Genomic DNA, 144,179 nt, shown 5'->3' with positions numbered 1-144,179 from the left:
CCCCCTGCCTAGGAGGGCTACGGCAAGTCACCAAGCCTGGGAATCGGGAGAAGTATGCCCTCCAGATTCAAAAAAATCCCAGGGGGATTCCCATTGACTTCTGCTCTGCCATCTCTGTGCAAACCAGGGGTAGTGGGGCATTAGGAGGCGCCAGTTGTCCAGGGAGCAGACTTGAAGAGCTGCCACCCAGGGAATGTTGAACAGGAAAGCATGGAAGACCGGGCCTGGGCTGTGCATGACAGAACTCCCAACACAACTTGGCCTCTCAAAAAGGAGGAGCTTAATGGCTCCCGTGGGTGAGAGCTGTCTTCAGGCACAGCTGTATCCAGACACATGAACAGTGCTGTTGAGATACTCAATGCTTCCCTCAGTGCTGCTTTCCTCTCTGTTGGTTCCACGTGGTTCCTTGGCAGCGCCACACTTACCTCTGCCCCAGCCTTGTCACCCTCGTGAAGATGGTCCGCCTCAACCAGGGCTCCAGCTAACATTTCAGGGCCATGGGTCACCCCTGAACCAGTTACTGTGACCAGGACAATGCATTAGGGGTGAGCCTGGGATGGGGTGTCAGCCCACCCAAGTGGACCAGGGTTCTCCAAAGTAGCAGAATCAACAGGATATAAAGGGACTAGGTAGAATAGATACAGATACCTAGAATATAACATACAAGTCTATAGCTCTATCTATCCATCCGTCTACCTGTCTGTCTTAGTGATTTATTGTAAGGAATTGGCTCACATAATTGTGGGGTCTGGCAAGCTCCAAAATCCACAGGGCAGGCCAGCAGGCTGGAAAATGAGGCAGGAATTGCTACTGCAGTCTTGAAGCAGAACTTCTTCTTTTCTGGGAAACCTCGCTGTTTGTTCTTAAGGCCTCCAACCAACCAGATGAGCCCCCCCCCCCAAGTTATCGAAGATAATCTCTTTTACTTAAAGTCAACTGGTGGTAGATAGTAATCACATCCATGAAATACCCCTACAGGAACAGCCAGATTAGTGCTTGATTAACTAACTAAGCACAACTGCCCGGCCAAGTTGACACGTAACAACCAACCTTCCCACCAAGCCACACGAAATGCCCTGCAGGAAACTCTGAGTCATCAGAAGGATGGGGACAGGGTCCTGGGAAGAGAAAAGTAGCAGGCATCCCATACAGAGTGAAGACGGGGACCCTGTCATGTTTCCATCTCAGCTCCTGGGTGCTGTTTACAGAGACCGAAGCGATCATTTCTGGTTTGTTCTCCCTGAGAGTAAGTTCAGGGGAATTGACACTCGAGCTGAGCTGCTGAGCGTGCATGCGAGGCTGCCACCTGAGCCAGGAGGAAAGGCTGCACACAGCGGGCACGGAGCGTGCAAAGTCCCTGAGGCGTGAAAGTGCAAGGCACATTCGTTAACAGCAGGCCTTGTCCGCTCAGGGCGCCGCCGGGGCGGCGGGAATCAATGAATGGACGGAGCACTGGCTCGGGGGTCAGTGGACCAAGGGCCCGACCAGCTCTGCCGCTGGTTGGCCGGGTGACCTTGGGAGGTGGTTTCCCCTCGCTGTGGCTTTGGTTTCCTCCCCTCAACAGCAGGTGTCCTGGCCATTCTGAGGTCCCTCCTGGTTCCAGCGTCCTCTGTGCCCTTCTGCTCCCAGCAACGTTTGCCCTCTGGGCTGGTTTGGTCAATGGGAGGCACTAGTGACAGATTGGAGGGTGGGCAGAGGGACGAGCCAGTGTTGAAAGAAAAACATTTTGTTTTCATGTGATTTGGGGTTTCCCAGCATTATCAAGCAATTCATGAATCAGGCATCCCTTTCAGAAAATAGGAGGGGCCTCCCTGAGGGACTGGCGTGGGGGCAGGGGCTCCTGCAGGACACAACACAGAAGCCGGTGAGGGAATGTTCTGATTGGCTGACATGAAGTTTCATTTTTCATGGTGGCGGGGTGGGGGGGTCTTACAAAGTAGGGAGGAGATGCACGTTGATTAGCTGATTAGCATGCTATACCTGCCCATTCTGATAAGTTCTCATTGCTGGCCCCAAACTGGTTTATCACTAGGTGTTACTTAGCTGCAGTTCTCTAGGTGTGTTCCAGTTTCTCAGAAAGCCCCTGCAGGTCAATTGTTTTTGTCTCCCGGCAAATGTTTCTTGGAAAGGGGTCCCCCTGGCTGTGCCCAACGCTGGTGGCCATTTATTAAATTTTGCTTAACACCAGGATATCCCACCCACCCCACCACCACCACCAGCATCTCTGGCAGTGGCTGTCTCCCCCATAGCTCCAGCTCCTGCTGCACTGTCCCCACCCCACCCCCAAGTGTGACCCCAGCTCTTGACAGTCAGCCCTCGCCATGCCTCCACCTTCCACCAAAAGGCCCCAGATCCTGGGCTCCAGGATAACCACTTCCTGCCTCCTTTTCTCCAATCCCGGAGCAGCCAGCAGCTTCCTGCCTTGCTAAACTCTGGGTTGCCTCACTGTACCCTTTGACTTCTCAGCTCCCTAATCTGTAACCAAGACATTCATCCTGTTATAAATTCCCAGCATGTTTCCCCTTTCCCAGCTGGGCCCTGTTCGTTGCACAGCCTCGTGAAGGGCCCTCCTGCAGCTGTGCATTTTAGCTCCCGCAGCACCCCCCATCCATGCTCACAGGCTGGAAATGCCAAGGGGCCCAGTGGAGCCCCGATGTTTGGCTGCCTCCGGGGCCATCTGCTCAGCCATGAACCAAGCTTCTGCTCTCGCCCCAACCCCAAGCAGCTGGCCAGGAGGCTCTGCCTTCTACACAGGCAGGAACACACACAGCGGCCACCCCACAAGTGTCAAGGAGAAATCAAAGAGAATCCACAAGCACCCTTCAGATGGCGTGGTCTATAAGTAGCTGCAGCTCTTCATTATTTATACCTGCCCACGATAGATGCTCCCCAGGCAGGAGCTGGGCCCCCCACCTGGCTTCCTGGTGCCCTGGGCTGGCCCTGTCTTGGGGACTCCTTGGGGAGGTTGTCCCAAGGCCCCTTGAATTTCTCCTTTTTTCCTTAGAATGGCCCTGATTGAAGATCTGCAATCCTGAACTCATCTCCTCCTGCTTCCAGACATCCCATGCTGTGCCCCCAGGGATAGCCCTTCTCCAAAGCCAGGCGACAGCTGGGAAAACTCTCCACACCCCAAGTGGAACTTGGCCTGAATCCTGGGCCTCTTTATCTTGAGCCTCTGGACAGCCTCCCAGACACAGCCGGCTGCACAGAGAGGCACTTGCAACTTAAAGCAGCTGCAAAGAGGTAGAGAAGCAAAGGGCCCCCTCATGGAGGGTCTGTGCCACCCAGTAACTGTGCCTGACCCACCCTGCCCCCTGGTAGCCTGGCAGGGGCATGGAGCCCCCCTCCAGCCCTGCCTGGCTCCAACGGGACTTCTGGTCAACCCCCCCCCCCCAAGCCTGTTTGTTGCTTGCTCAGTGTGCTCTCTGACCACTGACCCTGCTCCTAGGGGGCTGCTGGCACATTCTTTCCTCTCTCCAACTCCAGCTACTCTAACAGTGAGAATTCAGGAGCCCCCTCCACTTTGTAGCAAAATTCCTGCCTCCAGGGTATTCTCACAAGCAGCTGGCTCACCACATTGGGTTCTCCAAATTTTGCACAACTGCCCCGATGGGGGTATGGTTTGTGGTGACCCATTTTCCCTGTCCCTGTCCTGTTAGGATGCTCTTTAACAAATGAATCCCAGCCAGTTGCTCCTCTGGGGCCAAGAGATGATCCAGTTCAGAAACAGAAGCCTGGGCTTTGGGGACAAGAATACCCCAAATGTTGGATCTCACAGACCCTCGTCTTTCCACGCCAGGACTCAGGATGACCCCAAGTCCTCCCTTCTCTTCTCAGCAGGATATACCCTGGGCGCTTCCCCAGCCCCTGGTGACAGTTTACTCTGCACTGGGGCAGTTCAACATCTCACTACAACTGCCACATCCCAGGGGAATCTCAAGGAGCAGGGCCCAGATGCCCACCGCCAGCATCCTTTCTCCACCCAGAAGCATCTCTAAGTCCTTAAGAAACAGAGTACCACTTGAGGCAAGTCTAAAAATTACTTTCAAGCCCTTAACTTCAGGAAGCTTTTAGACTTCCTTGGTTTAATGAATTTATGTGTAAATCTGGTCTTCTAAATCTGTACAACTTCCCCAAAATAGTCATTTCGTTCTCAGTGTGTTTTTCACACTGCCTGTCCCTTTGACACTGGTGTTATTCTAAGCTTCACAAATTCCTTTAGGAACGTGACATTCAACAGTTGGGTGGTATCTGTGGCAGCTACCATCATGCCTGACACAAAATAAGCCCCCAAGAGCTATTTCTTGATGGAAAAAAATGAAAGAAAGCCTGGTGTTCTGTTGGCTCAGATCTAGGATGAGTATTGTAATGAGTGATGCAACTGAACACAACATCTGAGTCCCAAAATTCTGATGGCCACTCCCCAAATGTAATCAGAATGAATTCCAAAGCTCCACAAGGCCCAGTCTCGATGTGGCACCGTCTTCAATCTATCAGGTAAAATCAATGCAAAGAAATTCCCATTTCTATTGATGGCTTTCAAAGAATATTACACATTAATGCTTCTGAATCTCCCAGTCTCCATCTTTTGGCATTTTAGTCACACCTTACAGCTGCCCAGCATCCTCTCTCCTCTCCTTGCTATCAACCCCACCAAGAGCTCTGCCCATCCGTGGGGACTGAAGCCCTCAATATTTCCTCCCCTCCCCCAGAAAATAAGCTGAGCTCCCAAAGACTGTGCCTCCGATTTCATAAGTGAAAAGAAGGGACATTCTAAGCCTACCCAGGGTTTAAGATGAGATTTGGTCCTTTCCCCTTCCACACCCTACCCACCAGGTCAATAGCAGCCATGCATGTGGGCTCAGGGATTTGAAAGCCAAGGTGGAAGATAGATCATCTCATTTAATAGGAACTTTCCAACACCTCCAACGATCCATAAAGCTAGCAATACTCTCTTGCACCTTTAGGGAGGAGAGGATTGTGACTCGGGGCAGTCTGAATGGCCTGAAGTCACACAGCCAGTAGGCGTCAGAGCCAAACTCCAGCCCGGGTCTTCTGACACTGAGACTGGGCATTTTCCAGAAGATCACACTGAGAATTCATGGTGTGAAAACCTAAGCAGAAGCACCAAAGGATACTCCATTATTTAAATAAAGGTGGATACTTCGGAGAATTTTTTTCAGTAAGAATCTGAAAGACTGAACTAACGGGCTTCTGATGAGCACCCAGTTAATGAGAACCAGACACCCATCCTCCCCTCAACCACCACCCATTCCCTGAGCCCTCTGGATTCTGGAGGTAATTAGTTTGAATCATTTCAGGTTCTAACCAATTCTGTTTCCAGAATTTCTAATCAATCCCAGGCCCCTACTCTCTGGAAATAGAGCACCCTATTGGCTTGATTCTAAGCCTTTATCATAAACTGCAGTCTTCAGACGGAGGAAGATGCTTCCAGACATCCCCACGTCATTCTCTTCCACAATTTAATCTGAAAACACATGCAGAGCAGCGTACCCTTTCTTATGTAGGAGCCTCCTAACATAGTTTCCCACGTAACATTTTTTTGCAGCCCTTTTTTGCCTTTGAAACTCCTGTCTGGGTAGCCATGCTGTACAGGAAGTACAGTAGGTTCAAATCCAATCTCTGCAACTCCTTGGGGATCTAATTTGGACGCCTCGCTGGACTTGCTGAGTTGTTCTCCGCCCCTGTAACGGGAGCTGGGAGAACACCCTTGCTCATGTGCCCCCTGCAGGCTGCTGAGAGAATCACATGCGGTGGCCCGGGTAGAGCCTCACCACGCGGTAGGGGCTCACCCCTGAGCACCCGTCCCCCTCTTGCTTGTCTTCCAGAAGTCTCCCTCTGGGGAAATTCCAAGGCCCCCAGGACGTCCGTGTGCAGTGTTCCTGACACTGTAGAAGCCCACAGTCTGGGATGGGGTACGGCCCACCCCCTCTATTAAAACCCTGCCAGGCTGCAGGTTTTGCAGGCATGGTTCCCACCACCAGTCACCTCAAGGCTGGCAGAGGAGAACTCTTCTTTTAAAAATTAATTTCATTGTGGCCACCTATGTATAACAGAACAGTTGCCATTTTAACCATTTTTAAGTATATAACTCAGTGGCATTGATTACATTCACCATGTTGTGCAGCTATCACCACCATCCATTTCCAAAACTTTGCCACTACCCCAAACAGAAAATCTGCACCCATTAAGCAACAACTCTTTATTCTCCCCACCCTGGCCCCTGGTAACCTCTAATCTCCTTTCTGTCTCTATGAATTTGCCTATTCTAGATATTTCATGTAAGTGCAGTTGTACAATATCTGTCCTTTTGTGTCTGCTTATTTCACGCAGCATAATGTCTTCAAGGTTCATCCATGTTGTAGCAGTGTTAGGACTTCATTCCTTTTCATGGCTGAATAATATTCCATTGTATGGATAGATGTGTCAATGGACACTTGAGAGTCAAACTCCTCCCTCCTCACCTCTTCTCTGTGTTACCAAAGGGAGCGCTGGAAAATGGTACCCAACGGCCATCCTCCAGTGAAGGTACCCTGTTGTTGATGCCTTACCTTGGGCACTTAATGGCCTTAAGACTATAACTTTGGAACCAAATAAACCCCCTTTATAAAAGCCATGTTGCCAGTGACCCTGACAAGCCATCCTGCCGTGCTTAATTTCCAAAGGAGGGATGAGAAATAGATGGTGATGTTTATTCTTCCTTCCCCACTCAGGGGATGCCAAGCCCCTTTCGAGTCCCAGCTGGGGTCAATTTGGCAGAACCACATAGAGTATGAGAAACTAAGATTGGCTCAACTCGAAAGCTGGTTTTGCATCACTGTGTCCATTTTCCCCACCAAGAAATTTCACACCTTGAAACAAATGAGATTTTAGGAAACATAAATTTAACGTTAACATTTTCAACCGTGAGAGGTAAGTGAAAATGTGCCCTCCTTTATGGCATGGATGAAACAGTGGCCCTCCGAGATACATAAAAGGAAGATCTTTCCCCAAAAATCTGTCCCCGATGTGATAACAAAACCCAAATTTCCTCATCTCAGAATAACCTCATACATTTGATAGTGTTGTTTGAAGCCGGGTCAACAAGAATGATAACTACAGCTGTTATTTAGCTTAAATCACCTAGCATACAGTTAGTGCCCAATACATGTTTGATGGATGGATGAATGAGTGAATGAATGAATGAATGATTCAATAGTCCCATGACAAATCAACATCTATTAAAACGAGCCAAGCAAAGTTGTTGACGGAAAGAACCAAATTTGCAAGCCCCCCTACCCGTTTGGCTTCATAAGAATGCATGCTCATCTGTATCTAATAAAATATGAAAGCAATTTTACAGGAACATTTTGTGCTTTAGCAATTCATTTAACTATTTCCTCTAGGGGGCAAATCATATATTCTCATCCAGATGTGTGGGGAGTTCAGTGAATAAATCTGCAAATATCAAAAGGCGAGGATGCCCCCAGAGCCTGACTTGAGCTCTTGAGCATGAAGGTGGAGACCAAAAGTCGGTCTGGCCCCTAACTTCCACTCAGGGCTGCACCACAGAGGGGGTTAGGAGGGGCTCAGTGTGTCCCCATGTCCATCCCACACCTGAGGTGGCCCTGAAGTTGCTAGGGGAGCTGAGCACCGAAGTTATGTTCCTCTGAGAACTTGCCCAAGCCACGTCCACTCTTTCACTTGACAGATCTCAGAGATGAGCAGCTCTCCAACAGGTCAACCCTCAACGAGGAGACCCTTTGGGGGGACGCTCAGGGGCCACAGCTGCTGTCCCCGCCCATTTCTGGGCTGCGCTGCCTGTGTGGCCACCCCAGCCTCCTTGCTGATTAAAGAACTGGTGAATACAAATGCATAACACCTGCCCTGAGCTGTCTTAGCAGTGCATTTGTTTCTTAATGTTCCGGGTCACCAATTTTTTAATTAGAAAAATGCAGAATGCAGATTAAGAACTGAAACCTCTGACTTCTCCCTGTGGCCTTCCCTGTGTCTGAATTTCTTCTGCTAATAAAGGATGCCAGCAATCTGATTAAGACCTTCCCTCTTTCAACTGGGCATCTCTGAACTAAAAGTAACATTTTCAAGAGGTCTTATTCATAGGGGACTGGTGGTTTGATGGGCTGAGCCCTCTACCATGGGACTTGCCCTTGGGAAGATGGTTGCTGCAAAGGAGAGGCTAGGCCTCCCTATAATTGTGCCTAAGAGCCTCCTCCCGAATGCCTCTTTGCTGCTCAGATGTGGCCCTCTCTCTCTAGCTAAGCCAACTGGGCAGGTGAAATCACTGCCCTCCCCCCTACGTGGGATCGGACACCCAGGGGAGTGAATCTCCCTGGCAACGTGGAATATGACTCCCGGGGAGGAATGTAGACCTGGCATCGTGGGACGGAGAACATCTTCTTGACCAAAAAGGAGATGTGGAAGGAAATGAAATAAGCTTCAGTGGCTGAGAGATTCCAAAAGGAGCCGAGAGGTCACTCTGGTGGGCAGTCTTACACACAATCTAGACAACCCTTTTTAGGTTCTAATGAATTGGAATAGCTAGCAGTAAATACCTGAAACTATCACACTACAACCCAGAACCCTTGAATCTTGAAGACAATTGTATAAAAATGTAGCTTGTGAGGGGTGACAATGGAATTGGGAAAGCCATAAGGACCACACTCTCCTTTTTCCAGCGTATGGATGGATGAGTAGAAAAATGGGGCAAAAAAACAAAAGGCACCCAGTGTTCTTTTTTGCTTTAATTGTTCTTTTTCACTTGAGTTTTTATTTTTATTATTTTTGTGTATGTGGTGATGAAAATGTTCAAAAATTAATTTTGGTGATGAACACACAACTATATAATGGTACTGTGAACAACTGAATGTACACTTTGTATGACTGCATGGTATGTGAATATATCTCAATAAAAATGAATTTTCAAAAAAAGAGGTCTTATTTACGATGGTCTCACAGTCACGGGAATGCAGATTAAGAATATGTTTTGGAGGGGATACGCAATTCAACCTATCACAGTTCCCACCTTGATAAAGGGCCGTCCCCATCCAAGTAAACAGCCCCAAATTCAGGAGTTAGTCCTTTTTTCCTGGCATTCTCCCACCCAAATCCAAAATATCAACCCAGTCTTGCAAGTCCTATGACCAAAAAATTCTGAATCCAGCCATTTCTCACCCCTCCTACCGCAAGGACCCTGACGTTGGCCACTGTCAGTGCCCCTCAACAGGGCCAGCCACATTATTTGAGAGGCCCAGTGAAAAATTAAAATGCAAAGCCCCTTGTTCAATAATTATTAAGAGTTTCAATATGGCAACAGCAACATCAATAGAATAAAAACCAAAATCACATGATTATCTCAGTAGACATGGAAAAGGTATTTGACAAGATCTAATGCCATTTCATGATTAAAAAACACTCAACAAACTAAGAATAGAAGAGGACTTCCTTAACCTGATAAAGGGCATCAGTGAGAAACCCACAGCTAACCTCATACTTAATGGTAAAAGACTGAAAGCTTTTCCCTTCAGATCAGGAACCAGACAAGGATGTCTGCTTTCACCACTTCTGTTTAACATTGTACTGGAAGTACTAGCCAGAGCAATTAGGCAAGACAAAGAAATAAAAGGCATCCAGATTGGAAAAGAAGAAGCAAAACTCTATTCACAGATGATATGATCTTGTATACAGAAAATCCAAAGGAATTCACTAAAAAACTATTAAAGAAATGTGCTTGCCAAGGTTGTGGGATCCAAGATCAACATGGTGAGAGCATTAAACCAAGTGTGGGATCCCTCCGAGCAAGGGGCCCTGTGGACTTCACAGTTCACTGGCATAAAGCTGGCCCTGTGCTTTAGTCCAGGTCTACCAGGAACACCCCTGGAGTTGAACAAAGTGGAGTTAATTGATTAGTGTAATGAGGGTGAATACACACCACAGGGAACCACAGGGCATCTCAGTAAAGCCTTACTATAGGTTTGCGACTTATGTTGGGTGATTTTGGGAAGCATTCAAGAAAGCAAGGGTTTGCTCTGGATTGGATGCTCTGAGGAATCAGGAATAATTCTAGAATTGGGTACCTTAATAACACTTATGCAAAAGGCCAGAAGAATCAAGGAGGTTAGAGCAGTGATTGATTAAAAAAAAAAAAAAAAGGAACAATCACTCGTATTAGCCAGGAGAAGATTTTGTGGTTTGGACAATGGTCACTTTGGCCTGTGTTCACACATGATTTTGGAGTGGTCTTGGGGCTGTGTTGACCCATCGTAGACCCAGAGTGCCCTTCTCCAAGGCTGTGATCTGTGATTTGTTTATGTCCAGCAGGAGAATGCCAAGACCCAGCCGTGAGCCTTTTGCTCCTTCCCGCCACCATCCCTGACCCGGCTTGTGGCAATGTCCCCCTAACCGGTCTCCCCCATGCCATGGAGAGGAAGGCACAGTCTATTCTCCCAGGTAAGCGTGAGCCTGTTAAATCATAAGCCAGGCCAGGCCACTGCCCTGTGTAAACGACCAATGGCCTCTGCAGGAGGTTGGACACCGTCCCTCTGAAAGAGATAGCCAAGCCCTGACCCCCGCACCTGTGAACGTGCCCTTATTTGGAAATAGGGCCTTTGCAGATGTAGTGAACTAAGGGTCTCAAGATGACATCATCCTGGATTCTGGGAGAGCCCTAAATCCAACAACTGTTGTCTTTATAAAAAGAGGACATGGAGAGACAGAGAGAAGACAGCCATGCCACGGGAAGACAGAGGCAGAGATGGGGCGAGGATGCTCAGGACCGCTGGAAGCCGAGGGAAGCCAGGAAAGGTTCATTTCCAGAACCTTCAGAGGGGGGTGTGGCCCTGCCGAGACACCTTTATTTTGGCCTGGTGAAGCTCATTTTGGACTCCCGACTTTCAGAACTGAGAAAGAATACATTTCTATTGTCTTAAGCCACCTGGTCTGCGGTAAGCTGTTAGGACAACCTCAGGAAACTAAGACACCATCCTATTGCAATAGGAAAAGAATCTCAAGCCCTTACCGGGAGCCACGGGGCCCCATGAGACACAGGCCTGCTTCTCTCCATCCTCGCTCGCACCCAGCTTCTCCATTGCCCCCACGAGCCAGCCACACCCACCTTCCTACGCCAAACCCATCAGCCCTCCCCACAGGCCACGCCTTCTGCTGGAGTGGGTTCCCCGACTTTTCTATGGTGAACCTTCTTGTCATTTAGGTCTCAGTGCAGATGTCCCCTCTTCCAGGAGGCCTTCCTAGATTTCCTTGGTTAAAATAGCACCTGCATCCCTGCCCCTCCATCCTGTTGATGTTGCAGTCTTCCTCATGGCACTGCAATTACATCGTTTACTTGTTTACATATTTAGTGTTTGTGCCCACTCCCAATGGTTCTGAACAACCTGGTATTCCCAGCACCTGGAACAGTTTATTTTTATTGAACTCACACACCTATTGTGCTTATTGGATGCCAGGAGCTCTGCTAAATGCTTTATAAACATTACCTCATTGAATCTCCGTGAAGAAGATATTACCATAATTATCCTCATTTTGCAGAGGAGGGAACAAAGGCACAGAGAGGTTAAGTAATTTTCCCAAAGTCACACAGCTCAGAAGCGGAACCAGGATTCAAACCCAGGCAGCCTGGCCCCGAGTTGGAGATCTCGACACAGAATCGATGGGTCCCGGGAAGGTTGAGCTCTAGTCTTTCACAGGTGACCTACCAGGTGGGAGGGAAAGGGGCCCCAAAAGTTTCTCCTGGGTCCGTGCCTCACCCACTGAGTCACCCCACCCCTCCCGCCAAGGCTTGGGGGGTGAATGAGGGTGAAGAGGTCAAATGAAGAAAGTGAGCTGCAGGGCGGGGAGCCGGGGATCAGCTCAGTCCAGGTGTGACCCCGTCTGCCCAGCTCTCCCGACCCAGCCTCTGAGCTCTGGAAGGGAGGGCCTCCGCAACAGGCTGTGGCTCCCTCCTGCCAGGCCCGCTCCGTGCTCTCCGGACTCCAGCCACACGGATTCTGCACACTGGGCCCTGGCACAGACACACCCCCACCCCGCCACAGCTGCAGGGGCCACCGAGGATGGGAGCCCCTTCCCTCTGTTTACCAGCACTTTCCGGCATGTTTCATATAATACAAGCATTTGGTCACCTTTGTCAGCAATCCCAGGAAGCAGAAATCAAGGGGTGGATCAAGAGATACTTTTTTTATAAAGGAAAGGGAGTGATAATAACGAAACATAATTTGAAACGGGACTGTGAGGGACGCCTGGGAAGAAATCAGAGGTGGGCCACGTCGGGAACGAGTGTGGAAAGGAAACCTGCGAGAAGAAAATAAAGCTTTTACAGCTAGCGAGCCGGAGTCCGGGCCAGGCGGAGGAAAGACTCCCGAGGGCCTGGCCGGCCGCCTGCGTTCCCCTTGAGGCCCCTTCCGACGGTGGGCCGAGCACTGGCCTGTGAGTCATCCACTGGTGGGGAGTTTTTATTTTCAAGTGAAAAAAAAAAAAAAAAAAAATAGAATAACTCTTTGGTTTCATGGACAACCTCCTTTTCCTCAGCAGTTCCCCCGGCTCCGAGAATGCTATAAACAGAGTTTATGGCTGTGGCTGGGTTTCTTTTCCAAGTCTTAGGAGACTTAGTTTCCTGCCCGTTGCTAGGAAGCACTGGAGGTGAGCTCTGGGCTGGACTGGCCGCTGCCTCCGGAGAGACATCTCACGGGGCTTATGTGAAGATGCTCATGCCAGGACTTTCAGATAAACGATTCCTCCTGCCTGGCCCATAGGAACAACTTACTAGAAAAATATCTGCCAGCATGTTCTAGGCGTGATAAGAGGAGTTTCCAGTATCTTGCAATCAGCATCCGCCACAGAAAACTGTATCTAGGAAAGAAAGGTCTGATTTGAGAAACCACCCTTTGTAATTATAATTGGAGTCCTCTTCCATCTCTGTTGAAATTATGTCCATCATTTATGTTACGTTTTCCTATTTATAAAGCAGTTTCACAAACATGATTTCACTAGACTTCACCGCAGTCTTTGAGGGTGAAAATTCCTGCGTGAATCTTTCCAAACATGGCTGCCTGGACCCCATCCATGGGCTGGGGGAGGTGTGGCTGAGGTGGGTTGACCAGATGGCCCATCTCTGGCAGCTGGACCACAAGGGGCTCAGGTAATTCAGTACATCTTCTCACCTCTGTGCTGAGCTCAGGTCAGCAGGTAGAGACATTCTGGGGGGTGACAAAGCACAGGCCTGGCCAACCCTCCTCCAGGTCCCTCACTCCTGGGACGATGTCTCCGGGAGCAGGCTGGGCCAGCCCCCTCGCCCTCCACTGTCCTCTTCTCACGAGGCAGCCAGGCCCCCTGTCCAGGCCAGTCACGTCCCAGGCCCCGGGCCCAGCAGGCTCTGCCTCGCTCACTGCCTGTATAAGTGCGTCCTCCGGTGGGGCGGATATGAATGACTGGCTTTTTGTCTCAAATCCCTGGACCTTAGGAAAGAGAGGGTTCCTTAGAGTCCAGCCCAGATCACAGAGCTTCAGTTCTGGGACTTGGGACTCAGGTGTGGAGACACCTTCTCACTTAGGGACCATGTCAGGCAGGGGAGAGTGACAAGGCCAGTGAGGGCATTGCTGGATTTCCTGATCTATCAGTCAGGAAAGATTAAGTTATGTGGCAGTAACAAACAGCCCCAAAAATCTCAAGGCAGAAAAAGGAAAGGAGGAAGGGAGGAAGGGAAGGAAAGAGAGAGAGTGACTACTCTCTGCCTAATTGTGATGACAGGCCAGCTGTGGCTTTTCTCCGTGGCCTCCTCGTTCTAAGATCAAGGTTAGGGGGGTCTCTATCTGGAATAAGCTGGTTTCATAGCAGAGGGGAAGGGATAATGGCAGAACCAGAATAAAGCTTCTGCTTCAAACAGCACATATCGCTCCCACTCATTCCCAGTCCCAGGGCCAACCCCGATATCAGCGGAGCTGGAGGTGTAACCCCCGCTCAGGGATGGGCAGGAAGGGAAGGCGAGCTGGCACTGGGCCCTCAGGCAGCCTGGCTACGATACAAACCAGTGCAGGGCCTCACCCAGTGGCTGACATCACCACCCATCTGTCTCAAAGAAGCTCTCCTGACTCAGAGGAGGGACTTGATAAATGCAAGCCAAACGTGAATTCCATTCTACAGATGAGAAAACTGTGGTTCTCATAGGGCAAGTTTTGTGACTTGGATTATGGCCCCCAGAAAGAGAGTTTCAAGTCCAAATTCCCCATACCTGTGAATGTGGCCTTATTTGGAAACAGGGTCTTTGCAGATGTTGAGTTAAGAGGAGGTGACGCGGAGTAGGGTAGGGCTTAAACCCCATGACTGGGGTCCTTACAGGAAAAGGAGAGGGGCACAGAGGGAGAAGGCCCATTGGGGATGGAGGCCGAGAGTGGGGTGACGCAGCTACAAGCCAAGGCTGGCCGGGAGCCGCCGGGAACCAGGCAGAAGCCAGGAAGGAGCTGCCCCTCGAGCTTTGGGGGAGCAGGCCCTGCTGACACCTTGACTTTGAACTTCTGGCCTCCAGACTGTGAGAGAAGAAATGTCCACTGTCTTAGGTCACGGGGTTTATGGTGATTTGTTAAGGCAGCCCAGGACCCTAACAGACTCCCTAATCCCGCCAGGCGCCGCGGGAAGAGGCCCTTTCCCAGGCTCCCAGGTGGATCGAGCCCACGCACCTGGGTTCTGAGCCCGGAGATGTGGGGGAGCCCTGCATGCCAGCCCCGCACCTGACCACAAACCCTTACCCAGCCTCTCGCCCTCTCCCTTCCCGTTTCACCGCCGCCTTGGAGCCACGTTCTAAGAAGCAGCATCTCAACACGGAAGGCACGTGGGTTCTGGAATCCATGCTTGGCAGGTTGCTGCCCAGGAGAGCCACATACCTGCCCAGGACAAGCCAACCCCCAGTGTGTCGAGGCACCCAGAGCCCGACAGACCCCAACCAGCCCAGGAGGAAGGTCACCAGGCCACAGTCTGGGAAACGGTGAAGCTGGGCTGTGAGCCCCGGGTGTCGTCGTTTGGGGTCCTTCAAAAGCAGAGCCCACGATGGAGACTGGGTGCAGGTAGGTTTGGGGAGACAGCCCCAGGAAACAGGGCTGTGAGCTGGAAGAGAGCCAGACACATCTGCCACGCCAGATCCTCGATGCTGACTCCACCACCTCTCCGTAGGCTGCAGGAGAAAAGTCGAGTTCAAGGTGGGAAACTAAATCACCGACCCAGCTCCAAAGTCTAGATGGGAGAGCAGGAACTGCGGTGGGCTATCAGCCATCTGTGCCACACCAACCATCCCTGCCAAACAGCCCCCCACGCAGGCTTCCAGGCCAGAGAGGGTGGCGAGAGCTCCTGCAGAGGCACCTGCAAAGGGTGGGGGGAAGGAGGGAGGGAGGAGAAGAGGGAGGGAGCCCTGCCCTTGACCTCAGAGGCGCATTTCTTCCCTGGGGTCAGTCTGGACAGCCCCTGGCCTCCTGTGGGACAAAGGACCCAGGGAATTGGGTGCTGCTCACCCAGCTTGACCTTGGCCATGGGCAGGGCTGGTGTCACCTCCATCCTCATTTCCACCATCAGGCAACATGGGCTCAGCGGTTCATGAGAGGTGTTTTTGGAAGAACGATATATCGTTGGTGGCTGAAAGTTATTATTATTAAACAGACTGCTTTGGGGATGAACCCTGGGAAACATTCTGAAAGTACAGTTTAAAGAAACACGACCATTTCTGCTTTCCAGTTCGGCTGGAAACCCATGGAATCCTGGCAAAGCCTGCAGTGTGCACCCCAACGCAAAGTCATGCCGGGCGGTCAATTGATGGGAACCGCGCCCTAGAAGGGCCTCAAAGGAACCCCCTTGTCCATGCCCAGCTGCCTTCCTACTCAGCCTCGCAAGGCTCTTAGCCAGCTCTCAGCACAAGCCAGTCACTTGTCACCGGTGTCTGGTCCTTTTAAGAAAAATTTTGTAGTATAATATGCATAACTTGAAATTCACCATTTTTAAATGCACAGTTCGGTGGCATTTAGTACACTCGCAATGCTGTGCAACCATCACCACTGCTGAGTTCCAGAACATTTTCATAACCCTAAGTCACTCTCCATTCCTCCCTTCCCTACCCCTAGCAGTCACCAACTGCTTTCTGTCTCAAAGAATTTGCCTGTTGGGGACACTTCATATAAATGGAATCCTGTGCCATGTGACCTTTAGGTCTGGCTCCTTTCGCTTAGCATAGCATTTTCAAGGTTCATCCATGTTGCAGGATGGAGCAGAACTTTATTTTCTTTCATCTCTTTTTTGTTTTTTTTTTTTTTGTGTGTGTGTTTTTTGAAATTCATTTCTTTTTATAGCTGAATAATATTTCCATTGTCTGAATATACCACAGTTGGTCCTTTTTACGTCCAGATAGCATCCTGTCTCACTTAGCAGGTGTGGTTTCCTTTCTGTGGCTAAAAATTTCTCCTTTCTAAAAGAGAATTTTCTCCTCTCCCTCCACTTGTCATTAGTATTCTGTAAATATTGCAGGGTGGAAAGCAATTAATTCACCTGCAAGAAACGGAACTACTGTTTGGAGATCAGACTTTTTCCTTCTCCTTTAACAAGATGGTTCTACAGAGAGAACCATTCTCACTTCACTGGTATAAACATGGCAGTGATGGTCCAAATTTCAGATTCACTTGCTGAAGGGTCTGACATTTGCCCCACGGCTATGAAAACCAACATTCTAACTCGCAAACTGAAGTCTGTCCTGTTTAAACTACATTCTAATGAGAATGCCAAGTCCTGGTGGATTTCTGTGCAAAGGTAGAGAAAACCTTGACTTTCCTCACTGCAGCTTCCTCTTGATGCATTTTTTTCAAATGCTTAAGTGAGGGTCACCCTACCTAGGAATGTACCGAGAACCGTGGTACTTAATCCATCTGGAGAAGCCGATGAAAGTGAGACAGGAGTGAGGACGGAGGAGACGGTGTCAGGAGCCAAAGTCTCCAGTGAATGGAGGAACAGGAGCAGAAGTCCAGCAGATGAATGAGAAGGAAGAGAAATTTCTTAGACGTGGCCTTGGGAAGCATGGAAGATATGGAGCCCGCCTCAGATTCTGAGGTATGTGGGGAGTAAGAGGGAAAAAACAGCCTCCACTGGAGAGGGCAGCAGTGGAGGTGGTATCCTGAGGGGTCAGCCAGGCTTCAGTTACTATGAAGAGTGAGCAGAACCTTCTAGAAGAGGCTCAGGCTCGAGGGGAGTGTGCTGGCTGCAGACCCGGGGGTGCCCACAGAATAGTTTTAGAGGGATCGCAAGGGATGTATGGAGTCAGATTAGGGAGTGGGCAGAGCCACCTGGGAGGAGAGCCCGTGGCGTGGAGGCTGGGGACTGGGGGGTGACTGAATTAACAGGGAAGCAAGACCCCGATCATCAATTCAAGATGTGGGTTTGAATATCGTAAGGGTTTCAGGCAACTGCTGGGGTGACTGCTCCCCCTGGTGGTTGAGGCAAGTAGGAGCTCTGTAGAGGTGAGCCCCAAACTTGCACCTGGCCAAGTGGCAGCCAAGGTGCCATACACCTGCAGCTGAGGGTATGTGGGGTTTCTAACAAACACAAAGCCCAGGTGCACGACCCACGCCTTTCCCGTTATTACAACCTGGAGAGAGATTCCAGCCCAATAAGTTAATTGTCAGGGGTGAAAAACCAACAGCCCCTTGAAGTGTCATTTCTCCCAGGAATATCCGCATTTGGATGGTTTAAAATTGTTACCCTTGACAAAGGAATGTATCTCCCTCTAATGGTAGCATTTATAATTTGGAAAGAATCTTATTCAATTGATGTAAAATATAGGGTCTCAGCACCAGAATCTGTCCCCCACCATTTTATTATGAAAATTTTCAACTCTATGAAAAATCAAAAGTATTTTACAGAGAATACCTATAAACCCACTACCTAGATTCCGTAATTAATATTTTATTATACTCACTTAATCACATATCTATTCAATTATTCATGCCTTTATCCATCCAACAAACCCTCTTATTTTTCAGATGCATTTCTAAATAAGTCATGACATTACACAAGCCACCCCTAAACATTTCAGCACACATATTATTAACTAGAGCTCAATATTTGTTTACAGTTCTTTTTTTCCCCTTTTGAGGTAAAATTTACGTTCAATAAAATGCGCAAACCCTAAGTGTACCATTCCATAAATTTTGGCAAACACATACACCTACATAACCGAAATTCCCATCAAGACAGAATGTTGCCATCACTCCAGAAAATTCCCTCATGCCACTTCCCAGTCAATCTCCCCACCCCCCAGCAATCACATTTTCTGATGTTTTCCCATCATAGATTAGTTTTTGCCTGAATGTAAATGGCATCATAAAATATGTACTCTTTGGTGCACCTTTGGTAAATTAAACCTGATTCAGAATTTGAAAAGCTGCCCTGGTGACTTGAAAGCACAGGCAGAGCCAGGAACTTGAGCTCCATGCCAGGCCTTTTCTCACGTTACAATGGGGAAACTGAGGTTCAGAGCACATTGGTGTTTGCCTGAGGTCACGGCTAGTTGGCTACAGATCCGTGGCTAGGACCCAGGTCTCCTTGCTTTGGACCCTCTGCTCACTGCAGTGGGGTCTCTTCTAGAGCAGTGGTTCTCAGACTTGGGCCTGGAGCAGAACCCCTGGGCGGCTAGGTAATACAGCCCAGAATTTCCGATTTGGTAGGTCTGGGGTGAGGCACAAGACTGCATTTCTAACAAGTCCCCAGGTGATGCTGCTAGTCTGGGGCCATCCGTAGAGAACTGCTACTCAAGCAGCCAGGCATAAATTTACTATCAAAAACCAAGACATCATCACTACGGCTGGTCCGCACAAATAAAAGCTGGAGGTGAAGTAGATGCTCGTGGTGACGACATTGCAGGGGCTGGCCTCGTGCCAAGCTAGCTTTCTTAAGCTCCCTCTTCATGATCATTCCATGGGACTTCACTGTGGGTCTTTCAGCAAAAGTCTCCCCACCTCGTCTCATGAAGCTGGGTGGAGAGTCTTCCTCTCCCTGCTGATTCATTTACAGCTGATGCCTGGGCCCTCCTCCCTTCGGCCTACTGAATCTAGTTGTTTCTGAAGCCCACTGGGTACGTCCAAGGGCGGGGAGTGGCCTGCACAGAGCGTGTCCAGGACAGAGCCCCCCAACCCCACATACATGTGGGCAGCAAGGGGTGAAAGAGATGGTTTTAGGAGAGCACCCCTTACTTTTTTGTTATTGTAATACTTATGAATTGATTTTATGTACATTAGGAAAACATAGCAAACTCATGAATTCACACAGACTATATAACATATAATTCAAACTCTTTCCTCTTTAAATAAATTAAAGTTTAAAAAGAGACTTGAATGACCGGGTAATTGCACCCTTAGGAATATAGGCAAAGCATGGACTCGAACAGATATTTGTACACCAGCGTTCCTGGCAGCCCTTTTCACAATAGCCAAAAGGTGGAAGGCACCCAAGTGTCCAGCCACAGATGACGGATAAACAAAACGGGGTCTATCCACCCAGAGGAAAGGAATGACGTCCTGATACCAGCTGCAGCATGGACGAATGCTGTAGTGAACTAAGCCAGACATGAAAGGACAAAGATTGCCTGACTCTGCTTATATGAAATATGTAGAATAAGCAACTTCATAGAGAAAGAAAGTAGATTAGAAGTGAGAAGGGCCTGGATGAAGAGAGGAATGGGGAGTTATTGCTTAATGGGCACGGAGTTTCTGTTTTGTGGCGATGAAAAGGTTTTGGAACCAGATAGTGGAGATGGTTGCACAATATTGTGAATGTAATTAATACCAACGAACGGTATACTTGAAAACGGTTAAAATGGGTAATTTTATGTTTTTATATTTTACCACAGTAAGTTTTTTTTAAATAGAGAACTGAGTTTTAAAAAAATATTGACTAAATAATAGAACAGGTGCCTACAGGATGCGACCATGACAAGGGGTAAGAGGCTGGCTGAGGTCTGGGAAACCCTGCTTCAGAAGATTCTGGAAAAAAAGTGGGCCATGGAGAGACTTGTTGAACAGTAGGTTCTGTTAGGAAAACTCACATTCTTTTCCCTGAAAACTTTAAATCTTTGTATCAAAATGCAAAAACAACTCTCATTATTTTGCATTCATAGTTTGTAACTTATTTTGCATATTATTCTTGGTATCTTATTATAAAATAATTATTTCCTTCAAAATACGTGACTTTATATATTTGCTGCGATTTTAAAGTGTGATTTTTATAACATTTGGAGACTAGAATTCTTTCTCCTTGAAAGTCTGCTGGAATATAAGGCTTTGCATATAGAAAATTACATTAGAAACCATTTTTCAATATCTTCTTTACTTATAAAATGAGTTGTGTTGTTATTAAAAAGCAACTTTATTTGAGCATTCAGGGGCAAGATGGCCGCATAGAGAGGAGTGGAAGCTAAGTAGTCCCCCTGGAACAACTACAAAAAAACAGAAACAACTAGTAAATAATCCAGAATAACTGCAGGGGGACAAACGAGACCATCCACTCATCATACACCAACCTGAATTGGGAGGAATGCCCAAGATCACAGCATAAAATCTGTAAGTAAAACCTGCGGAACCAGGTTGGGAGACCCCCGCCCCCATAGCCCGAGCTGCAGAGCCTCGTGGTGCCACAGAGAAGCTCTCTCCTAGCAAGCGAATATAGCTCAGCTGAGCTCCAACTGGGGTTTTTTAAGTAGCGAGTGTGAACTGCTCACTACAGGTACACAGCCCCAAAAAACAGACAGAGGCTTTGGGTGATGACTGACCTGGGAGAGCCGGAGGGTTGCCTTGGACTGGGTCTGAAGGGGACTATCTGTTTCTTTTTTGGCTCAGTGGAGAAAGCCCCAGTCATTTTCAGTTTCCAGGGCTGTGACTCGGGGAAGGGTGGAGACACCACAAGCAGAGAGCGAGACCATTGAAATGCTAATGACCTCCACCTGAGGGGTCTGTCTTCTCTAGGAGGAAAGGGGTGGGGCCCTTTCCATTCAGAACCAGACCCCAGAGCCTGGGGGAACACGGCCATATCTCCTCACACCAGTCAAAAATTATAGGCTAACAGGCATCACCTGCTGGGCAGAAAAGCACAGTGACCTGAGGCATCAAAGGGTGGAGCAATTTTCTAAGACACACCCACAGGGAAACCAGATACTGAATATTTCTTCCCTCTGGGACCTGAGCCTGTTCTGGTCTGGGAAAACCTGATTTGGATAACCAAGGAAACCATGCCTAGACAACAGAAAATTACAACCTACACTAAGAAAAACAAAGTTATGGCCCAGTCAAAGGAACAAACGTACACTTCAACTGAGATACAGGAATTTAAACTAATGCTAAATCAATTCAAAAAGTTTAGAGAAGATATTGCAAAAGAGATAGAGGCTGTAAAGGAAGAACTGGACATGTATACGGCAGAAATCAAAAGTTCAAAAAACCTACTTGTAGAATCTATGGAAATGAAAGGCACAACACGAGATGAAAGACACAATGGAAACATACAACAGCAGATCTCAAGAGGTAGAAGAAAACACTCAGGAACTGGAGAACAAAACACCTGAAAGCCTACATGCAAAGGAGCAGATGGAGAAAAGAATGAAAAAATATGAGCAATGTCTCCGGAAACTCAAGGATGAAACAAAGTACAATAATGTACGTATCATTGGTGTCCCAGAAGGAGAAGAGAAGGGAAAGGGGGCAGAAGCAATAATAGAGGAAATAATTAATGAAAATTTCCCATCTCTTATGAAAGACATAAAATTACAGATCCAAGAAGCGCAGAGTACTCCAAACAGAAGAGATATGAATGGCCTACGCCAAGACACTTAATAATCAGATTATCAAATGTCAAAGACAAAGAGAGAATCCTGAAAGCAGCAAGAGAAAAGTGATCCATTACATACAAAGGAAGCTTAATAAGACTATGTGCGGATCTCTCAGCAGAAACCATGGAGGCAAGAAGGAAGTGGTGTGATATATTTAAGATACTGAAAGAGAAAAACCACCAACCAAGAATCCTGTATCCAGCAAAGCTGTCCTTCAAATATGAGGGAGAGCTCAAAATATTTTCTGACAAACAGACAATGAGAGACTTTGTGAACAAGATACCTGCCCTACAGGAAATAGTAAAGGGAGCACTACAGGGTGATAGAAGACAGGAGTGCGTGGTTTGGAACACAATTTTGGGAGACGGTAGCACAACAATGTAAGTACACTGAACAAAGGTAACTATGAACACGGTTGAGAGAGGAAGGTGGGGAGCATGTGAGAGACCACAAGAAAGGAGGAAAGATAAAGACTGGGACTGTGTAACTTGGTGAAATCTAGAGTATTCAACAATTGTGATAAAATGTACAAATATGTTCTTTTACGAGGGAGAACAAGCAAATGTCAACTTTGCAAGGTGTTAAAAATGGGGAGGCATTGGGGGAGGGATGCAATCAGCATAAACTAGAGACTGTAACTAATAGAATCATTGTATTATGCTTCCTTTAATGTAACAAAGGTGATATACCAAGGTGAATGCAGATAAGAGGGGGGGATAGGGGAGGCATGTTAGACACTTGACATTGGTGGTATTGTCTGATTCTTTATTCTACTTTGATTTAAGGTTATTTTTCCTTTTGCTGCTTCCTAGCTGTCATTTTTTTTTGTTTCCTCTTTCTTTTGCCTCTACCTTCTTTGACTCTCCCTCCTGCCTTGTGGAAGAAATGTAGATGCTCTTGCTTAGTATGAGCAGAATGTTCAATTAGGATGAACTTAAATGTTTGGAAATGAACAGGGGTGTTGGTAGCAAGATGTGAGAATAACTAACAGCGCCGAATGGTGTGTGAATGAGGTGGAAAGGGGAAGCTCAGAGTCATATATGTCACCAGAAGGAAAGTTGGAGGTCAAAAGATGGAAATGTACAAAACTGAATCCTGTGGTGGGCAATGTCCATGATCAACTGTACAAATACTAGAAATCACTTCATGAACCAGAACAAATGTATGACAATACAATTAGAAGTTAATAATAGAGGGGCATATAGGAAAGAACTATATACCTGTCACAAACTATATACTACAGTTAGTAGTATTTCAACATTTTTTCATAAACAGTAACAAACGTACTATATCAATACTAGGAGTCAACAATTGAGGGGGATTGGTTAGGGATAGGGGAGGTTTAGAGTTTCCGTTTCTTTTTTTCTTTTTTCATCTTTCACTTTACTTCTTGTCTGGAGTAATGAAAAGTTTCTAAAAATTGAACAAAAATTAAGTGTGATGGATGCACAGCTGTATGAGGGTACCCAGAGGCAAGTGATTGTACACTTTGGATCTTTGGATAATTGTATGGTATCTGAACGATCTCAATAAAAATGGGGGAAAAAAAAAGAAAAAAAAAGCAACTTTATTCAGTTATGTTTATTTCTTTCTTTATCTTCCATTCCACATTTTTACATATAGATTTGAGACAACTTATAGCAAGAACACATATGGTAAAATAAAAATGAAAATTTAAGACTGAAAATTAAAAGTAGGAAGTCAAGAAGTCAAGGTGGGAGAAAGTAAACACACAAATATTCAGGCCCTGCAGATCCCCAGGTGGTTATTGTGTTATAGTTGAGTTTCAAATTTGACTCTGAGCTCCATGGCAACTAAAAAGAAAAGAGACATGAAATCTTGACATAATTCTCATTTTGGGGAAAGGGGAAGCATGTTAGTTGCTCAAGGAAAGCAAAGCTTCCTTTTCAAATATTACTTCCCATTGAAGCCTATCTTGATCACCCTATTATAGTTCCATCTTCTTTCCCCTCCACCCCCCCCCCACACTTTTCCAATACCGCTTATCCTGCTCAACTTTCTCTTTCACCCCTGGCTCTAATCCATTTCTAACAATCTATGTAATTATTTTAGAGTATTCATTTATTTATTGTATCAGTCAGAATAGGCCAGGTTATGCCACAGTAACAAACATCCCGCAAAATCTCAGTGACTTAAGAAAACAAATGTTTATTTCCCACTCGGCACCATGTCTTGGGGACCTAGGCCGATTGAACAGCCTCTGTCTTAAACGTGTCCATGTCAGGACCAAAAGAGAACCCCTGGGGTTGTCGAAGCCAGCAATTAAATAGTCTGGGCTGGAGGTAACGCGTCACTTCTCTTCACAATTCATTGGCCAGAACTGGTCACATGGTTTCACCAATGGCAAGGAAACGAGGAAGTAAAATCTTAGCATGTACACAGAAGGGCAAAACTGGAAATATTTCAAGGACAGCACTAATTAGGTTCATTTTTATTATTTGCTTTCATAAAGGCATGTATCCCGAACACCTAGAAAAGTGCCTAGCCCATAGCAAGTGCCCAATAAACGTTTTTTGAATGAGTAAATGGATTATATGGTTAGATTCATACCTGGAGCAGGAAGTTGGGTGTTAAATATAAACCCCAAATCAAATTTACATCCTCTAAACACATAGAGCAGAGGCTCTTAATCTATTCCCGTGCTGTTCCTGAAGCCCATGAAATTATTTGCAACATTTTTCCAAGGAAGCGTTCTGTAGCTTTCACCAGATTTTCACAGAAGCCTGAGACCTAAAACAGATTAAGAACAAGTGATCTAGGGAGACAGGGAGTTCTGCTACTCCAGGTAGGATACAAGAACCTGGAACCAGAATCAGCTAGATGCTAACAGGTGGCAGGCAAGTCAGTTCACCTCCCTGGGCCTCACTCAGTCTTCTCATCTGTCAAACGGGCCTGCGGTGGGGCTCACCTGAACAGGTGCGCCCGGTGACAACAAGTGGCTGCCAAGGGCTGAGCTCACCTGTGCAGCCAGCGCGCCATCTAGTGGCCACTGCGGGCAGCCAGCGCAGCCCGCACAGACCCCGCCGTCCTCGGTCCCAGGCAGCCCCTGGAGCTCAGGAAGGTTCCAGGCCTCTGGTTCTCGGCGGACCATGAAGCAAGGTGGGCCTTTGGGTCTTCACCATAAGGCAGAGTGGACTCCAGGGCCAGGTCACCTGGCTCCAGCACCCCTTTCTGTCCGTCCAGCCGGCCTCTGACAAACCGGCAGTGCCCCAAGCACGTTCAGAGGCCTCAGCACAAAATTTCTGGGAGCACCAAAAAACCTCAGTCAGCCAGATGAAGAATATTTTAATGCAACATTTGCAAAAATCAAAATGAATGCAGAAAAAATCCATGGTGAACAAAATATGGAAATTTTAAATAAAGGCAGGATTTTATGATTTTTTTTTCCATCTGCCTCAGGCTCCAATGAGTCTGTGGACTGGAGGAGGAGGAGCTGACGTGCAGGGTGGCCCCTGACCTGCCCCTGCCTACAACCGGACTGGCCCAGGGTGGCTCCAGCCCTCTGCCCCAGGGTGGCTCCTTGGCTCTCTAAGTCCTCACCCTAGCCCCAAGAACATGACTGTATTTGGAAATAGGATCTTTGAAGATGTGATGAGTTAAAGTGAGGCCAAACTGAATTAGGGTAAGCCCTGATTCAGTATAACCAGTGTCCTCATGAGAAGACGGAAATCTGCAAGCACAGACAGAGAGGAAGGGAGAAGGCCGCGTGGAGGTGGAAGCGGGGATTGGGGTGACGCAGCTGTAAGCCCAGGACCACCGAGGACAGGCGGAGACAAGGAAGGAGCCCCCAAAGGTTTCAGAGGGAGCACGGCCCTGCTAGCACCTTGATTTGGGATTTCTGGCCTCCAAACTGCAAAACAATAAATTCCTGTTGCTTTAAGCCATCCAGGTTTTGGTGCTTTGTTACAGCAGCCCTAGGACATTAAAACTGGGGGAAAAGATTTGTTTATGTTTTCTAAACCATGACGGAGCAGGCTTGGAGCTCGGGCCAAGGATCTACTGTGCTGAGCAGTTGTCCCTGCCCTCAAGGAGCCCACTACCCTTTAGCTGAGGCGTACATGGTCAGGAGGCAACGATTAGGGGGGCTCGGCTTGGACTTTGGGAGAGACAGGACACAGCCTCCAAGGGTCAAAGTAGCCAGCCGACCAGCTGCTGCTCGGTGTCCCTTGGGGCCGGAGTGGAGGGCTCACCTTCCCCAGAACAGTGACTTGAGCAAAATTGCAGCTGACCCCTGAAGAGTTTTCCCATCCAGAGGTCCCTTCACTCGCCCATCACTGCACAGTCAGCTCGCCCTTCACCCTGCCCTCCAAGGCCCAGCCAGGGCGGTGGCATTTATCCACCGGGCAAACAGAGCCGCCTCCGTGTCTGGGACCAGCCGTGTTTGCTGATGACGTCACATCCATCCTGGGCCTCCAGATCGATCTTGACTCAGGGGTGAGCAGCTGGTCAAGGTGAATCATCGCCTCCAAACAGGCGAGAGGCTGGCTCCCGGGAGTGACCTCGGACGTGGAGAAGGAAGCTGGAGAGAAACCCCTTCAGATGAGACATAACTGTTGGTGGAAGGAGTTGCGATTAAGGGGTCTCCGAATCCCCCTGCCCCCAACTTCCCCTCACGGCCTCTGTCAAAGTCACATTTGCAGAACTCAGACTATCTCATTCCCACTCTGCAAATGAGAACAAAGGCTCGGAGTGGTGACCTGCCTTGGCAAAGGACACACAGCAAGCAAGTGACAGAAAGGTTTGCTAAACCATCTGTGACAGAGACAGCAAAATCAGGCCAGGAGCGATGATTTCAACAGGCAGAGGAGGGGGACAGGGGTTCCGTGGTGAGGTTGGCAAAGAATATATCAGGCTAACTGAGATCTCTTAAGTGTGGGCTCAAATTCCAGCAGCTTGCCCCAGGCCTGCCTCCAAAGCAGCCTTCTCCGAGTGGTGGCCTGGGAGCCAGCGAGGGCCCAGGAGAAATTCCTTTCGGCCTTCCGGGTCACCTGTCCCATCTGTGGCTGGCTTCCTTCCCTACCAACACAAATGCTAAATGTCAGTGACTCAGACTCATTAAGACGAGCAGGCCAGCAAAAATAAATCAAAAAGTTTTGGCTCTTTCAAAAAAAAAATTTTTTTTTTTTTAATTAAGCTTAAAATGCATCTGCAAAGTGGTTGCACAACCTGCGAGGGGTAGGGGAATTACAGATGATCCCACCAACCAGTCTGGGAGCCAGAAGGTCCGGGAGAAACAGCCCTCCAGCAATTGCTGCAATCTCTGTTTTATAGTAAAATGGAGTGATCTGGAGATCAAAGGCAGCCTGGAAGGGGGAGGGCGGCAGCTCCTGCAGCCTTGGAATGCCGCCGGACAACCGCCCTCTGCCTGCACCCGGGCAGCTGCCACCGCCCAGGGGGTCTCCTCCTGGCCATCAGCCCCAGGAGCCAGGATGATTGAACAGCAGAACTGCAGCTTCTGGCTTGGCGCATTCCTGAGGATGCTGGGCTGGCCGGCGGAGAGTGCCCTCGCAGGGCAGCGGGAGAGCTGCCCACTCCTTCCCCATCGACCAGGAGACGGAGGCCTGAGGACAGGACGTGATCTGCTCCGGGTTAGACAGGAGCCAGGTCCACCAGACCTACAGTTACGGGTTCAACTGTGTCCTCCAAAAAGGCATGTCCATCTCCTAACCCCCGGTCCTGTCATGTGAACTTGTTTGGAAATAGGGTCTTTGGAGATGTGATTAGTTCAGATGAGGCCAAATTGGAGATCAAGGTGGGCTGGAATCCAATATGACTAGCGTCCTTTCCAGGAGAGGAAATTTCGACAGAAAGAGACAGACAGACAGACTGCCACGAGACAGAGGCAGAGCCTGAGATAAGGGTTGCTGTCAAGCCACTGCTAGAACCCCACAGGCTTCGGAAGGGTCACTGCTCTGCCGATGCCGTGATTTCAGCTGTCTGGCCTACAGAACTGTGAGACAGTCCATTTCTGTTTTTTAGGCTTTCCAGTGTGTGGTTTTGTTACAGCAGTGCTGACAAACTGAGCCGGTACAGATCACGTAGCCATCGGGCCCTGTCACAGTCACATGGCAGCAAGGGCCCCAACAAGTCACAGGCGGGACAGCCTGGGGGCTGTGACGGATTGGGGAGGGGTTTCTCGTTGTAACAGAGATCCAAGTTGGAAATGCCTGGAAACATTTCAAGATGCCACATGCCACTCTCTTTCCCAAGCTGCATTGCCTATGCGGAAGCAAAATCCATGGAGTCTAGACTCCAGAGTCAACTCAAAAGTCAAACACCTTGCTCAGTTGAAGCAAGAGAAAATGCAGACACCCAAATATTTTGTCTGCTTAATGCCCAATATCCAAATGTTTCAAAACCTAAGGAGTTCAGAATGACATTTTGTGCTAGGGGTCAGTAGCCAAAATATAACCTCCATTTGTGTTCTGAAGAAAGCTGCTGTTATAGGAGAAACTTCCCAAGAATGAGGAACTCAATTACAGGTGCAGAGCTGTATCATCACGTTAGCCAATAAAAATCCATGAGTGTGCTCTGATTCAGGGACATGTTTTCTGTGGCTGTTGTCATTGTTGTCATTGTGGTTGTTTTGTGGAAAGTCTTGCAATAAAAATGACAAAAGCAAGGTGGATGATTTATCGTTACAAGATTTTTATTTGCCAGTGTTGACAAATCACATGGGAATTTATTTCTTGGAAAAGTGGGTGTAAAAGTATGTTCTTCAATTACAGTAAAATAAAAGTGCTTTTGGAAAGTGGCTTAAGGATACAAACACAGCCAACATGGGATTTTTTTCCAGGAGGGTCCCGATTTTAATAACATTTCCCTCTTTTGGTCTCCATAATCTTAGTTGAATTTGGCAGCCCACATGTCTTTTGTTTTTATCTCCAGTACATGATCGTCGTGAAAATGAAGAGAATTAAATGTATTAGAAGTTTCAGAAAGCCTTTTTCCTCCATTTGGATTTTGTTGTGGTGGTGGTTGGTTTGTTAACATTGGTATATGTTGAATTCAACACAATCTCAAAATCTCCCAAATTGTCGTAACAATAGATGTCAAGCAGGAATGCTTTCAGCTGCAAAGAGCAGAAAACTCTGGGATCACTGGCCCCAGCTGGGTCCCAGGCTTAATCTCTCCACCTGGCAATATATGTTAACTTGTTGACTTTCAGTCTTGCTTGTTGCTTCATCTTGTGAGATGGCTGCTGCTTCTTGCATGGATGTAACATCTGCTCCCTTGGCAGTTCCTAGGGGGCTAAGCAAAAGGTTGCATGAACCCCAATTATTTTGCCTCTTACCCTCTATAGCAGAACTTTAAAGGTGTATTTCTCTTTGGACAGAAATGTGTCTCTTTTGCCACTCCTAAGTGCAAGGAGACTGGGAAGTCAAGTTTTTAGCTCTCCAGACCCTAGAGTAGAAAAAGGAGATTGACTATTTGCCCTCATACTTCTGCTTATTTCCTAAGGCTATAGAAATTATAGACTTGAACTATCTCTAAATAAAACAAGTAATGCATAGAATTCATGCTTTTAATTGGTGAGTGCATCCTAGTGATAAGTATTAAATTCGTGAAGGTCTTTCCAGCATGGATTTGTGACTTCCACTTCTGGACCCACAGTCCTGCTCGACATTACCGCTAGACACGTGCTAAAAGTTTTAGAGCCATCAGATACTAATGGGACATTACAACAGGCTCAGATGGCAAAGTCTGCCTTTTGTACTCAGCAGAGTTTCCATTGATTCTTAAGCATACTTGTGCTCCTCAATGTCAATACGTGGGGGACATTTTTAAAGAAACACATAAATTACCACTCAAAGTTTTACTTAATTATTTATCATCGTATGCATTTGCCTAATGGAAATTTCCATTTTATGCTGAATTTCAAGATCCACAGGGCTAATACTTCCCCCTTTTAGGGAAACAGTTGCATTCTCTCATCACGGATCCAGAGAAATTAAGATTTAGGGCCGCGTCACAATGATAGAGGGACAATTTACAGAGGGTCTAAGCTATTCTGGAAAGAAATATACTAGAAATGCCAGGGCCCAGTACTAAAGGTATAGAGACGTGGTACCCGACACAGGAGCACAAGCACAGATATGTAATGAGGTGGGGTGCAGACAAAAAGGCCAAAAAGTCTCATCAGAGGCAGCATGGTGTTGCTGAAAGAATTAAAATGATAAAAGACAAATCATCCTAGTGGAAAGGAATATTCCACTATATTCCATGCCCTTAGCATCCTCTGCTGTTCACTTTGGGAAACTACTTGGCAATCCAGATGTTTTCTTTCTGGCTTACCTGCTGTGAGAATAGCAGGAAAGGAAATGAGAATTATTTATCTGCCTCAATAGATTTCTGTAAAAGTACTCCACCGTTTCTTTTCCTAAGTCTTCCCTTTCTGAAAAAAGCATCAGCTGAAGGTAAAATTGTCCCAGTACTCATTGCATTTATTTATCAAGGAAAAATACTGGGCATGCAGTGCAAGGATTTAAGTTCTACTGAAAGGTAATTTGCAGAAGTGGTCAATATTTGAAATTTGGTAAATATGGAAAATGGAATCTGCTGAGGAAAGGAAAATCTGAACTTTCTCTGTTGGCCTTTTTTGATGCTCTCCCATGGAAAATCAAGACCAGGCAAATGAAGGTAGGCCGGGCAGATCAACTTCTGCAAACCCAGCTAGGCCATTTTCCCCATGAAGCCAAATACTGAGGAGTTTTCAGGACAACAGAGCAGTGCTTCTCCATTTCTACCCTTGGGAAAGTAAAGAATATTCAGGTTACCTTGGCCGTAGGCAAACAGCCTGTTGTCAAGAGGCCAACCTGTACTTAGGGGAAGAGACAGAACTAAAAGCAACTTGAAGACCAACTACTCTATTTCAGAGGTGAAAAAAACAGGCCAAGAAGTGAAAAATGCCAGGCTCAGTATTTCCTACAGATAAAAGCAAACTGAAACAAGACCTTAAGCTACTAGCCCGGTTCTTAACACTTCACAAAACGTCTCAAATGGAAACTACAGAGGCACTTTCAGGCTTCTGGATCCAGCAACATGGCGGACTGTACAACCCAGAATTCCCCCAGTTACAAATACCTTAAAATTGCGGATAAAATGTAGCAAAAATATTTTAATACATAGCTGAGTTTGCAAGAAAAGAAAGAGAATATACAAGGAGCCAAACACACAAAGAAAGCAAGCCAAGCACATCAGCAGATGCTATGGCTGCCCTTGGAGTGGGGCGGAGACATTGGAGCTGGAAACAGGCCCAAATGGTCAGGTATTTCAAATGTTTCATGTTTCACCTGCTTAAGGACTTGTGACCTGTGCAAGATGGAGAGTAGAAACTAAGCCCCAGTCACACCAGGGGGGCTAGAAAATACTTATTGGACAGGGAAGGACAGGCAAGCCTGATGTACCTGGAGTCTTAAGTAGAAAAATAATATCCTGTGAGAAATTAACCCCCAAGCCTGTAACATTGGGCAGGTGAAGAGTCTGAATTTTACACTATCCCAAGTGTTGCAGGAATCTCCAAATGAGAAATTGACACTAAAACTGGCCTGTGCTGATGAGCCCCTTATAGTGTCTGGTAGGAACAAATGAAAAATGAATACTATACAAACCAGGCCACATGGGATTCCTACAGACAAAATGATCAGCTTACTACAAGGCTACAGTAATCAAAGAAAGAGAGAGAACATAAAAGCTACCAGAGAGAAAAGTCTGACCTCAGACTTCTCAATACCAATAATTGAGGCCACAAACCATGGGAAAAAAAGGTTCAAAGTGCTAAAGGAAAAGAACCGCAGTCCGTGATTTCTATACCCAGCTAAACTATCATGTCAACATCTCCAGATCTGATTGTATCATTGGAAACTTAAGGGCTCATTGAGGCAAGACATGATAACAGCTATTAAAATGTTGCTGGATAAAATGTCCTCTCTACAAGATTTGAGCTTCCTTAAACATGCTGCGTTTAACCTTTATTCCTAGGAGGGATGACACTACAATTTCTTAGGCCACCATCCCCATCCATACTTTAAACTCATCATGGAGTGTTTTTTGAATTTCCTAACTATTTTCCTTTTTCGATCACTAACATACTCAGTGCATTCACATGACACTGACCGGCAATGCACTGTGTGGGAAGTTTCACGGTAGCCTTCTCAGAACTAATTGATGTCAATGCTTTGTTAACTTTTGATATGTGTTGAATCTAAAATCTGTATATTCCTTTCAAGGGCTTTAGCTGCACAATCTGTTTTGTGACAGTCTATTTCATTGTTGTTTTCTTAAAGTTAGAAAAAGCAAACCCCTGATCTAATTATTTCTTATGAAATAACGAGCATCTTGACAACCTCATAAACGCACCCTCTTAACAGTTCTTGAGCCCCTACCTGCCAAGCACTTAGGAACCTGCAGCAAACAGAACAAAAATGATCCCTCAGGGGATTTGCATTCTAATGGTGGGGTGGGGCTGGGAGGAGAACAACAGCAAACAAATGAACAAGAAACAGTGTAGCTGGTGCATTAGCTTGCTATAGTGCTGCTGTAACAAATTACCACAGACTTAAAGGCTTAATACAGTGCACATGGATTCTGGGTCAGAAGTCTGAAACGAGTCTCACAGGGACAAAATTTAGGTGTCAGCTGGGCTGGTTCCTTCTGGAGGCTCCGGGGATGGAGGTAGGGGATCTGTGACCTTCCCTCTTCCAGTTTTTTATGGTTGCCGTATTCCCTGGCTTGTGGTTCCTTCCTCCACGACCAACATGCTTCAGTCTTCACATCTCCTCCTCCTCTGATTTTGGTGACTCCTTGGATCTTCTAAGGACCATTGTGATGACATCAGATCCCCACCCCCACCCCACCCCAGCTAACCCAGAGAAATCTCCTCATTGCCAGATCCCTAACTTAATCCTTTCTGCAAAGTCCCTTTTGCCACATGAGATATCATTCAAAGGCATTAGGAGGTGGACATCTTTGGGGAGCCACTTTTCAGCCAATCACATCTAGCAACCAGTGCAATTAAAATTAAAGTAGAATGATAAGATGGAGGGAGCCGGAAATACTACAGGTTGAGTGGAAGGCCTCTCTGAAGCAGCATCTAGAATGAAATCCACCCACATGACAAAAAAAGAGCTGGGGGGAGGAGGGGCTGGGGAACATTCCAGGAAGAGAGAATAGCTAGTGCAAAACTCTAAGGTGGAGATGAGATTGGCACGTTGGAGAAGTGAATGCTACCTGGATTGGAAAAAAGTGACAGAGAGGTAAATGTGTATGTGTGTGTGTGTGTGTGTGCGTGTTTATTAGAGAAGTTGTAGATTTACAGAAAAACATGCAGCAAATATCAAGTTCCCATATGCCCCTTTCTCCATTATTAACAACTTGCATTAGCGTGGTACATTGGTTACAAGTGATGAAAGAATAGGCCATGGTTTACACTAGGGTTCACTATTTGTGTCAGACAGTCCTAGGTTATTATTATTATTATTATTATTCTAGTAACATATACATACAACCTAAAATCTCCCCTTTTAACAACATTCAAATATATAGTTCAGTGCTATTCACTGTGCTCACAATGTTGTGTTACCATTGTCACCATCCACTACCAAAACTTTGCCATCATCTAAAAAAGAAACTCGGTACAATTTAAGCTTTAACTCCTGTTCCAGTTTGCTAATGCTGCAAAATACCAGAAATGGATTGGCTTTTATAAAAGGGGTTTATCTGGTTACAAAGTTACAGTCTTCAGAAAATAAAGTGTCCAAGGTAAGGCATCAACAATAGGGTACCTTAACTGGAGAAAAGTCATTGGCATCCAGAAAACCTCTGTTAGCCGGGAAGGCATGTGGCTGGCGTCTGCTTGCTCCCAGGTTGCGTTTCAAAGTGGCGTTCTCCCAGGAGTTTTCTCTAGGCATCTGGGGGTATTCTCTTAGTTTCTCCCAGGCAAATTCTGGAGTAGCAAAATCTGCTTTCAATGGCCATCTTCAAAAAACGTGTGTCTCAGCTGCAGCTGCGAGCTCCTTCTCACTGAGCACTTATAGGGCTCCAATGATTTAATTAAGACCCACAATGAATAGGCGGGGCCACACCTCCATGGAAATATTCAATAAGAGGTCACACCCTAACCAAAGGTATCACTCACAGTTGGGTGAGTCACATCTCCATGGAAACAACCTAATCCCAATATCCCATGAGACCGGATTAAAAGATCATGGCTTTTTCTTGGGGGACATAATATATCCAACCTGGCACAACGCCCTACTCCCTACCCCCACTCTGGCCCTGGTAACCTGCATTCTAGTTTACAGTAAGGTATATGTGTTTTCAATTCAAATTTGCTTTTTCAGAATGAGAAAAGCTAAGTCCCCATGCTCCCAGTATATGAGCATTTGCACAAAACTGCTGTCATTGGCAAGGACCTCTTTTGTCACGAAATAGTGGAATCTTTGTGAATGTGCCCACCATGGCAGACACCCCCTCAGCAGGTCCCACAGTAAGTTCAGAAGAAGCAGTACCCGAGAGCCTTTTTTGGTTGTGGTTTTCAAAATCGCATCGACACTGTCACCTGCTAGTCTTACAAACTTTGTTAACACAGACAGGATCTTTGATTATTTAAACTCAGGGAGGTGCAAAAAGAGGGAACCTTGGTTCTCTGCCCCTGGAGAGGCTGATTTCCAGAGACAGCCAAGCCAGCTTTGCTTCAGGCAGGTGTTTGACGCAGCTGTAGCTGCAGCAGGGCTTTCCCCGAGAGCTGCTGACAAAACAACGGTGGCCGCCCCGCACCTCCTGAGTCATTCCTTCCTAGGGGCCTCGCTTTCCCTCCCTCTGAGCTCCACGATGTCTCAGAACAACTGTGTTAGTGGATTTTCAAGTTTACAGGAAACCAACAAACATATTTGAAGAGCCTAATATAAATGCCCTTTCGAGAGCACTCATACTTTTTTACACCAAGAGCACATCTGACTGTCCTCCTGTGATGGCTTTCATTGCAATCTCCTTAACTTCCACCTTGTGCACGTGTATGGAAGGCCTGCATGGAGCCCTGCATCTTCTGTACACCGACAGGCAGCCCCTGCACAGCACCTGGCACCTCACTTGTTCTTTCCTTTGACAAATACCTGCTGCCAGACAGCTGTGTGCCATGCACTGAGCTCGGGCCGGACTGCATTACCCTACACGTCGGCACAGACCCCAAAACTGACTGTTCTCAAAGACTTCTAAAGGGGCAGCAGGGTCATAATCCAGAAATTATTTTCACGTATGTAAGTGAAATGAGACCAAACACCTGGGTGAAGATTTGCATCCGATGATGATGAACCTGATCTTTCCATCCAATTCCAACCTCGGCAATCAAATCAAGGCCATTTGAGATATTTGCTGGGTTTTTGGTGGTTTGTTCATCTCTCGCTTTTCTGGCTCTGAACCACACTGCTTGGGCTGTGGGGTGTGAAAGGTTAAACCTCTGCTCTCTTCCCAGCAACTCTCTTGGCTGCCTCGCAGCAGAGGATGAAATGACCCCACTCTTGGCAAGGCAAAGGGAAGAGCTAAGATGAAAGGTGATCTGCAAAGAGAAGGCAGTGATTTTCAAGTTTAAATGAAACTCACAGACATACTTGAAGACCCTAATAATAATGGTGGTAATTATAAGTTCATGAGTGCAACTCACAAATGGCAAATGAAACCCAGTTGGCCAGATCTCAGGAGCTAAATGCCGGAAACCTGCTAAGGGAAAGAGAAAGCTGCTTCCACTCTAAAGCCAGGGGCCAAAACATCATTTCTCCCCAACACCCAAGAACACATAACCTTTTGGTTCTCAAGTGTGATATGTTTTACAGCCTGCGAAACCCAATAAGATTGCCCCAGAGTCCAAGTTGTGTTTCTGTTCGAATTTCAGAGGCATCTCCGGCTCTTGATATTCCCATCTGCACCTCACAGTTCCTTCTTTGTGTATGTTTCCTGGTGAACTTCAGCCTCATATCCCACAGTCCAAAAAAGAGGCAATTGCACCCAGATTGGAGTTTTTAAAAATCAGAAAGCGATTCCATGCTCGTTGGTGGGGGTCCCAGATGTCTAGTGCTGTCTTCCATTGGAAGATGGCTATTGTGGGACTTTGGAGTCTGGGTGGCCCCAGCCCTGGGCTCACACTGCCAGAGAGGCCCTGAAAGGACAGCAGGCACCCCAGGGCAGGGCTGGGGCTGGGGTGGAGCCACCCAGGGAGCCCCAGGGATCCACCTCCACAGCACTTAACTCCCTGCACCATGATTTTATAAATCCTAGTGTGCTCAGCATGGTCGTATGGCATTGTGTTAAAACTAGTTCTTAACGTAAACTTTAAAAGTATACTGTCATTTCCATATCCAGATCTTAGCATTTAGTGATTTTTTTTTTTTTTTTTTGATATATCTGGAGCTCCCAAAATTGCAAGTGGAGCCGCTTTTCTCCGCCTCTGAGAACCCTTTGGGGACAGCAGGAGGATGGGCAGGGAGGGGTCCAGCAGAGAAATCAATACCACCGGAGTTGTAGGTGGGGACAGCCCGCGGAGGGGGTGGATCTCGGGGCCTTCGGGATCCGTCCCGAGAATCACCGTAACTAATCGCTCTCTGCCCCGGGGCGTGCCCCGGCAGGTCGGCAACGCAAGGTGGGACGTCTCCAGCGGCCACTCCCCGCTCGGGCCGCCTGCCCCGCCCAGCCCGCCCGCTCTGTCCCACCTCCGCCCCGCCCACTCCCGCTTCGCCCCGCCCACTCCCGCTCCGCCCCGCCCCGCAGCTGCCCGTTCTCCTCAGGTGGGGCCGCCCCGCCCCCCGGGCCGCGCTGCCCCGCCCCCGCGTCGCCCCGCCCCCTCGCACGTCCCGCCTCCGCCCCGCCCCGCAGCCGCCCGCTGCCCTCAGGTGGGGCCGCCCCGCCCCGCGCGCCTCAGGTGGGGCCGTCCCGGGCGCGTCCGGCCGCGTCTCCTCAGCAGTTCGCGCTTCGCGGCGGCGGCAGCCATCCCCCGGGTTTTGGCTCTTCGGCTCCGGCGGAGGCGCGCGCGGCACTCCCGGGCGGACGGCTGTGGCGGCGGCCGCCTCTCGAGGGCCCCTCAGCCGCGCCCCGAGTCGGGCGGCCACGAGGCCCCGCCGCGGCGTCCCGCGCTCGCAGACCCGGCGGCCGCAGCCATGTCGCGGGGGCCCGAGGAGGTGAACCGGCTCACCGAGAACACCTACCGGGTGAGCCGGCGGGGGCGCGGGAGCACGGGGGCTCTGGGTTCGAGGGCCGGGGTCTCGGGTAGACCTCGGGCCCTGGGGGGCGGTTCGAGAGCCGGGGTTATGGGGTTCGGGGTTCGAGGGCCGGGGGCCTGGGGGGGCTCGGGGCTCCAGGGCTGGGGAGCGGGAGGCCCCCGCCGGCGGCTAGCGATCTTCGCGGAGGAAACTTGGGGAATCTTCCCCTGGAGGGCGAGGAGGAGACCGGGCGGGAACGTGCTCCCCTCCCCCGCGCCGCCTCCACCCGCCTCTCCCGGCGCCCGTCGGACTGCGCGTTTCACAGCAAAACCGAGGAGGGGGTGCGTGGAAGGAGGGGGCCGGGCGCTCCCCCGAGGTCTGGCTCGTCCCCGGGGGCGACCTCGTGCGCCCCAGCCTCTCCTTGGAATCGGCGCCCACGCCGGCGCGGCTGCTGTGGGCTTTAAGCTCTCGGAGACCAAAAAGACAAGCTCGAGTTTCTTGGGAGCAAATAATGCGCGCAGGAATGCAGGGGGGCGGCTGCCTGGTGATGAGGAGCCGCCAGGTGAGCCGGGCTTCTCCCCCGGGGCCCCGGGGCTTTCGGGGTGGGTTGGGGGGGCGAGTCTGCGCCCCGACTTCGGGCTCCTGCCCCCTTAGACCTTTTCACCGCTGCGAGTTGAACTCGGCCTTTCTACGTCGATTATTTTGCGAAGTTATTGCAGTCAAAGAGCGCTCGAGGTTTTGATGAAATTGGCCTAACCTTAGGGAATGCCTTGATGGTCTCTTAACTTGCATTTCTTAGGAGAGACTATTTCCAGAAACAGTCTTAGATTTAGGATTAGTGGCCAGCTTAGTAAGTGTAAGTACTTATAAATGAATTCCAGTTGAAATAAGATATGTGTTTAATCGTCTGCTATAAATAGAATACAAAACACCTTTTGTTTTAATTCGTCTAAGGCTCATTGAACCCTCAAGACTTCAAAGCTCTTTAAATTCATCAGTAGCCCTCTTTAAGGCCCACAGTATGGTCGTTTTAATAGATTTTTTTTTTTTAACCCTAAAATTTAGTTTCTGGACTTGGGAGGTCTGAGTGAGTTCCTGAAATCAGGAAGTTTATTGACTTTTATTGGGTAAGAATAAAAGAACCATGAAAATATTTCATAATCTATCCTTTGAAGTCTAAAAGATTGATTCCCTTCATCAGAGTACAAAAAGTGTGTACTGTGACATGTAAATCATACTACATAGGGAGATCTAGGAGGTGAGGCTGGAAGGGTTGACAGCACTTTTGGGCTCAGCAACCGTGACCAATTGTTTCTTATTCCCCTGTTCCCTTAATAGAAGACAAGTTTTTGAAATTCCAGAAATTGGAATGTTAAAAGCTTATATTTATGTTGAGATTGTTAATATGTAAATGGTCCTATAGATGGTGGGGAAAGAGGTGTGCGGTGCTGACAAAGTGTGTATGTAAAACATTCTTAGGCTTGGGGGTAGTAGCTACTTTGATGACTTCAGGGGAAAATTACATATAATTGAGGGATGCAGATCACTGCAAATTTGAGGTAGTGTCTAAGTATGTCCTGGGATACAAAAAACACGTGCGCACAGTTCCTCTCCCCCAAACGCTCTCAGATGCTCAGGAGTAAGTTGCTCTCTTTGCTCTTTATCCCACTTCTTCATGACTTTTAGTGATGACTCTTGGAGGGGGTGTACTTTAAGTGCATTGCAGTGCCATAAATGTCAACCACTTAGGCAGGTCATTTTACCAGAAGAAATGGGGCAGGAGAGAAACAATAGTGGATTTCATTTTGGTTATATGTTTTTATAGAACAGAAAGCAGTGTAAATCAGAGACCAGAACCTTATTACTTTCTATTCCCACGTGTCTTAAAGCGTGGTAAAGCTCACTAGATGTCTGCTGGTTGAAGTGCCATTTCTTCATTAATGTTTTGGGATCACATTTTTTATGTCACGGTGGTGGGCTAAGAACTTACAGTGCAAGACTATAAGTTTAAATAATCTATAAAATGAAGCTAAGATGGCTATTTTATGTTTTGGCAGTGATGGAAATGCACAATGAAATTTTGCATTCACAGCACTGATTGGACCTGAAATCCTTTCACCACATCCTCATTCACTTCTTCCCCACCCCACCCACCCATCAAAAGCTGAAAACAATTTAAGTTAATATGGTAAAAATCTGGCAGTGTTGGTGAATACAATCTCTTAAAAAGAGATTTCCTTTATATTACCTAGCAATCTACAGTATTTTACTAATAGAAACAACTCTTCAGGTGCTTTGCAAAAGCCACCTGCAAATGAGATTTTATGGCTTGCTGGTGTGGCTTTTAGATTTCGTTTTTTAAATACTCACATTTCTCCAACATTGAAATAAAGGAATAAATTCTTTAGATTATTAAGTAGTGTGATCCTCTGTATGCAGTATCAAATATTCCTACATATATGTTTACATGTTTGCTGACTTTTCTAAAATATATACTTAGACAAATGATTATTGGAGAGTCATCCTGATTCCCAGGAGGATTTGCATTTTACCACTTCACAAACAAGTGGCCTAATAACCCAAAAATGTCAAGTAATGTTACTGTTGCTAACAAAGATCCCTCCCCCTCCCCATATTTGAGTCTATAGTGTGCCTATAATTTGCCCTCAAAAGCTTGCTTGTGATTTTGCATTGTTTTGTGATGAGTACACACTAGTGGAAGAAATAAACTTAAAAAAAAAACACAAAACAAAGGCTTAATTAACAGTAGCCACAATCTTGCTAGAAGTTAGATCTATTAAAGTCTTAGGAAGTTGAGAAGTTGAAGAAGAATGGGTGTGGCATCCGGTGATGTCATACCTTACCTGTAAATCTTGATAAGGCAGCATTGAAGGAGGAAGTGACACTGAGAAGGGAGTAGGGGAAAGTCTTCATTTAAATGTCACCTTCTCAGGGAGACCTACTTAACTCTTTAAAGGTGCAGATTCCTCTACCCATCAATGCCCATACAATGCCCCCCTGTGCTACTTCACCCCTTTTTCCCCCATAGCAGGCAATACCTTTGAATATACTATATAAACAATCTATTTATTACGGTCGTCTGTCTACCCACCCCACTAGACTGAGAACTCCACAAGGGCAAGGAGCTTTGTTTTATTCTATTATAAACACTTAAAACAGTGCCTGACACATAGTAGGCGTAGGTATTTGTTGACTGAATGAACATTTATTAACGTTCATATACCAGGCTCCCTCATCCTCGCTTGCTGTTTTACAAGGAGCATTTTGTTTCACTCAATGGATATAAGCAGCCCTGTGAGTTGAACATGAATTTGTCTGTTTGTTTACCATTTTAAAATGGAGAAACTGAGGCCCAAAGACTGAGTAAGCAGCACCCACATGCCATTTACCATACCAGTCTGTGTCCCTCTCCTTTTAAAAAATGGACAAACCAAGTACATTTTCATAATTTGGTGATCTCCTATGTCACCAAACTTTTCTGTCAGTCTACATTCTGTTAATTCAATCATTGTTATTATGTTTTGAATGAATCTTTTTAAATAAGAAAATGAAGTTCAGTTTGTTCTTTTATTGGGTAAAGCAAGCAACCAAGACATGTGTACTGATTTTGTTTTTCATTTGTTTGTTTTTCAATAATTTTTAATTTTCTCAACTTGGGTTTAATTGGGGGTGTGTAAGTTAAAGTCCCTCCCTGATTTGTTTCTAGTGTGGACTACAATGTACAGGTCTTGGCTTTTGAAACTTTAAATTGCCTTTTTTTAAGAACCCTCTGTTAGATATGTTTATTCTATTCTTATACATTATTTGATATCTTAATCTTTTCCTAAAACTACTTTTTTCAGAAATGCTGATGGTAAAATGGGATTTGCTTAAGCCCAATTTGCTCTTGGTTCTGTGATGACTAAAAAGGGGAACAGCAGGTGCCAGGTAGCAGCAGAAAGGTTTGCCAGGTATTGAATATTAAATTTAACAGCCCCGTATTTTAGCTTCTTGTCTGGTAAAATGAAAATAGAAATCCAAACAATGGATGTATTTTTCTGTCATACATATTTTTTCTTGTTTGAAAAGAGATTTTAGAACTCTGATACTATCATTGCTGTGCAGAAAAAGCAATTATGAAATCAGAAAAGTGGGACCACGTGGACAAATGCTACTATCCACAAGTTTCTGGTGGTTTTGGGTTTTGTTTGTGACATTATTTCAACATTGGGCCTAATTCCAACCTCCTGGCCACAGAATGCATTTCTAATATAATGAGCCACAGCCATACCTGCCAGGGAAACCTAATGTGCATGGAATTGAGACAAATCATATTTGTGTTGTTTTTTTTATATTCCACATAGCAATTTATCCTGCAGTAAAAAACTAAATTTTATAAAAGCTGTAAAGTTAAATGTTAGTAAACAAACAAACAAAGGCACCCAGTGTTCTTTTTTACTTGAATTGCTCTTTTTCACTTTAATTATTATTCTTGTTATTTTTGTGTGTGTGGTAATGAAGGTGTCAGGGATTGATTTTGGTGATGAATGCACAACTATGTAATGGTACTGTGAACAATCGAATGTACGATTTGTTTTGTATGACTGCATGGTATGTGAATATCTCAATAAAATGAATATTAAAAAAAGTTAAATGTTAGTATAAATTATCTGTTGAAATGTGCAAATGTTTTTCTTTTCTTTTGTTTTAAAACATTTTATTGAACTACAGTATATATACAGAATAGTGTATTTCAGTGTGCAGCTCACTAAATTGTCACAAACTGAAAATACCTGTGCAACCAGCAACCAGATAAAGAAAACAGCCCATGTCGAGCGCCCCCAAAATTTTCCTCATGTCTCCTCCAGTCACCACACACCCCCACCCCTGCCCCACCAGGGGTAACCACTCTTCTGAGTTCTAACAGCATCAGTTAGTTTCACCTAATTTGTACTTTATATAAATGGAATCAAACAGTATGCACTTTTATGGGTCTGCCTTCTTTCACTCGAAGAGTTTGTCACATTCATCCAAGTGGTTGGAGTAATTGTAGTTGATTCGTTCTTGTTGCTGTGTAGATTGCCATTATGTGAATTTATCATAATTTATTTTTCTCATGACTAGTGCTCTGCTATGAATATTCTACTACACGTCTGATAGGCGTAGGCCATCATAGGAGTGGATTTGCTGGATCGTAAGGTATTTGAATATTTGGCTTTATAGTAGAAACTGCCAAGAAATTTTCTGAGGTGGTTATACCACTTCATTCCCACATTCCCACCAGCAATGTATGAGAGTTCCAGTTCTCCATCCTCGCCAACAATTGATATTTTCTGCCTCTTTATTTTAGCCATTCTGGTATGCAAATAAAAATTTTCAATTAAAAACAAAACAAACAAAAGTATTTACCCCAGGCCTGCAGGTAAATCTGCTATCTTGGTGAGGGACATCTGCAACTTCATAGGGCCCTGCCTACCACAGCTTTGGATCTGCCCCAGGAACATTTATGTCACAAGGTGGAACCAGGACTTGGGGAATGGGTTTGAGAGCAGCTGCAAGGTCGTGGTATTCGCTGGAGTAAGACGTAAATTTAAGTTTATTGGACTCTAAAACTATCATAACTGAGCACATCAAAAGGTTTTAATGTGTAAGGGATATTGGGGGCGTGGATGAGCTGTATTTAAACAAACTGGAAGGCTTGGTTGGGTGTGGTGTTCTGCTTAATTGAATTTTCTTGTATTAACAAATGGCCCCTTCCTTTTTTATCTAACTTTTCTTGAAAATCTACAGTCTTTATGGTTAAAGGAACATTAGACTACTATTTAAAAAGAATTTCAGTGAGTTACATTTTAATCAAGAGTTTTCAAGATTTAAATGTACTTTCTAAAGGAAATATTTTTAATTTGGGTCTTCTCCCCAGTTAGATTGTAAGCACTTAAGAACAAGTCTCCTAAATTATACTTCTCAGCATCTTCCAAGACCATTCGTATTTTATTTATTTCTTTGCTTGAGTGTGTTTAGTTGGTTTTAACCTGGTAGGTATTTTTAGATTGTATTTTTCTCTGATCCCAGAAAATTTCCAAATTTTCTATGAAAAATTACATTGAAAATAAGTCACCCGAATCCCACAACCTAGAAATAATACTGTGAACACTTATTGTCTCTTTCCAATATTTTCTCAGAACATCTGTCCATGTCAGTCAACAGTCCATGCCACCTCATGTCAGTGACTCTGCAGTACTCCGCTCTTGATTATAATTTATCGATCCTTCCCTGTTGTTGGACATTAAGATCGTTGCCAGCGCTTTACTATTAAAACACTGCAGAGACTGCAGTGAACATCATCGCATTTAAATCTTTGCACAAATTCGTGATGCTTTCCTTAAGCTAAATTCTCAAAAGGGAGTTGTGGGTCAAAGAGTAGGTACTTTTAAAGCATATTTGACACAAGCATATTGTGAAATGCTCTCCAGAAAAGCAAAACAAATTATCCTTTAACCTGCATTTTGTGGGAGTGCATCTTTCCCTGAACCCTAACTGATTAAGTGGATCTTTTAAAACCACTTCCTTTTTTATAGCACAGAGAGGGTTTTTGTTGTGGTGGCGGTTGTGGGTTTTTGTTTTTGTTTTTGTTTTACAGTTGTGATGTAGATTTAACATATATAGTAGCTTGTGGACATTGGCCAGGAGAATACCCGAGATTGCATGTCCATCACTCTTGGATATAATTTCCCCCATTTACTTTTTTCAGAGTAATTTCAGCTCTGTGGTCCTTCATACCTTGCACACTTTTATTCTTTCCCTCAGCCTTGATTTCATACTTTTGTTTTTTTGTGTGGGCTTTTTTTTCCCTGACCTTGAGTCTTTCTGTTTTATCATTATTTGTGTTCTGGTTGTAACAGCTGCCTCAAATCTTTGTTGGTAAAGGTGAGGCATGTGTAAATGAGATTAAAACATTGCTGATGTCTCTTTCAAAAATAAATGAAAAATATTATTAGAGTGTGTTTCAATCCAGGGAGCAAAGAAGACTGGGCACCGCTCCGAGACAATTGATGGCTCCTAGCCTCCTTGTGTCCTGGGGATGTTAGGGAGAACAGCAGATGGATAAAGGTGCCCTGGTGTTTGCTGCTTAAATTATTTTTCATTATATGGTATTTGGAGGCTAAAAAGTCCCACTGACAATAGTGATTTTTTAAAACCTCAAAGGCTGAGAGAGGGAGACTTCTCACTCATACTCTACCTTCTGGGGTGTTTACATTTTGGTTTGTAAATGGATTGCTTTTATAATGATTAAACTTAAACAAGCAGAAGTTGATTTATATATTCAATTTCAGTAGGTAAATTTTTTTTAAAAAAACTAAGCTAAAATTTGCCCTTTCTGTCTCTGTTCTCCTTTTTTTATTTTAAGGTTTTTAAAATAAACCTTAATTTTAAATATTGTTGATATTTAATAATAATACATTATTTTTACATATAGGAGTATACTTTTAACATTTCCTAACCTAAAACTACAAGTGCAACAGAAAATAATTCAGCAAAATTGAAAATACCCAAATTATATTTCTTACAGTTATCTCTTAAAAATCTTATTCCGATGTTGCAAGCAGCTGATCTCTTTCATGGTGCAGCTAGCTGTATACATCCAAGAACAACAAAAAGTACAGAAGCAGTAATAACTTGTCAAAATGGAGTAAGGAAAAAAGTTCAGTGATTAGAACACCTTGCCTAGAATCACACCCAGAAGACGGGGTGTGGGGTCAGAACAGGTCTCAGGATGACAAGGCTGACCACCAGCCACCCTCGGTGCTTCTCTTCCAGCTCCGCAGAGAAGACCCATGCTGGGGAGTTAGAGGAGGGAAGTCCCTGCCTGGGGAGAGCCGGGAGCAGGAGGCCACCCTGGTCATCTTCATTCATATGCCCATCAGATACGATGCCTGAAACCTACTTTAACAGACCAGTACCTTTCTGGCTACAGAAACTCAGAAGTGAAGATTTAAAGCCAAAGTGATGGAGAATGTGAAGTACAGTGGACATAATGAAAGCACATTGAGAAAGTAGTAAGAGAAAATCAGAAGGAAAATCACGACAATGATTCCTCATACTTAAGTGCTGCGGTTCTAATGCAGAGCAGAAGGGTCTGTCTCAGAGGGTCTGGTTAAGGAGGTTCGCTAGAATTACTCCAGACACTATTATAAAGAACTAACAGACTAAAACAGAATGTCACTTGCTATGTGAAGTCACTGTGCTTTGATCTGGTAAAGTTCCGGTTACCTGTTAGGTACTTTGGGGCTTTCGAAACAAATGCAACCTAGAGGCATGAGATGTACTTTCCTGTAAATTCCTTGCTTGCTTTTTATTCCATGACACACCTTTTAAAAATAGGCAGGCAAGAACACTTGACCAAATAGTCCACTGTTTATCTGGTGACAGCGATTTTAAACCCAGGGAACTAATCAGTTACTGTTTACTTAATATATACCATTTATCTGTGATAAAGTTAGATATTTCTAAGTGATATTCAAGTAATAAAGATGTTTGTGTTTCTCTTGCACTGGGTAATTCTGAATCACCTTTCCAGGTTTTTCCATAACTGTCTCCCATGCATTTTCAAGGGCTCTTTTCTCATTCCTCTTTTGTGTTTCCTGTGTCCAGAATAGGGCCTGGCTCAATGTAGGCATATAATAAGGGTTGGACAGATACATGTATTTTTATGTCATTTCAAAGGCTCAATATGAAAAGGATTTTACAGAGTTAGTGGAATGAAACACAAATGCACACATCATTTAGCACATGCCGTGATTTCCACAGTGGAAAATACCAGAAAGAGGCACATTTTCAGATTCTGCTTAAAGTATCACTTTTTAAATTTCCTCTGAAGTTATGGTGTTTTGTAGTTGTCTAGGTACTACTTGGATTGTTTTGTAATCTTTAAAATAAGAACAGGTACCTATACCAACCAAGCAAAAATGGATACTGATATTTTTATCAGAGTTGGAATTTCATGAAGTGATTTTTATCTCAATCATAAGTACTCCTCCCATCGTTGAAGTCCAGGGTCTAAAAGTTGCTCGAGTTCTGCAGTGAGGTTCCCAAATCCCCTGCCAGACAGAGGCCATTGTGGACCAGACATTGTTTTAATGTCTGATGGCTCCCTAATTGCCAAGACTAGGAATGGCTGCTTTCAGCCTCTGAAAGCTTCCATGGCATTGCCCCATAACTATACTGCCTTGAACCCAGTATAATTGTCAGTGTTTAAACTACAAGGAAAAGTGGTTTCAAATCATTCTATCCATAGGCAAATGTAAAATTTTGTTTGGTATTTCAAATGGAATGAAATTTTCTAGTTTCAAACCAGGTTATGGATGAAGAAGGGAAAGAAAGAATAAATCCAAACCAGTGTTTGTCATAGTGAAAGTTTATGGAGAATTTTTTCTGTGGGCTGAAAAGGCACCACAAGGATTTTTTGCCTGGAGAAATATTTGCTAAACTCCCTGCTCACTCCTAGCTGTAAAGATAACTGCTAATCCAGCAGATTTGTCCCTCAAAAACTAGGTTATCTTTTTCTAATAATGGGTTTCTAATAATGGTTTTCACTCTAGAAGGGGATTTGCTGCATACAGCTAAGTGGGCATAAATGCTTTGCAGATCAGTAGCATTTTTCTAGTTAGTTCTGGATCAGTGTTCTCAAAGAACAGCAGATGACCTGCATCTCAATAAATCTGGTTGATGGGCAGAAATAAACAAGCTGGAAACAACCAAGAAACATACAATTCTGTGGCCATTGCTTAACACTAAGGATTTAGATGCCTTGAATCCTTAGCAGCATGGAACATGAGTCAAGGGCTTTTTATTGTTCCTTTTTTTAAAAATAGCTTAATTGAGGGATAATTTATATACCATGGAATTCACTCATTGTAAGTGTGCAATTCAACATTTTAGTAAACCTGCAGAATTGTGCAAACATCAGCACAATCTAATTTTATGATATTTCCATCACTCAACACAGATCCTTCATCCTCTTTGCTATCATTCATTATTCCATTCCCACCCCCAGCCCTGGGCAACTACTTGTCTACTTAAATTTAAATCGTCTCCATTAATTTTTCTTTTCTAAACGTTTCATATAAATAGAATTATACAATTTGTGTTCTTTTAGGTCTGGCGTCTTTCACTTAGCATAATGTTTTCAAGGTTCTTCAGTGTTGTAACATGTATCAGAACATCATTCCTTTTTATAGCCAAATAATACTCCATTATATGTATAGAGCACATTTTGTTTATCCACTTGTCCACTGATGGTCACTTCAGTTGTCTCCAACAAGGTGCCACAGCACTCCTAATGGCACATTAATGTCTAAAACTTTTAAAATAACTTAAATGACAACTGGGAAAAAACTCAGCATTGGGAAGCAATCTTCCAAGGAAAGCCCTGACCTTCCAGCTTCTAGAAGCCTGTTACAAACTTACCAGGGGAAGGGCTGAGCCTCATGGCTTTGCTGACCATGGGTTGGAGAACTGTAGCTTTGAGCTAATGAAGCTGCAGGCAGTGGCCCCATTACCTTGTGTCGCTGCCATGGCTAGTTGGTCCATTGGGTCATTGTGTCTGTAGTGAGTTTTGCAGACAAGCTGACTGAGATAGAGCCACATCTGTGGCACATACATCTCTGACATGATAAAAGTAACTGCTGTTGCAGAGCATACTGGGGCATTGGGTGTTACAGGCACTGTTCTTGGTGCTGGGGATGCAGTGACAGGTAAATTAAGGTCCTTGCTCTTAATTTACATTCCAGTAAACAGAAGGATAAGAACTCTGAGAAAAGAGAAGCAAAGAGCAGGGCTGGCGAGAGGGAGGCTGAGGTGCTGCCATCCGTGGGAGGAGGAGGGTTGAGGCAGCAGGCTCTGAGGGTGCTGTCCAAGCTGAGAGCCAGGTGCGATGGATGTCAAGGAGAAGCGTGTTCAGGCAAAAGTAGAGGTAGGTCAGAAGCCCTGCGGCAGGCTTGGATTTGGTGTGTTCAGAGAGCAGCGCGGAGACCAGCGTACCTGGAGCTCAGTGACTTGCAGGGACCGATGGCCAGGGACCAAGCATGCACTGAGAGTACAACTCAAATCCAGGAAGTGTTTAGGCTTTTGATGCCTCCTACTAGTTGTTAGGAGGCAAAGAACACTGGTGATATTTATCTATGATAGATGTGAGAACTGAGGATAAAATCACTAAATTTTAACATATTAAGAAACCACCCTTCAAACCTCTTCCCCTGCATAGACATTTTCAGTCACATTTACTTTTTTTAGTGCTGACAAGGGTGATTAAAAATAAGTAGTTACTATTTTTCACCCATCAGACAAAAAATTGAGAGTACCAAGTGTTGGTGAAGATGTGGGGAAAATAGTACTTGTCATACAGTGGTTGCAGGAGTGTAAATTGCTACAGCTACTTTATCCACGGTATCTGGCAGCATCTAACAAAATTTAAAAATTTGTCTCATACCCCATGTTCTAGTTTGCTAGTGCTGCCATAATGCAAAACACCAGAAGTGGATTGGCTTTTATAAAAGGGGTTTATTTGGTTACACGGTTACAGTCTTAAGGCCATAAAGTGTTCAAGGTAATGCATCAACAATCGAGTACCTTCACTGGAGGATGGCCAATGGTGTCTGGAAAACCTCTGTTAGCTGGGAAGGCATGTGGCTGGCGTCTGCTCCAAAGTTCTGGTTTCAAAATGGCTTTCTCCCAGGATGTTGCTCTCTAGGCTTCAGCTTCTCTCCAAAATGTCACTCTCGTTTGCTCTTGGGTCATTTGTCCTCTCTCAGCTTCTCCGGAGCAAAAGTCTACTTTCAAAGGCTGTCTCCAAAATGTCTCTGTAAGCTGAAGTTCCTCTCTCAGTTCCAGTGCGTTCTTCAAAGTGTCTCTCTTGGCTGTAGCTTCTCTTCAAAAGTTCACTCTCAGTTGCACTGAGTTTCTTCTGTTATGTCAGCTCATTTATATGGCTCCACTGATCAACTTAGACCCACCCTGAATGGGCGGAGCAACACCTCCATGGAAATTATCCAATCATAGTCATCCCCCACAGCTGGGTGAGGCTCATTCCAAAGAAACACTCAAAGAATTACAATCTAACACTGATTACATCTGCCCACACAAGATTACATCAAAGATAATGGCTTTTGGGGAACACAGTCTATTCAAACTGGCACAACCCATGCCCCAGCAATTCTATTTCTCAGTAAATTCTTATCTGTGTGCACAAGGAGCTATGCACAAGGCATTCATTGCTACATAGTTGGAATTAGCAAAAACTTGTCAACCATCTAATGTCCTTCAGTAGAAAAATGGAAGTATAAAATGTAGTGTATTTGTTTGATGGGTATATTGATCAGAGAAATAGAACTAGTAGGATATATTTACTAAGAGATTATTTCAAGGAAGTGGCCTATGGATTGTGGGGGCTGGCAAGTCTAAATCTGTAAGACAGGCTGGTGTCCTGGAAAATCACTGGCAGGAGGTGGCACTGCATTTCACAAGTGGAATTTGTTTTTCTTCAGGGAAACCTCAATTTTCATCTTAAAGCCTTTCATCTTATTGGACGAGGCCCACCCAGAGAATAATCGTGTTTACTTAAAGTCAACATAGATGTTAACCACATCTACAAAATACCTTCACAGCAACACCTAGATTAGTGTTTAATAACTGGGTACTATAGCTTGGCCAAGTTGACACAGAAAACTAGCCATCGCAATGAGATACCATTCAGAAGTTAAATAGGAATACTCTCAGTCGATATATATCAACATGGACAGGTCTCAGAAGCATAGCATTGAATAAGAAAAAAGTAAGATGAAAGAATGAAATGTAGGATTATACCATTTAAATTTTTTAAAATGCACAAAGCAAAATTTGTGCATGGCTAAATTGATGTGTGTATGAAAGTATAAAATTTAAGTATTAAAATCTTAATTAGCAGTTCCCTGTGAGGAGGAAAAAGGGAGATGAGACTTGGATAGAAATGTTAAAGCATCCTGTAGTTTTGTCTGTAGTGGTCCAATTTCTTTTCAAAAGTAGAAATGAATATGACATTGTTAATTCTTTTGGTGGGATTAAGGATGCATATAGAGTTTTTTTGTTTGTTTTTGTTTTTGTTTTTAAGGAAAGGAAAGAGGATGGGGGTGGTCAGAAATATGTTTGCCCAGGCAGAAAACATATTTGGTCCATATTGTGATGCTATTAGAAGGTTAATTATATCCATCAAAAAGCAAATATTGTAGACTCCCAAAATTCCTCATACTAAAATAGTGCTTTGATATTTTAAAAGCATTTTCATTTCACTTTATTTCACAATTTGAGGAACTTGTATTGATGCCTGAGTGGGTGAGCTGTGTCAAAGGCCTTGGTGGCTCCAGCTCTTGCTGGCTGTGGAACCTCAGCAAGGTTTTTTTGTGTGTGTGTGTGCATGTGTTTCATTTTGTTTTTTAAATTAGAGAAGTTGTAGGTTTACAGAACAATCATGCATAAAATATAGGATTCCCATATACCACCCCACCCCCAGCACCTTGCATTGGTGTGGAACATTTGTTACTATTGATGGTACCACATTTTTATAATTGTGCTATTAACCATAGTCCATACCTAGGGTTCGCTGTGTGGTGTAGCTCCATGGATTTTTTTTTTTTTTTTTAATTTTATTCTGTTGCCATAAATACAATCTAACATTTCCCTTTTAATCATACAGGTGTATATTTCAGTGCTGTTGGTAGTACAACACTGTAAATGTAATTGTAACCACCATTCATTGCCAAAACATTTCCATCATTCCAAATGGGAACCCCATACGTTTTTAAGGTTTAACTTCCCGTTCCCTATACCCACCCCATCCCCTGGTAACCTATATTCTAGATTCTGACTCTGTGAATGTGCTTATTCAAATTGTTTCAAAACAGTGAGTACATATAGTATCTATCCTTTTGCATCTGACTTATTTCACTCAACCTGATGTCTTTGAGGCTCATCCATGTTGTCACACGTATTAAGACTTCATTCCTTTTTATGGCTGAATAATATTCTATTATATATATATATCACATTTTACTTATCCATTCGTCAGTTGATGGGCACTTGGGTTGCTTCCATCTGTTGGCAGTGGTGAAATAATGCCGCTGTGAATATTGGTGTGCAAATATCTTTTTGAGTTCCTGCTTTCAATTCTTCTGGGTATATACCTAGTAGTGAGATTGCTAATGTGCCGGTTTGAATGTATTATGTCCCCCAGAAAAAGCCATATTCTTTGATGTAGTCTTGTGGGGCAGATGTTTTGGTGCTGATTAGATTTGCATGGAAATGTGCCCCACCCAACTGTAGGTGATAACTGATAAGATATTTCCATGGAGGCGTGGCCCCACCCATTCAGGGTGGGCCTTGATCAGTGGAGCCATATAAATGAGCTGATGGGCAGAGGGAACTCAGTGCAGTGCAGCTGTGAATGACATTTTGAAGAGGAGCTACAGCCAAGAGGGACACTTTGAAGAAAGCACAGGAGCTGCAGATGAGAGACATTTTGAAGATAGCTGTTGAAGGCAGACTTTTGCTCCGGAGAAGCTGTGAGAGGAAAAATGCCCCAAGAGCAACTAGGAGTGACATTTTTGAGGAACTGCAGCCTAGAGAGGAATGTCCTGGGAGAAAGCCATTTTGAAACCAGAACTTTGGAGCAGACACCAGCCACGTGCCTTCCCAGCTAACAGAGGTTTTCCAGACACCATTGGCCATCCTCCAGTGAAGGTACCCGATTGCTGATGTGTTACCTTGGACGCTTTATGGCCTTAAGACTGTAACTGTGTAACTAAATAAACCCCCTTTTATAAAAGCCAATCCACTTCTGGTGTTTTGCAATCTGGCAGCATTAGCAAACTACAACAGCTAGGTTGTATGGTAGTTCTATAGTTAGCTTTCTGAGGAATCACCAAGCTGTCTTCCATAGTGGCTGTACCATTTTACATTGCCACCAGCAATCAATCGGTGTTCCTATTTCTCTGCATCCTCTCCAAAACCTGTTTTTGTTGTTGTTGTTTGTTTGTTTGTTCATTTTTAATAGCAGCCCTTCTAATGGGTGTGAAATGGTATCTCATTGTGGTTTTGGTTTGCTTTTCCCTGATGGCCAATGATGTTGAGCATCTTTTCGTGTGCTCTCTGGCCATTTGTTTATCTTCTTTGGAGAAATGTCTGTTCAAGTCTTTTGCCCATTTTAAATTGGGCTATTTGTCTTTTTGTTTTGTTGAAGGATTTCTTTTTGTATTCTGGATATTAATCTTTTATCAGATTTGTGGTTTCAAATATTTTCTCCCATTGTTTAAGTTGTCATTTTACTTTCATGATGAAGCCCTTTGAGGAACAACAGTTTTTTATTTTGATGAGGTCCCATATATCTATTTTTTCTTTTGTTGCTTGTGTGTTGGGTGTAAAGTCTAAGAAACCAATCTTAACATAAGGACGTGGAGTTGCTTCCCTACATTTTCTTCTCCGAGTTTGATAGTTCTGGCCCTTGTAGTAAGGTATTTGATCCATTTTGTGGTGTGAGGTAGGGGTCCTCCTTTTTTTGAAAATGGAGATTCATTAAGGTTTTTTAAGTTTAACAACTTAAAGCTTTGGGGGCCTTATCTGTAAAATAGGAATAAGGGAAATGATAACCACAATGTCAGGATTGAATGACATGGTCCACATAAAATGCTATGCATAGAGCCTGAAACAATGGTAGCATCTATATGTGTTAAAGTGTATCTCGAGTGAAAACAATAAAGTGAATAGAATGCTTTCAAGTGAATGGAGCAGATAGTCATAACGCCTTCAATTTCTTTTGTACTGCACACTTCTATGGAGGTTTTTGTATTCATGATCTCTTTCATCCTGACACTGACACTTTGAGGCAGGAACCTATATCATTTATTTTCATGTCACAAAGAGGAAGTATAGGTACCTGGAGACATCTGTGTAAATTGTATTGTTCATCTGTTTGAAGAGTTGTCAGTGTTTTAGAGTTTTTTTTCCTTGCAATTATAAGTGCTACAATTGATTCAGTATCTACTAAGTGTCAAGTGCTTTGAATAGCAGGTAGTAAGTGCTCCATAAATTTAGTTATGTCATTGAATCCCCATACCCCTTATGGAGGTGAAAATTATCTTTATTCTCATTTTACAGAGGCTCAGAGAAGTGATGTGATTTGCCCAAGGATTGAAGAGCAAAATTTTGTTTATGCCATGTATCCCAAACCCCGAGGTCCAGTGTTAATACTGATGGCCTGTTACAAATTATCAATAATGCCAATTGATACATAATACAGCTTGATAGTTAATACAATAAATGATATAGATTGAAGAGGAGCCAAAACATTGTTCATACTTGACTGACAGGAAGCATTTTTGTGTGTTTATATGTTTCTGATCTAACAATACGTCAAACAAAGACATCTAAATTGCCTAATTTTCCTTTACTTGGCTCATGCTCCTTATCCATGATGGGTATGAACAACATGACTCTTCTGACCATTTGTTAGCCCATAAGCAGCTGTCTTTTCACCAAATTTGCTTACTAAGACTTGCCTTAAAAGCAGAGGAAGTAATCACGTATTGGTGCCGTTAGTTCAGGAGAAGCAGTTTCCAATAATGCCAGGAAAGGAGGAAGCAAGATTTTCTATGATAACTTTCTGTAAGTATTCTCAAACAGTTAACTTTTGTTACAGCTTCTCTTGTCATGTGAAATTAGAATGTGCATTGATTAGTATAAACATTTATGACATTGCTATATTTGTGAGATTGTATAAAATAAAATAATACCTAAAACCTCAAGGATACATAGAATACCTGAATCAGTTTATAAAACTCCAGATTTACTTGGAGATTCCTAAATCATTTGACAGTTTACTCCAATATAGATATTACCCACATTTTTAAGCTGAGAAAAATAAAGCACTTGTTATGTCAATTTATCCTTGCTCATGCAGAGAACTGGAAAGAGAAGTTAATTCTTTGAAATTTAAAGTCTGCTCAGTGTAACTCTCTGGCTAGTCATAATTGCATTAATTTATGTTCTGTAGTCTGTAATTTGTATTGATAAAGGTGTTCATTTTTCAAAATTGTAAAGTCCAAATGCTAAGGAAATTAAAGGCATCATAAGATTGTAATTCAATTTAAAGTTAAGACGGGAAATCCATGATAGAAACTGATTAGCTGGAACTCTGGTGGAAAGTGCTTATAGGTTCTGAGTGGCCTCTAGTCTTCAACCTTTTATGTGGAATATCTAATTACTAATTCTCCAAAGCTGAGATTTACCTGTAGAACCAATCCCTTTTCAGGTGAGACTGCCAGTCTGTTAGCTTAGAATTTATTTTGTAACCATAGCTACCCATATTTTTCTGAATGGAAATGACACTCATTCTGGTTGAAACTAGTTTGGCAAATTATCCTTGTTGCCAGGCATAACTGGGAAAATATATAGTAAGCTTTTGTTACTCTTTCTAACAAAATGGTGCTTCCTGGCCCATTCGTATCTTTTATAATTCATTTGGTCTTTATACTTGTATCTTAAATCTTCTGGTCTCAGAACCAAACTTCTTTAATTGTATTTATTCATCACTACTGGTGAGTCTTTCTCCATTTTAGGCTCTGGAATGAGGTAAGTCTTACGAAGCCTTGCCAAGGCTTGACCTTTGACTCACCTGCTGCCCTTGCCTGAAACATGGGATCCATTCGATTCACAGGCATATTCACTGCTGCTATAGAATTTTACAGATTGTGGAGTAGAAAGACAGCACTGCTTTTTTGTTCTTGGTTTTAAAAATGCATGTATTTCAACTAAAAAAAACACCTACTTTTTAATGGGCAGGAGCCCCTGTGAAAATGGATTTTCCACTCTTCAAAGAGGCCAAAATTTCTGGGGGGGCAGGATTTCTGTAGCTGGACCTAAATAATAAAGAACTGAAGTACATATGTTGCATTTTCAAGCTTAAAACTCTTGTATTCTTTTCTATACAGCTAAATACAGTCTCAAATCTTAAACTCTTTTCCCCAGTAGAATCATTTGGATGGTGATTTGTGATTGGTACTAACTTTGAAAATTCTCATTAACTCATTGTTCTTGGTATTTTAAGATGTAATGTTTGTGAACTTTTCAAACATTATATCAAGACACAAAATTATGTTTTCCCCCTATTTGGATAAGCTGAACTAAGGAATAATCTTAAGAAAGAACACAGATTTGGGCTTCTTTCTGTGACTGCTTGTACTTTATAGGACAATGTTAGCTTTTTATCAGATAATTTCCTTCGCTGTACATTATTCTTACCATCCAAACTCAGCCTCATAAGGATATTATAAGAATTTTAAATAAGATATCTTGAAAATAGTTTTATCCTTTTAGGGAAAAGTAGCCATTTTCTAATGAGATTTTAGATTTTTAAAATTATTGAAAATCTCATATATTGCTGATTGGAATATAAATTGATGGAGCCACTCTGGAAAGCAGTTTCTTACAAAGGTAAACATGCACCTACCATATGACGCAGCAGTTGCCCTCTTAGAGATTTATCCCAGAGGTTAAGGATTAAAGATTAAGTTAGATGCATTGGAAGGTAAGCGAGTGAGAAATTGAGGCTGTTATCCCGGGAAGAGCAGAGGTGCTGGCCAGGGAAGGAAATGGATCTTTACCACATTCCTTGCATTGCAGTGACCAGTATTTACAAAGTCATGATAAAGTAACACTGACTGTTACTATCGATTTACCCAAAAATTGCAATTTAATTATATAAGAAGATTGGGGAGGGGAGAATGGTGGTCTAGAGAGCTGAGTCCTCATCTACTGTAGTAGAAAGCCAAGAGTTGTTCAAAATTGAGAAATTAAGCAAAAGTACAAACATCTTATCAAGAACATTGGCAATAAGTACAAGAATAACAGCTGAGTTGAAAGTGCTGTTGGAAGTGAGATTGGGGTGGGCACGGGTTGAGGCAGGTGGCGTTTTTCATTATCTGTGAATGTTGGGTGGTTTTTCATTCTTTTATTATCTGGTCATCTGCAAACAACACATTTTGGGAGGGTTGGCGATGAGACTTAAGTACCTATTTTGTATGATTAATACTGCAGAGCTCACTGTTCATAGAGGAAACAAATATATACAGTCACTAGTGTTCTAAGTCAAGAAGTCAGCACCATAGGAATGGATGGTTCTCTTTACTTCAGATTCAAGATATTTTAAATTTAGACCACTGTTCTAAATAAGTGCGTGTCTTATACTTGTCACAGCATTTGTCTCTAAACTTAGGAGTTTCAGGTAATCTGGGAATGATATTTTTAAAAATGAAAACCGAGGCCGGGCTTGTGTGGCGCCTGGAGTAGGGGTTCTAGATCCTGGCCGTGAGGTGAAGATGAGGAACCTGGGGCCATGAGAGGTGAAATGATGAGTTATCCAAGTCACACAGCCAATTAAGTAGCAGAACTGGGATTAGAACTCAGGTTTCCTGCCTCCCAAGATTGTTAAAATGAGTTTGTGGAAGCAAATACCCAGTGACTTCTTAAAGCAAATTATAGGGCAGCCAGTTGTGGTAAAATTAAATTCTGGAGTGGATTATCGAGAAATTTCAAAGCGAATAATGGAGAAAAGTATATAGAAGAAAGCAAAGGCTCCCCAAATTCTACCATCCAGAGATAATCAGTCTTAACAATTCAGACCTCAGTGTATATAGCTGGAGATTGGCAGGCTTTTTCATAACTGGGACCATGGTATACATGCTGTTTTGCAACCTTTTTTTTTTATTATTATTTTTTTACACTAAATACATTTCTTTGATAATATAGTTTTTTAATGGCTATATGGAAGTCAGTTGTGTGGATGTACCATACTTTTGTTTTTTGCTTATTTTTAACCTATGTCCTATTAATGAACATTTAAGTGATTACCCATATTTTCCCATTATGAACAACTGTGGTCCTTTGACATGTGTCTTGAGAACTTCTGCAAGTGTGTCTTTAGAATAAATTCCCAGGGCTGGGATTTCTGAGTAAAAAGAAAAAACAAAAATGAAAACCACGACAGGCCTAGGGGATAGCACATCATGAAGTCCGCGAGGGAGAAACAGTGTCTTCGCATCACGGTAGTGATTCCAGAAACAATGAGTAAACAGAGCCCCGGAAGCAGCACCGGGATCCTGTCAACAACGCCTACCCCACCCCCTCCTGTGGTAACTGGGCAGAGCAAAAATGAAATCTCTGAGAAATTTCTATTAGATTGATAGACATATCATTAGCCATGTAATTATGGTTGTGGGCCTGTTTCTTAACACTAGAATGGTAACAATTAACCTACTTAAACCCAAGAAGGAGCAGAGCTTCTGGACTCCCATGCCCTGTGGTGTGTGCTTTGCGACAGGGACGGGAATGTCTGCTCTGTTTACAGTGGGGTCTCGGCAGCCCTGGGCAGCTGGAGAACTGCCAGGGTTCCGTGTACCTTGCCACACGTGAGCGTTCCTGTTCTGTCCACCAGGTAAGGAAATCTAAATGGTTAATTATTTTAAAATCAACATTCATTATTTTGTACACTGTACTTTGAAGCATACATACCTAATCTAAGCCGTACTGTGACAAAATCTAAAGGTTACTTGGTCTACTCTTTGTCTATTTTATTAATTTGTTTTGTTTTGATTTGTTTGTCAGAATGTTATGGAACAGTTCAACCCTGGGCTACGAAATTTAATAAACCTGGGAAAAAATTATGAAAAAGCTGTTAGTGGTAAGTCTATTTTCTAAATTTATAAATAGTAAAGCACATAGAAAAGCTGTTCAGTAAATATTTAATTATTTTTAAATGCTTAATATTGAATTTTTAAAATATCTTTCAATTGGTCGAAATTATTTATCATTTAACCTATGGAACCTTGCAATAAGAGAATATTAGTGTATTTGGAATGTGTAAATTGAATAGTAGTGGGACTGCTATAAGTTGATGTATTCAACTATCAAATCATGCTTCTTGACATAGCTCAAGATTTTATATCATTGCTTTAAACATTTTCTATTTTTAGATTAGCTATTAATATATAAAAAAATTTTAAAAAAGCAATAAAAAAACATTTCAAACAAACCAAAACTCTACTTTTTTTAACCCAATTCTTTGTGAACCAGTTACATATATGAAATGTATACTTAAAATATTTCTTATATGCTAGTGTCCTGCAGCATAAGAATTTTCTTTTATTTACAGAGAAGATTTTCTTGCCTTTAAATATATTACTTTTGATAGCAATATGAGAAGTAATATTTTTGGCCTGAATGGAAAAACTTCTAAATTAAAGGTTGTATTTAGATTCTCATGTCAAAATAAGCGTTTTATTTTTAATGAATTACAGTATTGGTATTATAGAGGTGTTAGCTAGTTTGAAAGGTTTCATTTGAGGAAGGTGATACAAGTCTACACATGCATTTCCCTATTAAATGGTGAATATGATTACATGCCTTAATGGTCACCTTAAAAGCTTAAAATGTTAATGATCACCAAGTTGTAACATGGTCAAAATAATTCTGCCTGTGTAGGAAGTATTATACCCAACCCTTCAGACCCCAATTTTATCCTATATATCGGTTCACTAAAACAATTAACCAAAGTAGGAATTTTACTTTCTAACTATTACAGATTTGAAGGAGGTTTCAATTTTTCTGTCTTTTACATTTTTCTCTTCCACCATACCTCACCTTTGATTGCTCCCCGTTGATATTTTGAAAATAAGCCTGTGGCCTCACCCACCCTCCCTAAGAGCGTGTCCCAAGGAAAGGGGGCATGCTAGTTAGACTTTGGACTTGGCTTGCCAGGGAACACTATTGTAGTCACTGGAAAAGTCAAGTCCTTATTTACTTTTCTTCTGGATCTCTGTGTTATTTGCCAGACATTTTCCAAGTCAGGAAATGCACCCAGTCTGGGGATTTTCCTCCCTTGTCCTCCAGCAATATCAGTGACTTCTGGTGCCACCCCTCCTTCAAGGAGCAAGAGGCTTGTTTTGGAAGTCTTGCATTGCTGACTCTCCCTTATTGATTAGTTTGTCATAAAGCCACAGAGCCATTGCTTAGATGTCCCTGTGAAGGAAAGCATTGTGACCTGCGGTAGGTTTTTTTCTTTCTAATATGAGCTGCCTTTCTGAGGCAGTTTTGCAAGGTGAGTCACTGAACTGCCAGCACCTCAGCCTCCTGCCAACAAGACTTCCTTCCAAAGGGCTGGCTGCCAGGCCTCTGTCTCTTACCACTTTAACACCTTCAGGGGGTTATTCTGCGTCCATAAGGGATACCCAGATTTCTGCAGGCCACCTGGTTGTACTTTGGCTGAAGCCATTGAGAAATTCAGATAAATTCATAAAGCCCTTGTTGTACCTAGTATGTGCAGTGTACTTCGGAATCAAGACTTGTAAGAATCTGTAGTACAGTTGAGGATTCCCGGTGAGCAGTCAACAGTTAGGTCACAGTGCAGGGCAGTATGTGAATGGCCAGTGGGGAGCGTGGTATAGACCCTTGTCACAGGAATTCAAGCAGTGGGGGTTGGTGTGGAATGGAGCAGGCAGGAGGTCTTGGAGGGGCTGAGCTAGCTGACAGACTTCAGGTTTTAGCAGGCAGACACTGCCTACAGTGCTTCAGGCAGAAAAGATAGTGCCTGAGCCAAGACCCCAGGGTCCACACTGACATGAGTGAGAAGCTGTTGGGGTATGGTAAAATATAAGGAAGGTCAGATTATAAATGCATTTGAATGCATCAGTTATTTGTTGCTCATAACAAACTGCCCCAAACTTGATTGCTTAAAACAATATTTATTAATTCCCATGGGTCTGTAAAGGCAGGGCAGTTCTCTGGACTCTATGCAGCTGTCTTCAGCTGGGGCCTGGACTAGGCTGGGGACTGGGGTCACTCTCTTCCCCCTGGGGGCTTTCAGATTCAAGGAGGCCAGACTGGGTCCTCACAAGATCACAGCAGTATTCCAAAAGTGCAAGCCCCCACCCCCAGCAAGCCTCTGTGGGCGTCCTGCTTGCCGATGTCCCACGGGCCAAAGCACATCACATGATCACGCCAACCAGCAGTGTGGTAGGGGCTGCACAGGCAGGGGATTCGGGGAGTTGTGATTCGTCAAAGGCCGTTACTATAAAAGTCTGCCACGAGCTTTGGACAGTGTGGGCTCACCTGATCGGCATTGGGAGGCTGTTGAAGATCTTTGAGCAGAGCAGTAAGCCCAGTGAAATTGTTTTTAAGGAAAATTTATCTGACGGAAGTATATAGATAAAATTGGTGATGTAGTTGATTAACCTTTAAAATAGAATTAGTCTCTGAACAGCTTGATTGTGCACTTTGGAGAACTGTATGTTATATGAATATATCTCAATAAAATTGCATTTAAAAAATAAAAAATAAAATAGAACTAGTATATTTCATTCCTTAAAACAATAAGAGGTAGAAAATCTTTTAATTTTCACAATAGGGGACAAAAGTATGAAAATATTTTATTTTTTAAGTTAATTCCTCTGTATCATAAGTGCAAAGATATTTTACTAGACTAAGAGGTTAAATGGTTTTAAATGTAAGTCAACAGTTAATTAAAAAATGCAATTTAAGGTGTCGGTGAAAGTCAAAATTTTTGTTTAAATATTGTGTAATCCTGCGTATTGTCCTCCCACTAATTTGCTTTTCAGCTTATCAATACCTTACAATTTTAAATCTTTATACTAAAATACTACATATATTAAGTTGACAGTTTACTGGATGCAAACCTTGTTTTTAGGTAGAGTCCTCTCTTTTTCAGTTCTAGATTAGACCAAAGACTTAAAAGCCCCAGAATTTAGAACTTAGGAAGTACCTTAGCTGGAGTTGTGTACACTGCCTGACTTAGCATTTACCTTGGCCATGTCCCAGAATATCTCCACTCTTGCTCCCCATCAGTGACGTGGGGCGATCACACCACCCATGTCTTAAGATTATCCGGGTAGATTAGCTAAGTAATGACTTGAAAGATCTACATAAATGCTAATTATTGTTCTTTTTATAATTACACTTTAAGGTTATCCCGATTCTTAGAAAAGAACAGTTGTAGCAAAGTATGACATTTTCTAAACTTGTATACGCATAAAGTAAAAGCCAAAAACTTTATAGTTTTTGAAACTGCAATAAATGCTAAAAATAAATAAATTTTCTATAAAAATACTAATATTTTGGCCTGCAGTACTTTCAGCTGGACTTTTATGTGAATTCACTCCTTGCCCCCCCCATACCTGAAATGCCTTTTAAAATCCATCTTTTTAGAGCAGTGCCCATTATAAATTGGAGCAAAGCAGCTGATGTGGCCTCTGATTTTCCTTTCAATGAAAGGAAGAGACTGGACAAGGAAATTTATGAGGATTCTTTTAGCTCCAAAATCTTGTGGTCTCCAAAACCACAGGAGAAACTGATTTCTATGTATGAAACCCATCTTTGAGTAAAATAAATGATTCTCTTCAAAATCACACTAAATAGGTGAGATCTTGTTGAAAGCTTGCTTGCTGTTCACCTTCAATCTCAAACCTAGCCTACTGTAAAGAAGGAATTGGTATTAGCAGAAACCACTTGTTCATTTTAATGCTCACCTTATTACTGCATTTTATAGATAAAGGGCCTTTGTTTCAGAAAGGATAAGTAAGTACCTTGCCCAAGGTCATATAGTTAGAAGTAGAGTTCTAACCCAGGTCTGTTTTGTCCCCTACCCCCACCCCCCAAAAAAAGAAAAGAAAAAAAAAAAATCAGAAGCAGATTTCTGTACTATATAATTTAGTCTCCAGAGTCAGTTTGAGAGAAGAAATATTATTTTTAAGATAATTGGAACCCAACTTGTATAACAATAAAAGTTTTCCTATGTCTGCCAAAAAAAAAAAAAAAAAAAAAAAAAATAAAGCATTCAGTTATTTGTCAGACAATTCTATTGTCAATTGCATGGATTTTCCCCTGGCAACAAGTATACTGGTTGGTTGTGACTCAGAATGTCATTTCATATTGAAAAAATAAAAATGCCATCAGAGGACCAGGTAGAAGGCTGTGCTACATGGGTCCTCTTAAATAATAATGTTGTAGGCCTGTGGTGCTGCAGAATAACCAGGTTCGAAGAGGTTTTTTTCGCTAGAGTGGATATGCTCAGCCCTAATTAGATGGTAGGAACATATCCACTGTGGAACTGGCTGCAGGAACGGGCAGGGCCTTCTCTGATCTTCAAACACCTGCTGCTGAAGGTTCCCAGGGCTGGTCTGAGGTGGGGATCCCGTGGGGACTTTCAAGTGGGGGACCTATGGAAATACACAGGAATCAAACAGCAAGCCCTGCCTTCTGCAGCCACATTTGGCCTGCGGCAGGGTCTTCTCATAGCCAGAAGAGACTGAGGTATGTTTGAAGAAATCATCTGTGTTGCTTCCTTCCTTTCCTTATTTAAGTGACAATTTACGTGTGTCACCCTTCCCTGTCTAGCTATGATCCTCGCAGGAAAAGCCTACTACGACGGAGTGGCCAAGATTGGAGAACTTGCCACTGGATCCCCTGTGTCGACCGAGCTGGGTGAGTCAAGCTGTCCATTATGCATAAATCCCACTTAAGCTGTGGTTCCAGAGCTTTCTCGTCCTGTGAAACGTGATAAGAATGCATACCCATCTTCTGGGCATAGAAAGGAGAGCTAGCCCAGCACTCTAGTTCATTCGTCTGTGGAGTGATTTGGTTCACTATGGTCTGTGGTAGTTGAGGCTAGTTAGAGGGAAGGCCCAGGCTGGTGTCTGAGGGCCAGGCAGAAGGTCCCCTGGCTGAGCTCATTTCCCAGCTGGGGCCTCCCTGCTCTCCTAGGAGCTCCAGCTTCCCTTGGGGCTTGCTTCTCACCCTCTACCTCTGATCCCTGAAGCGCAAATCCCAGGAGCTTTGACCTACTTTCTTACCTGGAAGGGATGGGTGAGCTGGACCTCCAGATTGACGGTGTGGCTGGAGTGTTTCCTGTGACTCGCCTGGTAGAAAATCAGACTCTTTCATGTTGTCCTCTTGGCTCTTGCTGCTTCCACGGTTGTTTTCAGCTGTGGCTTTTCCAGTTTTGCTAGTATGAATTGCTCTCCTGTGCAGCCCCGGAGGGCGGTGCCATTCTCAGCAGCAGAAATGCACAGCCCAGAGATCCAGCTGCAGAGGGAATCTTGGCCCCTGCCAGAATTGAGGGAATCTGGATTTCTATTTAGAGTCAATTCACTGTTACAATCTTCTGAGATGGGAAATGTTTATTTTTTTTTAGTAGCCCCACACACAGCCTCATTTTAAAAACTTACTGAATATGTTTTATTGTACAAAGGGTAAAGTTTCTGGTTTAAGAATGTTGGTCATAATTGAAAAATTCAGAAACGAGAAGAGAATGAATGTTACAGTGTGTTTAAGGAAAAGTGCAGCCCTCTCCAATTGAAAAGAAGGAAGGGGAAGCAAAGGAAGAGCATGGTATCAGATTCAGGGTTCAAATCATTCACACCATTTGAATATAAAGTGTTTTGAGGGTTTTCAAGATTGCTCAGAAAACTCTTAGCTGACCCATAAAAGCCGGGGAACAAATTAGAGGTTGTGGTGACAGTGCTGGGTGGGGTGCTGGCTGCTGGGTGTGAAGTGCTTCTGGGTTCTAATTAGTACTCTCTGGCCACTTTTTTACTTGGCTAGTGTATAAAGAGTCTTGAAAGCTATAGACATAAAAATAAGGCTGTAAGCCTGAAGTTATGCTATATGATGAGTAAGTCAACACTGCTAGTCATCTGCATGCAGAAGTTTTTCAGAATCCTGACTTGTGCACTGGTTGGGGCCACTAACTTCAGTGTGTTCTGGCAAGGACTGAACTATCCTAACGGTCTTAAGCATGATCAATTTAATAAAATGGAGTCTGTACTGTGTAGATTGAAACTGATACCAGAATTCAAGACATATGGGGAAGTTGTTGATAATTTTAGGGTTCCAAAAATAGAACACATTGAAAGGAAAATTCTTTTATGTCAAGCATCCAAAAAAAAATGTATGAGTCTTACACTAAAACATATGGTGCTCTGATTCATCCTCATTCAGTTTGCCTTTTTGGTGTTTTATGCTTATTGCCACTGTTTAAATAAGGCTTCAGTTCCACGCCTTACTTGACTCGGCTATGAGTTCATAATGGTGAATCAACTATTTCCACAGCAACAATGTTGTTATAAACACGACTGTACACTTCGGTTTCAATAAGGAAAATACGTAGCAGTGGTGAAGTTTCTTTCATGTGTGTATGTATTTTATTCATAGGGAACAGAAATAACTTCTGCTGTGTTTTATTTTTGTTTCAAATGATCCTATTGCTTATATTCATTTTCTCGTGTAGCTCTTAATTTTCTACTGTCACTTAAGCAATTCCAAGAGGAAATGCCATCCCAGCAATAGTTGCCTTTGGAGGGCTAATACTAAGTTCTTTTGATTTGCTTAGTTTTTTATTTTTGTCTTGTTGTTAAAGACACTAAAATGTCATCCTGTATCTGTTTAAATTCCTTGTACAGACGAGTAGTGAATAATACATAGAAAAAAAAAAGACCCAAGGTAGATTGTATTTCCTTCATTTTTCAAGATGGTGATTTTGCCTGCTGTCATTGGTAGTCATAACTTTATCATGAAATCAGTGTTATAAATGCCATCTGATAAAACTGAAGTATTATGTATGTGAAGATCATAAATTATTTAAAAAATTTCATTCCTTAAAAGACTGTTTCTGAAAAAAAAACCTACATTTCCCCATAAAAAAATTACATAGTTAAAAAAAAATCAACAAAAATGTTTTGCTCTGGAAGGAAGAGAAAGGAACAATACTGAAGAATTTGTATCATTCCCAAAACCTTAATTTCAAGAGTAGTTTGATTTAATGTTGAATTCAAATATTTTTTAATGTTGCTATAATACAGGACACAACTTTTTTTTATCTCATAAGTTTTTACATGAAATTTCTATAGCATTCTGAAATTTTGGTGCTTTGGAGGTGGATGAAGAAAATATTCTTTGGGTGAAATATTGACTTAATTTCAGAGAAATTTGTAGTAAGAATTCAGCTTGGGAAACCAGGCCAAATACATTTTGAATATCAATCAGGCGTGGCAAAGCCAAACATTTTAGTCTATTCCCACTTTAAAAAAAAGGAGGGGAGCTAAAAGCTGGAGAAAGTTAATTATACTGTTTTTTTTTTTGTCTTTTGGAGAAAGGTTCTAACTTAGTCTGCCTCTGTTAGTGAGACAGAGCTTAGCAGTACTATTTCCAGTTTCTAGCTGTAGATATTTTCATTCAGACCCAGCATCAGCTCACCTGTTTCTATGCCTGCAAGTTACAAAATCCCCAACTGATAGTTTTTATTTTTATTATCCCCCGTAAGGAGGGCAGGATTTTATTATTCCCCGTAGGGAGGGCAGGATGGCAGGTTCCCAGGGTCATCATCACGAAGGATCTGGGTTCCTTCTCTCTCCTCGTGGTTGCAAGAGGCTGCCATTTCTTGCCTGGACATGACATGCTCCTTTGGTATCCAGAGGCCGGAAGGGGGATTTCTTCTCAGTTGTGTCCTACAAGAGAGGAAGCCTTTCCCCAGAAGTCTCAGCACACATCCCTTCATGTCCCATTGCTAGGTTTAGATCACAAGCCCATTCTCCAGCAGCCCAAGAGGCTATTGCAGCATTCCTAGCCAAAGTGTGTGCCGGAGGAGAGGACGTAGCTGTTAGGAAGATGCCAGGCGATGGGCACCACATCGTGCATCTCTGGTATTAAAGGCTTTGTTTCCATGGCAAGCGAATGAAAGGAAAGGACGTATACAAAAGTTGTCACTTTAGTTGTGCTGTGGATTTACATAGTGCTTCTGCATAAATGTGTCTGTGATTGAAATAATGTTTTTCTTCCTCGTGGGATGGTGTGCATGTTCTTCAAGCTGTATGATTGTCATTTCTCTTGGGCCTTTATTTGCTTTTTTCTTAAGAAGACCACAGCCATTCCTCCTACTCCATTCCTGATTGAGAAATATAAGCCAGGCACAGAGGATGAGTTAGGAGCACTGAGATCGTTCTGTTATTTCTGCTCTTTTGTCTTTCAGGCCTTTTGAGTACATTAACTCCTGCATTCTCCCTGCCTCTGCTTCTCTCCTTTCCTTTCTCCTCTCATCTCCTCTCTGCATGGTTTGGTCAGCAGCTGCTTTCAGTTGTGATCCCGAAAGCCTCATTATTGAAAATTTGGGGAAAAGGAAAAATGAAAAAAATCATCCATCATTTACTGCTCTAATATAGTCTCTATGTCATTACTAGATTTCTTTCCGGTCTTTTCTTTCAGTGACTATAAGTATATTCTTAGTATGCCTACATTTGTCTACACTACCTTTTTACTCAAATGTTTTATGAATACCTACATTTACACATTTATAGTAGTAATAGCAAAGGTTGAGCTTGCTCCATGCGGGGCACTGGGCTCAGCACTCTACAAGTATCGTCTCATTTAGTCCCCCCCTCGTTTAGTGTCCTACCCTGTGAGCTGTAGACACTTGTACCGTCTCTGCTTTACAGAGAAGGAAAGGGAGGCCCAGAGGTGAAGTGACTTGCCCTAGATTTCACAGACTTTAGAATCTGAAGTGTTAACTTCTGCACTATACTGCACTTCGCTGAAGTGGAGGAGAAAGGAAAGAGCAGGCCAAAAAGGGGTCACTGAAAGAAGGAAGAAAATGGGAACCCCACACTGGGGATCTTTTCAAGAAGGGACATGAAAGGTAACTATTGGTGCCTGAGCAGCCAAAGACTGGGGTGGGGGTGCTGGCAGGTGTGGTGATTAGAGGTCACCAGCCCCCTTTGAAACGGAACCTGACCATAAATGCCAGGTGTTGCAGGGATAAGACGGTGGAAATTATAGAGAAGGAACAGAAGACTCTGCTCGGGAGGATTGCTTGGCTTTTGTACTGCTGGGCTTCCATGCAGAGATTCAGGTCTGATTAAGCACCTGCAATGTGCCCAGCCTTCATGTATCGCCTCATTTCATCCTCCACAGCCCCATGGATGACTTTTCCTTGAGTGGTCTGCAGGGTGGGCTCTAACCAGTGTTCCATCGGGGTGGCTGGTAGGCCCTAAGGTCAACTTGGTGGTCACCTCTTTTGTCCTGGGAGTGAGGGAGAACACCATGGACAGCCATACTGGGTTCCTTACTACCTGCTGTCCAGGTGCCTGGGTTTCACATATGTTAACATGTTCCTAATGCCCACAGCAGTGTAAGCGCCATTCGTTAACTATGTAACCTTCTTGGGAGGAGAAAGCCAGAGATCTGTATTCAGAAGTTGGCAGGCATAATATTTTAATCCCTTATGCTTAATTGCTGAGTAGGTAATAGGGTCAAATTCACATGAGCTCCAGGTTGCTGGGGCTTGATCCCAGAGTGTGACACTCACAAATCTTCATCACTTCTACACAGACCAGCTCAAGGCAGCAGAGTGACCTGGCAGTACTCATTTGAAAGAGGAAACTGGAATGTGAGTAAAGCTGCCAGTGTTGTCTCTAAATCAAGCAACATTTATTTTTAAAATCTTAGAAAATATTGAAAAGGTAGAGAGGAAAAACAGAAATGGTCAGGGGAAATGTTTTGGCAAAATATCTCAGAGAACTTTTGAACCATTTTTTTTTTTCCATCTTTAAGGCAGAGAAAAATAAAGTTTGCACTCATTTATTTTTCAAGAAATAACAGACTTTCTTTGGGGAGTTTACAGACTTGCTTTGAACTCCTTACAGTTCATCATTATATAAATTTAAACTACATTATTTTGTTCTAGTGAAGTCAGCTATCATATTATTTTGAATCATTTATTAAATTGTTTGGACCCAGTTTCTTAAATTGGGCACAAAACAGAACATTTGCTCTCACCACAGGGAACCTAGAAAATCATAGGCTTTCTTTTGTTATTGACAATGTTTATAGATTATGCCATTGTTTTTAAAATATTTATGACAGTTTTATCTTGTTACTCAAACCAGCCTGACAGTGTTTAGTCTTAAAAATAAGAACAGAAAAAAAAATTCTGAAGTATTTTTAAAGAAATGTTAATTCACAAAAATATTACAAATCTGTTTGTAAGGTTTAGCTAAAACAAAACACCTTGTACAGGATAAGTGAGAGAGCCAAGTTGAGCCAAAGGAGTTATTATTGACCTAAATCACTTGAACTTTTAGTTGCAGGTTAGAAACACTTCAAAAAGATTGAAATCCTTTACACAAAAAGAGAAAGAAAAAAGGAGGAGACTTATTTTATTTACTTAACATACCTACTGTATGCCAGGCATTCTTCTAAGCACCTTACAAGTATTAACTACTGTAATCATCATGACAGCTCTATGAGGTATTTGCTATTATTATTACATCCCTTTTACAGATGGGGAAACTGAGGTTCAAAGGGAGTAAGTAGCATGCGAGGGTCACCTAGCTGGTTAATGGCTGGTGGGTCCTAAGCAGTCTGACAGCTATTTGCCCATCATGCCATTTTTATTTTCTGTATGTCATAAGATATAGGATTTAATTCTGTGCTTTTTCTAACCTGCTTTATTTTATGGCAGTCACATTTTCCTGCCCATTATAGCCCACCAAAAAAGATTATCTTAAATAGCAAACCATCATATAATCCTAAACTCTGAATCAGCATGTGAGTATGAATTTTTATTTTCTCTTTTCATTTGATTTAATCAAGATTTTGTATTTTGACCATTTTTTGGTTTAATTTCAGTCAGAGATTTGGAAAAAAAATTGTTTTTCCTAGATCTGGGCACATGATAAATGCCTGTAGGCCTTGCAAATGACCTTTCTCAATTTTCAGGTGGTCATTGCTCATTCATAATATCATTGTCCAGTTTGGAGTGGGCAAGATCTTAGCTTTGCTGTAATAATTGTAGAGAAAGATTAGTGTGTAATTTATAAATTTATAAAGTTCATTTAAGTATATACAAATTCCTAAAACTTTAAGAGGATATTCTGTATTGTAAATTGCCCTTCGCAAAGAAGCAGTCCTACGAAAAGCATTCCTTCTCCCCAGTCATATGGTTGGTCTTTCTGGTACGGCCAGTCCTCCCCCACCCCCCACCCCCCCCACCCCCCTGCTGAAACTGCAGGGTGGCTGACCCTCCCTGTGGCCTCATCAAAATATGCACCATCAGGTAGGATCCCACTCACCATGAGGAACAAAAGACACTTCTCTCACAGAAAATTCCGAAGATTCAGAGGTTGCTTCCCCAGGGACTGAGGATAAAGACCAACCAAGTTTTTCCTTATACTGCAGATGTACTCTGATAGTAAAGATTACATACATAAAGGTAAAGCATCTAGTCATTATTAGTCAGTAACATTTAATGTTTCCTGATTGCTTAATAGGCACATCCTAAATGTAAATCTAACCAAAGGGCACCTGTTTCTCCTGCTCTCAGCAGTAGCCAAAGCACATCTGGTCAGAGGCCCACAGCAGCTGGACACAGAGGCCCACCAGTGGTGGTGAGGGACTGGCTGGCTGTCGAGGATCCAGGCCCGAGCCACCGCCACTGCCACCATCGTTGCTCATTGAGGTGCTCACATCCTCTGACAAATGCATGCAGATTCCCTGCTCTGTTCAGGGCACACTGTACCAGGCCTGAAATTATGGGTCAGGAACAAAAACATTGAGTTATAATATAGAGAGTTTGGGGCATGCCAAGAAAGAGTAGTGCTTGTAAGGGACCTGGGGACAACAAAGGACACTACCAGTGACAGGCTGAGGAAGAAGGACGACTAAACGATGAGAAGAGGCACCAAAGACCAGCACAGTTAGCATCATGAAGGGGCAAGGCCTAGTCTGACTACATCAGATGCATGTTCCCGAGTGTACTGGGACGTGGTGGTGGAGGGTGGTGGTTGGGGTGAGGGGCTGGGTAGATTCCTGGTTAGAGCAAAAGGAGGTCTAAAAGTTTTCTGGTCTTTGATCCACTTGGGAATGAATGTATGTCCTCAGATATTCTTTCCCGTTATTCTTTCCCATTCTGGAAACATCAAAACTATTAAAAGTAAGGATGCTATGTCCAATCAGTTACCTACATGGTGCATCCTAATTCATTCATACTAAGAATAATAATAATAGACATTGTTATAATTCAGGAGACTAGCTGTATACACCATACTTTGAAATCTGTGTGATTGGCAGTGGTCTCACAGGTACTGCTCACTCAGCCTGGCATCAATATCATTAACATCTAATCATTACCTTATTCTCCTTAACTTTTCACAAGATGAGGAATCTGAAAACCCAAATTAGGATCTTGGTTGGCCAGAAATCTTCTAGCCAGTGGGCTACCTCACAACCTCGCCATAACCTGGCCCCAACTCCACACAAGTAACACGGCAAGTGAATTTCATTAGCACTGATGGAAACACAGAATTCTTACAACAGTCCTCTGAGGTAGGAGGTGTTGTACCCACTTTCTGGACAAGAAAATGAAAACTTAGGTTATGGAACTTAACTAAGTTGTCCCAACTTCACACAACAAGTAAGGAGTGAAGCTGGGGTATAAATTCAAATTTGTGCATTCCATGGGTAGTGGAGAATTTTCCACGAAGCTTATGAAACTTAAGCTTTAAGTCCTTTGCAGTTTCACTGACCCCTTCTAAGACCCTGAGTTTGTAATTTTGAGCTCTTTTTTCCTTAAAGAAGGTCCCCCAAGTTGTACAAGCTTCGGGATCCACAAAGGCTGGATTTACCTTTATCTATGCAGGGAACAAATCATGAAAGCAGTCTTTAAACACTGGAAGAGTGAGTGTGTGGAGGAAGGATTAGACCTGTGTCTTGTTCCTTAGACCCAGTGGAAAGAAGAGACAGGAAGCCAGATTTTGTTTCGGTTCCGAAAATGACCTTTGAACAAGTCCTTCCATACAGTGTGAGAAGGCTCTGAGCAGCTGGGGTGTAACGGTGCTGGGAGAAGGGTTCCGAGGTTGACGGGAGGCATCCTGACCATCCCTCAGCAGGGCCTCCTGTGGTGTGGGGAGGCCTCAGGGCGGTGGTAGCACTTACAGCGAACCCACCATTAGCCACAGTTGTGCTCAGTGACCAGCATTTGCTTGGGCAAGGATGTGAGAAACAGGCAAAGTTGAGGAGAAACTCAGAAATGTTTGTTGTCCACTAAATGGTAAAGGTCTTGGGCTTTTCCACTCTAATCCCACGAGTCAGATTTCTCCTGGCTTTCTTGAGACCATGGCCATCATTTATAGCATTATTAAGATTTTGTCCCTGCCTTCAAGCTACCTACAGCATAGTAAGGGAAATAATGAAAATATATACACACTTGGTTTTAATACAGGCCTGAAACAGGGCTAAAAAGGTCCAAAGGCTGCAGGATTTCATGGGAAAGGATGATCACACCTGAGTGTGGGTGAGGGAGGTGGAGAGGCAACTCAAGTATCAGGGGCTGTGTAATACCCTGGTGCAGGTGAAAAGGGTGGGGTTCTCTGGTGGAGGAAAGAGAATGGAGGGGAACAGGGAATGTTCCAGTTTACCTGGGATTTAGGGTTCATGGAGAGGATTATGGGAGATGATCATGGGTTAAAAAGAAAAAGATTGTGTCTATATGCCTCATTATTATAAGAATTGACATTAGGACTAAAAGGTTTTGAGTTATTAAAAGCTGACTAATATTTTAGGAGCATGAATTCAAAAATAAGAAAACTTTTAGGTGACTAAAGAGGCAAGTTACGTGGCAAGCTCTTTACAACCAAGAGCTGGACTCTGAGTCTAGAGTAAACCTGTTCCTGTGCCTTGTAAGTCCAAGGAGACAGAGAACTGAGAGCCATGAGTCATGTAATTTCCAGAGAACTGAGAGCCATGAGAGTCAGTAGTTTCCAGTTTTTTTTAACAGTAGAAATTTGTGACATGCTGACATCTCTTTTTTCTCTATTAATTAAAACCTGTGTTTATAAACTATTTTGTGATCTGCTTTTTCAATTTAACATTCCACACATTTAACAATAATTTAATCAATTATTAAATTGATTTGCTCATCATTTTTGATGGCTTTTTTTATTTCATTTGTTGAAACTTTTCCTCTGAAGGTGTTTCCCATGTTTTGCTAATATACATAGTGTTGCTGTAAATCCTCTTTGTTTAATTTATTTTTCCCCATTTGGGTTAATTCCTTGGAGTATGTTCCCCAAAATGAAAGAATTCACACATATTAAATAGTTCCAGATTGTTCTCTGGAGATAGTCTCTCCTGCAATCTCTAAATGGGGCTATTTCCTCACAGATTTGCCAGCATTGGATCTTTTAACACTTTTGAATATTTTTGCACAGTGAATGGGCTTTAAATTGTTTTAATATTAATGAAATTATTCTAATGCACAATTGGGTGACAATAAAACATCATGTACAGTAGGCTAATTGCCTATATGTTAACAATATTTTTGTTAATAGTAATTTATATTTTCCATAGCACTGTCAAATTATAATAGAATTATCTTAACACAATTTCAGATTTCTACGGTATGTCAGCCTAAGAAAGGAGGACTGGTGCACGTCATCCGCTGAAGCCCTCCACTCTCCCAGTTGCCTCAGTAAGGGGCTGTACTGTGCAGCTTCCTGTGCGTGGGGAGCCTCTCCTGGCAGGGCTGTGTGTGTCTGCTTCATCTTTGTAGTCTTAGTACCAGGCATAATGTTCATTGCTTCATTCACTTGTTCTTCCCAGTTATTTATTGTGAGCCTGTGATGTGCAGGCACTCTGTTAGGTGTTGGGCCATGCCAGCGTCCCTTCCCTCATGGAATACCAGGCATTAAACAGGAAGTTAGAGGGCTAAGGAAAAATGAGCAACGGTGCGTTATCTAGTGGTGGAGATCAGGGATTGCCTTTCTGAGTTGCTAAGATTTGCAGGGATGATGGTCCCCGGATGAGGGGATACACACCTTGAGATCAGTGCAGTATGGCTGCAGCTGTCATGGAAGCCATGGACAGGAGGCTGGAAGGCTCATGACCCTTGTTAAGGGCAAGAGGGAGTTAAAAGGGATTGTCATCAGAACTGTGTTTTTGGAGTGTCACTGGCTGAAGTGTGATGGCTGGATTGCCATGGAGCCAAAAAGGAGGCAGAGCTAATTTGGAATTTGTTCCAGTGAGCTAGGCAGGAGGTGATGGTAGCTTCAAATAGTGGGGAGGGAAGAGTCCAGTGGACAACTGGAATAGTCAACAGGACTTTCTTCCTGACAGTCCTAAAGGGTGAGATAAGTGGCCATTGAGGAGCCTGTGGCTATAAAGGATGATGCCCATGTTCTGCCTTGAGCAGTGGCAGAGTGGTGATGCTCCTTATTGAGGGGAGGAAGTGATTGGGGATGGGGAATTGGGAGTTCAGCTTTAGGCGTGCTGAGCGTGTGCCTGGGGCTCACCTGAGTGGAGATGTGCCAGAGATGCCTGGATACCTGGGGGAGCTCAGAGGAGGATTGGCTGGAGACCAGGCCCTGAGAGGGCGTGGGAAGAGTCCATGCAGGCTGTGGTTCAGGCAGTTTGGCTTTGACAGGTGTCTTAGTTTGCCAGGGCTGGTGTAACAAAGTACCGTAAACTTTGTTACATAAACTACAGGAATTTGTTTTCTCTTAGTTTGGGAAGCTGAAAGTCCAAAGCAAGGTGTTAGCAGGTCCTGCTTTTCCTGAAGCCTGCTGTTCTGGCAGGGGCGTCTCTTTCCCCAGCTGGCTCCTGCTGTTTCCTCCTGTGTTAATTTCCTCTGCTTGTAAGGACACCAATCACATTGGACTGGGGCCCTCCCTGATTCACTTTGACCTCACCCTAACTGACGTTAGGGTTCCTCTTTACAGATGGGTTCCCATCCCCAGGTCCCAGTAGGACTTGAACATGTGTTTGTGGATGACGTGATTCAATCCATAACAAGGGGAGAAGGGCATGGGGCTAGAGAAAGGTATTAAAGGTTAGAGGGAGAGTATCATGTTTAATTACCAGTGGAAAAAATGAGGTGGAGAAAGGGGAAGAAAAGCAGTGTTAGAGTACTGTCTCTGAGAAGGTGAGAGAGGGTGGGGTCTCAGCCCACGGTTGGCTGCCACAAGAGCCTCTGTCCTTTAACTTCTGTTGTAGAAAATTCCTGGGAAATGCCTGGGGTCTCTTGCTTGAAGTATAATGTCACATTCTTCAGGAAACTTTCTCTGCCTCTTTGGACCAGACACGGTCAGCTCCTCTATGTAGCTCCTCTATGTCTTTTGCCCCCTGCATAGCTCTATACCCAGGTCGCAATGAGGGAAGTTGGGTCCCCTGGTCTGCCCCGCCAAGGAGTATCATTCCATGGATTGCAGACCCATCTGTCCTTGTGCTGCCAGTGTCCGGTGCCACACGTGGCACTCATGGGGCCCAGTCACTGTGAACACATGAGTTGATGTCATTTAATACTCAGGGAACAAGTCTGCTAAATTTTCCATTTTTCTTAGAGGATAATCAAAATGGCCTTAAGCCACTTAACTATAAAACAGAGAGTAATTTCCCCTCTTAAATGCGTTGAAAGTATCAGAAATTTCCCATTAGGTTGACAGATAAAATATCATGGGTGGATGTGCTTTATGAACTGCAGTCAGCGATGTGGGGGTTGGCCTTGCTGCTACTCTGTCAGAGCCCAGCTTGCCTCTTAATGCCCTGAACTCATCCCCAGAATAGATGGGACAAATGTTTGTTCCTCTGGGAAAGTCCACCATAATAGTACCTTTGAACATTTTTTAAAGTTGGAAATAGAATGGACAGTCCACCTATCGCTCTGAAGCTCTTTGATTGCCTCCTCCCACATGTCAAGGGATTTGGGAGGTACACACAAAACCTTTTTTAAACCTCACACTAGCTGTGACTTCCTTGAACTGGATCTCCTTTAACATTGTTTTCTTCACTTTAACCTTTTACAAATAGGTCCTACAAATTTAGTCGTCCTTTGAAAAATAGGGAATTAAAAGGAGTGCTGTGTTCATTGCAAAATAAAATTTCCCTAGCTTAAAATTTTTTTCATACCTATCCCTTACAACTCAAGTTAATTTTACAATAGCTACTAACACTTCTGATGTTCCATTTTTCCCTATTGGCCCAAACTGCAGAGTAGGAGGAGACACCAATGGCTCCACCTTTGGAAACCTATCTGTGGCTTTTTATTCCTCTTATTTGCTGTAATGTTAGACTCCCTGCGTAGCCTACAAGAATGTACATGATCTGGCCTCCTCCCTGGCCTCTCGCTATGCCATGCAACAGATGTCTCAAAAAAACATAAAACACAACTCTTGATTTCCACAAACCAACAGTCTGCCATTTCATTTAGAGATTCTAAAATCCACCCATTAAACTAGGCCAAGAGCCTACTACCCACTGTCCTTTCCCCAAATCCATAAGAAGCTGTATTAGCTCTATCTTCTGGTCTCCTTCCTCCACCCTGCTCCTGATTGTCTCAGAGCCCCAGTCAGCACACAGCACACATTCTCCAGGCTTGCACCTTCCATGACTTCCCATAGCACTGAGAATAAAATCTTAACTTCCCAGGCTCACAAGGCCTTATGTGTTCTGGTCCCTCCCTCTCCAACCTCATGCCCATTTCCTCATTTCCATTCCTCAGAGTGCAAAGTTCTTAGTGCCTAAGAGCCTAGAAGTGGAATTTCTGGTTCTGTGGTAATTTTGTGTTTAACTTCTTGAGGAATTGCCAAAACTGCTTTCCACAATGGCTTATATTCCCACCAACACTTGTTATTTTCCTATTTTTTGTTGTTGTTTTGTTTTTTATTTGTTTTAAATACTAGCCATTTTAGTGGGTATGAAGTGGTATCACTGTGGTTGTGATTTGCATTTCCCTAATGACTAATGGTGTTGAGTATCTTCATGTACTTCCCGGTCATTTGTGCATCTTCCTTGGAGAAATGTCTATTCAAGTCCTTTGACCATTTTTAAGGATTTTTTATGCCTCCTTAATTCGTTTCTCAAAGCATTTTTTGGTTTGCCTCAAAAATTCAGGTGCCCTAAGCAGATAGCCATTAACCACTCTGACTCTGAGTTCGGGCATCTGCGTGTGTGTGTTTGGGTGTGACACAGGTAGGAGGGAGGGCTGATTTTTGTGGGGTGCCTTGGGGAGTCAATCCTACCACTTTGGCTTAACTTCCTACCACTTTTGTTTAACTTCCTGCACAGCCCATACACTCTAGGCTAAAATGGCTTCAGTGGATTAGGCAGCCTCTGCAGTACTGCCCAGCTGTTTGTTCTGTTAGAAAAAAAAAATTCTTCCTTCAGAATAAACTTGGGTCATTTTTAGACAACACTGATAATTAAAATGTTCCCAGGGTTGTGAGGACAAGCACGAGATCATCTCTGTAAAGCAGTGCTTGGCCCAAAAGAGGAGCTCAATACACAGGAGCTATTGCTAGTATTTTTGAGTGTTTGGCAGGCATGTACTTGTGGGTCATCTCTTTCCTCTGTGTTTGAACTATGAAAGCACAGACTTATTCTGTTTGACCTTATTCTGTGTTTCAGTTGTCAATATGGTGTAATAATTAGCAGGAAAAAATGGATTCTAGATTTTGTGGAATCTCTTCTTAACTTCACATCCTAATAGGACCAGTCAAACATCTGTGTACGGTGTTGGTGGATCAAAGGAATAAATTATGAACTATCTGAAAGTTGGAAGCTGTGGCCCTGTTTTATTTTGTGTTTTTAAGCTTCTCCAACTACAACTAGTTGCTTTAAAACAAAACAAAAACCTTGTTCTCTTTAAAAAAATTGTTCACTTAAAATTTTTAAGACAGTTTTATTCGGTAATGCTGAACTGAAACAGTCTTTTAGTGTATTCTCTGTTGTGCTAATAGAACATCACATCTTTGTGTTTTGAGGTCCTGGTTAATATTTTTAAAGAACTTTTTAAAATTTCAGATACAGCAATTTTTAAGCCTTGAATGAAAATGCCTACAGTTCAGTGATATCATGGGGTAAAAGTAGTTGCCAGCTTCATTCATTATTGAAACACACCTGTTTTCAGTTTTGTCAGCATCCAAATGATTGTATTCTGGCCTTAATCTACTAATTGGTAAAAAAGCAAGATAAATAATTAATGTTAATTTACCTTACTTGATAAAGTAACTTTTAGAAAACTCTTAATCTTTTAATGTTATGCTTTATATCCAGATATAAAGAAAATAATGTTTTGTAATCTGTATATGTATACAAAATTAATAAATTATTTCTGTGTGATATATAATTGATATACTTAAATAAATTAACATCTACCTTTAGCTGAAATAAGAATAATACATTAAAATCCAACCTGGGTAATAGTTTTTCTTAATTACAAATCCAGTGCTTGTTTAACCTAACAGTACTTGTGTACAGTAGGTTGGCTAAATTGCTAAACAATAGTGAAATGGGAAAGAAACATTTTAATTTGCTTTCTTGAATCCATTTATCAATCCTAATGCCAGAATTATTACCTAAGCCCTGAGTCTCCCCACTCTGTAACCCAGTAATTGGATGATTTTCAGAGAAGGCGTTGTTATTGGACACCACCCTAGGTGTTGAAAAACTAGACTACTGGTGTTCTAGATGTGCGTTTGCACCCAGCCTCACTGAGATGGCTGAATTTCAGAATGTCTACAATGTGTTTTGTAATGGTAGTTCCCATTGAGAGTTAAGTCCTGTTGCGAGGATAATAGCAATGTTTTATCTTTTTAAGTATTTCTCATGTGTAAATTTAGAATTCAGTGTTTCAGGCATATGGGGAGGACACAGTGGTTTCCACTTATCTTCCTTCAAACCTTATGTCATCCCCTTTCTTAAAAGAGAAACATTGTTTAATGTTGCTTTCTAGCCACCTTCTTATTCAGTTTTCTTTTGTTGCCAGACTTCCAAAATAAGTGTTCTATACTAACTTTCTCCTTTTTGCATCATCTCTTGTTTTCTTTCCCACCTTTTGCCAGAAATGAGGACGCTGGGAGGATTTAGCATCAGCTGTTCAGTGTGTGCTTTGCTCTTGGCACGTGTCCTTTGTTAGGACTTTCAGTCCTTACGACTCGGTTTGCCAAGTGTCCAGCACTGAGTCAAATGTCTGGTATTCTAACTTCTTGCTTGGTAAGATGAAAATTTTGTAAACAAAAATGTCTTGTTTTTTTTTTTTAAAAACACCTTGTTTGTGGCTTAGGCTCCTCTGAGGCTGGACCTTGGTGGTAGGAAATGAGGGCCGCCAGAAGTGTGCTCCAGGCTGCTCTAAGGGAGGACACAGCTCTGTCCTGGTGCCGGCTCTGCAGAGAGGGCCTGCTCTGTGGGGCTCTGGCCACAGGGACGGACCTCAGTGCCCATGCTCCTGCTGCAGGGAGGGTCTGGGCTGCCACGGCAGAAGTCTCTATCAGAAGACACTTGTTCTGATGGAGGGAAAAAAGAGGAGGGCAAGCTAGGGACCAGATTCAGTCTTAAAAAAAAGTCATTTTTCCTGTAGGAGTTTCTGCACTCAATATTTATATGTCAGTAAAATCAAATATTACAGGTGCCAGCTTTTGATTGGGTCTGGCTTTTGCCAGAGTTTTCTTTTCCTGCCATCACTGTTTTTCTTTCCATGCTTTTTCACTTCACTTCATTTGTTCAGTGTATTTATTTATTCACCAGGTCTTGGCCCAAAGGAAGGGCTCAAAACATGGGAGCTATTGCTATTATTTTTGAGTATTCTGCTCTATTTTTGTGTCAGTTTTTGGCAAGTGGTATACATTCTCAAGGAATTTGTCCATTTTATCTACATTGTTAAATTGTTAACATAAATTTGTTCATAATTTTCCCATGTTATTGTTTCAATATATGTAGGGTTTGTAGTTTCCAAGTATTTGGAAAGTGTGTCTTCTTTTTTTTGGGGGGGGGGTTCCTCTCACTCAGTCTTGCTAGGAGTTTATGAGTTTTATTAATCTTTTCAGAAACAATTTTATTGATTTTCTTGTTTTCAATTTCATTATCATTTAGATTGAAAAATTTTCTAATTTCCATGTTTCCATATTTTAATTTCCAAATATTTGCAGATTTCTCAAAATTATTGTTAATGGTTTCTAACTTAATTCTGTTATGTTCAGAGAACTTTCTATACTATTTCAATCCTTGGGAATTGATGAGACTTGTTTTATGGCATAGCATGTAATTTACCTTAGTGAATGTTCCATGTGCACTTGACAAACATATCTTTTATGCAGTTGTTGGATATAGTGTTATAAATTTCATTTAGTTTGGGTTGCTTGATGGTGGTGTTCAGATCTTCTGTCTTTACTGGATTTTTGTCCATTTGTTCTATCAGTTACCAAGAGAGAAGTGTTAAAACCTCCAACAATGTGTATTTGTCTATTTTTCCACCTTAGTTTTTCAGCTTTTGCTTCATATATTTGGGATTAAATCATTGGATGCCTACAATGTTTAGGATGATTATGTCTTCTTGATGAATTGACCCTTGATGAATGTGACATATCCTCTCTTATTCCTTGTCTTGAAGTCAACTCTGATATTAATATAGACGTACCAGCTTTCTTATGATTAATGTTTCTATGGTTATCTTTTCCTATCCTTTGATTTTCACCTTGTTTGTGTCTTTATATTTAAATTGTGACTCTTTTTAACAACTTCGAGTTGTATCTTCCTTTTTTTTTAATCTAGCCCAGCAATATTTGTCTTGTATCTGAGGTATTTAGAACATTTAGGGTATCTATTGATGTAGTCAAGTTTGAGTACACCACCTTGGTATTTGTTTTCTATGTCCCATTTGATCCATTTCCTCTTTCCTGCTTTCTATTGGCTTATTAAAGATTTTTTTTTTTTTAGTATTCTTTTATTTCTTATTAGATTTTTATACTTTATTTTTTTATTTAGTTTTGCTCCAAGGGTTATAATATGGATTCTGGACTTACATAGTCTATCTTGAATTAATATTATATACTTCACATATAAGAACCTTAAATAGTCTAATTTCTTTTACTCTGTTCCTGTCTTTTTTTGCTATGCTTTCATATATTTTATTTCTACATATATTATAAACCTAATATTATTATTATTTTTGCTTTAGACAGTCAGTTGACCTTTAAATAAATCAGGAAGAGAGAAAAGTTGTCCTTTTTAATTTACCTTCACATTTGTCATTTCTAGTGTTCATTTCTTTCTGTAGATGCAGATTTCCACCTGCGTTTATTTCCCTTCGTCCTGAAGAACTCTTTAGCATTTCCTGTGTGCTGGGGTGTTGGTCACAAATTCTCTCAGATTTCTTTTATCTAAAAATATCTTTATTTTGGCTTCATTTTTGAAAGATGTTTTTGCTGGACATAGCATTCTAGGTTAACATTTTTTTTCTTTGTACTGCCTTCTGTCTCTGGTGAGAAGTCAACTGCCATACTTGTCATTGTTCCCCTACATGCAGTGTGTGTTTACTTTTGCTAGATGCTTTTAGGATTTTCTCTTCTGATTTTTATTTACTTAAGTGCAGTTTTCCTTGTTTTTCCTTCTTGGGGTCTGCTGAGCTTCTTGAGTTTGTGGATTATTGTTTTTCATCAAATTTGGAAATTTTTTGGCTACTGTTTCTTTAAACATTTTGTTTCCTACCTGATTCTTTGTCCTCTCTCTTTCTGGAACTCCAGTTACGCCTATGTTAGACTGCTTGATATTGTCCCTGAAATCATTGAGGCTCAGCTCAGTTTTCTTCAGTCGTCTTTCTCTGTTTCAATTTAGATCGTTTCTATTGACCTCTCTCATGGATCCTTTTTTCTGCGGAGTTCAATCTGCTATTAAGTCTGTCAAGTAAATTTTTTTATTTCCCATATTGCATTTTTCAGTTCTAGGATTTCCTTTTGGCTTTTTTTTCCCCCACGCCTTTCCATATCTTTCTGAAATTCCCCCATCTCATCACTGATAAGATCAAGTTTTCCTGTTAATTCTTGAGCATATATTTGATATTTATTTTAAAGTACTTAACATCTGGATCATCAGTGATTCTGCTTCTTTTGACTGATTTATCTCTTGGTCATGGGTCACATTTTTCTTCACCTTACTAGTTATTTGTTTATTTTTTTTAACTTTTTATTTGGAATTAATTTCAAACTTACCGAAGAGTTGCAAGAATAATGCAAAAAGTACATATTCTTTACTCAAATTTGCCTATTTTTAGCATTTTCCTCCATTTGCTTTATCATTTTGCGTGTATTCTCTCTTGCTTTGTATGTGTGTGTATGTATTTATTTACTTATGAACCTATGGTGATATATATTTTTTCTTTACACATTTTTTCTTAATTATTCAAGACGCTATATACACGATGGACCATTTCTCCTTAATATTTCAGTGTGCAGTTCCTACAGCTTAGGTGTCCTCTAACATAACCACAGTATAGTTATCAATTGATTGATATCAACTGTATCAACTTAAATTGATACAGTTTTATTATCTAAAATACCATTTGCATTCCAATATCATCAGTTGACCCAATAATATCCTCTGTAGAATTTTTTTCCTCCAGTACAGGATTCAGTCTAGGATCACATACTGCATTTAGTTGTGTCTTTTTAGTTTCCTTTTATCTAGAACAGTTTCTTGTCTTTTCTTTGTGTTTCATGACACTGACATTTTTTAGTAATAGCCTTCTTTCTTTCTCTCTTTCTTTTCCTCATTGTAGCCTTGCTGAGATTTCCTCATGATTAATTCAGTTTATTTAATTTTGTCCAGAATGCTATATTAGGGATTTTGTGTCCTCAGGGTCTCACATTTGGGCACAAAATGTCCATCTGCCTCTCATTTTTGACATTAATTTTGATAGCCCAGTCAAGATGTTGTCCAATTTCTCCACTATATAGTACAATTTTTTTCCTTTCCTAATAATAAGCAATCTGTGGGGAAACACTTTCATACTATGTAAACATCTTGTTCCCCATCAACATTTGTACCTTGTATTTAGCATCTATTGAGAATTTTTGCCGGAACCAGTCTTTACTGTGTTGGTTGCACAAGGGTTTTTCTAACTCTAACACTCTCCACATTTTTACTGGTACTTAGCATTCTTCTTTTAGCAAGAGTCCTCTCTTCTCTACCATTTCTTTCTTTCTTTATTTTTGTTGTGGGCTCATGGATTCCTAGCTTTTTCAGTGATTTATAATGTATTCCTGTCCTTAGTTATTTTGGTGCTCAAAATTTCCCATATTTGGCCAGTTAGGAGCCTTTCAAGCTGGCTTTTGTGTCCTTGTGCCACTCCCCCTTGTTTGTTTGTTTTTGAACACTTCCTTTCTTACATAACAATGTGTTCCAGGCCCATCTTATACGGTCCATACCTCAGTAGTAGAATCAGCTGTTTCTCCAAGAATTTGTGGATATTATGAATAAAACTGCTATGAACAGTCTTGTATACATCTTTTGGTGAAGAAAGACACTCATTTCTCTTGGGAATATAATTGTGAGTGGAATTGCTGGGTCATAAGGTAAGCATATATTGTTGGTTTTACCTTTTCCAGAGTGTTTTATAAATGGAATTGTACAGAATGTGGATTTTTTTAATTCTACTTATTTTACTTGGCTTAATATATTTGAAATTTATCCATGTTATAGCTATTAGTAGTTCATTTCTTTTTATTACTGGATAGTATTCCATTAAATTCTTGTAATGGGTGCTTAGATCATTGATTTGTACACCTTTTCTACTAGATGCATTTTAAGGTTGTGTTTCCCTCGAAAGACAACTTCAGTTGTATCCTACATGTTTATGTTATATTTTCATTATCATTCAGTTCAAGGTACTTTCTTATTTTCCATTGTGATTTCTTCTTTGACCTATGGGTTATTTAGAAGTCTGTTTCTTAATTTCCAACATGTGTTAGTGATTTCTAGATTAATTGCATGTTAACGAACATAGTATAATTTCAATTCTTTGAAATATGGTGAGGCTTTCTTTGGTCCCTTTTTAATTTAATATTCTGTGTTTGCTTAAAAAATACATTTGTTGGATATAGTGTTCTATTTATGTCCATCAGATGGGGTTTATGTACTGTATTCAAATAAGATATATCTTTACTGATTTGTTTTTGTCTTCTTATCCTATCAGTTTCCTAAGAGAAGTATATTAAGATCTCCTAATATGATTATTGATTTTTCCTTGTAACTCTGTTTTGGTTTAAATATGTTGAAACCATGTTGCTAGATAAAAACAGATGCATGATTGTTCTGTCTTCAGATGCATTGAACTTTTTATTGTTATGAAATGACTTTTTTTTTTTTTTAATCTCTAATCATGCTTTTTGCCCTTTGTGTACTTTGTTTGTCTTTTTGTTTGATATTAATATACCTACATCACCTTTCTTTTGGTTAGTGTTTGTTATGTATCTTTTCTATCCTTTTACTCTCAACTTTCTGTATCCTTATGTTTAAGGTGTGTCTCGTGTAAGGGGTATTGTATTAGGATTCTCTAGCGAAACAGAACTGACAGGAGATTATGAGGTTTTTATAAGAATTGTCTCAGGCAACTGTGGGGATGGGCAGGTCCAAATTCCACAGGGCAGGCTGCAAGCTGGAAACTCCAGTGAAGGTTTCGATGAATTCCCCAGGAGAAGCTGGCTGGTTGAAGTAGAGGTGGAAATTCTCTTTTCTCACTGCTGAAATCATCATTTCCCCTTTTAAAGCCTTCAGCTGATTGGATGAGACTTCTCTGGTTGTCGAAGGCAATCTCCTCAGTTGATTGTAGTTGTAATCATTCATAGATGCAATCAATTTACTGATGTTTTAAGTCCACAAAATACCCTTGCAGTAACAATCTGGCCAGTTTTTGCTTGACCAAACAACTGTACACAATAACCTAGTCCAGTTGACACATGTACTTAACCATCACAGGTATATAGATGGTTTTTTATTCCTGCCAATCTTTATCTTTTTTTATTAATGCAATTTTTATTGAGATATATTCACATACCATACAATCTTATGAAGTGTACAGTTGATCACAGTATCATCATATAGTTGTGCATTCATCTCCACAATTGATTTTTGAACATTTTCATTACTCTAAAAAATAAAAATAATAAGAATAAAAATAAAAATAGAAGTAAAAAAGAACACCCCAAACATCCCATCCCCCTCATTATTAATTTAATTTTTGTTCCCATTTTTGTACTCATCTGTCCATACACTAGATAAAGAGAGTGTGAGCCACAAAGTTTTCACAATCACATGGTCAATCCTTGCAAGATACATAGTTATACACTTGTCTTCAAGAATCAAGGCTACTGGGTTGTAGTTCAACAGTTTCAGGTATTTCCTTCTAGCTATTTTAATACACTAAAAACTAAAAAGGGATATCTATGTAAAACATAAGAATAACCTCCAGAATGACCTCTCAACTCTATTTGACATCTCTCGGCCACTGAAACTTTATTTTGTTTCATTTCTCTTAACCCCTTCTGGTCCAAAAGGCTTTCTCAATCCTCTGTTGCTGGGGCTGGGCTCATCCCTGTGTATCATGTCCCACACTGACAGGGAAATTTACACCCCTGGAAGTCATGTCCCACGTAGAGGGGGAGGGCATTGAGTTTACCTGCTGAGTGGGCCTAGAGAAAGATCAGCCACATCTGAGCAACAAAAGAGGTTCTCTGGGGGGACTCTTAGGCAGAATTATAAATAGGCTAAGCCTCTCCTTTGCAGTAACAACTTCATAAGCGCAAGTCCCAAGATCAAGGGCTTGGCCTAGTAAACTGGTAGTCCCCAGTCCTTGCAAGAATATGAGGAAGGGGAAGTTTAATATTACCACATTTTTCCCTCATTGTCTCCAGGGGGCTTTGCAAATACGTTTTATTCTCTGTTGGAATTACTCTGGGATGTATTGGGGCTCCACGCTAACCGCTACATACCAATCAGATCTCACCCCCTATTCAAGTTTCCATGTAATTATGGTGCTTGAGTAAACTGACCATACAAGTTAAATTATTTAGTGTGCTATAGAAAATGTAGATTTTGCACCAAATAAACATCTCTTCCTTTGGTCTCACATAGAAGTTAAGTTTTAAAACAGTTAATATCATTCTATACCCTTTAGTCTGATATACCTTAGTCCCAACCAAGTCCATTTCATTCATATCTCTAATTGAAGTCTGATCTCTTTTTCAACTTTTTTAACAATTGCTGTATGGGTAATCCTGACATTCATAGCTGTTGAACTCTGGCTCTGAGTCTCAGGTGTCACACAGATACCTGAAGTTACAGGGACCGACCAGGTTATACGCAAAGAGCTTGGCATCTCAGAATTTAGAAATAACCGTTACAACTCTTGAATGGATGTGACTGCTGTAAGAGCTTATAATCTAGGAACCTTTACAATAAGATTTCCCCTGATAACCTGTGTTCTCAGATTCAATTCTTATAGTTAGTCCATATTAGTGAGGCATTATAATGTTTGTCTTTTTGATTCTGGCATATTTCAGTCAACACACTGTCCTCAATGTCCATTCACCTAGTTGCATACCTCACAACTTCATTCTTTCTTGCTGCTGCTCAATATTCGATTGTATGTATACACCACAGTTCACCATTCCATTTGTCCGTCAATGTACCCTTAGGCCACCTCCATCCTTTGAAAATTGTGGATACTGCCACCATAAATACCAGTGTGCAAATGTCCATTCATATCCCTGCTCTCAGTTCTTCCAAGTACCAGTTACAGGGTTGCAGCACCATATGGCAACCCCATACTTAGCTTCCTGTGGAGCCACCACACTGCCTTCCAGATGGGCTGTACCATTCTGCTTTCCCATCAACAGGGAATAGGTACCTCCCTCTCTCCACATTTTTTCCACTTGTATCCCTCTGTTTATTTTTTAAACAGTTTTATTCACACACCATACAATCCATCCTAAGTAAACAATCAGTAATTCCCGGTATAATTACATAGTTATGCATTCACCACCACAACCTATATGAGGGTATTTCCATTTTTTCCACAAAGAAAGAGGAGGAAGAGGGGAAAAATAAAGAATAAAAAAATAAACGATAGAAGGAAAATAAAAATAAAATGTAATACAATGAAAAGGTCAGACAACAACGCCAAGAATTCCCTACCACTCCCTAATATCCCCCTCTTATAGACATTTAGCTTTGGTATAATTGCCTTTGTTACAACTAATGGAAGCATCTTACAGTGTTACTGTTAACTATAGACTTTAGTTTGCATTGATTGTAGTTTTTCCCCTATACTATCCAGTTTTCAACAGCTTGCAATGTTAACATTCGTTTGTTCTCCCTCATGTAAAAACATCTTATTTTTGTACATTTATTCACCATGATTGACCACTGTAGGTTTTGCTAAATTACACAGTCCCAGTCTTTGTATTCTGTCTTTCCTTCTGGTGTCATACATGCCCCGAGCCTTCCTCTTTCAACCATACTCAACACTCATCTTTGTTCAGAGTACTTACAATATGTCCTACCATCACACAGTAATGTGCTATCTATTTCTGGATCTATACAGTCAATCCTGTTGAACGTTCTGTACTTCTTCTGTAGCAAATTCCTGATCTCTAACCTCTTTCTGTCTCCTGATAACCTGTGTTCTCAACTTTAACACTCAACATTCACTCATCAATGTTAGCTCATATTAGTGAGCTAACATTTGTATTTGTTTCTAACTAATTTCACTCAACGTTTAATGCCTACTGTATACCGTTTTGTCTTTTGGATTTTATATGGCATATTTTATTATTTTTTTCTTTTTCTCTCTCTCTTTACCCTTCTGATAGTTTTCATTTCTATACTCTTCTCCAAATCTCTCTCTCCTTGCTTTTCCTATCTGCCTGTAGTGCTTCCTTTAGTATTTCTTATAAAGCAGATATCTTTTTCACAAACTCTCTCTGTGTCTGTTTGTCTGAAAATATTTAAAACTCTCCATCATTTTTGAAGGACAGTTTTCCTGGATATAGAATTCTTGGTTGGTAGTTTTTTTTCTTTCGGTGTCTTAAATATATCATACCACTGCCTTCTCACCTCCATGATTTCCGCTGAGAAATTTGCACAGTCTTTTCAAGCTTCCCTTGTATTTGATGGATTGCTTTTCTCTTCCTTCTTTCAGAATTCTGTCTTTGACATTTGATAATCTGACTATTAAGTGTCTTGGAGTAGGTCTATTTGGATCTATTCTGTTTGAGGTATGCTGTGCTTCTTGGATCTGTAATTTTATATTTTTCATAAGAGATGGGAAATTTTCAGTGATTATTTCCTCCATTATTTTTTCTGTCCCCTTTCCCTTCTCTTCTTGTTTTGGAATATCCGTGACATGTATATTCATGTGCATCATGTTGTCCTTCAGTTCCCTGAGACACTTGTATTTTTCCATTCTTTTCCCTATCTGTTCCTTTGTGTGTAGAATTTCCAATGTCCTGTTCTCTAGTTCATGAATCCTTTCCTCTGCCTCATCAAATCTGCTGTTGTATGTCTCCATTGTGTTTTTCATCTCTTCTATTTTGCCTTTCATTCCCATAAGTTCTGCCGTTTGTTTTTTCAAGCTTACGAATTCTTCTTTATGGTCATCTATTGTCTTCTTTATATCCTTCATCTCTTTTGCTACATTTTCCTTCAGCTCGTTGATTTGATTTAGAAGATTTGTTTGAACATCTTTGATTAGTTGTTTCAACCCCTATATCTAACTTGAAGTATAAGTTTGTTCCTTTGGGCCATATCGTTGTTTTTCCTTGTGTGAATCATAATTTTTTGTTGTCTAGGCATCTGGTTTCCTTGATTACCCCAGACAGGCCCAGATCCCAGGAGGAGGATGTAATCAGTATCAAGTTTCCCTGAGGATGAGACCCAACAAATTGTCAGCCTTTCCTGTGAGGCCTCTAGACTCTGTGCTTTTCCTGTCCTGCCCAGCAGATGGTGCTTGTCAGCCCACAGCTCCCCACTGGTGTAAAGAGGTGCGGTCCCTTTAATTCTCAGCAGACCCTGTCCCTGCCAGGCGCCAAGGGTGAATCAAGCTTAAGCTGTTTGTTTCACCCCCCACCCCAGACCCTAGGGTCTGAGTTCTCTGAGGGAGGGCAGCCACTTGAGCTGTACCCCGCTCCCCCCCTTTTCTTAGGGAAGATAAGCCCTTTAGGGAATTAGCTCCTTCACTTGACTTCTTTTGTCTCTCTAACTATCTTAACTCCACCTTTGCCTGGGTCATTGCTGACATTTGTAAATGCTAAGGATTTTCTCTAATGAGCTACTTAGAATGAGAGAAAGAAAAAAGAAAGAAAACCCCTTTTCAAAGCCAGACCCCAACTCCCCAGTTTTACTGGTGAACCGGAGTTGGTATCCAGTTCTCTGTGCTCCTTTTGTTGGGACGCAGCCCTTTTCTAGTATTCTGAGCTCAGCCGACTCCAAAAACCTCTTATTTTTTTATTTTATTTTTTTATTATTTTCTATCAGCCCCGCTTCCTCTCTGCCTGGAGAGACCTCAGTGTTCCTTTCCGGCTTCCTCCGGGTTTATCTGTGCTCATAGTTTAATCCACACAGTATAATTTGTTAATTAAAACTGTGATTGGAACTTGGTTGAGCTACCTTCACTTGCTCCCAGCAGATGTCACTTCTTTTTCCCACAGGGGAATGAGTGTTCCAACCCAGTTTACCATGCCAATGGGGAAGGGGCACAGTTCCACAGTTTGGGGGAGGTTTGCTTACAGTTCTTGTGCTGCGATCTCTGTGTTCCACCCATTCCAGACTGGAGTATGATATGTGTCCGTTCTCTGATGTCCCCCAGCAGTTGTTCCAGACTATTTTCTAGTTGCTCCTGGCTATTTACTAGTTTCTCTAGGGGACTAACTAAATTCCATACCTCCCTGTGCTGCCATCTTGCCCTGCCTCCCCCAATCTTTATATTTTAATTGGTGTATTCAGTACATTTACATTCAATGTGATTACTTTTTGCTTTCTGTTGCCTGTTTAGGTTCATTTCTTTTGTCCTCTTTTGACTGGTTATTTTTTGCCCTCTCTGTTAGTTTGGTAGTTCTATGTGCTTTATAGTGGCCACCTGAAAAGGTTTCATTACGTATCCTTTTCTTATCAAAATCTATTGTTACTTGGTACTTTTACCATCATTTTGGGGACGAATTAAAGAACTTTAGAATGCTTTATACTTCTATTGTATAACTTCTGTTTGTCCCACTTGTTTCATAAGATAGGATAAGTCATGATCAACGGTAGTATAATTATACTTTCTGTGCAGGATATTAATTAGAACTGTAGTACTATGGTTGGTTAAGTCAGAAGCTAGACTTGTAGAAGAATGTTCAATAAAATGCACATCCTATCACTTATTTGGCATTTTTCCTACCTGCATGTTGTGCACTTGTACAGTACTAATGCTCACCAGATAAAAGCACCTCCAATGGTAACCAGGGACTGAGAGTGGACAGCCTCTGAGAGCCGGGTTTAGACATTGGCACAGGCTTTTAAGTTTGGTCACATGTTCATGGTTTATTAATCTGTCTCTGCACTGATTCATTACTGGTGACACTAATCTTTAGAGTACATATTTGTGTATATAGCATCTCGCATCTGAGTTTTTAACTTCCATTTTATTTTCTCCTCATCACATTTGGTATTTGGAAAATTGCCAGAAAAAGTTATATCCTTTTTCCAGTGACGTTTTTGGTCAGTTTTAATTTAATCCACACAGTATAACTTTTGGCTACTAGCAGGTTGGCTCCCACCTGTCATTCTGTGGTCTGATTCCACTTGGAGTAACATGTAGAAAGTGGTGGGCTACTGAGTCGTTAACACTGTGCTTTCTGGAAATAAAACTTTTTTTTCTCTGATTATCCATGATCAAATGTAAATGGTAAAGAATCTTTATGCTTACATATTCACATATTCTGTGCTACTCAGGTTCATTAAAGTCTCCATCTGGTTCCTCTAAATTTATACTGTGAATTGGTGAAGGATTGTCTGGTTGAAAATAGGTTAATAGATCAACGACTAATCTGTATTTCAAACCAAAATTTTCTGTTTTCATACCAGTAATATTGTTTTTAATTTTTGTTATTGTTTTTTAAAAGTTCCTATCACATACTGGTAAATGCATATCTTTCTACAGTACTGTTAAATAATGTTGGCCATATTTCATAGTCTCTAAGAGTGATACCACTATTAGCTGTTATTTTGTTTAAATTTGAGGAAAAAATTCATGGTAGATATTGTCTTTTAGTTACATTGCATTCATAATTCTGAAATATGTTTATATTCTAAATTCATTTAAGAATATAATTATTCAGACTGAGTCATATTATCATAATTACTACAAGTTTCTTCCCAAAAAGTTGGCTCAAAACCTAAAATACCTAAAAAACAAACAAACAGAAACACCTAAACCTAAAAAAAAGAAATGATTAGATCTAATACATGCAGTGATGTGAATTTCTGGGATTGACAAATTGATTCTAGTTGGGGCATGTTTTTAGGGCTGCTCCATTAGAATTTGGCTGTGTTTCTCATCCCCACCCTGTTCTTTCCATTTTTTTTTTTCCCTTCTCATATGTAATTTCTGAAAAACTGGGTTACAGGACTAACAGTAAATAAAGGTGTGTGATATAATAAACATAAAGTAACTCTCACCATATTTAATATTAAACGTTTGTAGATTGAATATAAAAGCTGTTTCCTTTTCCTTTTTTAAGATACTCTTTTGGCTGCTTGCATAGTCACAGTAAAGATTTTTTTCTAATCCTTTTTATGACTTAGGATTCAGTGATTGCTGCTCTGAGGTTGGCACTGAAGTTCCATGAACTGTAAGGGACAAGAATAACAAGTATAAGGTCAGGTTTTCCATTCCTGGCCTGCAGAGTGAATGGGCTGTTTCAGTGAGCCTTTTCCCTGTGCTCTGAAAAGAAACTGTAGGAAGGAAGCCTGAGAATGACGAGGGCGTATGAAGCATGGCTGGGGGCTGTCAAGACCAGAGCATCAAGTTCAACAGTGCGAACCTTCATACTCACACATGGTTTTGTTTTGGCAACACGTTTCTCAGAGATCTGTATTATATAAAGCTGTGGAAATAAAGTTCATGAAAGAGAGCAGTATGAAAAAAATCATATAAATGCCATTTTGGTTTGCTAAAGCTCCCGGAATGCAATATACCAGAAGTGGGCTGGCTGTAAATAATGGAGATTTACTAAGTTACAATTCTAGGTTACAATTCTGAGGTCATGAAAATGTCCAAATTAAGGCATCAAGAAGATACCTTCTTTGAAGAAAGGCTGCTGGCAAACAGATTTCCTCTGTCAGATAGCAAGGCACATGGCCAATGTCTGCTGGTCTTTCACTCCTGAGTTTTGTTGCTTTCATCTTCTGATTCCAGTGGCTTTCTCTCTGAGCATATATGGGTTCTCTTAGTATCTCTGGGGCATTTCTCTAAGCTCTCTCCAAATGTCTTTGCCTTTTATCCTCCCATAAAGGACTCCAGTAAAGGATTAAGACCCACCTTAAATGGGCTGGGTCAAATCTCAGTTGAAACAACCTAATCGAAAGGTCCTACCTGCAATAGGTCTACCCCTACGGGGTGGATTAAAAGAACATGGTGTTTTCTAGGGTAAATTACAGCTCCAAACCAGCACAAATGTCTTGCTTCTATTCTAGCCTGAATCATTCTGAATGATTTAAGCAAAATTATTTTTAGACATTTTTTTAAGCAGATCTGACTTGCCAATAATAGAGCGCTTGATTTTCAAATAATTGAGGTGGATTTTTTTGTTATTTGTTTTTCATCCCCAACAAATCCAAAGGAGTTGTTTTTATGGGTTTAAAATATATGTAAAAATAACTCATTATTTCAGTGTCTGAAATGACTAAATGATATAAAATTACATTTTAATGTAATTATTTTCTTGGTCATGTGAAGGCTTCTTTAGTGAAGAATTCTGGTTTGTTTTTGTTTCATGTTGAGTTTTAAGAGAACTTAACTATGAGGTAAATGAAGTCATCATTAAAGATGTGGGGTGGGCGCCTTGTAGAGTTAGTGTGGTAGAACCGTGAGTGCTGCAGATGTTTCTGCACTTACTCTCTCACATTCACCCCCTCAGGCTGTTCTGTTAGAGATTCCTAGGTTCACACGGTGCTTAGAGACTTGAAGATTTTGTCCCCACCACCGACAGCACTGTTCATAGAGGGCTTCAGATGCATTGCTGAGGAGCTGGTTTGTCTGGGACGCCGTCAGGGAGTTGGGGCTGACATGTCACACTTGTGCTTTGGAAAGATCCCTGGCACCTATGAGGAAGATGGCCAGAAGAGAATGCACTGGAAGTCGGGGAGGCCAGTTAAGGAGAGTTCATAAGGGCCTGAACTGGGGTGTGATTGAGGGATAGAGAGAAGAAAACTTTTGAGAAGTCGAATTGGCAGGATTGGAATGTGTGTTGGGGGTGGAGGGTTGGGGGGTGATTGATTGGGAAGAATTCTCTCCCACCTCTAGCGGAACAGATTGTTGAATGAACATACTCTTTATATATCTCCTCTGCTGGGCAAGAAAGGGATTGCAGAGCTTGGGAAGCTCGGCATATTTGTTGCCAAGGAAGCAGGATGCATGAAGGGCATGGTTCCACCATAGAGGTGGTCAAAATGATGGCACACGTACACAAGGAAATGAGTCTGTAGTTATGTATGATATGGCATGATTGGCTGGCTGGCAGTGCCAACAGCTGAGATGAGAGAATATGAGGTAGCTGGTGATTCAGTTTTAGACATGTTGAAAATGACTTGCCTAATGGAACATTTGGGTGTACATGTGCGGGCAGGGCTTAGTCTAAGGATGAAGGATTAGTTTGAGTCTGAAGATGAGGAGAAAGACTAGGCTGGCAGTTTGAGAGCAGATGTCTTTAAATGTTCCTACAGCAGGGCATGGTAGTCATTTGTATAGTGGTGATAGCCAAGATCCTAGTCTAGTCTGGGTTCTTTTTCTTTCCCCAGTTCTTTGTGTATAGCCTTTCAGTTGGCCAAAAGACTTCCTTGTTCTCTAGCCACCAAACTGTAGGATGATCTGCCCAGCGCATTCTGTTGGTTTGGTTTCGTGGTGGTGATTGTTCCACATGATTGTATGTGTTTCTTAGGTATCAGACCCATTAATTCTGGTAGATAAATTGGTGGAAGGAGGTTCCTGTTCACCTTTATCAGAGTAGAGGAGCAGAGACATAGCTAATCACACAGGAGATATGTTTGCAAACCAAGTGGTCGTCTTGCTGCTTTGGGAGTAAAGGTCCTTTGCCCTGGAACTTTCTCTTCTGTCATCTGACTGTTCTTCTTTCAGAGAATTGGTGTAGTCCCAGGAGATGTGAGCAGAGAGAACTGTCTGGGCTACAGTTTCCCATGGAGTTATTATTTTCCAGAGTGATACAAAAACTAATATGAGAAAAAGAAAATAATCTTTATCTCTTACGCCTGACACAGATTACTTTGGGGATTATGTAAAAATAAATCATCTGTTCCTATAGTTGGTTACTGTAATGACTGAGGTTATTTCTTGTAAGACAGTTTCAAAATTAAATCAGATCTATAGGATTAATCTTGGGGAAGAAGTAAATACAGAAAGAACAATGTGAATTTGAAGGCAAACTTGGCATTCTTTAAATTAACATTGTGGAGGGTAAGTTAGCTATTAGCTATGCCCGTGCCGAGCCTGCCAGGTGGACACAGTCAGTGTCACTGGTATGTTACCAGCCCGGTGCTTGGAGACTTGGAGGCAGTGTCTTGCTGTTCCCACTCCACTGTTTGAACTTCCTCCTTACGTTTACAAAACAGCAGTGGCTTTTCTCCCTAACATATCTGATTTTACTCACAGGACGTGTTCTCATAGAGATGGCGAGTATACAGAAGAAACTGAATGACAGCCTTGACGAAAGTGTATGTAGACTGTTTTTTTTTATATTCATAAAATGTATTGACTTGTTAAAATTTTGCTTAAAGTCTCAAAGCTAGAGTGAATTTGTTATTTCCTTTTGTTAACAGTTTAAAAAATTCCATAAAGAGATTATACATGAGCTGGAGAAGAAGACGGAACTGGATGTAAAATATATGAATGTAAGTACTTGGAATTCCTCTGCTGCCCCTGGGGTTCAGCTTTGGTTCATTCTGCAGCAGCACGTGGCAGTGAAGCGTGGTGTTGAGTATACACATGGGTGCATAAAACGGACAAGGCCCCTTTGGGCTAAGTGTGCTCAATTCTGCTAACACTGGGATCTTTATTTTTAAAAGCATAGGAAAATATATTGCAAGAACTATTATTGCTTTTGGAAAGCCTTATTTTTTCAAAGGCTGTGCAGTTGTAGTGGTGCAGCTCTTGTTTTCACAAATAAGCACATCAGTATTTGAGACGTGTGTGGGAGGACCTGGGGCTCCCAGGTCCAATCTCAGACACCTCTCCCACCCATCACCCAGGATTGTCCCTTCTGGTAGTTTCCTCCAGGTTTCCTGCAGCCTGGCCAGCACACAGGGCTCTTTCCATCTTTCCTTTCTGCAGTAGGATAGTTACTTTGCCACCTGAAGTCCCCTTTCTTCTCACCAAGACTGTGACCCCGTGTGGTGGGAGGGGTGCGGTTTGCTCTGTACAGCTTTCCTGTGGGGCCTGCTGGGGCCTGGGGCCTGCTGCCCACGCATACATGTTCTCCACATGTTCCTGGCACAAGGCTGCGGGGCCAGGACAGTCAGGGAGTCTGTTTAATGCCAAGCACTGTGGTGTGTTACCTGATTTTTATCCCTACAAAAACTCTGTAACCTACTGCTCTTATTATCCTCACTTTACACATCACAGGGGGAAATGAGTTTTAGAGTAGTTTGCTGAGAACACACAGGTGTAAGGGATGAAGCTAGAATTCTAACCCAGGTCTGTCAGGTCCCAGACCCTGTGTTCTTAAACATTCTGCTATACAACCCACAAAATAACCATGGAGTGTGAAGTGGGGGCATACAGGGAGGGCCACATAGGCATGGGGAGTGTGAAATGAGGGCGTGCAGGGCCATGGCCAGGCACGCATAGTGAAATTGTTAGCAGAAGTGACTGTGTGACAGTCTGTATGGTTCTACAGTAAAATAAACATAACATTTAACTTACAGGCAACTCTAAAAAGATACCAGGTAGAACACAGGAATAAATTAGAGTCTTTGGAGAAATCTCAAGCTGAGTTGAAGAAGATCAGAAGGAAAAGTCAAGGAGGAAGAAATGCACTAAAATATGAACATAAAGAAGTTGAGGTAAACTTTTCAGTAGTATTTTTTATTTTATTTTGTTAATATTAAGGGAATGCTTACTTATCTCAGTTACCTTATACTTTATCCACCACTGTGAACTACTGTTGAGGTTAAAAATACTCATATTTGATTTATAGTAAGAACTGAAGATTTCAGAGTTTTCTGGAGTTAAGAACAAAATAGTCAGTGATTGCCTCGAAACTTTGGGTGGCCTCTTCTCCTGACTCAGGGAGGGGAAGGGGCTCCCCATGATAATCATTACTATCCCCATTTACAGACAGGGAAACTGAGGCTCAGGTTAAGTCACAGTTCCCATTTGGAATTGGTGTTTTAACCTGGAACTTTCGGCTTCTAAAGCCCATGTTTCTTTACGGTAGAACATGGTCACACCCCTGAAGCAGAGAGTAGTATTTTGGGCAAATTGCCCAGTGGAAAGGTAAGGCCTCTGGCAGCTGGTCTCTGCAGATGAGTCAGGATCCTGATGTGCATGATGGTATCTGCTCAAGTCGGGTTACCGTGTTCTTGTTTTGTCTAATGTTTATCTGCATTTGGTATTTGTTCCCTTATCAAAATGAGCAAGAGTGAGGAAGACAGAAGATGAGGGTCAGCCTGTACAGCTATTTGATTCCTTCTGTCATACGTGTATAATTGTTATTTATTTTTCTAGTTCATAGCAACTGTTACTTCTCGCCAGAGTGAAATCCAGAAATTTATTGCAGATGGTTGCAAAGAAGCCCTACTTGAAGAGAAAAGGCGCTTCTGTTTTTTGGTTGACAAACACTGTGGTTTTGCAAATCACATACATTATTATCACTTACAGGTGGGTGTAATAGCAAATAATGTGGAGTATATTAATTTTATTTCATATTTAAATTTAAATGCCTTTAATTAAAATGCTTTAATTTCCATATATGCCCTAATAGAAGGCAATGGGCCTATTTTGCCAATGAGAAGATTCTAACTTGAATATGTGAACCTTGAGGAAAATAGATGAAGTGGTCAGATGTCAGCTTATAATATTTAATTAATTTATTATGTATCCATGTTTTAAAATCACTCCTAAAATAGTGCTTAATAACTTAGAAATGCTGCTTTTTCCTTTTCTCACAAATGAAGCAGCTTTATTCAGACTTTAGATGCATCCTCAACTTGAGTGTCATCACCAGAGCCCTGTTTTGGGCCCCAGTTCTTGTGCTCACCTCCATGTGAATTGTTTTAGGTGCTGCACTTTCTGGATCTCTGTTTGGAGGTGTCACTGGAAATTCTATCCCAGGCCCAAGGCCCGTTCTCATAACATCAGGACAGTTGGCTTTGGTTCATTTCTTTCCATTCCTCTTTAATGACTGACTTTATTGCCTCCCTTAAATGATGCTTATTATAATGACATCCAACACATGCAGATGTGTGGTCATATAACCGGGAATAATTTAACATAATATGTGTTAAATTTCCTTTAAAAAAAAAAAATCTAACAGGGGCCTATGTACGCATTCATAACTAATACAGATTGAAGTTAAATATTTGTTGATCAAATAAAGTAATTTAGGGAGTGCCCCATAATATGAGAAGCTTGTAAGGGCTTGTCTATAAGGCAGCTTCCTGTTTTTTCCAGGGAAAAAGAACTTGGCCTTACATATATGCATATTTCATATAAAGTTTTTTCAACCTTAAGAAATCTTGGAGTACCTAATCTAAATACTTAAGATCTAAAACTGTTATGATAAGGAAATAGTTTTTTTTTAGGTGATCACTTTTGTTGACAGTACATCTGTACAAGTTTCAGCAATGTTATGTTAGGTTTAGAAACTTCCGTTTCCTTGGTGAGGGTGTCCCGTTGAGGCAGGTCACAGGCTAGCAAGAGAAGGAAGTAACTTCCGTGCTCTGGCCCTGTGCTGGCGCCCCGCCAGCGACAGGGTGGTCACTGTGGGAGGAGGCACCTCGGCCTCTTTTCAGAAAGCTCTCGTTGTTGGCCAAGTCTTTGAACTTAACCTTACAGCCCAGTTACGCTTTTTAGAACCTTCTATACACGAAGGCTCTTGAACTATCTTACACACTACTTTTGCATCTTCTCTTCTCCCTGCTAAAAAGTTCCAGTCCTTTTAGTGTTTCCTTGGATGAAGCAGGCCCAAGCAGTTCATCTACAGTGCATTGCCACAGCATGTCAGGGCCAACCCTACTAGCCCAGGCTGAAGGGAGGCTTTGCCCTCCCCTGTGATTTACATGAGCTCCCCTGAGCCCTGAGCCCATTCCTACTAAACATTGAGTCTAAGTAGATACAGTGTGATAGCCATGCGGGGAGCTTCAAGAAAGGTCCCCTACTCTCTTTTCCAACCAGATTACACCCCCAGAAAAGAGGGTTCACTGAAAGGCTTCAGGGAGCCTGTGCGAGTCCAGGTGCAAGAATTAGAGTCAGGCTTGTGGGAGCCAGGGAGGGATGCTTCTGCTGCTCTGTTTCTGGGGCCACCAGCTCTCACTTTGCCTTCCCAAGGCTCTCTGCTCTGCAGCCCCACTTCCCCTGCGAAGCCCACCACACTGCCTCTGTCCCCCAGATGAACTTCTCCAGACAGAGAATCTGACTCCCTCTCTGATACATGAATTGGTTCCCTTAGTGTCAAAGAGTTTGCTCCTTGTCCTATCCTCTATGTTGGAGGTGCATTTTTTAGGAGAAATGGGAGGAAGAAAGCAATGACGTGCATTTCTGGGACCACTGGGAAAATAGAGGGGATTCATACAGATGGCTTCAACTCTTCTCTTTTAGTTTTGAGCTTGTTCTTAATCATTTATAAGCCTTGTATTAGTTTTAAGGTCAATATTCAGACTAAGGGAGAGGGTAAATTCCTTTAGAGCAGGAGCTATACCTATATCCTTCTCAACAAATAAGACACAGTAGATGCTCCTAGATGCTTAAACTGCTTATTGAATTTTAACTCAGTGCTCCCATACTTCTGACAGTAAGCCAGTGATGTGTTATCAGTGATATTACTGATAGAAGTTTTTTTCCACTCTTCAAACAATGCATGTTTCTGAGGTTATATTTCTTTGGGATTTGTAGTCTGCTGAATTACTTAATTCCAAACTGCCTAAGTGGCTGGAAACCTGTGGTGATGTCACCAAAGTACCAGAGAAAATCATGAATATGATAGAAGAAATAAAGACCCCAATCTCCACTCCAACATGTGGAACACCTCAGCCTTCTCCAATGATCGAAAGAAGCAACATGGTAGGAACTGATTATCTATTCAGGATTTTAATTGTGTGTGTTTACTAATACGATTTGGGCCAAATCTGTGCAAAGGGCAAAGGCCTTCTTTGTTAGTGAAAATCACAAATCCTCCTTAATTCTTCTAGGCCCACCTTTTCTTACCTTTATCCCCTTACCTTCAGATTTGGAATCAGCTATGCAAATGTTTTATGCATGTTTTAGCACTATTATCTTTGTTTTGGAAAAGTAAGTTTTTAATTGTGATGATTTCAACTTTAGAATTTATTCCCAATGAAGGAAGTATAGATGTTTTAGAGAATGGATTAACAAAACTCTGATCCTATTCATCACGTTGTAAGATACTCCAAAAAAAAAAAAAACTCTCCAGAATATTCAAGGAAATGAATTTGAGTATTTTAGTTTGCTGTTCTTTAACTTGGGCTTTATTGCTTTTCACAAACATGTGTGGAGATTTGGATCCAGCAGGCAGTTTGCAACTTGGATCTATCCTACTGCTCCATCTAAACCCCCTGAAATTACAGCCGAGATATTAAACACCAGCCGTCCAAACACAGGGTAGATCCAAAACAGTAAGAAAAAACAAGGAAGGTGCCTTCAACGGACCAGAAACACTGAAGCTGTCTTTAAAAGAGAGGAAGGCAGGATCAGTAAATACAGAATCAAAATAGAAGGAAACCTCCTAAGCAGGAAGCTCAGTCAGTGGATACAAGCAGTAGCAAAGGAACTTGGGGCATTTCTTCACGTGGTTGGTTGCAGAGATGATTGACACCAGCCACGCTGGTCAGTTCTTTCGTCTTGTGCACTTGTCTAAAACAACAGGCAGCAAAAACTTCGGTCTCCCAGCCAACACAGTGCGTTTGGGCTGAAGAGGTAGTGCACAGCCTCGTGGAGTTAGGTTTTGCCTCTTCCCGTCATCACTGTGGGAAGCTGTGACAGTAAGACCAGTCAAAAATATAGACTCTAATATACAGTAAAAAGAATAGGACAGGAAACTACAAATGCTGGAGGGGATGTGGAGAAATTGGAACTCTTATTCATTGTTGGTGGGACTATATAATGGTTCAGCCACTCTGGAAGTTAGTCTGGCAGTTCCTTAGAAAACTAGATATAGAGTTACCATTCGATCCAGCGATTGCACTTCTCGGTATATACCCGGAAGATCGGAAAGCAGTGACACGAACAGATATCTGCACGCCAATGTTCATAGCAGCATTATTCACAATTGCCAAGAGATGGAAACAACCCAAATGTCCTTCAACAGATGAGTGGATAAATAAAATGTGGTATATACACACGATGGAATACTGCACAGCAGTAAGAAGGAACGATCTCGTGAAACATATGACAACATGGATGAACCTTGAAGACATAATGCTGAGCGAAATAAGCCAGGCACAAAAAGAGAAATATTATATGCTACCACTAATGTGAACTTTGAAAAATGTAAAACAAATGGTTTATAATGTAGAATGTAGGGGAACTAGCAATAGAGAGCAATTAAGGAAGGGGGAACAATAATCCAAGAAGAACAGATAAGCTATTTAACGTTCTGGGGATGCCCAGGAATGACTATGGTCTGTTAATTTCTGATGGATATAGTAGGAACAAGTTCACAGAAATGTTGCTATATTAGGTAACTTTCTTGGGGTAAAGTAGGAACATGTTGGAAGTTAAGCAGTTATCTTAGGTTAGTTGTCTTTTTCTTACTCCCTTGTTATGGTCTCTTTGAAATGTTCTTTTATTGTATGTTTGTTTTCTTTTTAACTTTTTTCATACAGTTGATTTAAAAAAGAAGGGAAAGTTAAAAAAAAAAAAAAGAAAAAAGAAAAACAAGGGAAAAAAAAAAAGATGTAGTGCCCCCTTGAGGAGCCTGTGGAGAATGCAGGGGTATTCGCTTACCCCACCTCCATGGTTGCTAACATGACCACAGACATAGGGGACTGGTGGTTTGATGGGTTGAGCCCTCTACCACAGGTTTTACCCTTGGGAAGACGGTTGCTGCAAAGGAGAGGCTAGGCCTCCCCATGGTTGTGCCTAAGAGCCTCCTCCCGAATGCCTCTTTGTTGCTCAGATGTGGCCCTGTCTCTCTAGCTAAGCCAACTTGAAAGGTGAAATCACTGCCCTCCCCCCTACGTGGGATCAGACACCCAGGGGAGTGAATCTCCCTGGCAACATGGAATATGACTCCCGGGGAGGAATGTAGACCTGGCATCGTGGGACGGAGAACATCTTCTTGACCAAAAGGGGGATGTGAAAGGAAATGAAATAAGCTTCAGTGGCAGAGAGATTCCAAAAGGAGCCGAGAGGTCACTCTGGTGGGCACTCTTATGCACACTTTAGACAACCCTTTTTAGGTTCTAAAGAATTGGGGTAGCTGGTGGTGGATACCTGAAACTGTCAAACTACAACCCAGAACCCATGAATCTCGAAGACAGTTGTATAAAAATGTAGCTTATGAGGGGTGACAATGGGATTGGGAAAGCCATAAGGACCACACTCCACTTTGTCTAGTTTATGGATGGATGAGTAGAAAAATAGGGGAAGGAAACAAACAGACAAAGGTACCCAGTGTTCTTTTTTACTTCAATTGCTCTTTTTCACTCTAATTATTATTCTTGTTATTTTTGTGTGTGTGCTAATGAAGGTGTCAGGGATTGATTTGGGTGATGAATGTACCACTATGTAATGGTACTGTAAACAATCGAAAGTACGATTTGTTTTGTATGACTGTGTGGTATGTGAATATATCTCAATAAAATGAAGATTAAAAAAAAAAAAAGAATAGGGACTGTCATACAGTACATAGATGGATAGTTTTTGGAGAAAGAAAAAAAATTATAGACCAGTCTCATCCATGAACTTTAAAAATCCTAATTTCTAGTAATGGATGATGGGAAAGAGCATTACAACATTCTAAATGTGATTAATCCCACTAATGGAAGGCTAGGGAGGGGGTGGAATGGGAAGATTTAGGCTGTATATATGTTTCCACAATTGGGAAAAAAAAAAAAAAAGACAGTCTAAATAGATGACAATTGAATGCGAAGGATGAACTTGGATGGGAGTGGAGGATAGAGGACAGGTGGCTCAAAGAGACACAGTTGAGACATAAGGAAAAGGAAATAGAGAATGTAAGCTTCGTATGATTGTTGAATCTCTTGTACTTCTTAGCTGCGCTTAATGGGATTGCATAAAAGAATGTTCTTGTTCATGGGAAATGTATACATGAATTATAGTGGATGTTCAAGGATGTGTGCAGCTAGCTCTCATATGTTCAGAAGACAGAGCAATAGATGATGGATGATAGATAGGCGGGGAGTAAGGGATGGAGGGAAAGAAATAGCGATGTGACAGCAGGTTAAAGTTGGTGGATTGAGCTATCGGGGGAGGGGGGTCAGGGTATGATGGAATTTTGGGTATGATGGATATCTACACTTTTCCCCCCAAAATTAAGAAACCGTAGGTAGGTGAACTTATAGATGTGAAAATTTAACAGATAAGATGGCTGAGTGAGACACTTCAGGGCTCCACCCCGCCACCGAAGCTCTGAACAACCAGCAAGAACTGACAGAAACATCTTTCTCAAAGCTCCAGAAAAGAGTTAGAGGCCTGCAGTAACAGGGCAAGCAGCGAATCAAGAAAAAGGCCACCTAAAAGGCAGCGGGATCTCTGGGTACCCTGGCTGGCCCGGGTTGCTGTGGATTATAATGAAAATGGCTTCAGCATTCCATTAAGGATAATGATTACTATTTTTTTTTTTTGTAAACAGTATTTATCGTGTTTCAAAACATTTTATTTCCAGCTTTTATTAAGAAAAGCTTGAAATTATCAAATTCCTTTTTGGCACCTACTGATACAGTCAATACTCTTCTCCCAATGGCAAAGCCAGTCTTTGCATTCTTGGAACAATTCCTGTGTGGAAATGATGTATTATTCTTTTAATACACTTTTGGTTTGATCTGATTTGCTCATATTTAGGATTTTTTTTTTATTTTGAAATAAATTCAAAGTTATAGGAACAGTTGCAAAAGCAATACTAACTCCATACACAAAATTCCATCATACCCTGACCCCCCTCCCCCGATAGCTCAATCCACCAACTTTAACCTGCTGTCACATCGCTATTTCTTTCCCTCCATCCCTTACTCCCTGCCTATCTATCATCCATCATCTATTGCTCTGTCTTCTGAACATATGAGAGCTAGCTGCACACATCCTTGAACATCCACTATAATTCATGTATACATTTCCCATGAACAAGAACATTCTTTTATGCAATCCCATTAAGCGCAGCTAAGAAGTACAAGAGATTCAACAATCATACGAAGCTTACATTCTCTATTTCCTTTTCCTTATGTCTCAACTGTGTCTCTTTGAGCCACCTGTCCTCTATCCTCCACTCCCATCCAAGTTCATCCTTCGCATTCAATTGTCATTTTATAATAAGGTATAAAAGGAGAGAAAATTATGCTTATTTAATTTTAAAACCAGACTACTAAAATGCTCTTATTCTTTTCTCCTTTAATGTCACCTTTTATTATAAAAATTTCAAATACAGAAAAATGTACATAAAATGTGGCAAATTCATGTACCTATCATCCAGCTTCAATAATGATCAATTTGCTCTTGTTAATTCCAGGAATATTTGGTGAGGTGGCTAGATCTCATCCATACAGATATTTATATTTATATTTCTTCTCCATATTACCAGTTAGAAATGGAAATGAAAGAAATATCGACAGTATTGAATTGTGAATTGAAGAACATAAAACAAAACTGAAGCCAGTGGAGAGATACAGCATGTTACTGAATGGAATGCTAAATATCACAGAAATGTCATGTTTCAAAATTAGTATATAAATTTAAAGCAATTATCAGAATTCTAGTGAGTTTCTTGAAATTGAATAAAATTAATTTATTTAGAAGAATAAATATCTACACTTTTCCCCCAAAAATTAAGAAACCGTAGGTAGATGAACTTATAGATGTGAAAATTTAACAGATAAGATGGCTGAGTGAGACGCTTCAGGGCTCCACCCCGCCACCGAAGCTCTGAACAACCAGCAAGAACTGACAGAAACATCTTTCTCAAAGCTCCAGAAAAGAGTTAGAGTCCTGCAGTAACAGGGCAAGCAGCGAATCAAGAAAAAGGCCACCTAAAGGCAGCGGGATCTCTGGGTACCCTGGCTGGCCCGGGTTGCTGTGGAACCTGCCTGCGCTCTCAGTGCACATCCCTGGTGCTAGTGCTGGAGGAACAGTCACCCTCGCGCACATTTGGGAGCCTGCATGTCTGGCTGGTCTGGTGGTGGCCTGAGGGACTCACTGTCCCAGGACTTGCCCCACATATAGGAGGAGGCAGCTCCCCAAGCTCTCCTACAGAACGCTGTGGGAGAGCGGTCACATCATGCTGCCTGGGCCAAGGGATTGCTGGCCGTAAGCACTCAGGGCAGTACCTGTGACCATGAAGAAACTTTTCTAAGAAAGAGAGGACATTCGTATCCCTGTAAATGGGGGAATTCCTGGGGCTACAACACATGCCCAAGAGGCAGGCACAGAAAGGATCAAGGAGGCCTCTACACTTTGGCCCCGAGCTATTCTCCAAACTCAATGTTTGGATAAGCCCTGAAGGAGAGCACTTGCATAGTGTGTGTGTTTTTTTTTTTCCCTTAACGCCTGGCATTTAAGGAAGGCTCTGTCATAACACCAGCTGGATGTAAGCTTACAAAACAGATGCCTCAGAGTCTAAATTCCAGTGATAAGACATTAAGATATCAAAATGTCCAGGTTTCAACACAAGGTTACAAAACAAAGAAACAGGAAATGGAGGCCCAGGCAAAGAAGGAAAAGGAGCAGACTTGGGACATACTAAAAGATTTAAAGGTCTTAAATATGCTTCAAGAGCTCAAGGAAAACTGGACAAGGAACTAAAGGGAATCAGGAAAATGATGATGAAGAGAATATCTATGAAGAGACAGAAATTGTGAAAAGGAACCAAACAAAGTTGAAGGCCATGGGAACTCTTCCCTAGAAGGGTTCAACAGTAGTTTGGAGTTGGCAGAAGACAGAATCAGAGAAGTGGAAGGCAAGATAATCGAAAACATTCCATCTGAAAGAAGGAAAAAGAAGAAAGAATGAAGAAAACTGAACAGAGCCTGAACCATCAAGCATACCAAGAAGCATATCCAGAAAAAAGAGGCAGAGAGAATATTGAAAGAAATAATGGCTAAAACTTCTGCAATTTAACAAAAGAAGGTGAACACTTCCAAGGTGCTCAACAAGGTCTATCCACAGCATATTATAATCACATTTTCAATGCCACAGATAAAGAGAGAAATCTAAAAGTCACAAAAGAGAAGCAACATGCCATGCATAAAGGAGCCGCAGTAAGATTAAGCACTGATTTGCCATTGGAAACCATGGTGGCAAGAAGCCAGTGGGAAGACATATTTAAAGTGCTGTAAGCAAAAAATTGCCAACCAAGAATTCTGTATCCCACAAAACTGTCTTTCAAAAATGAGGGACACCATAATTACGTGGAACTTTGAATAGGAAGTGAGAGCTTATAGGTTTGTGCAGGTTAGTTAGTGTGAAATAGCAGCACATCCCAAAGTAATTTGGGCAGAGAATAAAAATACATATTTGGGGCCCCCCTGAGGAGCTGGGGGAAAATGGGGAAGTCTTTGACTTCCTCACCTGGATTGTTGCTGATGTTCTCACAAACATTGAGGATTGACAGCTTGGTATGCCAAGCCCTCTGTCTTGGGGCTTGCCCTTATGAAGCTCATTACTGCAAAGGTGAGGTTAAAACTGCTTATAATTGTGCCTAAGAGTCTCCCCCTGAGTGCCTCTTGGTAGCTCAGATGTGGCCTCTCTTTCTAGCTAGGCCAACTCAGCAGGTGAACTCACTGCCCTTTGCCCCTACATGGGACCTGACTCCCAGGGGTGTAAATCTCCCTGGCAACACAGGATATGACTCCCAGGGATGAATCTGGACCAAGCATTGTGGGATTGAGACCATCTTCTTGACCAAAAGGGGGAAGAGAAATGAAACGAAATAAAGCTTCAGTGGCTGAGAGATTTCAAATGGAGTCTAGAGATCACTCTGGTGGACATTCTTACATGCTATATAGATAACCCTTTTTAGGTTTTAATGTATTGAAATAGCTAGAAGTAAATACCTGAAACTATCAAAATCCAACCCAGTAGCCTTGACTCTTGAAGACGATTGTATAAGACTATAGTTTACAAGGGGTGACAGTATGATTATAAAACTTTATGGATCACACTCCCTTTATCACAGTGTATGGACGGATGAGTAGAAAAATAGGGACAAAAACTAAATGAGAAATAGGGTGGGAAGGGAGAGGATGATTTGGGTGTTCTTTTTTACTTTTATTTTTTATTCTTATTCTTTCTGGTATAAGGCAAATGTCCAAAAATAGATTGGGGAGATGAATGCACAGCTCTATGATGGTACTGTGACAGCTGATTTTACACCATGGATGATTATATGGTATTGAGATATGTGAATATATCTCAATAAAACCAAATTTAATTATTAAAAATGGCAGGAAAAAAAAACAAACAGATTGAAGAGATTAGGCAAGACATGAATCTAGACTGGCTCTAATAATGAATGAGAAAATGCCCAAAAGGACATTACTGGGACAGATGAGGAAATTGGAGTAGAAACAGTAATCTTTATATCAGTGTTAAAGTTGTAGAATTTGATAAATGTACTTAAGATGCTTACATAAGTGAATATCCTTGTTCTTAGGAAATGTACATGGAAGTGTTAAATGTTCAAGGGGCATGATATATATACCCAATTCTCCAAGGTTTAGAAAATAATTAGATAGGTAGATAGAATTATATTGCCAATGTGGAGAAATATTAAAATGGGTGGGTCTGGTTTTCTGGGTGGGGAGTCTGTTGAATTTCTCTGTATGGGATTTGTATTATTTTTTCAATTGTCTTATAAGTTTGAAATTATGTCAAAATAAACAGTTAAAAAAAAATGAGGAAGAGATTAAGATAGTCCCAGATAAACAAAAGCTGAGGGAATTTGTTGCCACTGGACCGGCCCTACAAGAGGTACTAACGAGAGTGTTGCAGGTGAAAGGAGTGGACCCTAGACAGTAGATTACAGCCACGTGAAGAAATAAAGAGCTCCGGTGAGGGGAGCGACATGGATGAGTATAAATGCAACTACTATTGTATTTTTGGTTTATGACTCTACTTTTTACCTCCTACAGAATCTAAAAGACAAATGCATAAAATGTAATGAGAAATCAGTGGTTTGGGACTCATAATGTAGAAATACGTAATTTTTAAGAACTACATAAAGGTGCAGGGATGGAGAGGTACAGGAACATAGTATATACTATTGAAGTTTAATTGGTACCAAAGCAGTCGAGACTATTATAGATTTAGGATGTTAAACTTAAGTTCCGTGGCAACCACACAGAAAATATTGGAGAATATGCAAGCTCATAGAGGTAGGAATTAGAATTTAGGTTGCCGGGGGCAGGGGGTATGTGGGGAGTTAATGCACATGGGTATAGGGTTTCTGTTTGGGGAGATGGGAAAGTTTCAGTAATGGAAGTAATGTTGAGGGTACTACAACACTGTAAACGTGATTAATCCCATCGAATGGTATGCTTGGGAGTGGCTGGGATGGAAACATTCATGTTGTGTATATCTCCTCACAATTAAAATTTTAAAAAAGAGAGCAACTAAAGAGACAATGACAATTAAATGCAATACATGATCCTGGATGGGATCTAAAGGAGGAGAAAAGGCTCAACAGAACATTATTAGGACATTTGAAAAAGTTGAAATATAATCTGTAATCTGTATATCAATGTTTAATTTCTTGAACTTGATAACTGCACTTCAGGTGGTTACTTTAGGGACATGTACCTGGCAGCATTAAGTGTTCAGGGAGCTTGAGTTTTGCAGCCTGCACTGACGTGTTCACAGAATTCGGGTTGGTGAATAGCTGGATTGATAGAAAGATGTGGCAAATGTGACAAAATATTAAAATTGTCAGATCTGGGCGTCTGGTGGGATAGGGGTATGTTGAAGTTCTCCGTATGGGGTGTGCATCATTTTTGTAACTGTACTGTAAGCTTGAAAGTATTTCAAAATGAAAAGTAAAAAAATTCATCCGACAGCAGGTCTACTAGAGCAGAATAGAGTCCAGAAATATATCCAAATATATATATATTTAAGCTTTGTATATGACAAAGATGGCGTTTCAATTAAGGAGAAAAGGATAGTGTATTTAATGAATGGTATTCATATAATTGGCTGTCCATGTGGAAAACAAAAGACATGTGCCTTATGCTCCATATAAAAATAAAATTTTAAATGGAAATATAGGGTGATACTGGTATCTCCTTGGTGTGTGGAAGAATTTGCTAACTAAGCAAGATGGGACACCAAGAAGCCAGCTCCCCAAGGGCAGGGGCCTCTGTCTGTTTTCATCTCTGATGTGCCTGCATGCTTAGAATAGTGCCCGGCATGCAGCGTTTACTTAATTAAAACTATAGCATACTTGACAAAGAACTAACGTCCTTAATGTGTGAAGATCTTCTATAATTGATACAATGCAAATTTAAAATAACCATGAAAACCATCTAAAGGATATAAACAGGCAGTTCACAGAGGGAGAGTGCAAGGAGGATCACCCTCTCTCATGTCTGAGAAATGTAATTCAGAGTAACAATGAATTACTCTTTCCCCCATCAGACAGACCACAAAAGTTGGGAGGAATCTGGAGAAATTGGCACTTTTATACATTGCTAGTGGGGATGTGAATTACAACAGCCTTTTTGCAAAATCATCTGGCAAGCTCTGTTAAAAATTAAAATGCACACATCCCTTCAACAAGTCTACTTTTGAGGGCTCTATTCTACAGAAATAAAAGCATCGGTGTTTTGTAATACTACACAATGAAATTTATTGGCCAACAGACAACAAAAAACACTGGCAGCAACTTGAATATAATCAGTAAGGGAATTGGTCTGTGAATTGTAAAGCACCTACACTATGGTATATTGTGTGGCTATTAAAAAGAATGAGTTGAACCTTTTTTTTTTTTTAACACATTTAAAAAAAAAAAAGTACTTGGCACTCTTGAAATAATTCAGAATGGAGCACTGCCCTACAACTTAGAGAACTTTGGGAAGAAGATGGAATTTGAAACATGATACAAACAACCCTGAGACTGTATGATTCCATTGCTTGTTATACTAATATTATACTAATAATCTTTCACAGTTTGGGGACAATCATGATACCCTTTCTAACTACTCACCAAAGATGCCCCCCGCTCCTTCAGCTAAAGCATATACCAGTCCTTTGATTGATATGTTTAATAACCCAGCAACAGTTGCACAGAATTCAGAAAGGATAAATAATTTAACAGGTAAGAGATTTGGTTTGATTTCTTTTAAAATTTCTTTTTAAAATTTTTGGGTGTATTTTGAACAAATGTATCATGAAATTGAGTTAAACATGTATGGTAGCATACATTCAACATTAGCTTTGAGGAGCTTATATCTCCTAACAAATAAAGGCCTAGGTTTATTGTAAGACCATAAGATGTTTCTTTGACACCTGTTGATTCCACGTACTGATTCATGTTTACATAGAATAAACATACTTTTGAAAAGGTGTAGTTTTTAAAAGTAAATTAGATAGAATGTACATGGCCTTACATACTGCGTTCCATATTTGGTGGAAAGTGTAAAAAATTTCCTTTACAATAAACTATAAAAGTTCACATGACAAAACGATGGTTATTGATTTCACAATAGGCTTACTTGGTTTAAATCATAATCATTGTGTTTCATCATCTCTAATGGAGCTCTTCAGGCTTTTTGGAGACCTAATGAATTCTAATTGCTTAAATTTCTTAACCCTGTTGACTGTATTTCAACAAAATCAGGACCACTTACTGTTTGCAGACATTTAAGACTGCTTCTTTGTTAAGCTTCACTCCTCCTATACAACCCTTCTTTGGCACTCAGAACCCCCATCACCGGCATAATGGTGTGTGACCCCCATCTCTTTGGAGTGGTGAATATAATGCTGTGTACAGCCTAATCATTCAAATGACTCTTTGATTCTTGTTGAGGAAAGCTAAATGAAAATTGTTGGTGGATTCAACACTGCCAAGGTGACTAAAGATTGGCATATTCAAAATATAGCAAAGTTTAATATTATAGTTATTAAGAATTTGCAAGGAGAAAGAGATCTTGCATTGTTTTAAAGTAAATATGCTAGATGCATTATAGGTTAGCAGAATTTGAATGAGAAAAATATTTAAAAAGAAAAAAGTCTGCATTCCAATTTTTTTTTTTTTTTTTTTTTGAGCAATAAAAATATCAACCTGTGTGTGAATTGTGATGTCAAACATACAGCACAGTGCTTATGTGTGCAGGCTGTGGAGCCAGGCTTGCCACATTGAACCCTGGCACTGCCACTGCTGGCTGTGTGATCTTGGGCAAGTCGTTGAACTCTGTAGGGCTTGGTTTCCCTCTCTGTCTACGTGGTTCATAATAGTGCTGTCCTAGGAGGTTGCTGGGAAGCCTGGGTGAGTGGGGGATTGTGATGTATCGAGATCGTTGCCTGACACGTGGTAAGGAGGGCTCAGTAAAGGTCACCGATCGGCATCAGCACATCCTTACTGTGTTCTTTTGTTAGAAGTTGGCACCCGGAGTGGTGAGAAAGTCTGCATTTCCAATTTTTTCCTTTTCTTTGTGGCACTGGTCATTGACAGTTGTGTTTGCATTGTTTCTGCAACCTGCCCTTTTTTTCAAATTGAGAAAGCAAAGGAAGGAGAAACTTCAGACCCCTTGGCATTGGAGCATTCTGCCTCTCTAAAGAGAGCTGTGATCATAGTCAGATTGCAGACAGAGCAGCGTATACTGGTGTATCCTCACTGTCTAGAAAAGGGCCTTGAGCTACAGGGGTTCTTCCTCATGGGCTTTGGAAGATCTCAGGCCACGGTTCCATCTCTGTTCGTTGCTGTCCCCATCCAGACCAGGCAGTGATAAAGGTGTGGAAAGACAGTGTAGTTAGTTTCAGTAGAATGCGTGTTTTGGTGAGATGGGAATGGGGGTCTTCCGGGGTTTGCTCTTTTGAACTTGCCTATTGATTATCATTTTTTGAATAGCCATTAATGATGTGTTCGTTTTTTTAACAGATAACTCAGAGGATTCTAGTTTGCAGAGATCGGTTTCTGTTGCCACTGGCCTAAACATGATGAAAAAACAGAAAGTAAAAACCATTTTCCCACACACTGCTGGCGCTAACAAGACTTTACTCAGCTTCGCACAAGGAGAGGTCATCACGCTGCTCATCCCCGAGGAGAAAGACGGCTGGCTTTACGGGGAGCACGACGGCACCAAGGGGTGCGTCCTCAGCGGGGGACTGGGCGGGGGTGGGGCTCACCCTGGGCTGATGCTTCAGGCAATGTGTCCTTTCCAGGGGGCACGCTCCGTCCTTTATGCAGCGTTTTGGCCACAATTAGGTGTATAGTTTAATTACAGTTTGTTGTAGTTTAGTTAACTGAAGTTACTTTATTGCAGACTATATTCTGTACTTAAATGCATATATAGATAAATCTGATGCATGAATAGATTATTAGGTCATATGCCAATCATCTCTGAAAGTAATTAGGTTTAAAAATTCTTTCATTTAAAAAAAAAGTGACTTTGATTTCTCAAGGATAATCCACACATCGAGTATATTTTGTTAAGATATAATGTATAAATTTAAATGTTATCCTCATTTCAACCATGGGTCGGTGCATGAGCCTTATTGTGACTAGGTTTTTGTGTAGATTATTCAGGTATTAAATAAAAGCAATATTTAGAAAAGAATCAAATAAAATTAATATTATTTATAAAGTATATATTGTTATATATATTTGTAAAGTGTATGTATATAAAAGTCTTAATTTCACCCAGTCCCCATGTGGGCCTTTATGGTGCAAATGAGCTCGTCTCATCTGAGCTTTCCCTGGGTCACTGGTGTGTCTGCTGCTAATACCACAAAAAGGGTTTTTCTCCCTGCTCTTCACCTGTAGGAGGGGCTGGTTCCCATCATCATATACAAAGTTGCTGGATGAAAACGCAAAGGAAACAGCCACCGCGCCCAAACCAAGGTAACACTTAAGTGTGACTTCTGTTTCCAGCAACGGGGAAACTCACGTGACCTGAAGTTTTCAGAATTGTGGCCTGGCTAATGCAGGCGAAGCCACGCTGAAGCCCCAGGTCTTGTGGAATAGTGGTCCGTAGAGACTGCTGCTCCCCGTTGATTTCTGTTGTCCACAAGGCTTTATTGACTGTGCTCTGTGAAGAGACAGACCCAGATCACCTGCTCTTTACCTCCCTCCACCCCCCGCAGCCCTCCAATCACTCAGTGTCAGCCGCCGCCCACCAGGGACTAGTCCAGCCCGCACATGTCAGCCTTTATCTTTTCTCAGCTTAGCAGCCTTCCCCACTGTTAAGCATTCTTTCTAAAATGGTCTCTGGCCTGTGGTTTCTTGACTTTGCACAATAGCCCTATGAGGAGTTCACAATTTTTAAAGGGAAGAAACTGAGGCATAAAAAAAGGTTTAATAACTTCCTTAGAACACAGTGCTGGAAATGACAGAGCCAAGACTGGAACCCAGGAATCTCTCTTTCCTGGGCTTTATATGTGTATTAGATAGTTGTCATTGGCTGTCCTGTGGACCCTCAGAAATGACATATACAAACTGAACTCCCATCTTTGCCCTAAACTGCCTCATCCTCAGTGTTTTCGCTGCTCACAGAGGGCTTTTGTTAGCTGTCCCGTGGTCCAGCCAGATCTTGGGCACCATTTTTGATGCCTCCCAATTCCTGTCCATTATATTTCCTAAATGTCTCTTGAATCCATCCACATATCTTCATCCCTAGCAAAATAGCAGAATAGCTAGAATGCCATTGTGCCAAGAATTAAGTAACATTTTTAAGATAATAAAATTCTTATTTTTCTTTAAAATTCTTAAATGCTCAATGTTTGCTAAGGCTTTTGCTATAGTCTTCATTTTCTTGTTGAGCACCTTAGACTAAATTAATTAGGAGCCTGCCCCATTAAGCTGTTTATCTTCTCCTTTTGTTAAGACTTGTAAAGAATTTCTTTTGAATATACATTTGTAACCAATAAAACATTAGTGTTATATGCATTGTGTGTGTGGGGTGTGTGTGTGTCTGTGTGTGTGTTGTAAAAATGCCCTCATCCTCTTTGATGATCATCTGTTGTAATCTTGGTTATAGGATATTTGGGGTACTTGGGATTCCGGTGGCAGGCTCTTATTATCTAACTTGTATTCTGTGATTTTTTGTCTTTAGCCCTACACCAGTAAGAAGCATCAGCACGATGAATTTATCTGAAAAAAATAGTGTTGTCATCCCCCCACCAGATTATTTGGAATGCCTGTACACAGGAGCAGCTGCAGAAGAGAAAGAGGAGGTTTCCAAAAGTACTTCTGCCCTTAATGTACCAGTGTCTGAGCCAGAAATCCCATCTCTTGTGAGTAAAGCAGCAGGGCTTCATCTCGTGTGTAAAATCCCTATCCCAAATCCAGAATATTCTGCCCTAGGAGGTGGGAGTTATTCCCCCTTAACAGCTTTGTTCTGCCGCCAGGATGAAGGCATGGTCCCTGTAGGGGCATTTCCTCAGTGCTCTGTCCCCTTCTTTGTCACACAACCTTTAACCTCCTTAACTTCAATCCTCCTTTGTTGTTACTTTATCTTGTCAGAGTACACATAGTAAGCCCATGGTTTGCTAGATTTTATCAGGTTTTTAAATCCTCCTTGCTTTTGGTCCTGGCCATAGTCTTTTAATCATTTAATCACCTTTTTCTTCATTTTCTTCAGTTTTCATACTGTTTTCTGAAGGAATGCTTATGGTTAAATGTGCTAACAATCCTTGTTACCTCAGAGAGTATTGACTCTGTACCAGGCCTGGTATAAACGAAGTGTGCACATTATCTTTAATCCTGAAACAACCCTGTAAGAAAGATAGTGGAGGACACGGTCTCCCAGAGATGCCTCCATCCATTCCCTCAACAGCTGTACATGGAGTATCTACTAAGGCCAGGCATGGTCTGGGCTCTGGAGATACAAAGATGCACAAGTTCCTGGCTCCTTTGGAACTAACATTCTAGTAAGAGGAGACAGACAATAAGAAATAAACAAATACCAATTTTAAAAGCTACGCAGAGAATTAAAACCGGGTGAGGAGGTGGAGGGATGGGGTGACAACTTGGATAGTTGTCACAGGTTGGGTTCACTGGGAAACAGGTGCTGAGACTGGTGTGCAGGGTGTCCTTGGAGTGCCCTTGGAATCCACACCTTTGGAAATGAAGGAAGCAGCACTGGGCAGAGGGAGACGCTGGGCTGAGAGCTCAGTGGCTGGGGTGGCCCTTGGCACTGCCCTGATTTGGGGCCACGGAGCCAGACCTTTATAGGCCTGCGTCCAAGGGGCAACATCCAGCCAAGGTAACTTCCGAAGAGCACTGTGAAAGCATCAGGAGTCTGCCAGCGCACTTCCTGCAGTTGGGGAGTCCGGGCCTCGGTCCTGAAGATTATCCAATAGAGGAGGAGAGCATGGTGGAGGAAAAGGAGGTAACTGGTGAGGCAAAAAGCGGCCCAGAGCACCAGTGGAGGAGCCGGCCATGGCCAGGAGCGCAGGCATGTCCACCATAATAGGCAGAGGCAAAGGGGTTGGATGTGGGTGCAGTTGGGTGGACAGTCTAGGGAGTTCTGTCTGACAGCTTCTGTTTTCTCCATGGTGACCCATGATCATCAGCTGGTGGGAGCAGGCAGAGTCGTGGTGAGCAGCTTTGAAGAAACAGAAGCTATAGAATAGGTGTTTGGAGAGAGAGAAGGAAAGAGAGAGCATGTTTCTGCAGAGTAGAAGGGATGTGGAAGGAATAATGCTGAATGCCCTTTTTGGATTTCTGGACAGGATTTAAAATGGAACCAGTCAGTGTGTTTGTGCTTTTCTCCAGCAACATTTTGCTGCTCAGGTTCAGACAAGAAGTAGCTAGGCAGGTGGTAGTACTGGGAGAGCAGTGGAAGGGAGCTAAGGGGTTTGTTACAGGGTCCCAGGCCACGGGCTCCAAGCTAGGTCAAGAGGAAAGGAGGGGTATGAATGGGGCGATGGATAGTGGGAAAGGGGTGGGGTTAGTGCCACTGGTAGTCCCAGCAAGGTCACATAATTGCTGGAGTGGAAGGGATTGGGAATGGAGGTCAGGGTGGAATGCGTGGGTTGGATCTTTTGGAGACCCGAAGCTGAGTGCGTGCCTGGGCTCTCAGAACACGAAGTTGGTGCTCCTCAGCACCAGGCCTCGCCGAACGCCCCCCAGGGATTGCTGGAGGTACATGCAGTTGGTATGATTAAGGTGTGCCACTTGCATTGCTTGTTGTTAAATTATTTTTCAATTAGGGTGGGGTGTTTTCTGTAGTGCCTTACATAAACCATCCTCCTGGACAATTCTGCCCCCATCAGTCATGGTTATTGATGACCTTTGTTCAGCTGTGAGTGGTATTTAGGCAGAACCTCTCAATTGTGTGAAACAGTCACGCTTCTAAAAACGTGCTCTGTGTGTTGGCAGGAGCCCTAAGGGATTCTGGAACATAGGCCTGGCTCATCACAGGCTATATAATGGCATGTTTTCCTCCAGGAAATGCAAGTTTTTGAAATCTCATTCAAACATGTCTTTGACTCCTCTTCTTAGATAAGCATACTGCACAGTATATTGTTCACATCTTTATCACTCTAAATTACTCCAGATATCTGACTCAAAAATTATTTTCAAAAGAATGGTATGTGGTTATTGAAAATGGGGCTTTTCCAGGCTATTGGCATGTCAATACACTTCAAAAAATGGAGAAAATTATTTGGAGGACCAAATATATCAAACGCTTATTTTATTGAAAACCCTAATATATGTTAAAATAAACAATATTCAGAATATTTGGAAGTGATCTTAAGGTATTTCTAAAAGCTTGAAAATTCTTGTTGAAGAAAAAGCTTTTACAACCACATGTTACAAAACTTAGGGTGCAGGCATAGAAGGTACTTGCTTTTGTGTCATCTGAGTCTACAGTGCCTTTTCCTGTTTTTCTTTATGTTCAACCAACTTTTTTTTTTTTTTTGAAAAAGTCAAACATGCATAAAAGCAGAAAGAATCATCTAATGACCCTGCCCCTACCCTGCCTTAGCATTATCAGTTGCTGACCAAACTTGTTTCATCTCTCCTCATCTGCCCCCAGATCATTTTGAAGCTAATGCCAGACTTCATTTCATCTGTAAATACCTAAAAGATATGGCTCTTTTTTTTAAACATAACTACAATACTGATATCATATCTTTAGATATTGACACTAATTCCTGAATATCATCAAAGAGTCAGTGTTCAAATTTCTGATGGTCTCATAAAAGGTTATTTATGGTATGTTTCCATTTGAATCCAGATTCAAATAAGGTCCATACAGTGCATTTAGTCTCTAAGTCTCGGGAGTCTCTGAAGCTATGTCTGCCCTTCTGTCTGTTTTTCCTTGCAGTTTATTTGTAGAGGAGCCAGATTGTTTGTCCTGGAGGATGTCCCAAGTCCTTCACCACGTTCCTCTCTCTCCTGTATTTCTGGGTAAATTGTTCAGTAGCTCTGGAGCCTCAAGCAGATCTGTGCTGTTTTTGTTGTTTGTTTTGCTGGGGCTGAATCTGGAGGCACACAGGTCTGGTCATCTCTCTCTTTGTGACATTAGCAGCCTTCAATGACAATTACCTCACTCCATTACTTTATTAAGGTTGTGTAAAGTCTTTTAAGGTAAAACAATGTTGCCCCAAAACCATAGTTAGCACTGAAATTATAAATGAAAACACTTAGCCAACACAGACAGTCCCAATTTTAGGAAATGAGAATGTTTTTAGTTTTAGTATTTTTACTGAAGATAGCACTGATGCAGTAGTTCTTACTACACTGAATTAGGTAAATTGAAAAATCCTGTTTTTAAATATCAATATAATTAATAACAATACATTATTCATTATTTAGCGTTTGGTAGTTTAAATATGATCCAACTTTATTTTTAAACCTCTTAGTGGACTGAATCTTAATAGACTGTCAGTACAAGGAGGCAACATCAGAAAATGCTGAGGCTGTGGCGTGGGCATGGGTGAGCCACCTCCGCCTGGACCCAGTGCGCTCAGCCCGCCCCTCAGCCGGCCACCCAGAGCTGCCTCCAGGCAGAGGCCAGGCCCGCCGCCCCGTTTATCCCACGGGCCATCTCCACCGCTTCAGCACCCCCATTTCTGCCTTGGAGCCTAGAAGGCTTTTTTAGTCTTTGATGTTAGCAGCCTCTGTTTTGGTTTCATATAAGAACATTTAAAAGTCCAAAATGTCTCATGACAGTGCCCTCCTTTTATGGGTTTAATGGTGATTTCAATTGTCATTCATTTTGCAAGTGTTAGAATAAAGAATGTTGATTAGCTCTTTTCTTAATGATAGCCTAAACCTTCCATAAAAAGGCCTGTTTAGCACTTCAAGCAGGTGTAGAGGTGATATCTACAGTGAGGTCACATTGATAACTTTGATGAATGGATATTTTGATGGTGGCAGGCTGCTGTGACCAACCAAACTTCTTTCTTAAAACAGTCAGATGGCATGCAAAGGCGGGATGAGGCCTGCGTTTGGGCGGGATCCCGTCATTGTTTATTGACCTGGTGACATGGGGATGAGTGAGACCAGCCCAGGTGCTAGTCCCGAAGGCAGAATGTTGGGGCTGTGGAGAGAAGCCCAGGGATGAAGAGGGTGACAGAGGAGGAGGGGAGAGGGTTAGGTCTCCTGGGAAGCATCAAGAAGGCTTCTTGGAGGAAAGCATCCGAGCCAAGTTCTGACGGATGAATTTTGACAAAACACAGCCTCCCAGATGTGCATTCTGGAAGTTGTACTCGTTGGTCCAGCTAATTGGTTGGGGTCCAGGCAGCAGTAGAAGCAGGGGGGTAGGTGAGCCAGGGTAGAGTGTGCCAAACTGGGGTGGCTGGGCTGCATCCTGGGGCACAGGATGGTAGCTTTGTCCTTCCTTCCATCTTCCCAGGCTGTCCCCATAGGGCGGCTTCAAGAGTGCAGAGAGATGGGTTAGGAGGCAGTGCAGCCACCCGATCAAGAAAGAATGGCATGGTCACCATCAGTGGGGAAGGGAAGGGGTGACAGAGCCAAATGCTACTTAGGAGGTAAAATTAAGTTACTGATTAACTGTTATAGACTGTATGAGACAAACAGTTGTTCTGTCTTAATGCTGAAGGCAAGTTTGCTTTCCTCATTTATACATATTGGAGCTCTTTTTGACAACTTAGGTAATTTTAAGCTGTGGATCTTTAACATGCCAACATTAAAAGAGGAAAAATACTCTTATTTGAAATTAAATTACACATTTAACTGCTAGAAAAAAAATACAATTGTTTTGTAGGTTCTCAATAGTTAAACAATCAGGGTACTATGGATAGTACTGTATTCATTAAGGAGGAGGTTAGGGTTTTAAAAGGCACCTGAAGTTAGAAATACCCTTCCACTTTATATTAAAAAGTTGTCTTTTCATGAGAGTACTTACATATTTTATGATCTGGCTGCCTATTAAACATGGAAAGAAATGACTTAATGGTGAAAATATGTCTAAAATTTTGTTACAGAATAAATTGATAATATGTCACTGTTAAGACAGAAAAAAGGGTGAACTCTTGAGTTAACATGTATTAATCCCATACTACCTTAAGTAAATGTGTTTTAAAATTTTTTCACCTCAAATGTTGCCATCTGCTAGATGCTTTAAACATATGCTGAAACAAAATTGCCTTTTGTTTCACAAAATGTATAGCTACACAAAGTCCAGATTTGGTTTTGTAAAAATTTAAATATCTAATCATTACACCCTTACTTAAAATACTTCTTTTAAAACAATGCTTTTTCTGCCAGGGATTTTCTTTTTTGGTAGAAATATTGGAAAACTTAGAAAGTATTAAACATTTAAATTGGTTAAAATTTTCCTTCCAGCATAACTACTATTAACATTTTATGATATTTCCTTTGAGATGGCTATAAATGTTTTAACCTTCCTTCCCATCACCCCACACACAATTGAGATTATTTGCTTTTTATCACATGAAACCATTTCTAGGCGTTCAGTGAGCCCCCTCTGGCCCTGCCGCAGACAAAGCCTGCCAGCCCTCTTCAGTCTCATGGAGCTTTCTGGGTGTCTGCCCAGCTTTACAACATTCCGGGAGGCAAACTGATTGTGGGCCCTGTGAAATGGAGAACCAGGGAGATACAGGTGTAAAATCCAATCTCAGAGTCCTCTTTACCAGTGAAACAAATACCGTTGTCATCTATGTTCTGTTTATTGAGGTCCTGTAAGAGGCTGTATTGTTTTTCTAATCTGGAGATTAATGGGGAAACCCCAACTAAAAAATCTTAAGGAAATATTAATTGGCTTTTTTATTTTTATTTTACTTTGAAATAAATTCCAAGTTATAGAAACAGTTGCAAAAACAATACAAACCCCATACACAGAACTCCAGCATTCCCTGACCCCCCTCCCCCGATACTCCAATCCACTGACTTTAACATGTTGTCACACTGCTATTTCTTTCCCTCCCTCCCTCCCTATCATCCATCATCTATTGCTCTGTCTTCCGAACATATGAGAGCTAGCTGCACACATCCTTGAACAAACACATTTACAATTCCCATGAACAAGAACATTCTTTTATGCAGTCCCATTAAGTGCAGCTAAGAAGTTCAAGAAATTCAACATTGATACAAAACTCACATTCTATATTTCCTTTTTTTTATGTCTCAACAGTGTCCCTTTGAGCCTCCTGTCCTCCATCCTCAGATCCCATCCAGGATCATCCTTGGCATTCAATTGTCATCTATTTAGACTTTTTTTTTTTTCTCTCAATTGTGGAAACATATATACAGTCTAAATCTTCCCATTCCATCCCCTCCCTAGCATTCCATTAATGGGTTTAATCACATTTAGAATGTTGTAATGCTATCACCTTCCCACCATCCATTACTAGAAATTTCCATTCACCTCAAATAGCAACTCTACACTCATTTCTTAACTCCCCATTGCCCCTCCCCCCATTTCTCTTAACCCATACTCTGCTTTTCATCTCTATGGTCATAGTCTCTGATAATTTCTTTGTGTTTACTGTGGGGCTTAAAATTAAACCCTTAAATCCATAACAATCTTGTTTTTCTTTAATACCAACTTAATTTCAATAGGACACATAAACTATGTACCTATACTCCTCCATTCCCCCATCTTTATATAGTTCTTGTCAAAAATTACATATTTTACATTGAGTTCAAAACCACTGATTTTTCATTAGGGTTTGTGTATTTTATATCATGTAAGAAGTAAATAGTGGAGTTACAATTCAAAAATTATTGACTTCTATTTGTATTCCATTGTGGTCAGAGAATGTGCTTTGTATATATTCAATTTTTTTTTTCTTAATTTATTAAGGCTTGTTTTATGTCCCAGCATGTGGTCCATTCTGGAGAAAGATCCGTGATCCCTAGAGAAAAATGAGTGTGCTGGTGATTTGGGATGTAAGGTTCTATATATGTCTGTTAAAATTCTCTATATCTCTTTCTCCTTTCTTTGTTTTTTCTGTTGGTAGGGCTCCCTTTAGTATCTGAAGTAGGGCAGGTCTTTTATTGGCAAACTCTCTCAGCACTTGTTTGTGAAAAATCTAAGCTCTCCCTCAAATTTGAAGGAGAGTTTTGCTGGATAAAGTATTCTTGGTTGGAAATCCCTCTCTCAGAATTTTAAATATGTCATGCCACTGCCTTCTCGCTTCCATTGTGGCCGCTGAGTAGTCACAACTTAGTCTTATGTTGTTTCCTTTGTATGTGGTGAATTGCTTTTCTGTTACTGCTTTCAGAACTTGCTCCTTCTCTTCAGTATTTGGCAGTCTGATCAGAATATGTCTCAGAGTGGGTTTATTTGGATTTATTCTGTTTGGAGTTCGCTGCACATTTATGCTTTGAGTATTTGTATTGTGTAGAAGGTTTGGGAAGTTTTCCCCAACTCTTTGCATACTCTTTCTAGACCTTGACCCCTCTCTTCCCCCTCTGGGACACCAATGAGTCTTAAATTTGGACGTTTTATTTTATCTATCGTATCCCTGAGATCCTTTTCAATGTTTTTGATTTTTTTCTCCATTCTTTCTTTTGTTCTTTCATTTTCTGTTCTGTGGACCTCTAGGACACTGAGTTGTTGTTCAGCTTCCTCTAATCTTGTATTATGAGTATCCAGAGTCTTTTTAATTTGGCCAACAATTTCTTTTATTTCCATAAGATCTTCTATTTTTTTTTATTTAATCTTGCAATTTCTTCTTTATGCTCTTCTAGGGTCTTCTTTATGTCCCTTTTATCTTGTTCCATGCTCTTCTTCATGTCTTTTATATCCTGTGCCATGTTTTCATTCCTCGATTGTAATTGTTTGATTAATTGGGCCAGGTACTGTGTCTCTTCTGATATCTTGATTTGTGTGTTTGGATTTGGGTTCTCCATATCGTCTGGTTTTATCATATGCATTAAGATTTTCTGTTGTTTTTGGCCTCTTGGCATTTGCTTTGCTTGATAGGGTTTCGTTTCGGAATGCAGACTCCTGGTTTCACCAAGTTTACGGTCCCTGTGGTTCTCACAGACCTTTTCCAGCGGGTGCATCGCTGAAACCGGTATTCTGGGTCACCTTCTGGTTTTTATCTAGTATTTTTCACGGAGGTGGTTTTTTGCCCTGTCTCACCTAGCCGCCATCTTAGGTTGTCGCTAACTGGCTTTTAAAAGTTGAGGAAGGCCCAAGGTTTGAGAGCCTCCCTGAACTACGCATGATTAGCCACAATTCCAGGAGCTCTTACCTCTGATCACCCTTTTTCATCTAGAGTTTCACTTTTCCTTATCTTTAAAATAAAAAAAGTGTATCTAATCTTGGAATAAAGAGGGTAATAGGGTAGTAATCCCCAAATAAGTACAGCATGCTTCAGAGATACACAAGATTAAATTATTGATATATATTCCATTTCTAGCCTTTTTTTTTTTTTACAGTTTTTGAATTAGCATTTCAAGATCCTCTGCAAACTGCAAAAAGGAAAAGAAGAATGTAGCTCCATCACCATATACATTCTCATGTACATCCTCTGCTGACATTGCTCTTTCTGTTAGACTAGCTACTACATTTTATCATTACTAATTCAGACTAGGTGTTCTAGCACACAGCTGTTGAAAACAAGCTGGACCCCTGCAGGAGGACAGAAGAAGGAAGAATCAGTGTTGCTGTAAGGAAAATAAGCTCAGGAGCAGGTGAAATTATGTTGTGTGTGTGTATTTTTATTAAGATTGTTCACATACCATACAATTATCCAAAGTGTACAGTCATTTGCCCCCAGTACCCTCATACAGGTGTGCATCCATCACCACAATTAATTTTTGTTCAATTTTTAGAAACTTTTCATTACTCCAAACAAGACATAAAGACAAAGTGGGGGAAAAAAAAAAAAAAAGGAAACTCAAATCCTCCCTTATCCCTAACCAACCCCCCTCTGTTGTTGACTCGTACTATTGGTATAGTATATTTGTTACTGTTTATGATAGAACGATGAAATACTACTGACTATAGTATATAGTTTGCAATTGGTATATATTTTTTCCCTATATGTTCCTCTATTATTAACTTCTAGTTGTACTGTCATACATTTGTTCTGGTTCATGGGAGAGATTTCTAGTATTTGTACAGTTAATCATGGACATTGCCCACCATAGGATTAAGTTTTATACATTCCCATCTTTTGACCTCCAGCTTTCCTTCTGGTGACGTATATGACTCTGAGCTTCCCCTTTCCACCTCATTCACACACCATTCAGCACTGTTAGTTATTCTCACAACGTGCTACCATCACCTCTGTTCATTTCCAAATGTTTAAGTTCATCCTAGTTGAACATTCTGCTCAACCTAAGCAACCGTTCCCCATTCTTTAGCCTCATTCTATATCTTGGTAACTTCTATTTCAGGTCTATGAATTTATATATTATAATTAGTTCCTATCAGTGAGACCCTGCAATATTTGTCCTTATGTGTCTGGCTCATTTCACTCAGTATACTGCCCTCAAGGTTTCGTCATCAACCCTTTTTTTTTTTAAGATGGTTTTGTTCACATGCCATACATTCCATCCTAAGTAAACAATCGATGGTTCCCTGTATAGTCACATATTTATGTGTTCACCACCCTTACCATTATCTATATAAGAGCATCTACATTTCTTCCACAAGGCAGGAGAGTCAAAGAAGATAGAGAGGCAAAAGAAAAACAAAAAAGAAAGAGGAAGAAAAAAAATGACAGCTAGGAAGCAGCAAAAGGAAAGATAACCTTACGTCAAAGTAGAATGAAGAGTCAGACAACACCACCAATGTCCAGTGTCTCACACCTCTCCCCTATCCCCACCTCTCATCTGCATTTACCTTGGTATATCACCTTTGTTACATTAAAGGGAGCATAATATAATGATTCTGTTAATCATAGTCTCTAGTTTACGTTGATTGCATCCCTCCCCCAATGCCTCCCCATCTTTAACACCTTGCAAGGTTGACCTTTACTTCTTCTCCCTCATGAAAGAACATATTTGTACATTTTATCACAATTGTTTAACACTATAGGTTTCACCAAGTTACACAGTCCCAGTCTTTATCTTGCCTCCTTTCTTCTGGTGTCCCACCTGCTCCCAGCCTTTCTCTCTCAACCATATTCATAGTTGTCTTTGTTCAGTGTACTTACATTGCTGTGCTACCATCTCCCAAAATTGTGTTCCAAACCTCTCACTCCTGTCTTGTACCACTCTATAGTGCTCCTTTTAGTATTTCCTGTAGGACAGGTATCTTGTTCACAAAGTCTCTCATTGTCTGTCGGAAAATATTTTGATCTCTCCCTCATATTTGAAGGACAGTTTTGCTGGATATAGGATTCTTGGTTGGCGGTTTTTCTCTTTCAGTATCTTTAATGTATCACACTACTTCCTTCTTGCTGAGAGATCCTCACACAGTCTTATTAAACTTCCTTTGTATGTGATGGATTGCTTTTCTCTTGCTGCTTTCAGGATTCTCTTTGTCTTTGGTGTTTGATAATCTGATTATTAAGTGTCTTGGCGTAGGCCTATTCAGATCTATTCTGTTTGGAGTACGCTGTGCTTCATGGATCTGTAATTTTATGTCTTTCATAAGAAATGGGAAACTTTCATTGATTATTTCCTCTATTATTGCTTCTGCCCCTTTTCCCTTCTCTTCTCCTTCTGGGACACCAATGATACATACATTCTTGTATTTCATTTCATCCTTAAGTTCCCGGAGACATTGCTCATATTTTTCATTCTTTTCTCCATCTGCTTCTTTGCGTGTAGGCTTTCAGGTGTTTTGTTTCCAGTTCCTGAGTGTTTTCTTCTGCCTCTTGAGATCTGATGTTGTATGTTTCCATTGTATCTTTTGTCTCTTGTGTTGTGACTTTCATTTCCATAGATTCTGCCAGTTGTTTTTTTGAACTTTTGATTTCTGCCTTATGTATGCCCAGTGTTTTCTTTATAGCCTTTATCTCTTTTGCCATATCTTCTCTAAACTTTTTTAATTGATTTAGCATTAGTTGTTTAAATTCCTGTGTTTCAGTTGAAGGGTAAGTCTGTTCCTTTGACTGGGCCATAACTTCGTTTTTCTTAGTGTAGGTTGTAGTTTTCTGTTGTCTAGGCATCTGATTTCCTAGGCCACCCCATCAGGTTTTCCCAGATGAGAACAAGCTCAGGTCACAGGAGGAGGAAATATTCAGTATCCAATTTCCCTGATGGTGTGTCTTAGAGGATTGAGACACCCTGTGCTTTTCTGCCCAGCAGGTGTTGCCTGTCAGCCTGTCACGGGCTGGTATAAGGGGGTGTGGCCCGTGGCTCTCCTTCCCCAGGCTCTGGGGTCTGGTTCTGAATGTAAGGCAGGTGGTAGAGCTGGGCCCCTCTCTTCTCTCTTGGGAAGCTGTGCCCCCTAGAGAGATGTCATTTGCATATAAACAGATTCTTTGTTTCTCTGACTCTGCTATCTCCACCCTTATCTTTGTCAGAGTGCTGTGATTTTAAAATGGCTGAGGCTTTTTCTACTGCAAAGCACTATGAGCTGAGAACAGCTAAGGCTTTCTCCACTGAGCCGCCCAGGTTGACAGAGAGAGAAAGGGACAGAAAGCCCCCAGATTCACCTGTCGGCCAGAGATAGCACCCGGTCTTCTGGGCTCCCCGTCCTGAGAGAGATATGTCCTTTGACTCTCCCCGGGTCAGTTGTCACCAAAAGCCTCTGTCTGCTTATTGGGGATTTGCTGTTTGTATTGAGCAGTTAACATTAAAACCGCAGTTGGAACTGGGCTGAGGTATATTCGCTTGTTCAGAGAGTGCTGCTCTCTAGCACTGCGAGGCTTCCATGAGGGAGGGGCTCTCGGCTCTCAGCGTGGGTCCAGTTTTTACTTACATATTTTAGGCTGTGATGTCAGGCATTCCTTCCAATTCAGGTTGGTGTATGATGAGTGGACAGTCCCATTTGTCTCCCCACAGTTATTCCAGGTTATTTACTAATTTTTCTGTCATTTATGAATTGTTCCTGGGGGCGTAACTGGCTTCTACTCCTCTCTATGCCACCATCTTAGCTCCTCTCTCTGAAATTATGTTTTTAAGAGGCCTCCTGGTCTTGGCATCCTCTTGCAATAGCAGCAGGAGGCACAGGATCTAATCTGTGTGTCAGGGAGCAGGGAAGCATGAAATGTGTTTAAATAAATGAAATTGGAGAATTTATAGCTCAGTGCTGTCCAATGGAACTTTCTGCAATGGTGGAAATGTTCAGAACTGCACTGCTTAGGACAGTACCCGCTGGGCACATGTGTCAGCTGAGCACTTGAAAAGTGGATAGTGCAACCAAGGAACTTAATTTTTAATTTAATTTAAATAGCCATATGTGGCTAGAGGCTAAGTGTTGGGACAGTCAGGCGTAGAGCATGCACAACAGAACTCGGCTCCATGAGCACTTGACCCAGAGTGTGGTGATGGTCAGGAAGCACCTCCCAGGACTCAGGCCCGAGAGAGGGACTGAAAAAGCAGCCTTCCCAGCCCGAGAGCCACCGGAAGACAGTCCTGGGGTTTTGCATCTTGAAAGTTCTCACGCCGGCTGATATTTATTCTGTCCTAAACTAAAATGTTTAAACCAGCTGATGAGGTTGGGGGAAAGTGTTGTATCTCAAGCCAAGCACTAGCAAAAAAAAAAAAAGAATCTTTTGTATAGTTTCTACATACAGACATCCATCGGTTATTAACAGTTATGTGTAAAGTTTTTTTAAAATACAGGTTTAGGTTTAGGTATGCTGGGAGCCACAGGTAGAATTTTCCTGAACCCACTCACCTGGAAAGTGCTGGTGATGGTGCTCCTCTGCCAAGGCCCTTCTCCCTGGGTGTCCCCGGGAAACATGGGCACTGAGGCCAGGGCTCCGTCCACAGTCGCCTTGTTCTCTACCAAGACAGTTTTAACTGAGGAAGTTGTGCTGGTTCCCTCTCAACTTTTTTTTATAATCAGATAGCTAGGCTTTTTTTTTTTTTTCTTAATATGGAATGCTTTATGAATTTGCATGTCATCCTTGCACAAGGGCCATGCTAATCTAATATGTATCATTCCAATTTTAGTATATGTGCCACTGAAGCGAGCACAGATAGCTAGGCTTTTAAAGGGCCATTAAAAAGTAAGCCCTCTCTAGGAAAGGGGGCCTTCATAACCATGTAAATAGGGGGATTCGTATGGCCACACAGGCATGTCCAAGACACGACACAATGTGCAGAGAGGATGAGTGGCCCCTACATTTTGGCCTTGATCTATTCTCTGAACTCAAAAAAAAAAAAAAAAAAAAAAAGTAAGCCCTCTAAGAGATTTTCTTAAGGTCCACATCTCAAAGGGTGTGTTTGCCACGACTGAGGAAGTGCTCCCTCTGCAGCCACAAAGCATGTGCCTTAGTGAATGCCCTTCACCCCAACACACACCCCTGCGACCCAGAGCAGCCAGCTTTCCCTGCTGAGGCTCGAGTGTCGCCAAGTTGAGAATGGCAGGGTTGAATGAGATCAGAGGTTGTGAACTGGGAGACAGGTCCAGCCCACAGGTGAGTTTTGTTTGGCCCATGTGGCAGTTTAGTGGACTTTAGTTACCAATATTTAAAACAAGTACTAGGTAGGGCTGCTCCTGTTACAAGTAACAGAAAGCTGACCTCAAGGTGGCTTTAAAAATGAAGAGCTGTTCCATTTGCTGCAAGCAGAGGGTCCTGAGGGGGGGCAGGCATCGAGGACGGCACTGAGACAGCCTCAAGGGCCAGGGTCTTGCCTCCGTGAAGGGGCTGCTGGAGGCGGGCAGGGCTGCGGGCTTCTGTCCCAGCATTTTTGGCAGCACCCAGGCTAACCCCAACTGGGCCAGGAAGAGGGAGCCGGGTGGCCTTGGCCAACCAGGGCCACCCGTCCATCAGCTGGGACCTGTTTGCCTCAAGGCACATGGCTATGTGGTGGACACCCAGACAGACATCTGGTGGGGTAAGGAAGAGAGTGGAACAGATGCTGGGGAGCAGGCAGGCAGCAACTGCCCACTAGAGGTAGACTTAGATTTCTGGATTCTCTCGAGGGAAACACAAGATAAGCCACCTGTGCCTACATCGCTGTGTGGCCACCGTCAGCTGGTGCTGGCTGCTCTGTCCTCCGCCCCCTGTCCCTCACTGTGTTTGGTGCCTTACAGGCTGCCTGGCCCCAGAGGCAGCTGGTCCCGCAGTCTTGGCGATCTCCACCCTGCCAAGTGCACGCTGGGCTGAGCCCCACACGGGCTGCAGGAGGAGACACAGAGAAGACGAGGCCACAAGCCCACAGGGGTGGCCCTGGCCAAAGGCACCAACAGTGAATGCCTGGGGTTGTGCTTCTGCAAAGCCTGAAGGAGTGAAGTATACAGCCAACCCAGGAAGCAAGGGCAGCAGTAGGCAAACAGGATCAGAAAGCTTTCCCACTTACTGGCCACGTGACCTAGGGCAAACCACCGACCCCTCAAATTGAGACCAGCTTAATTCCAAAGACATATCCTGAGCAAGTGCTGTGCATCCTGGGCTGTGCCAGATACTGAGAAGCTGGAGATTCGGAAGGGGCTTCTGCTCAGGAGGGTGCACAGCCAGGGGTGCCAGGTGAACTTTATGTGGGGTCCCTGGACTGACAGCAGCTGCACCGAGACAGCTCAGGTCCATGGACACAGGACCAGAAAAGGCTTTCCAGAGCCCTTAAACTGCTTCTGAGGGACAAGGAGGTGTTTGCCAGATGATCAAGGAAGGAAAGAGAGGAATCAGGTAGTACAAAGACAAGGAGACTCCAGACCCACAGCACAGCCCACGGGGACTTTAGCCAGGTGAGATTGGAGCTTCTGGAAAGGTCATTTTAGGGGCAGCGGAGGATGGCTAGGAGGTGGCTGACAGGACAGTGGGCTCCCGGGTAAAGCGATGAGGGCGGAGGCTTTGGGGTGGGTTTGAGCAGATGGGGCCAATATGGGAGCTGCTTTAGAGGGAGCTGAAGGGGATAGAGGAGGGAGGCTGGAGAGCAGGGCTGCTTCTACCTAAGGGTCCACTGCCTGGGAAAGGCAGCAGAGGAGGAGGGCCAGCTCCAGGGACAGAGGCCCCAAGTGCTTGGAAGGTGAGTCTGCGGGACCCGTGGGAGGCTCCCATGGAGATGGTGTGTAGGCCACGGTGGGGCGAGCCCACCGCAGGGCAGGGATTGGCAGTCTCCCAGGCGAAGGGCACCGGCGGTGCAAGGGGTGCATCTGGTCTAAGAGTTGGGGAGCGGGGCAGGGTAGCTCCTCCGTGGCCAGGTCTGATAACCTACACTGCCCCTCTTCTGCTTTTTACTTTTTTATATTATATATTGTATATATTAAGTTGACAGGACTATGCTACTCCCTTTTATAAACCCACACATGAAGGAGAATCTTTCTGAAATTGTTCTATACTTTTTTTTAAGTAAACGTTTTATTGATGAGTACCATAAACAGAAAAATACACAATGAATTTCCACAAAGCAAGTATGTATAACCAGCACCAGATCAAGAAACAAGGCGTGGCCTGCCCCCGAAGCCCCTCCGGCCCCACCAGTTGCTCCCCACACAGTGCAGACTCCCCCATCCTCGGTGGAGGAGGCGCACAGCTGGGTTTGGGCTTCATGGGAGCAGACCGCAGCAGGGTCCAGCGGGAGGCCTGTGGGGCGAGTCCCCTCCCAGCTCTGGGGGTCCAGTGGTGGCCATGGGTCGGTCTGTCCCTCTCCTGTTGGCAGTCACCTGAGTAGCACCCCCAGATCAAGCCCGGCCCAAAGCCGCCTCCCTCCTTGGTTCCCTGGGTGGCACCTGGGTGGTCACTCACGGCCATGAGCGTCCTGTGTGTCCTGCTTGTGCCTCTGGGGTGTGGGATTCCTGGGCGCAGGGCACACGCACACCTGAGCTCTGCGGACCGCCCAGACGCCAAATGGCTTCGGTTGTCATCCTTTGTCCCCTTCCTCACAGCCGCTGTCATCGCTAATTTCCACTGGACTTTCAAGGCTGACTGACAGCAGCTCTCCCAGTGCTGTTTCTGTCCGGTGCAGCTGGGCGAAGCAGCCGGAGGACACAGCTCCTGTCTGAAGTTGTCTCGGGGCCCTGGAGGCTCTCTGTGGGGGAGCGCAGGGATTTCTGCCTTGAGGATGGTTTGGGGGTTCTCCCAGGTGGGGTGTGGCGTGTTGCTGGTTGTGGGTCAGGATGTGCGGCCAGCTTGCCCCAAACTTAAGGATACGGACAGGAGGGGGAGGGAAACAGAAGGTGTTTGTCCAAGGAAAGGAAGCAGGGAGGTGGTCCCAGGTGGGAGAGCGGACTAGGGAGAGGGCTAGTGGCCGGGGTCCAGGAACTGCCTGCCGGAGGCTGTGCCCACCAGAGCTTGGCCTGGCACCAAGATCGCGCTCGGGCCTCGGGAGTGAGGCTGCCCTTCCTCCTGGCCTCAGGGTCACCGGAGGCCTTTTCACAGGCCAGGACCCTGGGGCCCTCCTGGGCGCCGGGGGCTCCTGCTCTGATGCCAGCGCCTTCACACGTGGGAACGGAATGCAGGCATCCCAGTGCCTTTCAAAATAAACCGTAAATTAGCCCTTCACCCTGATGAAAGCTACACCAGCACTGGTTTATTCTGAGGCCTGCTAAGGAAGCTCAGCATGCCCTATGGGAAGAAACCATTTTTGAACTGGGTAAAACTCCATTAGGACATGCTAAGCAGGCAGTTGCTTTGTGCCTTCAGTTAATAAAACTCCCCTCAAAACCAGCACTTTCAGTGATGAAAAACAAGCACTGAGCTGGGGTGTGGGGCTCTCTTCAGCCGTGCTCTGGCGCTGCTGCTCCTTCAGGGTGGACTTGCTGCAGGCTGGTGGGGGTCCCGGCCTGTGAGGCCCCAGCCTGGGCTCCTGCTCCCTGGGCCGGCTGTAGCCTGTTGGTTAGACAGCCTTACACTGCCCTCTCCTGGGGCCACCGGGGTGAGCACCGGCCAGGGGTTTAGGAAAACCAGCAGAGCAGACATTCAAGGCCTGCTCACCTCAGAGTGAAGGCACGCGCCCACCTGCCCCGTCAGAGGAGCCAGGGCTGTCCACACTGAGACCCCGGGGGTTAGAGGCCTAGGATGGGCCAGTGGGGCTGCCTCCAGAGAAGACTGCCTTCCAGAGAAGTTTCCTTGGGAGAAATTCCTATGGTCCTCTCTGGCTTCAGCAATTCACACCTGTCTGTAAGCACTGGAAATCAGTGGGGTGTCCTTCCTCCTTGTCACTTTTCTGTGTCATCACTCAGAGCTGGGCTCACAAAACCAAACCACAATTGCTAGTTTTGAACCTGAAAGATCGTCAATGAGAAGCAAATCTGCTTTCTCCCGAGAAAGATTATTGAGCTTTGTGTATATAGTAGGCTTAATGGCCCTGTGTGTTCTTGTCGTGTAGCTCTGTTGCTCAAAGCCTAACATGTTTAAATCTGGGTTTCAGTGTTCAGGAGACACGTTTGCCCATGTAGGCTCCTGGGCGCTACTGGCTGTCAGCGTTCCTACGCAAGAACCCGTGCCTCACGGCCCCGAGGTGGCCTTTTAGGACATGTTTTGATACCTGTGAGAGTGTCTGCTTTCTCTTCTCACCCTTCTTTCAAGTGAGTTTAGATAGATCTCTGAATAGTCTCAAATGAAGTAAGAGTGTGCGGCACTTCTAACAGTTATAGCTTTAAACAGTCCCTTTTGCTTTCGGTGTCTTTACTTTGGGACCTACTAAAAATGACCCAGATTTCATGAGCTTTCCATAAGTTTCACCTCTGTCTCTCCTCGCAGAGTGATGCAGACGCGACTACAAAGCCGCCTTTCCTCAGGTAGGTTCCGTCTTCCGCGTTCAGCTCCTCTGAGTGGGTGAATGGGTGTGTCAGGGGGCAGCTGGGAGCCCCAGAAGGCCGAGCGCTGAGAGTCCTCATGCCTGAGGTCAGAGAGGGTGCAGCCGCCTTGTTCTCCATGCCCTGCTTCAGAGAGCCCCGGGGAGCAGGGCTTGTGGGGGCAGCCGGCATCTGGCTGGACCCAGAGCAGGGAGGGTCTCCCTGTCCCAGGCCATGCTGGGTGACTTAATCCAGGCCCTGTCCCAGAGCGGCTCTCCCATGGGACCCTCCCCCCATGAAGGACCAGAAGTGGGCTCTCACTGTCAGACAGGCTCTGTAGGTAGTGAAGACAACTGCCAGAGTAGAACTTGCTTACTCAGAAAATGCTGTCAGGAATTTACACAGTGGACAGGTGGTAAGCTGTGCAAGGAGAGTTGTGGTTAGCTCTTTTAAAATCACATCCTGTCTCGTAGTAATTCTGCAGAACTTTTTTTCCCCTCACAGTGGAGAAAATCCCTTTGCTACTGTGAAACTCCGAAGGACAGTGACAAATGATCGATCAGCACCAGTCATCCAGTGAGAAGGCGGCAAAGGAGCTCTTCTTTTTCCTCCAATGTTAAATTCCCACTTTCAAAATGATAGGATATATTGTTTAATATGTGCAAAGCTTTACCAAACGGTGCCTGATTGTAAGTGGATTCAAACTGAGCAAATGGGTGCATTTTCTCAATTTAACACAGTATGGTTTACACATTTCTGTCTTTAAGATAAAATTAATAATAGTTTAGTGACTAACTCAACTCAGTCATTTAAAATATTTTCTTCTTTTTCTGTTTAACTAAACTCAGTCCCAAACATTACTGTGTCATTTTTTTTTTAATAGCCCATGATTTTATATATTTTTTTAAAGAGCCAGAATAAGGGATAAATGTGCTTTAATGACTGGCTTTTTGCACCTGAATGCAAGTGAGACCATAGTTAATTTTATTAAGCATGTAGCATTACAATGTTTATCTAAAGAAAAATATTGTGGAAATTTGCATCTTAGCATGCAAATCATAATCTTAAGTAATATAAATTATGAAAATATTATGTAAAATTTAATAATTTTAACTTAAAAATTATTTTTTGTTTAATCAAACGTAGAGCTACCCCAGATGGAGAAATCCCAAGCTTTCCTGCAATTTAGACTTGGCTGTAAAATGCTGAGGCATTTTGCCTGTCCTCACAGCCATGATATTTAGTACTTAAATAATTTCCAAGAGCAACTGCATTGGGTAGCTAAGGTTCCACCTGGGCTGGCCCACTTGTGTCACACCACCGCCAGCCTTGCTGCACGCTAGGCCACGCGTGTGCTGGCCCAGCTCCAGGAGTGGGCATGACCGAGGACTCCATGTGTAGAGACCAGGGCGCTGTCGCCAAGGTGAGGACCAGAGCTGCCTCTGTCACTAACCTACTCTCAAATCTTGTGGGGCCACATCTCCCCATTTCTGAACCAGGTACTGACCCGCCAGCAGTGCTGGTGAAGCCCACACATCCTCCGGGAGCCTGGGTCTCAGCCGAGGCAGTCGCTGGTCACTGCACACTAGCAGTCTCTGCCCTGAGGTCGCCAGGCCTCCCCGGGCTCCCCCTGGCTGCCACGGGTGCTGAGGAGTGTCTTCAGCCCGAGGAGTATCTGGGGAGGAGGAAGCATAGCAGGGAGACATGGAAGCCTGGGGATACCCCACTGGGGACGGAGTGGAGAATCAGGAGTAAAATTCACCCAGGCCATTCGGGGGTGGGGGTTGGCCGTGACCTGCTTGTTGCTTGTCACAGCTCTTTGGTGTCACCATAAATGTACTGCTTTCCTGTGAGCTTGAAATTGGTCAAGGTCAAATGCTGGTAGCCATGGTGAGTGTGTGGCACTTCAGGCTCCTGGGCCTGGCTCCTTCCTGCAGGGTGGAGCAATGTTGCCAACTGCCCAAGGGCTGACGACACAGGACTGCGTTAACGCCACCCCAGGACCGCAAGTTTGCGTCATGCTAAACGCAGCTTGTCAGGCAGCACCACCCGTCTCAAAGGAGGAGGATGCCCCAGTGAGTGCCCCTCTGCCACTTAGGGGATAAGAGAACCCGTTGTCTTCAATGCTCGGCAGGGAGACGTGGGTTTGGCCAGTGTGTCAAGGGAGAAGGTGGGGGGAGGGGTGTACACCCCACCCTGCCCTTCAGAGCTCCACTGTTTGGGCTCTGGCTTCATTGGAGGTGTATGAAAGTAGGCCCTGGGATTATCAGATTCCATTTACAGACTCACACGGGCCAATTAATCCCAGTTTATGTCTTCACAAAATGGAGCCACAGTGGCCACCTGTCTGCCGGCCTCCCCCAGGACGGAGTGTGCATCTTCAGGTTCTTGGCACTAAGTCGCGTGTTCTGTAAATGTCAAGGTGTTACCTTCAATTGTAATAAAAGATAACCTGAAAACAAGCATACTTTCATGAACTGGAATTGAGAAATTTTAGGTCATTCTTGGCTGGGCCAGAGCCCACGCAGGTCACCCTGGAGGTGGGCGGGAGGGAAGTGGGATGTAGTCTCGGGAAGGGCCGGCTCCTCCGGGTGCAAACAGCACGGCCAGCCTTCACGTCGGGTCATGCTGTGGTCTGGTGGTTGATTCTGCTGGGTCTTCTATAAAAGCCCGGAGCTCGAGCTCAAGCACCTTTGGGAGACGCTGGCTCGATGTGAAGCAGGTGTCTTTCGTGGGGCTTTAGAAACGTTGGGTGAATCCTGTCTCCAGCTCCTGACCTCACCACAGCGTGTGACCCAGGGAACTCACGCAGGGAAACGTGCTTCTACTCCAGGAAGACACGAGGACAGGGAAGGTCTCAAAAATGTGGTTCATGTGAATTTGGTGTGTTGTCCACATATTTAGTGTACATTAAAAAAAAAAAACTAGTTGAACACAAGGGTTCTTGAAAAAAAAAACAGCTCATCTTTCTGCTAAAGCAGTTACATTCACATTAAAGTCCTATCGACACACATTATTCCTGAGTAATTTTTTAGGTCATTCAGACAGTTGAAGTGACAAGGAAGTTTTATTTTTAAAACTGTATAATGGCAAGGGACGTGTGTGTCTGCTTTCATAGAGGTTTTCCGTAACAAAATCTTTTTTATGCACCTGGCAGCGTACAAACACCGAATGAGCAGAACCAGGTAAACAATGGTATGAATCTCCTTTATTAAAAGTCTCTCTCACCTTTCTCAAATTGAAGACTGCAAAAAATAAAAGCAGCGCTTTACTGAGTTGTCATTAACTTTGGGAGCGCGTGCGTCCCCATGTGTCCGTGCTCTGTAACCTCCCCCTGCCCGCAAACGCCGATCTAGCCCACCGATCTAGCCCACCGCACTTTACAAAACAGTCCTGAAGCTTAATCAAATAAAGCTATTGTACACGACATTTACATTAGAAAAAGATAACTGAGTGTAGGAAAGCTCGGTGTATTGTTCCCTTTAAGCAAAGTTTGCTCCACAGTTGGGGCATCTTCGCTTCCTCAAGGCAAAACAGCAGATGAATCCAAAGGGGAAGAGGATGATGGCCAGGAAGATGCCCAGGAAGGTGAAGGAGTCCTCCAGAACCCCGACTCTGTGGGAGAGAGCCAGAGGGACAGTTAGCCCAGGGGCCCCAGGCTGGCCCCCGGGAGACGCCCGCCCCCACGAGCCGGCTGGAGGGAGGGCGGACTACCCCTCCTTGGCAGCCACATACAAAATGTGAAAAGGGGGAAGAGAAATCACCTGCAAGTTACTACTCAGCACGTGTAAAAGCGGAGTCCTCGCCACTAATCTGCCAAGAGTAAGGAGAAACCAGAAGCGTATGCTGGTAACTCAAAGTTTCCTGCATCTCTGAAGAAACTCAAGACCAAAAAGCTCAAGGCATGTGAAGGTATTTTTTCAATGTTGGTACACAAGGCTAAGAACTCACTTCCAAAAAGGAAGGAAAAGTTTCAGCTTTCTAATTCCTAAAGAAATTGATGAAGTAGAGTTTAGGGTTTTCATTGTTGTGTTTTGGTGAAAGATTAAAATCAGCCCATTCACAGTGTCTAGACGACCACTTATCTCGAAGTTTAAGCTCAAGGCTTCCCCTAACGCCTCATACTCAACTCAACTCCTGCCAACCCGCCCAGGAGGGAGTTACCTGAAACCAAAACCAATCCTAAAAGGAATACATTCTAGCAGGATCTCCAAAGCATTTGTCCTGAAACACTACTTCCCTGATCAGCTCTGCAGAAAAAAGGGGGGGGGGGGCGTTCTTTAATGAGGCAATTGGGGGAAATACAGCGTTGGCTCAGAAGGGCCTGCAGGAAGGAGCCATGCCGCCACCCGCCCAGCGGGTGCACGCATCAGCCAGGCAAGCACACACAGGGAGACCCTCGTCTAAGAAAAGCTGATTTGTGTCAAAGAAAATTGCCAATGTTTGTGTGGACTAGTTACAGAAGTCGTGTAAGAGGTGTCCTCTTTTAAATACTCCAAAGGCCATCCTGTCCCAGCCCAGCCCAGGCCCAGCAGGCCGCCTCCCGCCAGCCGCACTGAGCACCACACCCTGCCCCAGGACCTGAGCCACCAGCCGTGTCCCCACACCAGGCAGACAAGGCTGGGAGCACCTGCTCTGCCCACCAGCAGATGCCAACACCCCACATCCTCCCAGCCAGGGCTTGTGCTGACAGCATCCACTTCACGGGAGCCGTGTCCTCCCCACGGGCAACCCCACTCCGGCCTTGCTGAGACCACTAACGGGAGCTTAGGAGCACCCCGAGGCTCTGCTTTCCTGTTTCCTCCTGGTGCACACAGGAATGTTCCACCCAGAGCTGAACTCCCGAGAGGCACTCACTTGCACGTTCTGTCTGGACTGTCCGTGAGAGCGCAGGGGCGAGAGTGAGCCGACTCCAGGACGGAGAGCAGTGTGGCGCTCCCTCGAGAGCTATGCAGGCTGCTCAGGTGGGAACGTGCGGTGTGACGGGACTCCTCTTTTTCTCATACCCCATATCCATGATGTTGCCAGATCTTTTCAGATCTGCATTCAAAATCCACCCACGATCCTGCTGCACCTCACCTAGCCCCACTTGGACGTGACCCCGGCCACCACCCCGCACCCAGGCTGTGGGGCACAGCAGCCTGTGAAAACCCGTCCGTTGGGCAGCCCAGTTTAAACACAGGCAAGGGATAGAGAAAGGACTCCTACGTGCAACAAAAAACCCAATTGTAAAAAGGAGTAAGACTCAGACATTTCAACAACAAAAATATGAAACAGCAAAAAAATACATGAAAAAAGGCTCAGCCTCAGTGATCATCAGGGAAGTGCAATTCAGAACCACAATGAGATACCACTTCACACCCACTGGAATGGCTACTATTAAAAAAAAAAAAAAAACAGTGCTGGGGAGGATGCGGAGAGATGGGAACCCTTGTGTCCCACCGGTGGGAATGTAAAACAGAGCAGCTGCTGTGAAGAGTATGGCAGTCCTCCAGAAAGTTAAATACAGAATTACCATATGACCTGGCAATCCCACTTCTAGGGGATTTCGAAAGAACTAAAAGCAGTGACCCGAACATCCCGCTCACATTGATGTCCACGGCAGCATTATCAACAGCCAGAAGGTAGGAAGCAACCCAAGTGCCCACCGGCAGATGACAGATAAACGTGGTCTATCCATGCAACAGAGCACAATTTAGCCGTAAAGAACAAAGTTCTGATAAATGCAACAATATGGAGTAATCTGAAGACATCAGGTTAAGCAAAAAAGCCAGACACAAAAGGGCAAATATTGTATGATCTCACATATATGAAATAATGAAAATATACAAATTCAGAGTCAGAAACTAGAAGACGAGTTACCAGGGGCCAGGACTTGGTAGAGTTTCTTTCTGAGGTGATGGGAAGTGATGGAGGACAACTCTGGGAATGTAACTGACACTACTGAATTATACATTTGAAAAGGGATGAAAAAGAGAAAGTTTGTTTTATGGAAATTACCACACACACACACACACACACACACACACAAAAAACCACAGAACTGTACAACACAGAGTAAACCCAAATGTAAACAGTGGGCAAAAGTTCATAGCCTAATTCTAATACTGCCATTTCATCAATTATAACAAAGGCACTACATTAATGCAAAGTTAATACGGGAAACTGTGAGGGGAGATACATGAGAATTCTGTACTTTCCGCATGATTTTTCTGTAAAGCTACAAGTGCTCCGATAAAAAAAATGGACAAAGGACAAATAGACATTTCTCCAAAGCAGATATACAAATTACCAACATGTGAAGAAACGTTCAACACCATTAGCCATTAGAGAAATGGAAAAAAAGAGAATTAAGCGCAGAACTGCCGCGTGACCCAGCAATCCCACTGCAGGTGTCACGGAAGGAACTGAAAGCTGCTCCCAGATGCTTGTGCGCCCAGGTTCACCAGAGCTGAGGCCTGGAAGCCACCCACGCCCATCACAGATGACGGAGAAGGACAACACGGCCTATCCGTAAAGGGGATGCAACCCAGCCAGTCAGAGACAGGAAGTGGACCAGAGGTTCCCGGGCTGCGGGGAGTCGCTGCTCAATGGGCAGAAGTTCTGTTTGGGGGGACGACGGTGGTGACGGGAACACAGTGCTGAATGGAATTCATTCTGAATGCGCACTTAAATGTGGTTAAAGCCCCCACCCCCCAAAAAAGGGCACGAGGCCTCAGCCTGGACCCCTCGAGAGAGAAGCCAGAGGGCAGGTGGGCCCCGGTCACCAGGGTCCCGCCAGGCCTCTCCCAGCAGCCCCTCCAGTGTGCAGTGGAGCCGGGAGTCCCCAGGGGCCGAGGAGGCCAGGGAGAGAGGCTGCCTGGTGAGCCCTGACCCAGCCGGACACCCACTCACCTCACGTCAAGGTCAACACGGTTAAGGGGCGAAGCCAGTGGGGCCCCAGCAGGAGCTGCCCCGGGAGAGGCTGGGCCAGGCCCACTCCTGCCCTGGGGCCCAGGTGCCTCGGGGTGCGGAGCGGCACAAGCCCCTGGCGCCAGAGGCTGTGCTGAGGTCCATCGGAAAGAACCACCATCTGCAGGGTGCTGCTGTCCTTCGGGTCAGGAGTCCAGGGTGGCAGCCCGCCTGCCCCTTCCTTCGGTGCAGGGGACAGTGCCCACCAACCCTCCTTCCAAGGCCCGGCCGCCCCTCACCTCCCCGGCCTCTGCAGCTGCTCTGAGAACTTGCAGAGGAGAATGGAGCTGAGGGCAAACGGCCTCCTAGAAGCCAGGAAACACCCCACCCACACACACTTTTTGCTTTAGGTCCCCCAAGCTCCCAGCCGAGGTCCCACTTACCCCCAAGTGTCACTGGAAGAGTGATGAAGTTTCCCAGGTTGCCCCAGGTCACAGTGCTCGGACCCCTCCCAGCACCCGGAGTCTGAGCCGGAACCCCGGGATCATCCTCCAAAGAGAGCACACCCGTGACCCGTGGCCAGGTGGGCATCTGCCCAGGGACATCCAGACTGGAAACGCTCCAGGCACACTGAGCCGGGCACAATCCTGCAGCAACGTGCTACACCCCGAGTCCACGCCCCCTTCCCCAGAACTCCGGGGTACGTCTGCAACTCGCTGGCCAGTGACGTGTGACCTGAAGCGGGGCATGGCCCTTCGTGTCACAGGGCACCCACTTGCTGCAACGGTCACGAGGTGCAGAGCTGGCCCTGCCCAGACCTACCAGGGGGCCGGCGCCTGTGAATGGAGAACCTTCCGGCCTCCAGGCCCGTCCTGACTCCCAAACTTCAGGCTTCAGCGCAGGCAGCAGGAGGGCCCCAGGGACTCAGACCCCTGGAAGGAGAACGGGCTGCGGAGACCCCTGCCAGCCTGGCCCCGCCGGCCGGGCCTTCGCTTCCACTCCACACACGAAAAAGTCGGCTCGGGACAAGTTTCAGCTCTTCATCAGCTGGCTCAGAGCCCAAACTGAGCCCGCAGCGTCGAGAACTCTGTGGCTGCAGCCGCCCTCCCCGTGCTTGAGCAATCGGGACAGGTCATGGGGCCGGGGGACGGCAGCTGAGGAAATTAGGGAACTGACTCATCCTGCCTCTAACCTACAGAGAAAAGGGCCCTGGGAGGGATTCCAGGGTGAGCAAGGTTACGAGGGGCCTGCCTGCGTGGGGCACCCCGTCACACCCGGGGCAGAGGAGGCTGGGGCCGCCGTGAGCTGGCCCTGGGGCGGGGTGGAGCCGGCCGCAGCCAAGAGCCATCCCGGAGCCCAGAGTGGGCGAGAGCCTTGCCTAAGCCACACAGCCGGGGGTGGCGCAGCTGAGATCTGGGGCCAGGTCGGTGGGGGCTGGCGCACGAGGAGGGGAGAATCCCCCGCCCCGAGGGGACCCCACAGTGAGCACGGCAGCCGTGGGGAAGCGCCTGCTCATCCCAGCCCCAGCACACCCTCGGGCCCCCATTTCTCCCAAGCCCGGGGGGCCTCAGGGAGCAGCCCCCAGACCATCCCTCACTGGAAGAACGCGCTTCCCCAGGGAAAGGGACAGAGAAGTCTTCCTGTCGCCAGCTGGAGCCAACCCCACCCCAGCCAGCCTGCAGCCCCCAGAGACCAAGCCCGGCCTGACCCCCCTGCTGCTCTGCCCTCCGCTGCCCCAAAAGGCCCCCATGCAGTGAGGGCGCTGCCTGGTTTGGGAGACGGTTCTCCAGGCCCACCAGGGGTCAGGCAGCACCCCAGGGGCACGTCTGGGCCAGCACTGCCACATGGTGACCTCAGGCCCGGCCAGGGGACTGACCAGTCAAGACCCAGTGTGGGCCCGGGCTCGGCCCCAAGTGTCCCTGAAGAGCCAGCAAGCCACAGCAGCCCCAGCCCCCTGGGAAGGGGCCGCGAGCCCACGAGAGAAGGCCTGGCCTGGGAACGCAGCCGCACGGAGCGCAGATGGCCCAGGCATGCACTGGTACCCGGTCTGTCCCCACACTGGGCACCCACAGGGCTGGGGGTGGGACGGGCAGCCAGACCCATCCCAGGCCAGACACAGCCAGCTCCCCTGGCCCATTCCCCAAACCTGGGGACCCCAGGGGTGTGGGAGGAGCCAGGCCCACCACACAGTCCCCCCACCCTGAGCCCCAAGCTCCGACGACTCCTCCCCAGCACATGCCACCCCACGTGCCCTCCTCGCCCTCAGCACCCTGCCTTCTGCCCCAAGGTCACAGCCCCTCCACGCTGACCACTGCGCCACTCCCACAATCTCTGCCCTGACCTCAGGGCAGCCCCTGACCTTGACAGCTGCTTCTGGAATCTTCCTCTTGGCTTCCTGGACCCCACTCTTTCCTGATTTCATCTCTCTGCTTGTTCCTTCAGTTTCCTCATCAACTTCTCGACTCCACACCCCAAAACGCAATAACCGATGATCACCCCAGCCAAGGTCCCAGGGCGCCCTACTGGCTGGTCCGCCCGGCAGGTGTGGGCCCCGCCCCAGCACAGGGCACGGCTCTGCACCGACCCACGGGGCTCGGCACCTCCTCTGCACCTGGGGACCCCCCACACACCCACCTTCAGAGAGGAGCACCCAGCACACCCAGACTCCAGGGTGGCACCGAGGCCAGACCCGTCTGGCAGGGGTCCACGGGGCACGGGGCCCACCTGCCCCCCGCCGGGGCCGGGAACGCTCTCCCGTCAACAGCTAGAAAAGGAGGCTGGAACCAGGCCGCTTCGGGAGGCTGGGTGGGGCGGCCTCTTGTGCCAAAGCCCGCTCGGCGGGAGCACAGGCGTGTGGCTGCTGCCCGCTCCTGCCAAGCCGCCGGGAGGGACGGGCAGTCTGCGGCTGGGCCTGGGGCGGGGGGGCGTGTGCCTGTCTCCTGAGCCCAAGAGGCTGCGGTAGCTGGTGTGACTGTCCTCCAGCGAGGGGCCCCAAGCCAGAGGCAGCTCCTAAAGGCCCCCACACCCCGCTCCCCGACCCAAGCCCTGCCCAACGGGGAGGCTGAGAGGCCTGTCGGCGCCCGCTTCCCCAGCGGGGAGCACTGCGGGCGGGAAGCAGGGACACCGGGGTCAAGCACCAAAGTGCCGGGGGCCCCACCTGCCACCTGCCTCCCGATCCCGAGACAGAGTGGGGGGCAGCGGGTACCTGCTGTCATCTCAACTCGGCTAAAGGACCTGGAAGCCCCAAGCCTCTCTTAGGGGACCCCTGGGCCACCCACTGCCCACAGAAAGAGAGAGGGCGGTGGTCTGAAAGGGGAGGAGCCTGCTCCATGACGGAGCCCCCAGCCCCAGCCTTCCGGCAGCGGGGAGCCCAGGACCTGTCCCCCCGGATGTCCTACAGGACACAGGTCCCGCCTAGGGAGGTGCTCCCCACGGCAGCCAGCAGCTCCCCCAGGCCCCCTTCCGGGCCATGAGCCTCCCTCCCCGCCCTCCCACCCCCAGCTGGCAGGTGGAGGGTCCCGGCTGGGGCGCCCCTCTGCTCCCCCCGCCTTCCTGCTCCCCACCCCCCTCCCTACAGCTGAGGGAGCACTTGAAGCCCCACCCCCGACAAAAAGGACCTTGAACACCTCCAGCTGGGCCGAGAGGGGGCGGGAGGGGCAGGAGGGCCGGCCTGGAGCACCCAGGACTGGCCTCGGGGACGAATGCAGAGGGGTCGTCCCCTACGGCTTCTGGCAACCTTCCCCGAAGGCCTCCCAGGGGACCCAGCCCTGACCTTGCCCCACCCCGATCAAGGGGCGCCCCGTCAGCTCAGGGCCAAGCACTCCATCCCTGACCCCACTTCTCCAGACGCCTTCAAACCCAAACAGCTCTGACCCCCTCAAAAGAGCGTCCCTCCCCAGGACCCCGCCGTTCACATGCCCCAGCTCCTGTGGGGATACGCTACAGCCCGGAGCGGGTTTGCGAATGGGGTTCCCAGGCGGGTAGCCCCAGAGGCTCGCACCTGCCCCCAGACCCCTTCCTAGACTCGCGGTTGGCTCCAGGGCCCCCGGCTCTGGGCCCGTCTCTGCAGCGCCCTCTCTCCTCAAGCCCTGTCCTCCCACCGCCTGCCACTCGGGACTCGGAGATCGTTCCCTTCCGCGTCTCTACAGACACCTTTTGAGATTAGGTCTAAATCAGGGTTTCTTAATTTGGACTCAGAGACTTCAACGTCTTCCTCCCAGACAGGGCTGAGAGCGCTAGCCGAGGCTGCCTGGAATTCCGAAACTTTCTCGGCGTCCCACCTCCCCCAGGGCAGGGAGCAAGTCTTATCTCAATGTGCATCCTCCAGACCTACACGTGCCTGGGTGGCCTCGGGCCCTAGGGACGCGGACACACAAGCTCCACCTGAAGCTCTGAAAAGCCTGCCCCAGACCGGGAACCGCGGGTTTCCATCCTGCACCCGGACGTGGGCCCTGCCTGGGCCACAGCAGCCCGTCCTGCTCCTGCCCCCGGACACACTGGCCACGGCCCGGCTGCCGCCGCCCTCCAAGCTGCCCCCTCCCACACCCTGAAGAGTCAACTCGGAGTGAACTTGAGACAACTGGAGGAAGGAAAGAAATGAACTCGACTCCCTGCAGGCCCTGGAAATGGGGAGGAAAAGCTGCTACTCCGAGGAACGCTCCAGCACCCCACTCACTTGGGACTGACGCCCCGAGCAGCACATCTCCAGTCCCCGGGAGAGGGAACCCGCTCTCCCCTCTCTGCCCCCCAGATACGTCCAAACGACCCAAGGGCTCGACTCCACGCTGCCCCCACCCAGGTGCCCCACGTACCTGCAGACCGGGCAGCCTCCGACCACCACGATGGAGTTGGCCGGGTAGCGGGTGACGTGCCGGCCGTGGATGCTGTAGACCCTGGGGTGGGGGGTGGGTATCCCTGGGGGGGGAGGGGGCGGGTCAGAAAGGGGCGGGGGGAGGGGCTCAGCGCCAGCAGTGGGGGTGCGGCCCCCGCCCCTCCCCCCGTGCCCCCTCCCCGGCGGGCGCTGCGGGACAGTCCCCGGGGTGAGGGGCGGCCCCGGCCCACCTGCGACGAGGTAGGGGCAGGGCGGCGGCGGGGCGCTGGGGATGGCCCCGTAGCCGCGCGGGCCGCACGCGCAGTCGCCCCGGCCGGCCTCCAGGCTGTAGGCGGGGGGCCGCTCCTGCAGCAGCGGCTTGTGGGCCATGGCGGGCGGCCCGGCCCGGCGGCGGCTCCTCCCGGGGGCTGCTCCCGGGGGCGCGCGGGCGGCGGGCGGGGCCCCTCTGCGAGGCGCGCGCCGCGGGCTTCCCCTCGCGCCTCCCGGCCAGTCACAAGACCCGGGTCACGTGCGCCGCCCGGGGGCGGGGCCGGCGGGCGTCTTAAAGGGGCCGCGCCCCGCGCCCCCCACGCGCCCGCGGAGACGCGCCCTGGACGGCCGCGCGAGGGGCGAGGTCACCTGCGCGGGTGGAGACCCTAGACACCAAACCCCGAGCCGCGGCGTGTGGCAGGCACGTCCCCCCGCTGTCCTCGGGTGCACTGGCCTTTCTTCCTTATGTTTTTTTCTTTTATTTTATGGTGGTAACATGTACAATATGCAATTTACCATTTCAACCACTTTCGAGCATTCAGTTCCGTGACTTTAATTCCATTCATTGCATTGTGCTGCCATCATCCCAGAAACTCTGCCCCGTAAAACATTAGCACTAACTCCCCGTCCTCTCCCAACCCCAACCTGCAATCTACTGTTTCTATGAATGCTCATATTCTGGATTTTTCATATTCCTCAAATCAGACAATCTGATACCTGCCTTATTTCGCTCAGCAGGACATCTTCAGGACGCCTCCATGTTGCCACGTGGGATCGGAGCGTCATTCCTTTTTATTGCCAAGCATTCCGTTGAATGGATGCTGTGTATTTCCTCGATCTATTCATCAGTGTGTGGACATTTGGGTTGCTTCCCTTGTGGTCTTGTGCACAGAGCTGCTGGGGACGTCGACGTGCAACTACCTGCTAGAGTCCCTGCTTTTTTTTGCACCTTGGAGGAGGATTGCCGGGCTGTGTGGTAATGCCACCGTTAACTTTCCGAGGAACCACCAAACTTTTCCACAATTCCTGCATCAGTTTACATTCCCACCAGCAACGCACAAGGGTTCCAGTTTCTCCGCATCCTCAACACTTATTTTTCGTATTTTTAATAGCAGCCATCCTAGTGGGGGTGAGCTGGTATCTC

At 43.8% G+C, this 144,179-nt stretch overlaps 2 protein-coding genes and 1 non-coding gene across 4 annotated transcripts; 1 reads left to right on the top strand and 2 right to left on the bottom strand.

Moving 5' to 3' along the window:
- The first annotated feature begins 36,804 nt into the window (after nt 1–36,804).
- Nucleotides 36,805–133,526, top strand: BAIAP2L1 (BAR/IMD domain containing adaptor protein 2 like 1). Its single transcript, XM_037813543.1, has 14 exons — nt 36,805–37,089; nt 57,766–57,841; nt 62,569–62,655; nt 93,908–93,969; nt 94,075–94,146; nt 95,179–95,316; nt 95,981–96,133; nt 98,366–98,533; nt 108,821–108,968; nt 110,751–110,958; nt 111,636–111,713; nt 112,924–113,104; nt 131,030–131,067; nt 131,569–133,526. Exons 1-14 carry the CDS (start codon nt 37,039–37,041, stop codon nt 131,642–131,644), a joined length of 1,536 nt encoding a protein of 511 aa, XP_037669471.1. The 5' UTR covers nt 36,805–37,038; the 3' UTR covers nt 131,645–133,526.
- On the bottom strand, nt 126,253–126,359 carry LOC119518343. Its single transcript, XR_005213733.1, has one exon. It is a non-coding gene; the product is annotated as a U6 spliceosomal RNA (small nuclear RNA).
- Nucleotides 133,527–134,112: 586 nt separating the features above from the next.
- On the bottom strand, nt 134,113–143,279 carry BRI3 (brain protein I3). 2 transcript variants are annotated; one of them, XM_037813545.1, is made up of 4 exons: nt 143,017–143,279; nt 142,767–142,869; nt 134,829–134,877; nt 134,113–134,679 (listed from the first exon to the last, which is right to left on the bottom strand). In XM_037813545.1, exons 1-4 carry the CDS (start codon nt 143,153–143,155, stop codon nt 134,500–134,502), a joined length of 471 nt encoding a protein of 156 aa, XP_037669473.1. In that variant the 5' UTR covers nt 143,156–143,279; the 3' UTR covers nt 134,113–134,499. The 2 variants fall into 2 exon arrangements, with proteins under 2 accessions (XP_037669473.1, XP_037669474.1); XM_037813546.1 differs by lacking the exon at nt 134,829–134,877 and having other exon boundaries at nt 143,017–143,269.
- Nucleotides 143,280–144,179: the final 900 nt, after the last annotated feature.

Source organism: Choloepus didactylus, chromosome 21, assembly GCF_015220235.1.
Source record: "Choloepus didactylus isolate mChoDid1 chromosome 21, mChoDid1.pri, whole genome shotgun sequence".
In the NCBI taxonomy this organism is placed as follows: Eukaryota; Metazoa; Chordata; class Mammalia; order Pilosa; family Megalonychidae; genus Choloepus; species Choloepus didactylus.
This window is presented reverse-complemented; position numbering and strand designations above follow the sequence as displayed.

Coding starts and splice junctions, on each gene's coding strand:
- BAIAP2L1 (XM_037813543.1), top strand. CDS start 37,039: ATGTCGCGGGGGCCCGAGGAGGTGAACCGGCTCACCGAGAACACCTAC. Junction 94,147..95,178: donor TGGATGTAAAATATATGAAT/GTAAGTACTTGG, acceptor TTTAACTTACAG/GCAACTCTAAAAAGATACCA. Junction 98,534..108,820: donor TGATCGAAAGAAGCAACATG/GTAGGAACTGAT, acceptor AATCTTTCACAG/TTTGGGGACAATCATGATAC.
- BRI3 (XM_037813545.1), bottom strand. CDS start 143,155: ATGGCCCACAAGCCGCTGCTGCAGGAGCGGCCCCCCGCCTACAGCCTG. Junction 142,870..143,016: donor CTGCCCCTACCTCGTCGCAG/GTGGGCCGGGGC, acceptor CTCCCCCCCCAG/GGATACCCACCCCCCACCCC. Junction 134,680..134,828: donor TGCTGAGTAGTAACTTGCAG/GTGATTTCTCTT, acceptor TCTCTCCCACAG/AGTCGGGGTTCTGGAGGACT.